General features: G+C 41.8%; 3 protein-coding genes and 1 long non-coding RNA gene across 7 annotated transcripts; all 4 read left to right on the plus strand.

The window, feature by feature from the left end:
• The first annotated feature begins 17,380 nt into the window (after nt 1–17,380).
• LOC144711108 (uncharacterized) lies at nt 17,381–21,212 on the plus strand. The gene is made up of 3 exons (XR_013583467.1): nt 17,381–17,527; nt 18,740–19,114; nt 19,193–21,212. It is a non-coding gene; the product is annotated as an uncharacterized LOC144711108 (long non-coding RNA).
• A 994-nt stretch (nt 21,213–22,206) lies between these two features.
• On the plus strand, nt 22,207–27,515 carry LOC144710964 (heparan-alpha-glucosaminide N-acetyltransferase-like protein (DUF1624)). 2 transcript variants are annotated; one of them, XM_078584830.1, is made up of 13 exons: nt 22,207–22,739; nt 24,405–24,542; nt 24,674–24,755; nt 24,846–24,922; nt 24,997–25,103; nt 25,213–25,324; nt 25,745–25,861; nt 25,943–26,034; nt 26,118–26,184; nt 26,267–26,345; nt 26,456–26,547; nt 26,639–26,782; nt 27,185–27,515. In XM_078584830.1, the coding sequence occupies exons 1-13, from the start codon at nt 22,449–22,451 to the stop codon at nt 27,209–27,211; spliced, it is 1,425 nt and encodes a 474-aa protein (XP_078440956.1). In that variant the 5' UTR covers nt 22,207–22,448; the 3' UTR covers nt 27,212–27,515. The 2 variants fall into 2 exon arrangements, with proteins under 2 accessions (XP_078440956.1, XP_078440957.1); XM_078584831.1 differs by lacking the exon at nt 22,207–22,739 and adding an exon at nt 23,726–23,839.
• A 17,161-nt stretch (nt 27,516–44,676) lies between these two features.
• LOC144711518 (spatacsin carboxy-terminus protein) lies at nt 44,677–106,168 on the plus strand. 3 transcript variants are annotated; one of them, XM_078585543.1, is made up of 27 exons: nt 44,677–44,914; nt 45,243–45,413; nt 45,495–47,615; nt 53,678–53,753; nt 67,328–67,450; nt 67,942–68,170; nt 68,242–68,694; nt 68,756–68,941; nt 69,036–69,320; nt 70,210–70,851; nt 75,968–76,331; nt 76,460–76,593; nt 84,378–84,548; nt 85,036–85,230; nt 85,546–86,100; nt 86,180–86,239; nt 86,329–86,654; nt 86,993–87,410; nt 87,524–87,988; nt 88,420–88,536; nt 88,628–88,749; nt 88,839–89,544; nt 94,841–95,095; nt 95,193–95,375; nt 103,740–104,069; nt 105,225–105,984; nt 106,059–106,168. In XM_078585543.1, exons 2-26 carry the CDS (start codon nt 45,245–45,247, stop codon nt 105,966–105,968), a joined length of 9,429 nt encoding a protein of 3,142 aa, XP_078441669.1. In that variant the 5' UTR covers nt 44,677–44,914; nt 45,243–45,244; the 3' UTR covers nt 105,969–105,984; nt 106,059–106,168. The 3 variants fall into 3 exon arrangements, with proteins under 3 accessions (XP_078441669.1, XP_078441668.1, XP_078441670.1); XM_078585542.1 differs by having other exon boundaries at nt 105,225–106,168; XM_078585544.1 differs by lacking the exons at nt 44,677–44,914; nt 45,243–45,413; nt 45,495–47,615; ... (5 more) ...; nt 69,036–69,320; nt 70,210–70,851 and adding an exon at nt 71,620–71,765 and having other exon boundaries at nt 105,225–106,168.
• A 21,057-nt stretch (nt 106,169–127,225) lies between these two features.
• PTAC12 (plastid transcriptionally active 12) lies at nt 127,226–133,115 on the plus strand. Its single transcript, XM_078584900.1, has 10 exons — nt 127,226–127,361; nt 127,850–128,581; nt 128,778–128,890; nt 129,389–129,648; nt 130,716–130,837; nt 131,644–131,712; nt 131,916–131,969; nt 132,061–132,162; nt 132,498–132,620; nt 132,739–133,115. The coding sequence occupies exons 1-9, from the start codon at nt 127,257–127,259 to the stop codon at nt 132,594–132,596; spliced, it is 1,656 nt and encodes a 551-aa protein (XP_078441026.1). The 5' UTR covers nt 127,226–127,256; the 3' UTR covers nt 132,597–132,620; nt 132,739–133,115.
• The last annotated feature ends 11,064 nt before the right edge of the window (nt 133,116–144,179 follow it).

Consider the following 144,179-nt stretch of genomic DNA (forward strand, 5'->3'; position numbering starts at 1 on the left):
TGTATCGTTCATGTATCACGGTAGTGCTCGATGTGGGACTGGCACAGTAGGAGGTGCGGTGATCTGCCAAGCAGGGGCTGTACGTTCCAGCGGGTAGGCGATGTAGGAGGAGGCTTCAACCCTCCTGTTCCTTCCCTCTTCTTCCTTTTTCCTTCCCCTCTCTTCCTCTCCCTCTTCTCCTTCTCCCTTTTCCTCCTCTTGTGAGACCAAGAGAAAATGAACAAAACTTCAAAATGATAACTCCTGGTCTAAGTTGGCTAGGGCTCCATCTTGCTCCTTATAAAGGGGCACGATGGCCCTTACTAAGGGCAGGGGAGCCATTAGTAATGGCACTAGTGCCGTTACAAAGGGTAGGGGGCAGTTCTTATACATAGAACCTCCCTTAATACAAAATTAAAATATGTTTTTGACACGTGTTTGAGGACACAAACATGACAACATGAAACAACACAACTGAGGATGATACAGACCTGACACGACAAACACGGAGGCGATGAACACGAACACATGAATGCAATGAAATACTGAACATAAGAAGCACATGCCGACGAAAATCAAAACGGCTAGATATGCGGACGTGCTTTGCCCATGGTATTCGAACACAGGTATTTCAACTTTGCCTTGGCGTGCCGGTTGGGCCGAATGTGAGCTGGCAAAGCTGTAGATGACGGCGATGGTGGCTCCGAAGATGTCTCTAGTGGTGCTGGCTGGCATGCTCCATCAGGATGATTCTAAGGTAGGTAGTCGGAGGGGTTTATAAGATCGGTAAGATATTCAGAATAATAATATATTATTCTTAATAGAAGATAGGAAGGTTATTCATTTAAGCAATAATAAGTTACATATAAGAGAGGACATAAATATAATACTGATGGATATTAAGTTTTAGTTATATAGTGAATAATATTTTCTTCAATAATATGTAAGAAGTTAATTAATAAGAGTATTTATGTTAACACGGGGTAAGAAGAATGAAGGAGAAAAGAGTAATACTTATGATAGGGGAAAGAAGAGATTATTAGTTGAGTTATAGATCAATGGAAAAGAGCAATTGCTGCATACATACGTGTGCTAAGAGCTTAAGATTAAAAAAGATATATATGAGAACAGAGTTTACCTATCTTAGAAGTGAGTTAAGTGGTTAGATTTTTTTAAGTAGTTCAGTTAAATAGATATTAGGGAGAGAAAAATTATGAAGATGTAGGAGAATTAAGAAGATTTCTAGTAGGTATTTTTGGAATGCGTAATTATGATTATCTTAAAAGTATACAAATATGAGTTATGTAGGCAAATACATTTAGGAGATATTTTTTTAGTATTTCATAATAATGAAAATTGAAGAAAGTAAGGTGCTTCTGTAGACACCTTGTAGGTGGACAACCAAATGCCGCTACACACAAACAAGACGAAATCGAAACTTTACGCGAATCATGCTGAAATATACCAATTCTACTATGTTGATGGACTGGTATTCATTCACACCAAGCTAGAAACCTAATGAATGTGCGCTGAATCAATAAATGGGACTGGGATAGCGATCACCTCCGCTTTTCCCTTAGTGTGCAGTTTCTTCCTTTCTTTTCCTCTATGCTGGTGCAGATTGTTCTCTTACTAGGCCTTACCTGCAACCTCCCCAAGTTGGTTCTACAGTGGTGGAGCTGTCACAACTCTGAACGATCACTCCATGCTCTGAAAGGGGCCTCTGCTTAGAAACGGTCCAAACGTGCGATCAAAAATTTTTTGTGCGATTGTGCGGTGCGATGCAATTTTTGCACCAGACTTTGCACATAATATTAGCACAACGCACCGCACACTGAACAGACCTCTGTGCAGTGTGAATGTGCAAATGTTCTGTAGATCAAATGAGCCATTTTTTCTCCCCCCTCTTCCTCTCTCTCTCTCTCTCTGGCTCTCTGTCGCTCACCTTTGCTTTCCCTCCCCTCTTACTCTCTCTCTCTCTATCTCGTTCTCTGTCATTTTCTCTCCCCTCTTCCTGTCTCTCTCGCTCTCTGCCATTTTCTTCTGCTTTCCCTCCCTTCTTCCCCTCACTCTCTGTCATTTTATTCTGCTCTCCGTGAAGAAGACGCTCCCAAGTCCCAAGCCCAAGGTACTTATCTATCTATCTTCTATCTTGATTCTTGCTCTCTCATTGTATGTATATTTATCTATCTATCTATCTATCTTGATTCTTCCTTGAGGACGCCTTTTGCAATATTCAGCATTTTGAATTAGTGGGTTCTTCAGATATCTCCTCTCCTCTCTCTTACTTATGTAACTCTATCTCAATCTATCATTTTATCCATGTGTCCCCTCTCTTATTTCTCATTCTAGCTATCTCTGTAATCTATCCATTTATCTATTGATCTCTCTATCTAGCTATATGCTCCATTGAATCTTCCTCAGATTAATTCTCCCCTCTCTCATATCTCTATATATCTCTCTTTGCTATCTCTATCCATCTATCTAATCTATCTTGGTTCTTCAGATATCTCCTCTCCTCTCTCTTACGTATGTAACTCTCTCGCTCTCAATATGTCAGTTTATCCATGTGTCCCCTCTCTTCTTTCTCAGTCTATCTATCTCAGTAATCTATCCATCTATCTATTGATCTCTCTATCTATCTATATGCTCCACTGAATCTTCCTCGGATTAATTCTGCCCTCTCATGGTTTCTGATGATGCTCACACCTCCCTCATAATTTTAATGATGATGATGATAAAAATTATGATAATGAATATGCCTTATGATGATGCTTATTGATGCCTTATGATGATGCTTATTGATGCCTTCTGATGATGTCTTATGATGATGACGCCAAAAATTATGATGATGATGATGATAAAAAATGATGATGCTTATTGATGCCTTAAAATGATGCTTATGATGATGCGTTATGATGATGATTATACAAGTTGTGATGATGATGATGCTTAATGATGGTGGCCATAAAAATTATGAGGGTGGATAATTATGCCTACTGATAATGATCTATCATCAGCTGATGATGCTTTTTGATGGTGCTTTTGATGATGCCTTATTATGATGATGATAAAAGTTATGATGGTGATGCCTTATGATGATGATAAAAATTATGATGGTGATGCCTTATGATGATGATAAAAATTATGATGATGATCCCTTTGCTTATGATGATATAGGATAACATGAAAATAAGAGCTAATAAAGTGCTAATTTCATCATATTTTTTAGGATTTTACTACTTAAAAATATTAATTTTTGATGCATGTTCTCATGATTCTTGGTCAAAAGAAGTATTTTCTTAAATTTTAAGTCAAAGGACACATTGGATAAATAATTAGGTCAATCTATACATTTTAAACATTTTTAAAATGAATTTTAAAATAAATTAAATGTTTAATTGACCTATTTCTATAAATAAAATGAAAAGAAACAAATAAAACAAAATTTAGAAACTAATAAAATCAATTTAAGGCATTAATAAACGTTTTTTTAGAATTTATTTTAAATTTTTTGTTAATGAAAACATTTTTTATTGAAACTGGCCCTTATTGGTCCAGTTTAATCGCTAAAAGGGAGTTAAGTGCGCAAGGAAATGCACCGAGGAGAGCGTCAACGAATCCGAAGACGCGATTGGGATTCGGTGCATGACACGCACGCATGCACGGTCGTGCGTGTCGCGCACCACGCGCAGCATGGTGCACAGCACACGCGGCGCGACGTGGACCAATCCCAATCGACTTAACTCAATTCTGTGCGGCGCGTCGTTGACCAATCGGAAGAGAGATCTAAACATAATTGTATTCATACACACGATCTGTCGTGCCCACCATGCTGGACCTTCACATCACAACGTGGCCCAATCCGAAGCCCTCTGCACCCTCCATACAAAGCGATTAACACGAGAAAAGTAACGTAATTGAAAGAACAAGTTCTTCCGATTGCGTGGCAATAAAAGGAAAAATGAAAATTTCAGATCTTTTCTTGATTTTAAGCTTGAGGAAAGACAACCTAACCTCCTCAAAGACTCAAGAATCAGCCAGGGGAGATTTGGAGCTTAATTTTGACAGGAATTTTGCAGATCCGCCGTCGTATTTCTTCCCCAAATTCAAGGTAAAATCTGTGGAATCAGCCCGGACTAATTCTGCGCGTATCCCTGATACTTCTAGGTTATTTTTGCTTTGATTTTACCCTTTATTTCACACTTAATTTCTTCAATTTATGGTTCCATTCATGTTCTCTGTTTTCTCTTAGATTCTGATTTTAATCCTCTTAGTTTTGAAATTAGCATTGATTTCAATTTAATTAGTTTCATTTGAGTTTCAATTGACCATATTCGAATGATATTTGACCGTTAATTCACGTTTTTTTAGTCTTTGATTGCTCAAATTAGCAATTCGTACTCACGATTTGCTAATTGAGGATATATTTGCCATTTTGAATTAATCAGGATATAATAAAAATATAATAAAAAAATTCTTAACATCCTAAATCCATGAGAAATAAATCAAATAAAAATGCAAAACACTAGAAAATATTACCCTAGGGTTTCCAGTCCATAAGGAATTTGGATCAACCTTTATAAAAATATTGGTAATAACACTTGGGATCCATTTTTGCCTCTAAATCATTTCTAATTGACTACAAAAAAAAAATTTATTCAAGCTGAATTAAGTATTTGGGTTAAATAAATAAGTAAAGCATGCTTAATGAGAACTGTTGATCTTGATTTTTGTCACACTGACATCCGAAAAATCTAAGATCCATTGGATACTTAAACAATCTAGTAGGGGATTAGTTAGTAATTCTTATCAAGAATTGTTAACTAATCATAAAATCTGTTAAAATCTTAAAAATCATATCTGTTAAAACCTAGAGTGCTAATCCCAAATTTGAGGAAAACTGAATTTCCCTATCGCCTCCTTAGGGTTCGACCTCTTACTTAAACACTAAGGGATAAAATAAATATTATTGTTTAAGTTCGAAAAACCCTTAATTAACGACATATAAACACGTATTTTTGAACTTATCAATGTGTTATGATGATGATTATCAAAATTACGACAATGATGATGGTGCCTTATGATGATACTTATTAATGGCGATGATAAAAATTATGAGGGTGGATAATGATGCCTTATGATGATGATGATTGACAGTAACAAGCCTATATTGATGGTATGTAAAACTGATGAGGGTAATGAACACAATACAATCAATTTAAAATTTATTTTTCTCTTTTTGTCCGCAGACGTCGACCAAAATACTTAAAGCGAGTGGTATGTATCATAAGTTCGACGATTATCAGTTGTGCATTCCAATTGTGGTCTTTCTTGATTGTCTGGTTAATGTAACACGTAAAACGGCAGTGATCGATCGGCAAGTGTTACAACACAAGGAGATGAGAATTCGTGCAAGTGTATTATATCAATGTAAATACAGAAGTTAAGTTCAATGAGATACACGCAGCAGCAACGAACAATTATGATACTCAATTAAGTTGGAGATTGATTGATAACAATAAGACTCCTCAATGCCCCTTTGGACCAATTAGATGTCTATGGCAATGAGGAGTAAGTTAATTACCCAACAACATCCAATCCTTCTCGATAAGGACTAGTGGCACCACAAAAGAATTCCCTACCTCTCGCACAATTGTGGTGGCTAAATCCTACATGATGATTTTGAACTCTCGGACGCAATCGGAAACACAATTTCAACAACACTAGAGAAAATAAATGAACTGCGAACGAAGGGAAAGTGGTTGAACCTAAGGACTATGCCTGATGTCCAAAACAGTGTAGTCTGTGGTACAGGCCACGTGTGTTCGGGGCATGAGGCCGCTGAGAGAGCTGTGGTGAGGCGGCTGGGCACTCGTGGGGCATGGCGGCGTGTTGATGCAGCAACGCTCTGATGCTGACGGGGTGCGGCCGAGGCAATGCTTGCGCATGGTTAGCATGTGGGTGTGGCAGCGCTTGGGCATGGGCGATGCGCGTGTGCGGCGGCATCGGTGTGCAGGCAACACACGAGGGAAGCGGCGGTGCGTGGGGCGCTGCGGCTAGCCTGCACTAGCGGCGCGCGGGCGAGGCGGTGCTTGCACGTGGGCAACAAGCGGGCACATTGGTGCTCGGGTGCAGGCGAGGGCAAGGGCGGCAGCACCAGGTTGCCGGCAGTGTGGGGAAAAGCAGGATGCATGTGAGGGAGTGCGGCATGTGGGCACTAGCAGCGCGCAGGAGAGGTCGCCTTTATGCACGAATGGCACGCTGGCGTCGCGGCGCTCAGGCGCGGCAGCGCCCGGGCGCGAGTGATGGGGGGTACTGGGCACCTGGGGCTGGCAGGGCGGGGAAGGCAAGGCGGTGCGTAGGCAAGGCCGCCTTTATGCGCGGATGGCACGCGGGTGCGGTGGCGCTCAAGTGCGGCAGCGCCCCGGCGCGAGTGATGGGGGGCGCAGGGCACCTTGGGCTGGCAGGGCGGGGAAGGCAAGGCAGCGCGTAGGCATTTAAGCGCGATGGCGCTCGAGCACGGGCGATGAGGGGAATAGCAGAATGGCGGAGGTGGCACGACCAGCGATGGCAGCGGGTTGCGGCACGACGCAAGCGAGGGTCGAGCTTCAAGAACGGCTCAAGAGAGGCTTTCTTGGCAATTCTTGGATGAGAGCAAATTAGGAACTCCTTGTTCTTGATGCAGGTGGTAAGACAAGTAGCTACGGTGGACGATGTTGGCGATGGTTCCTCCACGGAGATCTCAACGTGGCAGGGCGTGGCGATGTTCACCCACGATCTAATGCTAAGAAACAATAAAATCCCAATGGGGAGGAGGGCGGGAACCAACTAAAGAAAATACCTTTCAAATTCAATTGACTCCACTTGGCTCCTTGGGCATGCTGTCCCTTATATAGTGTAGGGGCATGCCCGATTAAGCAATGACGGGAAAGGACCATTTCATGATGAGCGGCCTTCCCTTAACGAAAAAATAAAGAAACAAACTAAAGGACGAGGCCCAAACACGAATAGGCCCGTCCGTAATTCGAAAAGAAAATTACAACTGCCCGAATACGAAAAGAAAGATAAATTGTCTGATGACTTGTCATTCAGCTGAGTACTTGAATAACGAGTTGCAGACGTCGGCTCGTGCTACTCGTTGGTGTCGGTGGCGAGATGGTCTCCCATCCATGGTGCACCTTCTCGTGAGTTATTTGATATTATTGTTTTTAATTATTATACAATTTTTTTGCTTTTTATGAATGCTTACAGCTACATTTTTGCTTGTTTGATATTATTGGGAATCGGCATTTGATTGCTTCAGTTTTAACTTAAAATTGCTTGTTATATTTATGTCCAAATTGCTCGATGATTTCATTAACCTAAAAATAATATGAATGTCTAATTTCATTCAAATTATGATTATTTGTCCCAACCTCTTGGATAGATTCAATGCATATCCTCGTTATGATGTTGTTAATGTAGTTTTGTGTTCACCATCCCTATATGAGCTCGAGATCTTGTGAATTTATTTCCTTGCTAAACATCCACACTATGATCCTATGAATTGTAGGATGGAAGTTGTTACATCTTTCCATATACCTAATGCTGCAGAAATGTCTGCAGAAGATGAATCATATCACAATAGCCCAGGTACAAATTAGAAAAAGACTTGCCTTAATGCATGTGATGCGCTAAGGCACTACACAGATTTTGGTGGAAAAAAATTCAAATGCAACTTGTGTGGTCTCATTGTAGACCATAACAAGTATCAAAGCAGCACCACATTGTGGAGGCATTTCGAAAAGTTCCACCACAAAACGTTTCAAACTTTGAAAGCAAAGACAAGTCGAGTTACACAAGAGAGGTCGGTAGGAGACATGTTTGACACAAGAGATAATAAGAAAAAATATTATAACGGGCATATAGTGAAGAAGACCAAAGAAGAGCTGTTGTGGTTCATATGTTTGTTTGATTCGCCATAGGTTATTGTTAGGAAGAAGTACTTCGTACAAATTCTTCGTTACATTACCCAAGAAGAAATATCAGTCCCATTAGTTAGGGCTGTCAAGGCAAAAGCATTTCTCTCTACCAAGATATGAAGAAGAGCATTCAAAGAAGATTGGTCGGCGTTGCTTGAGTGTCATTAACACTGGACTTTGAAAGGCAATATTACTTTCTTAGGTGTGACTGTGCATTGAGTAGACTCAGAGTGGAAGTTGTGCGAGCGTGTTTTAAGAATACATCAATTGAATAGGCCTCACAATGGTGAAACCATGAGTGCACACATCCTTGAAATCTTGGAGGAGTTTGACTTGAAGATAAAGGTCAGTATTACTTCATTAATTATGGTATTCCTGATTTTTCTTCATTCCATTATATTGATGAAGCAATTTCTCAGATGTGTGCAGTCACCAAAGACAACACATCAAATAACAAAAAAATGATGAGTATTGTGGATGAACATCTGAAGTTAGTGAACCCTCAATTCAGTGTAGGTAGACACATGCTTTGCGTTGCGCAGGTAATAAACCTTATGGTCCAGGCTGGGATGAGCTACCTACATGTGATAGAGGTGCCATCAAAGTCAGTAGTTATAGACGAAGACGATATGGTTTGTATGAATGATATAAAACAAGGCAACACACTTCAGTACATCTACACTTGGTGATGTCATACTCCAGCTCTACGAGATAGTCACAAGAGTACAAGGTTCAACACATTGTGAAGAATGCTATGCAGCAGTACGCAAATAATTTGCCCTACTTGACAATAGAAATGTTCCCGTGGACTGCTCAACAAGATGGAATTCTACATTCGCCATGCTAGTTGCTGCTGTCGAGAAAAGGGATGTTACAACAATCATTGTGTTGAACGTTTTAAAGAAACAATTGTTATGCGATGAGGGATGGGCAATGATCAAGGAGTTTGGGGGTATATTACAACCCCTTCGAATGGCTACTATAGTCCCATGACAATCAAAAGCGCCCTAGAAAATGAGGCCATTGTTATCATCAAAGCAGTGACAAGACACTTGAATGATGTCTTGACTGGTATCATAGAGGGAAGGATGTTACGAGTCAACAATGTTATATCCATCGAACAACGGACATCAATGTACAAGGCTTGTGAGGCGATGAAGACCAAGATAAGCAGAAATGCATCGTTCCTCACTCGCAAGCAGGCATTCACCACTGTTGCCCTAGTTGATCCCTTAATTAAGCAACGGTTACTTGACCGCAACACCCGGGACTAAACAATTGTGTATGTGCAAAGCTTATTGCATACCCCCAAGGTCACCAAAGATAAAAGTGTAATTCGTTGAGATTTTTATTGATGGATATTATGTGGCTGTCAAGCCAATCACACTGCCATATTTATTTAAGTTCATTGAATAAAATATTTGCATTCATTAATATTCCATGTGATGTTTATAATGAAGTCCATGAACATGTGCAATGACTTAGTGAATTATGATGAGATCATAATACATTCATTACTAATCTTTAAACATGTATTATAAACATTCCAATTCGATGGATAAAATAACACTAGCTGATCCTACTTATACGATAATTACAGCTAATCTTGTGGCTATTAGTGTGGCGACATTAAGCATAGATAGTGGGTGATCTTTGGAGAAAGAGTTCACTGAATTGATCTGCACAAATCCATCAATGGTATTATACCTAAACGTCAATTAGGTTGATTCAAGTCACGATTGTATAAGTGATCCACTGACCCGAGACACGAAGGACATCTCGTGAGTGGACGACTACATTTTAACTATGACTTACCAGCCTCTAATAATGGGATTCAAATAAGTTATAGATTGGATTTATAAAAAGCTTATGGAGATGATTGAGTGGTCAAGACGGGGTCGCCCGCCCTCTGTATAAGAGGAGATTGACTCAAAGAAGACGATGTAGAAAACTTCCTAGCCAAGGTAGTGAAGATATTGGAGATAGGCATTCTCTAATAATCCCCATTACTCGTTAGTACTAATCGAATGACGGATTAGGGTTTGACGATAAACCATACCCTAAGTCGTTCAAGAGTCTTGCACAGATGATGTATTATATGGTAACCAATGACGGTAAAGGTTCCATGAGAGAATTTGAGACTAATCAGTGCCTTCTAAAGCATGAGGTGTATCTTGGCACCCTACGGGCTGGAAACGTAACCTGTCGATTGGGTTAAATCGATCCCTATTTAATTAATCTATAAACTGATATATTTAATTGATAAGGTTGGTCAATAAATGTTATTGGGCCAATAAAGTTCTTAAATAGAATGATATGTGGGCCTAGAGGGTGACACACACAAGGTCATAAGCGCATTGGTAGATATATTTTACTTTGTAGGGTTTTTGAGAAAAACTTAAGTGAAATATAACAAGGGAAAGGGGTCTCATTTTAAGCACCTATGCAAGCCTGATTTGAGAGTCCCTCCCTTTCTTCACTCCCTTCTCCACTCATCCAAGGAAGAGTGTCTTCATGGTGAGGAAATCTTCAATATTTTGAAGAAGAGTTGAAGAAGAAGACGTGGAGATCCAAGCACCGAGTGATCTCATGGATACTTATAGATGCCGAACGCACGAACGGCTTCAGAACAATCTCGGAGCCGCAAAGTCAAAGGTGGGACAAGTTCCCCACAAGGTACATTCAATATTTCACTTTAAAGATTGATTGTTAATCGATTGACACGCTTTCGCATCCATGGAAATGTGATTTCTATGGCATCCTTTGGGCTTCTTTGGGCTTAGTTTTTGTTTGTGCATCATGCATGTTGGGCATTGCTATTTGGGCATTTGCTATTCGCAGCTTGCAGGCACGCTTGAGCGATGTGCTCACCTGCCAATAGCTGGCATGAGCAATGATGTGCGCTTAGCGTGCATCGCACAACGCCTTTAGTGCGAGCAAAATTTTTGCATCACATCGCACAACCGTCTCTACCTCCGCTGGTGCTCTTTCCTTCTGCAATGAAGATAATGGAAATTGGGGTTGCAAGCCCCCTTTAATGGACAAAAAAGGCCCTCCCATGGCCGTCGATCTCTTGGCCTACCCTTGGGAATCCTTTGAGGGTTGTTGGATGACTGATGGTCCTCCCTTTTTGTTAGAATCTGTCATTTAGCTGGCAATGTCAATGGTCAGGGGTGAGAATGGAGAAATCGTCCCCTGGCCATCCAATATATTTTTAAGGAGTCCAACGGCTATGACTAAGTTGTAGTTTTAGACCCCTGTTAGCTATGGTAAAACCACTAGCCATGTCAGCCTCCCCATCATCATCCTTTTCTCCTTTTGTGATTTGTTTATCAAAGGGTCCTACTTTCCACGTCAGCCATAATGGCCATTCAGAGGCCTAGCAAAGAGCAAATAAAATAATGAAAAACAATAAATCTCACCTTCTGATCTTCCTTAAGAAGAATGGATGGCTGAGATTATGTCAGTGTACTCATAGATGCCCATTTTGACGTGGCCTTGGGGCTAGGTTGGCTCAAAACTTGGTCAATATATCTTCCTATTGTTTTAAGATCACGACTCGTTCAAGTGCAATCCATCTCATAACTTGTCAGCCCAGCCCGACGCAGAGCTGCCAGAAACAATCATATATAATACAATATAAGAAGAAGTTAAAAAATGAGAGCTATATAAATCTTAGAATATTATAAATGAAAGTAAATGACATCTCCCTTGCGCACTTGCTTGGGCTACCTTTGTGCTTGGGCCTCTATGGCATCCTTTGGGCTTCTTTGGGCTTAGTTTGTGTTTGTGCATCATGCATGTTGGGCACTGCTATTTGGGCATTTGCTATTCGCAGCTTGCAGGCATGCTTGAGCGATGTGCTCACCTGCCAATAGCTGGCCTGAGCAATGATGTGCGCTTAGCGCAGCTGCCTCAAATGCTTCATAAAACCACTTTTTTATTTGTTCTTCTCCTCCTTTAATTAAAATTTTTACTTCATCCCTGAAATTAACATACTAGAGATAGGTATTAAACACATTACATGTAATAATATTTTAAGCATATTTTGAATAATAATTAGTGGGCATATAAATTAAGTGAATATTACCTTAAAAAGTGATAGTTTAACAAAATATGCTATTTAATAGATGATTTGAAGACCTATATAAAGATGGAGCTAATATCAACAAAATGATCCGAAAAGAAGTCTGTTTTAAGGTGTGTATGTTTGTTTAACTCATACTGGATTCATCAAACTAAAAAGAAGGCTGGAATGCCAAAAGAGGCCTCTGTTCTCTAATTCACAGACTTGATGCTACCAAATTGGGGAGCGTTAAATGAAAAGTTCACTAAATGGGCAAGTCACTAATCCCTAAATTGGACAATCAATTAGTCAAGTCATCGGAATCCCAAAATGGCACTTCCTTAGAGAGCTGTATATTCTTCTTGATGATCAACCATAATCATAATATATTTGAACTTACCCAGATTTAAATTTTTACAATGATGTTGAGTTGGCATAATAATTTCTTGAGTCATCAAATTTATTTATATTGAAATGGTTCTACATACATGTTATCAGCTAAAATTGATGGGATCTACTTTTTGGAACTTTATGATATCGGGTCAAAATTTAAAGGTTTGTAATTTTTTAAGTCAGAAAATAAAATCATAATAAATTTTTTGGATTTTTTGAATTAAGGGGTTTGTGATTTTTTTTGGTTTATTTTGAGTTAACCGTGTATTATAATCTGGAGAATTCATATTCTGGCCAATCATTAATTGCAGCAGATCCACAGCTGAAACCAATGATTGGCCTTCCTAATCATTACAAAACTGCTATTATGGCATCACGATAGGCAACAGCATAATTGACTAATTATGTAACGTTCAAAGTTTTTTCACTTTGAGGACAGAGTAAAATAAGTCCATTTGGTTTATAATAAATGTAATGGAATGCATGGACATAGGTCAGCACTTCAGATTTTGGCTATTTAAATCACACTAAATATGCTTTCAAAGTAGAGACCAATGCTACCGATAAAATTGACAATTTAAACCTTAATAAATGCTTCAACTGGTTGAATAAAAAGAAAGTCTGAACTAACCACTTCATGAATAATCATAGTAAAAAAAAACTATCAAAGTGAAGCAGATGACATGCACATATAATCATTTCAATAACCGTTGATCTAATAGTTTATGGGTTATCAATAACCGTTGAAGTATATTTGAAACATAAAAATAATCAACTTGGATCTAGGTCTGAGAGAAACCGCTTGCATAGGAAAAAACCTCATATGTTTTTGAACATTACAGAAGCTCCAGAAACACTATTGAATGAAAAATCCATTGTAAAGAAAATAATCATAACAGATGCTATCTTTACCTTTCAAATTTTATAGGCTGAGCTAGAGAGGTGAAGAAGAATATAAATAAATTCTTTCTAAAACTTGAAACACAGCGCAAAAATTTAGTAGACTAAAACGAAAAAGTCTCTAGATGCCAAAGATGATATTCAAAATTGATTCATCCATGAACCTCCCGGAAAGTGATCATTATAAAGTTTTATTTGATACATACATATTCAACTTATATAATAAAAGTGTTGAGCAACTTGAGAGATTATAAATCCATTGATAAATATAACATCAATTAATTTCATCTAGATAAAAGTAAACATCTTTTGTAGTGTACTATATGACTTAAACAACAACTACATAGATCAAATGGATTCATTAACCATCTCCAAAGATGAATGGATTGTGATTTGATTTAAGTGGACCATGGTACTAATAATAGATTATTCTGTTAAATGGGAATAACTTCATGAAGATGAATGTTCATGGGAAATATAATTTGATATTTCTACTTCAGCTTCATCTAGGCAGGTATAAACCATCCTCAAGTTGTGACAATGTGCAGTTTATTAGCTAAATTTGACTATGCCTACATGTTTATTTGCATTAAATTAATTATATATACATGCTATCAAGTTTAAAATGATTCAATTTACTTTAAAAATGATATTCTGATTTTTTTCATTTTTATGTATTTTTGGGATTTTGTGACATCAAATTCTGAAACAATATAATGTTTTGAGCCAAAATATAATTTTATTGGACATTTTTTAATTTAAATTTGTAAAGATATGATTTTAAAAGTCAATATATATATATATATATATATATATATATATATATATATATATATTTGGCCTTTACTTTATTAAATATGGATTTTAGAACATATTTTAAAACCTTTATTTTTGTGATGCGACATGTTGTCGTTTCGATTCATCAAATGGCAACAAACCATGACTTAGGTAATGATTGAAGACTTCAAATAATTAACCCTGTTAATGATTGGTATCAGCTAATCATTACCCTAACCATTATGGCATCACAATTAACGATGTCATAATAACATTTAATGATAACGGTATTACTTTTTTACATTTTCCTTGCGCAGGTGACATGGCCCAATAAACTAAAAGGTGATAGTTTCTTGCATTTCTCGCACTGACGCAATGCCACGTCAGCTTCAACCCAGATATTAAATAATATATTTAAATCATATGTTATTATTCTTCTATTTTTGTCTTTTTCCTTAGATGACACGTGGCGTGATGAGAGCCGTTGATCGCAGATGACGAGGAAGAAACTCAACCAATGATCGCATTAAATGCTAGGACAAGACAAAACCCTAACCAAATGACAAAACCATGTTGATGAAGACGAGAGAAATATTTGGATTAAAACAACGACTAGGAATCGTCCAAGTTATAGGCTTGATGTCCGATGATCCATAACTTAGATGGCGCTGAAATTTTAAGGGTAGCTTTGTCTTTCTGTCATCTAGCCATCCATATGGATGGATCTATAAGTTGGGCCCCTGATCTTTGAAACATCTTTAAGTTCACTTCCTCCTAGAGAGACAGATTGAATGAAAGTGAAGTTTTGAAGGTCCATAAATGTTTCTTGACATCTCTAGTTTTAGGAGAGGTTCACCAAAGAATTGGAAAGGTTGATATGTATCAAGAAGATCCGTGATCCTGGAAAAATATAGGGATCTAACGTTAGCCTCTTGCCTTACATTGAGTTTTCTCTAACACACATAGGTAGTGCATTCATCATTATCATCCATCACCTATATCTATTACCATCACTCATCTACCTCCATCACCGCGTCCACTCCCAACCACGTCACTACCACCAACGCCATCATGATCCTGTCTTTTCTCTTCATCCTAATCTATCATAAAACTTAACTTATAAAACCCTAATTAACTGCCTCTTATCATTCATTCTCCTCTCGTCTTGCGTCACTGTTTCATGCCACCATATAGATTCACCTCGATCCTCTCTTCTTACTCAATGATCCACCACTACTACTAACACGCTACTCGTCAACCTTTTAAAATTGCTCAAATCTCTATCGTAACCACTATCTTTATCCATTCACTGTCGTACGATGTGCACAAATCTTCTAATCTTCTCGAATTCAGCCGATTGAGAAAGTTCCTTCCCTAACATCTGTTCCTTGTGTAGACGACCCTTACTTGTAACTAGCTAACTAGAATATTTACGAGCATAGGTTTATAAATTATTGATTACACTTAATTTCACAACGTTGTTATTTCATCCTTAATTTTGAGTTCATTAAGGTGCATCAAGGAAATTATCTAGGCATAAGATATCACATTGCTTGTCCATGAAATACGAGACGAAAATAGAGGGAATTTCTTGAGATATTTTTTATCCATTCTTTCTGGTTTAATTTTTATACCAGAGAAGGAAAGTTATTTCCTTATCAACTCGAGGATAATGAGAAAGACGATGTACAGAGGATAGGATGGTCTTATGGTATATAACATAATTCACTTCTCCATGTCACTCTGCAATGCATCCGTTCTGATGAAGGTCATGCAATGAGATTACAAGTTATAAAATTACAAGTTGGACACTACATCAGAGCACTGGGATGAATGGTGCCCGTGGTACGGATTGGCCACAAAATTTCCATCTGGATTTGCACAGAACCGACACAATAGAAAACTACCCAGTTGTTTCATCTAGCACAACTCTACCACTATAGGGTACGCAACTAATAATTATTATTAGAAGTAAACATCGAAAACTATAATTTGAGCCAACATATCACAACTCAACAAAATAATTTTTTTATTTAAAGCCCTTTGTTAAATGACTGTTAATAATTAATGCTGGAGCCCCGCATTTCGCCGTGCTCCTTTGGTCAACCCCTATTTTTGCATTTTCTCCATAATCCATGCATACGGCGGGTTGGGAGAACTTCAACGTTGGAATCTTGTATGTGGCACGTGACTTTCAGCATAGCACTGAAAATTGAAGATTTTAAATAATGATAGTGATTAAATCAGGGTACTGACATTGAAGCCGCCGATGGTACGGACCGACCATAAAATATCCTTCTACATTTTCACAGAGCTGACACAATAGAAAAACTACCCAGTTGTTTAATCTAGCACAACCCTTGCATTAATGGGTGGGCAACTTAAAATAGAAGTAAACGTCCAGAACAATAATTTCAGGCAACATGTCACAAATCAACAAAAAAACTTATAAATCAAAGTCCTTTCTTAAATGATTATTGTTTAATAATGGTGGATTCTGGTACTCTCCGTTCTCCTTCAGTCAACGTTGAATCTTGTACCATGTTATGTTAATTTCGGTATAGCTCTAAAGATTGAGGATCTAAAAACAGAAAAAAAATATTTTTACATAGAAGAAACATGAATGGTGGCCACAAAATTTCCGTCTAGATTTTCACAGAGCCGACACAATAGAAACTACCCAGTTGTTTAATCTAGCACAACCCTTGCATTAAAGGTTGCACAATTATTAACATATGTAAACATTGAAAACCAATAATTGCATAGTAATTGAACTCTGGCCATCGATTTTCCCATGAACGCGACTTCCCTAGCCCAAAAAATAGCCTTCACCGTTGAGCTCACTCAGTCACTCATCACGAGCCGTCCACTCTCCATCGTTTAAGTATCTTTTTATCTATCTTGAGGTCAATCTCTCTCTCTCTCTCTGTCTCTCTGTCTCTGTCTGTGTGTGTCTCTCTCTCTCTCTCTTTCACTCTATCTTTTCTTTTCACTCCCCGGCTTCCATTCCGCAGTTCTAAAGTTGGTGAAAAAACTCTCTAGCAATAGAATGTACGATACATCCACAGATCTGAATATAAAATGATACCTTCAGGATGCGTTTATCAATGTATCGACCCATCTCTTTCTCTCTATTGAGTTCCGTCTGCGCAATGAAGACCACATCAGAGAAGAGAGTAGATATCTTAATCATCTCTCTTCAGTCGCATCTCTCTCTCTCTCGCCGTTCATTTGGCTTCGTTGTCTCCACGAATACGAGTGGAGGGAACGAGATAAGCTTCTTTCTCTCCACTTGGACAACGTTTTGTCTCTCCCGCGATCTCTCTATCGCTGGAGACAACTTGGGGGGCACGAGACAAACGTCTCTCTCTCTCTATCTCTCTATTGCTTTCTCTTTTCCTCTTGCTTCGCTATCTTATCTCTACGGCCACGACGACATGGATTCGAGGTAAACCTCTCTCTCTCTCTCTCTCTCTCTCTCTCTCTGTCTCTCTCTCTCTCTACTTTTATGTGCCTTTCTCTACTCTTCGACCACGTCTCTCTCTTCCTCTCTAAATTTCTAAATGCGTCTCCCTATTTCTTCGACGTCTTCTCTCTCTCCCTCTCGCCACTTCTACATGCATCTCTCTATCCCTTCAATCGCGTCCTTCCCTCTCCACCTCTCTCTACTTCTATATGCATCTCTCTAACCCTTTGACCATGTCTCTCCCTCTCTTCCTTTCTCTACTTCTATATACATCTCTCTAACCCTTTGACCATGTCTCTCCCTCTCTACCTCCCTCTACTTCTATATGCATCTCTCTAACCCTTTGACCATGTCTCTCCCGCTCTACCTCTCTCTACTTCTATAAGCATCTCTCAGGTTAATAGCACGAAATATCCCAAATTATTTCAAAAATCCAAGATATAACCTAAACTTTTTTTTTGGCATGGTATATCCCAAACTCTCTAAGTCGACGCCGACATATCCTGGTGATGACGTGGAATCCATCGTGGCTGCCAGGTGGATTTCCGGCCAGATTTTGACCTGGCGGAATCCACCTAGCAGCCACGATGGATTCCACGTCATAACGGGGATTCCACCTGCCAGGTGTTTTCCGATAAGAGAGAGAGAGAGAGAGAGAGAGAGAGAGAGAGAAAGGGAGAGAGAGAGGCATTCTAGAGAGATAAAGAGAGGCATTCTAGAGAGATAAATAGAGGTGTTCTATAGAGAGAAAGTGAGGCATTCTAGAGAGAGAAATAGAGGCATTCTAGAGAGATAGAGAGAGAAAGGGAGAGTGAGGCGTTCTAGAGAGACTCGACCGAATCGAATCGCGCGGGAGAGAGAGGAGGCGCAGAAACAGAGACATAGATAGAGAGAGAGGGGAAGGTTATCGACAATCGTCTTAGATATTGGAGAGAGAGAAAGAGAGTGAGAGGGGGGAGAGAGAGAAAGAGAGTGAGATTTATCAAAGGTTCAAGAGAGAGAGAGGGAGGGGAGAGGGGAGGGAGAGATTTTCTGCTTGGGGATTTTCAAGGGTTCAATTAGAACACATTCTAGATTTGTCGTCAGATCATGCAAGGGACGTCAAGCTCCCAATCGTTCAGAAGCATCGTGACGCGTTTGCATTGCAGACCGAGTACAACGGTGTAAACCGATGCTTGATTCTTTCTATTACAGACGTTGCTGCCTCCTGTGAACGGTGATTTCTTCATAGAATAAAATATCTGACGAGGATTGAAGGGAATCACAAACTCCAAATTGATTGATTGGATCGAATGGATCTGATCCCGACGCACACTCCCGTAATCGCCGACCCGCGCCCTTGAGCAAGCCAAGAATCATCATGCCGTCGAACTTGCCATCCCGCGGCCAAGCGGAGCTCTTCCCCCCATATCTCTCAGGTGAGTCACTCCGAGGCTACTGGACGACGTTCTATCCAACGGATGGCTCGACGCCATGGCCGCTTCGTCCCCTCCAAGAAGAAGGCTTTCCAAGGCCGCCTTCACCGACTCTCTGCAAGACGATCCAGAAACTGCCTACCATCTTTGGATGGTGACTTCTCTCGATCCTCTTCAATCTTTGAAGAATCTCTCGTTTCTCGCGTCTTAATGGGGGTGATTCTCTTCGTAGCTCAAGTACCCTTCTGCATTGTCGGCCTTCGAGCAAATCGCGGAGAAAGCCAAGGGGAAAAGAGTGGCCTTGTTCCTTGACTACGACGGCATGCTCTCGCCCATTGTCGACGACCCCGACCGCGCTTTCATGTCCCATTCTGTGAGTTTTCTCTCATTTCACTGCTCGCTCCCTTCTTCTCTTCTCTCTCTCTAGAACGCCTCTCTCTCCCTTTCTCTCTCTCTAGAACACCTCTCTTTCTCTCTAGAATGCCTCTCTTTCTCTCTTGAATGCCTATCTTTCTCTCACTAGAACGTCTCTCTCTAGAATGCCTCTCTTTCTCTCACTATAATGCCTCTCTCTCTAGAATGCCTCTCTTTCTCTCACTATAATGCCTCTCTCTCTAGAATGCCTCTCTTTCTCTCTCTAGAATGCCTCTCTCTCTCCTTCTCTCTCTCTCTCTAGAATGCGCCTCTCTCTTATTGGAAAACACCTGGCAGGTGGAATCCCGTTATGACGTGGAATCCATCATGGCTGCCAAGGTGGATTCCGCCAGGTCAAAATCTGGCCGGAAATCCACCTGGCAACCACGATGGATTCCACGTCATCACCGGGATATGTCAGCGTCGACTTAGAGAGTTTGGGATATACCGTGCCAAAAAAAGGTTTAGGTTATATCTCAGATTTATGAAAAAATTTGGGATATTTTGTGCTATTAACCCGCATCTCTCTAACCCTTTGACCATGTCTCTCCCTCTCTACCTCTCTCTATTTCTATATGCATCTCTCTAACCCTTTGACCATGTCTCTCCCTCTCTGCCTCTCTCTACTTCTATATGCATCTCTCTAACCCTTTGACCGCGGCTTTTTCTCTCTCTCTCTCTATCTGTAAAGCTTTGACTACGACTCTCTCTCTACTTCTACAAGCATATCTCTCTCTTTTTGTTTACATATCTCTCCATCACTTCGACCCTCGATATCTCTCTCTTTCTCTGTATTTCTTTCTTTTATCTGGATCTCTCTCTCTCTTTATGTTTACATATCTCGATCTCTCTCTTTCTCTGTATTTCTTTCTGTTATCTGGATCTCTCTCTGTATGTTTACGTATCTATCCATCGCTTCGACCCTCGATACCTCTCTCTTTTTCTGTATTTCTTTCTTTTATCCGGATCTCTCTCTCTCTCTCTTTACATATCTCTCCATCCCTTCGACCCTTGATCTCTCTCTCTTTTTCTCTGTATTTCTTTCTCTTATCTTGATCTCTCTCTCTTTTTCTCTGTATTTCTTTCTCTTATCTTGATCTCTCTCTCTTTTTGTTTACATATCTCTCCATCTCTTCGACATTCGATATCTCTCTCTCTCTCTCTCTCTCTCTCTCTCTCTCTCTTTCTCTGTATTTCTTTCTTTTATCTGGATCTCTCTCTCTTTTGTTTACATATCTCTCCATCACTTCGACCCTCGATATCTCTCTCTTTCTCTGCACTTCTTTCTTTTATCTGGATCTCTCTCTCTCTTCTTGTTTACATATCTCTCCATCTCTTCGACCCTTGATCTCTCTCTCTTTCTCTCTCTCTCTCTCTTTCTCTGTATTTCTTTCTTTTACCTGGATCTCTCTCTCTTCTTGTTTACACATTTCTCCATCTCTTCGACCCTTGATCTCTCTCTCTTTCTCTGTATTTCTTTCTTTTATCTGGATCTCTCTCTCTCTCTCTCTATGCTATGGAGTAAGAGCGAAGACGAGACGAAAACATTGATTATGTGGAAGAAGACACGGCGAAGATATTTCACGACCGAGGCCCAGTCCGCCGTCCTGCGTTGGCTTGTCAATATCGACCAGAATAATTAGTGGGCCCGCTGCCTCAATGACTACCCTAATGGGCCGGTCTGACGTCGGAAAAGACAAACATACGGATACGTCTCTTTTCGGCGGCCCGCTGTCGGTGGCCTCCAACATGCCACGTCATCACCTCCCCTTTTCCCCGGACGGCTATTTCCTAATTTCCATAATTAACTTACGCGATATCGAGAGTGAAAATCGTCTTTTGGCTGTATCAGAGATATGTCGTATGCGTAATCCTGAAAAATTTTAAGATGCGAATATTCGCAGATAAATTAATCAGAAAAATGCGGCGTCGGCGGCAGAACCCGCATTCATAAGCGTCTGACAAGAGAGAGCCAATCGCGACATCTGGAGCCAGAATAGAGAGGAGGGATAGATGTAGAGAGAGAGATATAGACAGATATGGCAAACGCTGGAGAGGGATAAAAATGGGAAGTTAAAAAACATCGGTTTAAAGAGGAAGATGAAGAGTGATAGAGTTATGGGGTTATGGCGAGGATGACGTAAAGAGAGAAAAATAGAAGTTAGAACTTTACAGCTAAAATATCAACATTTATTTTGGCTGAGCCAGTCTGTGTGCTACTTCTACAGTGCGTGCCCGTGGACAGGATGGTTATTTAATGGACTAAATAACCATTCCCTGGGATGGGTCCAATGGGTCAAGTTCCAGATCGTCCAGATGAAGTTCGTCCCAATTTTTGAACTTTTATCCAAATCATCCTGTGTAGGGTTCGTCCCGTCACATTTTCTTTCATCCACGTACCGTCCCGTCCAATAAATTGTCATCTCGTCCAACGTCCCAGGACGAAACAGGGCATGCATCAGCATTAGACCACTCAGAAATTGACACGTGGAGCAGCATGAGCGTCGGACAGGTGGACTTGTCACACGCATACTATACTCCCCCGTCCAAGGCCCCAGACGGGATGGTTATTTCGTCCAAAGTCCTGGACGGAACGATTTCTTGTCTACGGACGAAATTACCGTCCCATCCGTGTCCCTGCCCATTCCGTCATCCCTGTCCTTGACTCTTTCAACTTCTCTTTCTCTTTCTATCTCATGACAGGAGATTGTGGGCTGTCCCCAGTCCCACTAACTGAGAGAGAGAGAGAGAGAGTGAGAGAGAGTCGGGCAGTTGCGAAGAGGGAAAGCGTGTTTTTAGGATGGGGGGAGATGGGAGTATAAATAGGAGCAGTGGCCATACCAGATTTCTGAAGGCGGAGAGAAGAGAGGAAGGGGAACGGAGGCGGCTCGCCGGATCGATCTTCCGTCTTCTCCGTCTCTAGTCTGCTCTCTACTCCATCTCTGCATCTTCTTCTTCTTGTTCTTCAAGAGAATCGATTCTTCCCTTGATCTTCGAGTTCTTTCTCCGTTCGCATTCCCTCTGATCTTCGATTCTCTTCAACTGGTTCGTCGGATCCTCGTAGATTTTCTAGAATGGGGGTGTACGAATTGATTCGAAACGACGAGAAAGAAATCCCTTCCGGGGTGAACGACGGCGAGGCCGAGCGTCGGCTTCTTCTGGCGATGGAGGAGGGGTACGTTGCCGGTGGATTCGACAAGGCCTTGGCGAGACCCGCGGACGAGAGTGTCATCGTCGATTCTCGTGCCGGTGATGCGGAAGCCGGGGGCTGCGCGACGACGACGACGAAGCAGTCAGAAGAGAAGATCACTGCGCAAAATCATAGGCTTGTGTCTCTGGACGTGTTTCGAGGGGTTACTGTTGTGGTAAGCGAGATTTTTCCTCTCTACACCTGCATTTTAATTTTCTCTCTCGCGGTAAATCTATCAAGATTGCATTCTATCCTCATCTTCTGCCGGTTTCCCTATAGATCTTGATCTGGCCGATCTGTTAATCTAACTTTCGTATCATTCGTTTCTAGAAATTCCATTACTGAGGCTTTCGGTTTGTGGAAATCTTCCAACAGACTTCCATCGAAAATTAGGTCTTCTTTCTAGATCCGCGATCCGTTCTTGCCTTGTTCTTCCGCCGTCGGTGCTTCGTCACCACTCACTCTTTTCCCCATCACATCGTGGGCTGTAAACCACGGCTGATGATCCCTTTCGCGATTGGGTCGTCGTATCTTCGAAAGAAAATTTCTGGTCTCCTCTCATGGCCGACTAAAAAACTCTGGAAAACCTTCAAGAACGCAATTTTTTTTTAGTTTTTTGGAATAGTAATCCACCACGCTTGATTGGATATCGATTTGGGAATGACCTGCCCGCCATGCTGGTGGGCCACCCAAGCTTTTAATCTTTCGATCAGCCTCAGAAATTTCTTGTTGTTTTTTCCTTCTGGGGTTGTCTCTTTAGCCCTTTTTAGCCCTTTTTTTAACCTGTGTCTCCGTTAACTGTCTCAATCTCCAGCACGAATAGCTTTCTTGGGTCGCGTGTACTCGACGACCCAAGACGAATTTCGCTAGGTGGCGTCTTTTCCCGTCCGCCGACGATAAGTTTACCGAATTTTGGTTGGCGTCACACTAAAAACTACCGGTGAGAGTCGTCTTTGCACCTATAACTCAAAACTTAGATCCTGGCCTGCCATCTAATTTCTTAGCGTTTAACTATCTATACATCTCCTGATTTCTTTTTTTTTTTTAAACAAAACTATGTATCTCATCTATGTATCGCATGTGAAATACATCTCCTGATACTTCTGCATCCCATCTATGTATAGATGCTTTAATGACAAGTCTATTTTCTTGGGAAGAGCAGCTTGGTGTGGGTTTTGTCCATAGCAGCTTTTCCCCGTCTGCTAAAACTTGGTCGGTTGGGATGTCGCTTAGGTCGGCCAGTTTCTCGATTGAATCTAAATGTCACATATTCCTGTAAGGCGTGCTATATTCCTCTTTCATGTTCTCTTCTTGAACTGTATCTCATTTCACTAAGTTGTGGCCCCCTTCTCGCCATCTGTTTGTTACCGTCGTGGATAGATAGGTTTCGTTCAATGATAGTTGCTGGGCTCATCTATGCCGTTCGTCGCTTTTACACACACGATTCGTTTGAAACGTCATATGCCACAGAAAGACTGATTTTACCTGCCATGCGTTGCACTCTCGTTCCCATTGTACGACACTTGTGAAAAGGCCAGTCAAAAAACAATTTTCGGCGACTACTTGATAAACCCTTTATTAATGAGACATTTGTAAAGGTGGCAACTTTCTTTAGTAGGGCTAACATTTTTAGATGGATTTTGTTCTTCAATTTTTTATTTATGGATGTGTTTTGCTTTAGTGCCCTCCGTGGCATTTACTTGCTGTCCCTCGCTACGTGGCAGTCTTTCATGATTTATCTTGTCGATTGTTTATGGATCTTAATTTTTCCGATTTGAGCTATGTTGTTTTAATAGCCACTTAAATATGTGAACATAACTGTACTCGTTTTCTCCTTCAGCTGATGATACTTGTGGATGACGCGGGCGGAATATTTCCTGCAATAAATCATTCTCCATGGGATGGCGTTACTCTGGCAGATTTTGTCATGCCATTTTTCTTATTTATTGTCGGGGTTGCTCTGGCTTTTGCGTACAAGGTGTTTTTCCAAACTCTTGTCACTTTTCATTCGATGTTTGAAACATACATGTTTTAGAAATGCATGTTTTAGTATACATTGCGTTGTGCTTTCTCCTTTTTAATATATCTGATGATGACCTGCGTATACAGAGAGTCTCGGACAGAGGTGTTGCCACTCGAAAGGCTATTTTTCGCGCTTTGAAGCTCTTAATCCTTGGCCTGGTGCTGCAAGGTTGGTCGTACAATTTTAACTTTCCTTTGACTCCTTTTGGATTCATCTGGAGCCATTCTTCGTATCTAGTTTCAAACATCTAACTCTCAGGAGGGTACTTCCACGGGGTTAACAATCTAACATATGGCGTTGACATGTTGAAGATACGCTGGATGGGCGTGCTTCAAGTTAGTATTTTTTGCACTTTTTTGAGAATTAAAATATCTGTTAATTAATCTCACCTAGTTTATGCTCTCGGCAGAGAATTGCAATCGCTTACTTGGTGACGGCCCTGTGTGAGATTTGGCTCAGGAACGATGAGAATGTCACTTCGGGGCTTTCGTTGCTGAGGAAGTACAGAATGCAAATGTAAGTCATTCTTTCTGTCCTGAATAGATTGCTTCCAGACACAAGTATCTTGTTGCCGCGTGGACCCAAGAAAAGATGAACCAAGTTATAACTCTTAAATTGATCTCAGGTTGGTGGGGGTGTTACTGTCTGGGGTATACTTGGCACTGTTATATGGGCTATTTGTACCCGATTGGGAGTACCAGGTACCGAGCGAGGGGCCCCAACCGAAGACCTTTCTGGTGAGTCTTCGCTTTAATACTCGCCCCAACCCTCTTGCTTGAATTACTCGATAAATCTGAGCAGAGTAGCAATTTACATCCCAGGATTAAGCTGACATTTAGTAATTGGCATCATCACCGTAATTGTCACAAACTGTGTGAAAATAACGATTACGAATTGCATAAAACTAAAAAATGCCAAAAATACCCCTGAGACGGTTATTGTCATTCTAGCGGCTGACATGTGACGATGACTATGACACCTTTGTCATCGACATCGTCATCTTGTCATTGGCTGATGAGAATGACACTGATGGCTCATCATCGTTGTCTTGTCATTTTTATTGGCGAATACTAATAATTTGATGTTTGGAGCTGCTAGAGAAAACTCATCGGGAAGAAGATTGAACAGTCTCTCATCCTTGTGCTCAACATTTTTAGGTAAAGTGCGGAGTGAGAGGGGATACAGGCCCTGGGTGCAACGTTGTCGGCATGATTGACCGCAAAATCCTGGGTATTCAACACCTCTACCGAAGACCCGTTTATACTCGAACTCCGGTATGCTCACTCCATCCGCCTTTAAAATGGGTCAAAGAAGCAATTTATTAATTCACTCTTCTTCTTCTTTGGTTGCCACAGCAATGCAGTATCAACTCCCCAAACTATGGTCCGGCACCGCCCGACGCCCCTTCATGGTGCGAAGCTCCCTTTGACCCGGAAGGACTCATCAGGTGGGTCCCATTCTTTTTTAGATGTAAATATTAGTTTTTGTCGATCCAAAAATAAGAATTCAGCCAATTTTCTTGTCTTGCAGCACCGTGATGGCCATTGTAACTTGCCTCATCGGGGTGCAGTTTGGCCACGTCATCATACACTTCAAGGTTTTAACAACTTTTGGCTAGAAATTGTTATTTACTATTTGACGTTATTTAGTTTTAATTCAACGTGTCTGATTTGTCTTAGGATCACAAGGAGAGGATCGTGCAGTGGATGATGCCCTCTTTCTGTCTGCTGGCCTTGGCCTTCTCCATGGACTTCTTTGGTGAGCAGTCAGTCTTGTAAAATAAATTTTTTTTTTTTGAAGAAACAGTCTTGTAAAAGAATACCCCCGATTTTTACCTTGGATTGATCCTGGAGCCTTTTTGCTCATAGGGATGCACATGAACAAGGCCTTGTATTCGCTGAGCTACACACTTGCAACTGCTGGTGCCGGGGGGGTCCTTTTTACTGGGATTTATGCCCTCGTGAGTTGGAAATTTATATATTTTTTTGTTACTGGGAAATGAAATGCTCGCCAAAACTCTTAGATTAAGCTAGTGGACTTGGACCATGCAGGTGGATGTCTATAGGTATACGCGGCCCACTGCTGTGATTGAGTGGATAGGTACACATGCGCTGATGATCTACATTCTCCTTGGCTGCAATGTTTTGCCCATTCTTATTCAGGGCTTCTACTGGGGAGACCCCAAGAACAACTTGGTCAGTCTCTTTCTCTCTCTCTCTCTCTCTCTCTCTCTCTCTCTCTCTTTCTGTCATCCTTTTTCTAACTAAATATTACCAATTCTTCTCCCTCAATCTGTATCTTTTCATCTCTCTCTCTCTGTCACTCCCATCCCCCATCTTTTTCTGATTTTCTACATCTTCCCTCTCCTGTCTCTGTGCTCCTCCCCGTCTTCTCTCTCTATATCAATTTCCATCTCTCCTCAATCTCTTTCTATTTATCTCCATAAATATTTCTCCTTACATTCGTCTCTCTATCCCTTCCCTTCTCTCTTTCCGCTCGTAAAAACATTTATATTTCTCTGAAATGTAAATGTCTCACACTCTCCGTTTATGTTTCCTTTTATTTCTCTGAAATGGTAGTGGACTTGTTTTGAGCAGCTGCATCTGGTGGGGGTGGGTGGGTGAGCTGGGTCGAAGATCGCGGAATCTGTACAATCTCTCCTGCATCACTTCCTGGAACATCTCCTTGATGGGAGGGGTCTGCCTCCAAGTGTCCCCAGGATCATAAGATATCCATGAAAAATAGATATAAATAGGATGAGGGGTGGAGGGCTATTGTTTTGATGTGTACCCACTGTTTGGGAACTCAAAAGCACGTGACCTCTTCATCTAGTTCTCTCTATCTTTATTGATTTTTTTTTTCTTTGTTGTTGAAATTGTTCTCACATTTTCTCACATGGCATCATTGCCTATTGCACTTCATTTCGAACATCGCTTTTGCACTTTATTTAACTAATTTTACTGATAATCTTTACATTTATAAAATCGTTTAAATAGCGAAAAGAGTGGAGTGGAAATGGAAAGAGCACTTTACTTTAGTGAAGTTAAATCATCACTAATTACCTCTAAATTTTGAATTATCAATTGGCACCGTTGCCGAGGAGTATGATGATTTTATTTAGTGAATTTGTATTTTTTTCTCTAATTTTGCTGAAGTTAATGGCATCTAACCTTCAATAAACAGTACTATTAACTTCTTAGGAGATTGATGGTCTTAATAAGGTCTAAGGTTGGGACTAGTGCTGAGGAAGATCTAGACACTCAATATTCTCCCTTCCAGTAACACTTACAACTCAAGATAAAGAAGTCGATATGGCAAAAGATGGTCAGCCACAACAAGGGAGGAGAAGGACGATGCTGGACAGATCTACTCCGTCAAGAAGTCTAAGGCAAACTAGCATCCACATCAATGTACGTGAGGGGGTTATTTTTAGGTATGACAATGCCCTACTTAACTCTCTCACCGAATTTACTAGTCATTCTTCTTAAAACCCCGTAGAATTTCTTGATGATTTTCACATTCGATGTTCCTCTCAAAATATTCCTGGTTTAACTACTGAAGTATTAAAAATGAAATACTTTCCGCTTACTTTGAAAGATAAGGCTTTTGCATGGTATAGAAATTTAGGCATAACATTTAACTCATGGGAAGAAATGTAGAATAAATTTCACCATAAATTTTATCCCCTTTCTAAAACTAATTTTCATAGAAAATAAATTCAAAAAAATTATCCTCATGATCATGAAGCATTTAGTGAAGCATGGGAAAGGCTTAATGAATTAATCCAAAAATGTCCTCACCACGGAATAGAAAAATGTCACCTAGCTGAATTTTTTTATGAATCACTTCCTGATATTCTTAAAAGCAAAGTGACTCAAATAGACAGTGGCCCTTTCTATATTGTTTATGAGGATGAAGTTTTTGATCTTTTGGAAAGGGTGGCTGAAACTAACATGCAGGAAATAAGAGCAAGTCAAAATAGAAGAAACGCCAACCCAAAACGAGGGGGAGTGCTGCAAGTAACTTCAAAGGAAGTTGATCTTCATGCAGGGATAAGAGAAACCAACAAGAAGCTTGAAGAATTGACTTCCACTCTAAAGAATGCTTTTCTCTGTAACTTACCCCTTGTGAAAACAAAGATTTGTTCTCTATGTTCCAGCAAAGATCATGAGGATGGAGCATGCCAACTTGGAGAGGAGGAGGTGCATGTGTTGAACTACAACCAGCATCCTTGGGGAGGACCAAAGAGGCCTATCTACAACAACCAAAGAATCTACTCCCAAGGGACCAAGGCACCTTTCCAGCAACAACTCCAATTCTAGACCCCACCACAACCGCCTTATCAAGCAGCTCCACAAAACCAGGTACAAGATTTGTGTACTCTAACACCTTTGATCTCTCACATGATAGACCAGCAGAATCGAAGGCTAAGGGAAGAAATGGAGATGCGCATGCAAGCCATGATGGAAACACAAACAAAGATGATGATGGAAGCTCAAGAGCAGACAAGACAGCTTTTGGAGAGCTTGAAGCAAAGGATAGTTGACCATGGAGGTAAGGGAGTTGAATCAAACTCCCACTCAAGTCAATTTCCAACTCAACCTTCCATCAACCCCAAGAATTTATGTCATTTACAACAGCAAAGCCTATATCATGACAACGAGGAAGCTATTGAAGAAATTCAAGCCATTTCAAAATTGAGGAATGACAAGGAACTTCAAGATCCTTAACTAGGCAAGAAAAAACAAAATTGGAGGAAAATAACCTAAGAGAAGGAGAGGCTCCATCACCTAGTGAGGAAACCCTACCTTCAACCTACACCCCTCTCATTCCTTATCCTTCGGCCTTAAAATGAAGAGGATCGTTTAACCGTAGCACACGCACAAAAAATTGAGCGTTTCTTATCAAAACCCTTCTATGTAGCCGAAGTATTTACCAGTTCTCCAGGGAAATATGTTGGTCTTGAAGAAACCATTAGGGGCTTTAAACTTATTCTCTCAGGAGAATTAGACAGTCTTCCTGAACATGCCTTTTATTTGGTGGGTAACATAGATGAAGCTACCGCGAAAGCTATAAACTTAGAAGTGGAGAGAAATTTGAAGAAAAGACCTTAAATCTTAGTCTTCTTCTGATTATGAGTATAGACTTCTAGAGAATTTTAAGAAAGACACTATGTCAGTAGCCATAGAGGATATGATTAAATGTGCACCTTATTTGAAGAAATATTTAAAGGATTCATGCACATCTAGGAAAATCAAGGAGGTAGTTAAAATTTATGAAAATTCCTCTAGTATCTTAAACTCTGTTCCCATTAAAAAGAGAGTTCCAGGAGCTCCTTTTATTACATGTGAAATCGGTGGAAAAAATTTTATTAGAGTATTATTAGAAACATGAGCTAGTATTAGTATTAGTATTATGAGGAATACGGTTTTGGGGAATTAGAGGAAATCTGCATAGATCTATTGCTAGCTGATGGAACAATTAGACAGCCATAGGGTAGATTATCTGATGTGATGATAAACATTGAAAATTGTGAGATTCATGTTGATTTTATTGTAACTGAGGTCAAGGTGAAGGGGATCTAAGTTTAGCACCTATCATTCTAGGAACGCCCTTCTTAGTGATAGCTAGAACAATCATGGATTGGGAGAAAGGGACGGTTGAATTTAAGGTTGGAGAGAAAAGAGTCAAATTAGACATATCCAAGATGATGAAATGTCCTAAAGGGAGTAATGAAGAGTTAATATTTTGTGAAGAAGAGGAGGATGATGTTGAGGCTATTGGAGGGTTTCTATTGATAGTAGATGAAAGCAACTAGGAAAAAGCAGAACCTGATCCTCCTACACTCTCCCTAGATTTGAACTTAGAGCTTAAACCTCTCCCGTCATCTTTGAAATATGCTTTCTTAGATTATAGAAATTCCCTACTTGTGATTATTTCTTGGTCCCTTACTCCACAAGAAAATCATATGCTTAAGGTATTGAAAGAGCACAAACAGGCATTAGGGTGGACATTTGAGGATATTAGAGGAACCCCTTCATCAATTTGTGAACACAGAATATTTTTGGAAGATGATTCTAACCCTTCCAAGGAGCACCAACGTAGGCTGAACCCACATATGAGAGAAATATCAAAGACGGAAATATTGGAATGGCTAGATGTAGGGTATTATTTATGCCATTTCTGATGGTCAATGGGTCAACCTTGTTCACATGTTGCCAAAGAAACCTGGTATAACAATAGAGATCAATGAAAAGGGAGAAGAAATCCAGAAAAGCCTGATAACTGGATGGATGGTATGTATTGAATATAGAAAATTAAATAAGGCTACAAAGAAAGACCATTATGAGGACTGAAAAACTATCAGGACAGAATTTATTTTTTTTTCTTGATGGTTATTCAGGATATAATCAAGTTAACATTCATCCTGATGATCAAGATAAAACAACTTTTACTAGCCTTGTAGGTACATATGTCTTTAGGCGCATGCCTTTTGGCCTATGTAATGCTCTAGTCACCTTCCAATTATGCATGAACTCTTTATTCTCTGATTTAGTAGGTGATTGTTTAGAAATATTTATGGATGATTTTTCTGTATTTGGAGATTCCTTTTAAAATTGCCTTCTAAATCTCACTAAAGTTCTTCAAAGATGCATTGAAAGTAACCTTGTGCTAAGTTGGGAAAAATCTCAATTTTATGGTACAAGAGGGAGTGGTATTGGGGCACAAGGTTAGCAATCGTGGACTGGAAGTGGATAATGCCAAAATAGAAGTCATCCAGGGCCTTCCACTTCCCACAAATCTAAAAACCCTTAGAGGGTTCCTCGGCCATGCAGGTTTCTATAGGAGGTTCATTCTGAACTTTGCTAAAATTTCCAAACCTCTAACTAATTTCCTTTCTAGTAAAACTAATGAAATCATTTTGGATAAGATTGCTATTTCTGCTTTTGAAGAGCTGAAGAAGGCCCTCACACATGCACCTATTTTGCAAGCTTCAAATTGGAGCTTGCCATTTGAAATCATGTGTGATGCTTCGGATTTCGCTGTAGGGCCAGTCTTAGGATAGAGGAAAGAGAAGAAACTTGTGGCCACATATTATGCTAGCAGGACTTTAATTGATGCACAACTCAATTACTCTACCATAGAAAAAGAACTGCTAGCTGTAATTTTGCTCTAGAAAAATTTTGACCTTATTTGCTTTGTAGTAAAATAATAGTTTATACTGATCATGCGGCATTAAAATATCTTTTTGTCTAAAAAATAAGCTAAACCTAGGCTCATCAGATGGATTTTATTATTACACAAATTTGACATAGAAACCAACAATAAAAAGGGTTGTGAAAATTATGTTGCTGAGCATCTTTCTAGGGTCAAAGTAAATGATCCCTCACTTATCCATGAAGTATTTTCGGATGAGCAAATTCTAGCCATCCAGACAGGAAATTTTCCATGGTTTGCAAACATTGTCAATTTTTTGGTGACAGGAAGGATCCCTTCATGATGGAGCTACAATGAGAGAAAGAAGTTCTTCAAGGACATGCGAGATTACTTTTGGGAAGAACTAGAGCTATTCCATCAAGGAGCTGATCAAATTCTTAGAACATGCGTACCTGAAGAAGAACAAAATAACATCCTTAAATTCTGCCATTCCAACCTAGGAGGAGGTCAATATTTGGCGAAGGTAACAGCCCATAAGGTAATGGAAAGTGGTTTTTATTGGCCAACTTTATTTAAAGATGCACATTATTTTTATTTGAAATGTTTAGCATGTCAAGCATCCATAAATATTGATAGAAAGAATCGCATGCCTATAAAACCCATTTTAGAAGTAGAAATCTTTGATTTATGGGGTATTGATTTCATGGGACCATTTCCTAATTCTAATGGATATGAGTATATTTTAATGGCTGTAGACTATGTCTCAAAGTGGGTAGAAGCCATAGCCACCAGGACCAGTACCAGTAAAGTTGTCACTTATTTTGTGGAGACTTACCTCTTTTGCAAATACGGATGTCCAAGGGATATAATTAGTGATGGGGGGTCACATTTTGTAAATTTTAATTTTAGACATCTTTTGAAAAAATATAGTGTACAACATAGAGTAACCACCCCATATCACCCACAAGCTAATGGGCATGTTGAATTATGTAACAGGGAAATTAAGAAAATCCTTCAAAAAATTGTAAAGCCCAGTCGAAAAGATTGGCCATACAAACTAAATGAAGCATTATGGGCCTACAAAACAGCCTACAAAACACCTTAGGAATGTCCCCCTTTAGGTTGATATTTGGAAAACCATGCCATCTACCATTGGAGTTGGAACATGAAGCTTCATGGGCCATTAAAAAGCTAAATCTTTCTTTTGATGAAGCGGGAAAATGCAGGTTGCTCCAGCTCCAAGAACTTTCCCACGGGATCTTTCCCATGTAAAAATCTTCTAGTTGTCACTAGGTGCCGAGATTCCCAGTGACGGGGGGGGAACTATGAGGTGATCGCGGGTATCCACAATGGGCGCTCATGTCGCCACGTGAACCGGACAATCCAGCGGCACCCTCATCGGCGGGTGCGGTCTGTCCGAGCTTAGAAGGAGGCGGTAGTGTGTTGCCTTCGTGCATTGGAGGACAGGGTTTGGATAGGGCCGTAGGATTGCCTCTTTTCTCAGGCGACGGATCAGCTCGTCACACGGAGGTCGAGCCTCCGTGTTGAACCCTCCTACTCGATCGCATCTGTATGGCCACTCTAGTCCTTGCGATACCTAGATGGGTTTCTAAAAAGATGATGCAATGCAGATGATGGCTATGCGGTGTCAGAGACGTGTTGTGAGCGACACAACCTGCTCTGATACCAATTTGATGCCAAACGATGACACCGACGTCATCCGTGCCGGTATCGAGATGATGCTCTCGTACCAAATTTGATGTCAGACTTCGTCTAGGACGTCATCCAATTGGTACCGAGTCGACTGCTGAGTACCTAGATAGTTATGTCAGACGTTGACGGAGACGTCGTCTGACGGATAAACAACCCTAACATGGGTGATCTAACTATGATGCAAAATGAATGCATCCTACCTGTCGTACTTGCAGGCCTCGACTCACTGGAAATGCCAAAGCTTGAGCTCCAAAGGGGTCGCCAGATGACAGCGATAATGGCCTCTCGAGCCTTGTCAGAGGGTCGAAGACGGCTTCGGCGCCGAACAAAATTCTATCCGTAGGGACCTGCACGTAACGGAGGGGCTTGGCCCATACCGTTAAGAAGCTCAAAATGTTCATAGTTTTCTCTCTCTTTCCACTCTCACCTACCTAGCCCGAGCACGGTGGAGTCGATCAAAAGTATACTACATAAGGTAATATAACGAGCGACGGGTGAGGACGACATACCTCAAGGCCTGTGGCTCATTGGTGCATAATCCTTATTGCTGAAGATAACCAAGACGGGAGGTTGAGACAGAGGAGGATTGAGAGGTTGCTCGACAACAGGCGTCGGCTCAATGCTGGAGCGATAAGCAGAGAGAGGGCATGCGGAGGGGGGGGGAAATTGGTCCATTAAAGGGGCCCTTATATAATGGGCCCCCCCATTACAATAATAAGGGAAATATAAACATAAAAAGAAGGGGAAAATGGAGGGGAGTCCGAATGACTAAGTACCCCCTCCCAACATGACGACAAAGACACACGGACAAAATGATGGACGTGTCGCAATGTGAGTAAGGCGACTCGATGAGCCTGAAAAACAGGAAAAGCAACTAACAAAGAAGACAAGAAATCAAAACGCAATAAAATGAGCATAATTAACCGGATAGTCGATGACGATGGTGGCGGGTCGGATGACGCCTTTGACGGGTCAAGATGGCATGCACCATCACTATTTTCCTCATTGTGACAATACCCATGAAAGAAGCTTGAGTTTATTCCCGATGAAGAAATTTTTTTCATCATACCCACTATTATAAAATTGCTGAATAAAGCGTCTAGCTCTTTAGCTTCAACCAACCAACAAATTATTGAGGAAAAACCAACTATACTTGCAAGGCGCTCAAAATTAATGGTTGCATTGATGGAGTGTGACAAAAAAACTACACACCCAAATAAAAGATCCACTAGAAATGAATTAGATAAATACTTGAAAGAGCCTTGCACTGATCCTCGTGATAACCCACTCAAATGGTGGTCTGAAGTTGGGTCTGCAAAATATCCACAGCTTGTAGTTGTCGCAAAGGAGTTCCTCCCTATTTGTGCTTTGAGTGTGCCATCAAAGCGTCTCTTTTAAACAGGAAGAAGAACTATCACTTTCAAAAGAGCACAGCTATCTTCACTATCTATATCCATATTGATGACTTTAAAATAATGGGCCTATATAGCTGATGAGGAGAACAAGGAGGAAGGTGGTGAAGTGGATGAAATTTAAGCGGATGACGACGAAGACTAAAAGTTTTTATGATCATTTTATGGTATTACTATTATTAAAAATTTATATTTTCTTTTCCTATTGTATATTGTTTAATCATGATATATGTCTTTGCTTCTTTATGGTTGTAGCAGCAAGATAGTGCCAAAGCAACGTTACGTTGGAGGTTGTGCAGAGATTGAACTGAAGAGAGCTAGGACGCAACATCTAAATGGTGTTTTTCACTTTCCAAGATGGATATTCTAAAATTACTTGTAGTCCCATTTTAAGAAAAGATCTTGCCAATTTTTCATCTTTGTCTTTGATTTTGACTTTGATTTGTCAATTTGATGGGATTGGGACCAGACTGGGACCAAACAAGACCGAACCAAAACCAAACCAAACTTCAGGTAAGGTTTAGGTCCAAGCAAAAAAACTGGACCATAACGGGGTTGTCAAACCCTAATCTCATCCCAATAATCATGTCATTGTTCCACATTCAGCGTTTATTTCTTCAGAATAAAATTGAGTTGTCAATAGTAATGATCAGAGTTATGCCACAGAACCTATCAAATCTATTATTGAACCTCATAATACATCTACAGTTTTCATTGAAAATAATCAAGTTAATATCAATATTAATGTTCCTGAAATTCAGAATGACTCTTTAGTAGAAATTGACCAAGATATTGTCCAACTCTGGATTCAACACCTGAACATGTAACAACTTTGAAAGTTCTGATGTTGCAAGACATTTCTAAGCAGGGAGGTGTTCATCCAAATAAAGGTTATGATGATATTCTTGTGAATAGGTCAAAATCCAGAATTAACGCTTAAATTTTTATTCTGTTACCATTATGCTGGTCAGCTGATATAATTGAGAATAAAGAACCCACATCATTTACATCTGCATCCAAAAATAAACATTGGATGCAAGCAATAATGACCAAACATCAAACTTTAACGATAAAAAAGACTTGGACGTTAGTGTCGAGAAATCCTAATTTGTATGTAATAGGATGCAAATGGGTTTACAAATTGAAATACACATATAAAGGAGAAATTGATAAATATTTATCTCGTCTGGTTGCAAACAGATATAATCAAGGAGAAGGTTTTGATTTTACTGAAACCTTTAGTATAGTAATAAAACATACTACAGTATGTCTACTTCTGTCAATTGATTTTCAATTAAAATCAGATAATACTTCCAATCAGTGATATGCTAAAAATAGGGGTAAATTATGCGATTTTATTATCCATTATTTTTGTATATTTTAGCTTATACAATAAAATTTATAAAACCTTAACTTTAGATGTATAATGATTAGTATAGACTAAAACTTTAGATATATGAGTGCCACCGAAAAATGAATATAGAGATGCCCTTTGCATTCTCTCCCCACCATATTAGCACAATTATTTTGATAAAATCCTCAATTATTTTTAATTGGATATTTACGCCTGCAATACACAAACAAGAGCTGTTTTAAAGGCATATTTTGAACCAAAATTTAAGAAACGTCCCTCCATTTTGATAAATTGATTTAAAATATTATTTTCTTTATAATTTTATATTTTTTCATTTAAATAATAATTTATTCTTCAAATAAATTCCAAAAAAATTAAAAAAAATTTCCAGAAAAATCTAGAAAATTAAAAAATTCATCCTCACATAAAAATTAATTTTTAAACCTTCCATTTCCATTTAAATAGAATTATTACAAGCTTAAATAAATTGCATAACTCATAACATAACAGAAACTTGACTTAGAATGTTAATTAACATGTAAGTCTGTTATAAATGCCCTATCTTCCTCCCTTTGAATGGACAAAAGTGTGCTAATTACTTGAACTAAGCACAGAATATTGGAAATTATCGATCAGCAGGATGTTTCTTCCAATTTTTGCGTGGAGATATTCATGGAGCAACCACTAGGATTTAAAGACAAAACTTCTCAAATCATGTTTGTCTTCCAAAAAAGTCAATTTAAGGTTTTACAAACCTCCGAGAGCATGGTTTTCAAAATTAACTTTTCTGTTTTTAGAACTTGGATTTTCTGCGTCAAAAACTGATATGAATTTATTTTTTATATTTCTACAAAGTCTAATTTTTATTTAAGTATGTGTGGATCATATTTTAATAATTTCTCCAAATGCTTCTGACATTAAGAATCTTGCAAGTCATTTACATTCAAAATTTGGGATTAAAGATATATGTCCTGCTTACTATTTCCTAGGAATTGAATTTTTTAAACACAAAAATGGTTTTATTTTGTCTCAAGCTAAATATACAGCTTGAGTTTTGAAGAAATCGAACATAGAAATTTGTAAGTCTATTTCCACACCCTGGTGTCGGGCATTTTTTGAAATTTTTGATTGTTTCCTGACATTTTTGAAGATGCTTCTGTCTAGAGGAATACTTTCGGGTCACTTAAACATTTAACTGTGACAATATGAGACATCACTTTTGGAGTTAATAAAGCGTTCCAGAAAGTGCATGCTCCTTCTAATTATGATTGGCAATGTTTAAAACATTTACTCCAACACTTGAAAGGGAGCATATGGTGTGGTTTACTTTTTCATAAATACTTAAAAATATATATTAATGCTTACATAGATGCAGATCGGGCAGGAGACAAAAATGATAAAAAGATCCACTTATTTACCTTGGGACTAATCTTGTCTCCTGGAGTTCTAAGAAATAAAATACAGAGGCCAAATCAAGTACAGAAGCCTAATAGAAAGCTCAAGACAAGTGTGCATTTGAAATTCTTTGGATTCAATATCTTCTAAAAGATATCTGCATCAACCTGAATACATCACCAACATTGTCGTGTGATAATATCAGAGAAACATATTTTGCAGCAAACCTATGCTTCCATGCAAGAATGAAGCATGTGGAAATTGACTTTCATTTCGTCACGGACCAAGTTACCAGCAATAATAATCAAATACAGTTTGTAAGTAGGGAAGTAGTGTTGATGCATTGACAAAGCCTCTAAGACAGATGTGCTTTGAGTAACTGCTCTCCAAGCTAAACATCCTTGCCCCGCAGTTGTGCTTGCCAGGCATAGGTGTGTCCCAATAGGACTTAAATTTAAGATTAGCTAGTAATAAATGAACACACACCCATATACTCGTTAAGAGATTAGACGGTCAGGATTCAATATAGGATTACACATAGGTAGGATTAAATCTAATAGTCAGGATTGAATATAGACAGGATCGATCTAACAGTAACAGTTACTGATAGGCCAAAAATTAGGGGTGTGAATTATGCAATTTTAGAATCCCTTATTATAGTTGATTTTAGCTTACACAATAAATTTTCTAAAACCTAACTTAAGATGTATAGCGATAAGTATGGGTATCATCCAAGGGAAGCTAGTAACGTGATAACTTGCAAATTATCATGTTTAATTGATGAATATTACATTACATTTATGTGTTTTAATGGCCATATTTGCATGTTATCATATATAAATGGAGATAAATAATTTACGTGTTGATTTTATTATTGTTTTGAATTTTTAGTATTTTTTACATGGTATTTGGCATCTTTACATTGAATAAATTTTTTTTACAGGGCTTAGAATACATGGCAAAAGGCTGGTTAGGGTTTTACTAATTTTGTGGAATTTTTCCATATTTTTTTATAATTTTATGACTAATATTTAACCAAGAAATTAGTTTATGAAATAAAAGAATACATATTTTATTTATTTGGCATTTTAGAAACATGTTATAGTATATTTAAATGTATATCACGTAGCATCCACGTCATTCACCCGAAATATGGGCGAATAAGTGGATGCATATTTTTTTTTAAAATAAGAGAGAGAGAGAGAGAGAGAGAGCAGTATTGGCTCATTATGGCATCGCAATGCACGATGCCATAATGAATGAATGATTGTTTCAAAAGGAGTGGTGTGGTTGGCGTGGAAAAGGTACGTTTTTTTTCTTCTTATTAATTTATGACGTACAAACATTCCTCGTATGTGCAGTCAATTAGTCGCGTGCATTTATGACATACAAACATTCCTCGTACGTGCAGTCGATTAGCCGTGTGCATTGATTCCATGAGGCAACAGACACACGTGCATTTATATAAATAAAATGGATTCATTTTTTAATACATGTGCAGTCAATTCGCCACGTGTATTGAATGCACGCGGAAATCGACATTACGTGTATTAAAAGATTGTGGTAAGCTTACCTCTTTATTGTTATTATTTTTATTCAAAAGGGGGCTAATGAGGGTGACATGGCGTCTTCTTAACCATTTAAATGGAGCATCATTTTTTCAATGATTGGGCCTGTGGAAGCGCTCAAACACGTGTCAACCAATAAGAAAAATCCATTTTTATAAAAATAATAGAATGATCTAATGGCTAGGATTAATCTCTAGTAATGACAATATTTTGAGATCTACCCATCCGATTGAGCAGAAATTTTGAGGGCATGTTTGTCTTTTTCCACTCTGCGATCCCTATGGTTGGATTTTTAAATAGACGTCGGGAAGAAGCCAAAATTCACATTTTGATGCTCTCCCCAAGAATTTGGCCACGAAGGACACATGAGTTGCTTTGTTTGTAAATTTGGAAGTCAACAGACCCTGACTCATCATTCAAAGTTGTAAGTTTGTAATTTGTATTTTTAACTTCTTCTAGGAAGATTCTTAAACGCCATGGCATGGGCAAAATGTACATGCCCTTGAAATTGTTTTGAAATGAAATTAGCATTGCACTTTGATTTTGATTCAAGATCTGGTTTTTAATCTTTCGTTCTACATTGATTTGAATCGATTCTGCATTTTTAGATTTTTAGATCAGGGTCAAATTTTACTTTTTCCCCAAATTGTTCTACTTTCTTTCTCTTAATTAATTCATCAGCTTTCTCTAACTAGATTTATAAATTGATTGTTTGTAAATTTAACTCAATATATAAAAAACCTAAATATAAAATTTTATTTAAACATTCATCCATCTTGAAGTACAATATCAAAATCCCTTTCTTGATTATTAATTCCCAAATTTAATAAATAAAAATTGTCGTAAAATTTTATCATAATTGGGAAATTAATGATCTGAAATAATCTGATCTTAAAAATAAAATTATTCTATCTTGAGTGTCTTGACCAAAAATGTTAAAATCAAAATTAAGTTTCAACTTAATTTTGATTAATTATGAACATAATTAAAGTCTATTAAGTGCAAAAGTAATTCATTCTTGAATTAAATTATTTAAAATCGGATAAAATATCTTACTTAGTGCCTCCTGTGGTTTGACCCCTTTCTTGCTCTATACACAGTATTTAGTGATTAAGGGTTATTATAAATTTTATTGCATAAGTCTAAAAGCCTAAACAACGACGTAATTACACATCAATTTTAGGCTTATTATAAGGCAATCCAATTATTGATCTACTTGAATAATTTAACCCTAATTAGAGTTAATTTTTCCTTCAATGAAGATAAACTCACCATAATTAGATTAAGAATTTAGAAAGGAGGGTAGAAGAGATAGGAAGAATGTAAGAATTAATGACCTCTAAATTGACTTCTTTGATCCAATAAAAAGGATCAAAATAGTAAAATATAGGGATTAAGAAGAAAAATTAGTTTTGATTTGGGTTTAGGGGAACAGAGTCTCCAAAGTAAATTACTACTATTTCATAAACTTAATCTAATCTTATCCAGAAATTAAATCTTTTTTTCTAAATTTTTTCTTAATGTGCAAGTGGAATAGCTAGATCAAATTAGTTATATCTCCTTCCAATCCTAGTAAGGGCTTGTACATGCCACTCAAGCCAAGCGATTTAAAAATGCGGACCAAAATTTCACTAACACAATCTAAATTACACTAAAATTCAAATACAATGAAGTAAAAAGTACCAAATAGGGTTGATCCAGGATGTAGCTCCTCTCTGTCTTGTAGCTCTGAATGCGTCCGTTCCAGAATGATATCCTCACCTCAAAATTCTTCTTTTATACATAGGTTACATCATAAAAATTACCATTTATTCCCAATTATTAATGATTTTTTAGCCATCAATGTAGGCTTGATATAAAATGATTCAACCATTCAGATAGAAAGATGAGGTAGAGACGAGAAAGTCCATAAAAAATCACCTCAATCAGACTTAAATATCATAAGTTATTAATAAATGAATTTGGACCAATCATCATCTTTGGATCGATATTTATTTATTTAATTCTTTTCCTTACACGTAATCACGTATCGACTGCTGATTGGCTGGCAAAATTTTAACTTCATTTAGGGCCTCCACTCTTGGGGCACCACATATCCCCTCCTAGAAATAAGAGAGTAATAAATAAATACTTAAATACATATCAAATGCACTTGTGTGTTTTTAATACCACCAGCCAATCACAATCATCCACATCCTAATGGAAATATATGTGGCCGGCAAGCCAATCATACATTCCACATCATGTTTGATGTTCATTGGTAGAACATATTGACTATAGTGCACGTGTGATGCTTATCATGAAGTCCATGAATACATGATCAAACTTACTGAATTATGATGAGATCGTAATACGGAGATCACTAGTCTTTAAGCATGTGTTCTAAATATTCATATTCAAAGGATATGCGAGAAGGACATCGAAGTATCCGGATAGAATAGCACTATCTAGTCTCACTCATATGATGAGTATAGCCGGTCCCATAGCCATTAGTGTGGAGACACTAAGGATAGATAGTAGGTGCTCTTTGATGGAAAGAGTTCACTGAATTGATCCGTACGAATCCCTGAATGGTATTATAACGAACTGTCAATCAGGTTGATTCACGTCACGGTTGTGTAAGTGGTCCTTAGACCTGAGACACCAAAGACGTCTTGTGGATGGATGGTTGTAATTTGGCTATGGCCAACGAGTCTCTAATCATGGGATTCTAAACTGTCTTAGTTCGGGTGCATCAAGAAGTACACGAAGGTGATTGAGTAGTCAAGATGGGACTGTCCACCCTCAGTATAAGAGGTGACAACTCAAGGAAGACGATGCAACGAAGTCCTTGGCCAAGGCAGTGAAATATCGGAGAAGAGTTCTCCGATGATTTCCAAATGCATTAGTACTAACTCGGATGACCGATTAGGGTTTGACAGTTGACCATACCCTAAGTCATCCAAGGAGCGTCAAGTGGATGAGGGATTATACATACACGGTAACCGATGACGAACAGGTTCCATGAGTGAGTCGATACACACTCCTTTGAATCTTCTAGGACACGAGGTGTAGCTTGGCACCCCACGTGTCGGAGTCTCGACAAATCGATTGGGTTAAATCGATCCGACATTAATTAATCTATATGTTGATATAGTTAATTGATTTGGAAGGCCAATAAAGGTTATTGGGCCGCTAGAGTCATTTACTAGACTGATACATGGGCCTAGAGGGTCACACACAAATGGTCTTTTGGGCGTTGGAAGATATACTTAAGTTTTGGGGTTTTTATGAAAAATACCCACTTAGTATAAATAGGGGAAGGCCCTGAACGAAATTCACCCAGGCCAGAATTGTTCAGGGGCCTTTCCCTTCTTCTCCCCTCTCCCCATACCCCTCGCCATTCCTGATGTGATCGGGATGACGTAACGACGCCAATGGAGAAAGAATGATGCTCGTCAACGAGAAGGAGGAGATCTAACGCACCGAGGACCGCGTGGATACATCTAGAGGCTGCACACTTGAGCAGCTCGACTCGTCTCGCTCCGGGATCGAAGAAATCACGAAAGAGATTCGTGCAAAGGTACATCGTTTCAATGTTTTGGTTGATGCCGTTTGATTCGCAATAAGACTTCCGCTGCGCATCGTTTTGTTCTGTTCATCCAAATCTAGGCCTTTAGAACCCAACAAATGAGAGTGAGAGAGAGCAGGTAAGAGGGAGAGTGCGAGAGGGAGAGAGGGAGAGAAGGAGAATAAGAGAGGGAAAGAGAAGTATAGACTCAACATGGAAAGAGGGAAAGAGAAGTGTGGAAAAATCAATGAGAAGTATAGACTCAGCGTCAAAAGACATCGGCAACCAATAAATCACAACAAGGAGTCCTGGGTATGCCACTAGGTTCCCAATGAACCGGACGTCAGGTTGAAGACTAGTAGTGTGAACACGACTACTGCTGCCACTGCGCACGCCCTCGATGGTCGCAACCAAGTTAGTAACGATAGAAATTCTATCCCTCGGAATGTTATTCCAATCTCTACCAACCCTAACCCGAGCGGTGGAGACACGTAGATGAGGTACTAAAAGAAATAATGAACGCATAAATGGGAATAGGTGCGTATGTACCAGATTAGCTGCGGCCATGTCATCTGCGTCACCAGTAATGGGAGCTGGCGAGCGACCCGTCGATGATGTGGACATCGTTCATCAATAGCGTGGGCGGCATGAGCAGAGTTGACAACGACCACATTGATAATGGCACAGGTATCGGAGCACGGTTGGTAGGTAGTAGCACAACATGGGCGGCGGTGGCACGACGTGGTCGTGGCATGGTGCGGCAGTGTCATGGCGTGAGGGTGGCGCGATAGGGGTGCGTTGATGCAGTGGCATGGCGTGACGACAACGTCTTGGTGTCGTGCATTACTGAGTGATGCGGGTGCTGTGGTTGCAGCATAGTCGATACCAGCGCTAGCTCAGGCAGTGTAGGAGCGACGCGGCAACACAAGGATGGCGTGGAGGCGACGCATTATAAGACGATGCGGCGGCACGTGAGGGCGGCATTTGGGGCGGGTGCAGGCAGGTAGCCGTGGGCGGGCAGCGCTAAGGGCAGCTTGGGCGCAGTGCGGGTGACACTGCGTTGGATGTGGGCGGACGACATGTGCGGCAGTGCGTAGTGGCGGTGACAGAGAATGAGCTAGGGTTTCACCGTTTCACTAAGGAGAACCCCATATAATTAGTGTCATTTTTGTAAATAATTTGAAAAGTAAAAATAATAAAAAAATAAATAAAACACTCTCTTTTCTCTTTGTTTATTCTCTCTTTTTCTCTCTAACGCAGGTACCCCCTCCCCCTTACATCGGGGAAGAGTATGGGCCTTCCCCCTTAGAAAATCAAGGAAAAGGCCCACATGAAGGGTCGTGCGACCCCCCCCTTAGCAGGAGAAGGCCAACACATTGGCCCAAACATGTTGGCCTGGCTACACGAATATATGATGCCGAATACATAGGCCCTACACACAAACAAAAAGAGGTCATAAGCGCACGATGAAGATAATGTCAAGCTCCAGGGCCTGTTGACTAGGACGAATACGTGAAGGCCGGGTTGCTTCTTCAGCCCACGCTCCACATGCTAGCTGAGACTGGTCTTCGGTTCTAGGTGGTCCAATCATTCCCTTTGAAACTTTCAAACAGAAACCTCTTTCTTGATTATTCTTTGATTATGTGGCGAATCAATTGATAAAGTGCTTTAATTACCTACTAAAACTGGTTGTTTCACTCTCTTAATTAACCATTTGACCTAATTTCTGACTATAATTTTTCAACTTTGATATTGATGTTGCTCCGTACTCATGATCAAACTATAGGTTTTACCGAATAGAAACCGACATCTGACCGAACCAAGACCGCATGAAAGTCTTTGCAGATAACCGATAATAATACCGGAACCGCCATTATCTAATTGGAATTGCCCTTTCCAATTATCTAATTCATCTGATAATGGGCTTGGGAGGGCGAACACAACTGAACCTCTAGGAAAGAAAGATATCGGGGCTGGATGCGAGCATCGGTCCGCGCGTTGTTAGTTTCTTTGAAACGGTTAAGTGAGATACTCTCTGGAGATCGATCCAGAAACACAACTTTTCCTTTGATCGGCGATCGCTTCAAAATTTCTAGCCCGAAGAGATTGAGGTCAGCTATGTTTGAATCCTCATCCGTTCGGCCTGCCCTCCGCTCTGCTTGAGTTTCTTTGGAACGGTATGCTTCCTTAAACCATTTCTGTAGATTCTCAGGGACTGATGACATCATTTGGTTTCTTAAACTTCCTTTCCGGATCAAAAACTGCTTGCGGAACAATTGAATTCGATCTTCCTCTGGTTCCTCTTCATTTCCTTGTTGATTTAGGTTGCCGTGCTATTTATTGAGAAATTAGTGGTGGGGATCTATGCTGAATTTTGCCGGCTGTTATGTGGAAGCTAGATATTTTGGCTATGATAGTTCCTAGAGTATTCCAAGGACAGCCTGCCATCCTCGTCTCCTCGTGTTGTTTCTAATTTAACTATATATGCTTGTTTTGTACTTGCAGGTATGTCCTATCTGTTCGATTCTGAAGAGCCTCATCTGTTGCAATTGAGAGAATGGAGACATTTCCCTCATAAAACTTCTGATTTTCATCGTTTTCTAATCTCACCTACTCGGAATATTTTGCTTTTCCTCTCTCACCAGTCCGAAGCGTTATTAGTCTCTTTCCCGAGAGGTGCTCTTCTATTCTTTCCTATCTTACAGCTTCTAAATTCTTTCCGAAATGGTTTTTTATTATTACAATTCGCTTTTTCAGAGTTTTCTTCTGAGGTTGTTCATGAACCTGCCGCGACCAAGAACAACCATCAATGTTTGGGCACGGGACAAAACCAATTGACAGAACGAAATATAACTCAGCTTGAGAAGACTGTTTTTCTCTGCAATGCTCAATCTGTAGCTTGGAATCATTGTGGTGATGCATTCAATTGTGTCGGAGGTGCCAGCTTTAGGGATGTCCTTTTTGTATCTTGTGGTGATGAAATTCATGTTCATGCTTTCCGGGAACGTATTACAGGGTGTCAAAGTTTTAAATCTTCACCAAGAACTGAATTTGTTAATGGGAAGTGGACTGAGTGGGGTCCATCATTCAAAGATTCTTGTGGTTGTTATACGGATTCGAATACCAGAACACCATACGGTGATGATCATATTCAATTTTCAGATTCAGATGGCAGTCCCACCATTACTGATAGCCCTCATTCGAGAACTTGGTTGAGATCTTTCCTAATTGATCAGAATCGATGCCAAATGTCTGGTGACTATGTTTTCAGGTTTCCGGAAAATTCGGCTCTACCATGTTCTGCAGATATTGTGTCCTTTAACATTTTTTATAATATTCTGAAACTTTTGAAATGTAGCACTTCCATTGCAGAGGGCACATCAAAGTTGAACATTGAAGATTCTAAGTGGGACCGTGTGCCCACCATCTCTGGCTCCGAAAGCCATCTTCCAGAATCTGTATATAAAGATGATGATGGGAGTTATCGATGTTCCAAAATTTTTTCCTGCACAAATGACCGTTATGTTGGCTTGTCATTAACACGAGAAACCCCAGATTGCATTACGGATGAACATGTTAACCTTCCGAAGACCATTGTGATCATCCTCACTGTTTCACTTTGGGGACTAAAATGGACTTGCATGCTGGATCCGCAAGTGTCTCTTTCAGATGTGAGTGATTCACTCAAATGGGTTGACTTCCAAATTCGTAAGGGACTTGTTATGTGTCTGAGTGACTCTGGTCTAGTATCCATTTTTGATGCCAAATGTGGTGACAAAATTGCACATATTGATGTTCTACGAAACAGCTATACGTATGTAAAAGGGAATTCCACACTGGACAAAATTTCCTTATTTCTGAGGGATGATTCTTTTCAAGCAAAAGAAGGTGATGCAACAACTGATCTGAGGGGTGTTATGCTTTCAGCTAAAAGAGTTTTTTTGGACAGCTGTGTGAAACCTGGTAGGGTTTTTCAAAGACTAGTTTCTACTTCACACTTTCCATATCTGGCTGCCATTGATGTGGATGGTGTGATCTATGTATTTGATATCAGTGAACTTTTAGTGGAGGACCTAGGTGACGTGAAGGACACATTTCAAGGAATTATATCTCCTTTTCAGCAGTTCGGTCTGAGTATGCTTGATAGCTGGAAGGTTGCCTCTTGTGAGATTAGTCATCAGAAGGAATTTTCTGAAGTAATGTATGATCAGTTTTTTAAACTTCCAGAATATTCAGACGGGAGCTTTTCAACAAAAAATAGCAAATCTGAAGTTGAACCTAGAAACAAGAGAATGAATACAAACTCTACAGAGGAACCAGCAGATACTTATCATAGTGGTTTTTCTAATCTTGCCAAGGTTAAGAACTCTCATACTGGTCGTTTAAAATCTGGAGCCACTCGGAGTGTGTTCATTCCTTTGGAAAGATATACAAATGATGATGTTTTATGTTTTTCTCCATTTGGCATCACACATATAGCTAGGACCAATAGAGGGGAAACAAAAATTGTGCATGTTAGCTGCCAAACAGCACCGTCAGTCTACGATGATAACTTCCTTTCTGAGTGGGGTTCGTCCTTTGTGAAAGAAAGAACACTTGGTCGTGGGGCGCTTGGATGTTGTTTTGAAGGGTTTGTATACATTGTGACAGGTGAGGGTTTCTTTGTCATTCTTCCATCATACTCAATATCATCAGGTGCCAGTATAAGTACATCAATGGAGCGTTTCCATCCAAATAAAACCTGTTTATACGAGGAAAGTACCTTACATATCAGAGACATCAGCAGAAATACCCTCCAACCTTCGTGGGTGGAGTTTTTGGATAGAACTCTTCAATTTGATGGACCCAATCAAGCAGACTCCACTTGCAGAAAAAATGGTGAGCCTGTTACACTTTCTTACATACCTTTTTTCTATGTTTTGATGGTATACTTTTCCTAAGATTTATATGTTTTCTCTCCACTATGAAAAATTGTTTTTGACAATTATTGGATAGAAGGTCACTATCTTCTTGGGTAATTTTATTGGTGCTTAGCCGTGAACTCAACCATCGGAACCTAAATTTCTTCCATAACTCTTATATTTAATCTGATTTGAATATTGGCCGTTAAGTTGGTTAAAAAACCATAGTGTTATCTAATGTATTCTTCAAAAGGGATAATTTATCATGTTCAAACAACCTGCTTAGAAATATAACAACACTATTCTTTTTGGATGAAATGTTTTCGATCTCTTGGTGTCATATTAGGAACTTCATTGGAAACATCCCCACTCCATAAACTATCACGTTTCATGGACAAAGACATCGAAAACTTATTATTCAGGAAAACTTGGGATCAAAATATAAAAACGTGTCTAAGAAAAAAGTAGTATTGGTTATTTATTGCTTTCTCTTTTTGGTAATAGTTCTTCACTTTTGGGCATTTTTTGGCTACATTTACTGCCCAGAGACCTCTTTTTTGTCCACTTGTCATTACATAATTCCGTTACAGACTACATGTTGCTATGTTGCAAAAAAGTTGAGCTACTTGTCCTCGAGAGATCATGACTCCAAATTTACTTATCCAACATCTAATCCTTTTTAATGCTCTGGTCAGTCTTTGTATAGATAACTTCAATCTCATATTCGTCAAAAAAAACTTTAATCTCATTACTGCATAACTGTATGCATGGATTATAGACGACTCAAAATTAGATGGGTCCTTCAATAGCTGATGGGTGATTAGGAAATTCTTCAAAACTAGACAAGTCGCGTATGACACAAGTTGTTCCAACTCAGCACATGTTGCTGAAGAAAGAATAATCTTTGACAAAGAGTTTTAGACAACAAGTCATACTGACATTCCAAATTCTGTTTATATGTAAGTCATAGTTCAAAAAAAAATGCTCCTTGGTGAAAATAAAAGAGTCTAATGTTGGTCTGTAATAAGCTGCCTAAGAGGGTTGGATGCCGCCTGGAGTCCTTGATGAGACGCTTCTTCTAGAAAGGCCCTTGCTTAGGATTAATAGCAAACCGGATTCTGTATCAAGGGAGATGGTTTGCCGATTGTTGGAGCAAGGAGGAGCTGGGGTACTGCATCCACAAAACATGAATACGACATTTCTGGCAAAGTGGTGGGCAGGATCATGGGATCGGAGGAGGATATGATCATGAAATCTTTGAGAGACAGTTACATCCTGGAGTTGTGTTGGGAGCAGCGGTGCAACCTAATCAGAGGGGCATCCCCATTCTGGTAGGGCTTGAGACAAATATTTACGCAAATTCATCATTTTTTTGTGCCCAAACTAGGGGATGGTGCTCTATTGTGATATTGGAAAGATGAGTGGTCGGCGATGGGCAAGTTGTGAGAAGCTTTTCCCCACCTTTTTGTGATAGCACAGAATCCTCAGGCCTTGGTGCGATTATTGTGATGCCAGATGGAAGGATGAGGGTGCATTGTGGTACCAGGGGGTAGAAGATTTACTGCACATGCAACAATCGATCTTACTCCTGCGGCCCACAAAAAGAGCATGGGACGGATGGATGTGTCGCAGCACATCATTTTCCATTTGAGAGGCTTACAAAAGGATCAGAGGGGATATGACAAAGGAGGAATCCATGATACTAGTTGTTGGCTATGGTTGCAGAAGGTCCCGGTAACAATACGGATCTTTTGGCTTGCTGCTCCTTAGATGATAACTGATCATACTAGTCCTACGCGATCACCTCTTACCAGACGCCGGCTGTATGTCCCATTCGCACAGAAGGAGATGAAGACTCCTTTCATCTGTTTTTTGAATGTCCATTGGCACGCCCAATTTGGAGCTCGCAGCATCCCCTTGGGGAAGATGCGACATCCGATGAGGCATGTAAGAGCTCGCTCCAGGTAGACGCGTGCACAGAATGATTGGGTAGAGAAGGATCCTCTCGGTACTTTTGCCAATATGGTTGCACCGTAACAATATCGTGTTTAAGAGAAGGGTTCTCGATAATTACTGTTCTGCATGATGTGTGAATTGCGTCTCCTACTGTTTGGGGGCCGGGGTTGAAGGACAGTGAAGTGACCAAGTTTGTCAGTCATGTACTTGCCACGTAGATATATACCATTATATTTGGGTTGATCACCTTTCTCAGGTGATCTTCCCTTTTCTTCTTAAAAAAAAAACCAGGTTGATCACTGTTCTCAGGTGAGTCATACCTATCATGAACCAAAGAGGAGATGCTGTCATTTCTCATGTTTTATCGTGTCCTGCATGTGTCGTCTTCACATATAATTGGTAGGAGCTGCTAGCGATAAATAAAAGATGGAGCTGTTGATGGGACCATTCGTCATCTTCCAAGATTGGGGCAGTTGGGGGGAATTGGAGATACTCTGTTACGAATCTCAACAATGTAGTCCAGAAACCAAAGAACGTGTAGCTTGAATAGTGACCAATGTCTTCCAAAATAATTACAATACTCTCAAGATCCAGGAAGATCAAGAAGATTAGAAAAGAAGAGAATAGGTAGAAGGGGACTTCGGCCGCATCGGCTCCCTCCCCGCCTCTGGTGGAGTATCTCTCGCCAGCACTTCCAGTCTTTTTCCTCCCCCTCCCTTCTGCTTTAATGCCTTTATTTATATGGGCGTCTTTCCCGCCCAAAGTTTGTTACGCCTTTCTTGCTCGTTTCTTGTATACACGGGGAAGATTCGTAGCATACTCCAACTTGTCAACAATAGAGTTCTGTTCGAGGCTAGCCCTTAGCTATCATTGGATCTCATCCCCCCTCATTTCTCTTACCTATATCTCGCTTGAGAGGATATTGCTATCTCCTTGACCTCTCAGATGTGTTAGTGTTGTTGGAGTGTTTACTAATTTTAGAAATATTTGCAGATCACACTCCTATGGGCAATCCTTGAGTTTTCAGAATACTTTTGCATTGTGATAGGGACCTTGGTCTAGGTCCGTATCTGAAGGTGGAAGAGTGTGAGACGAGAAGGGAATTCCCGGGGTTAGAGAGATGAAATGGGAATGGTAGAGGATGGGCTGAGCGGAGGAGGTAGGGACCGGCCGGGGACGAGCCGCCTGGAGATGAGGTGAGGAAGAGTCGGTCACAAGGACGGGGACCGTTGAGGGAGACGGAGCGTAGATGTAGGAGAGACGAGAGAGGAAGAGAAACCACTAATCACTAATCACTTAAGCATCAACATTCAGTCTGCCCTCCTCTAAGGAGGGCTGAGCTATTTAAAGGCAACATAGAGAGAAGGGCAACAACATAAAATGGCGATAATGCCCCCACGTGGGCTGGGAATCCTATCACATTGAGTATTGGTTGACACTATAATTTCGACTTTTTTTGGAATTCTCTATCCAAGCGGGGTTATTATTGTGTAAAGGCCAGGCTCGTAACAGTTCTTCCAGGTGCACTGACACAAGATGAAGTTTCTCTGTGTCTGAAATCGGATTAAAACAAAAAAGCAGTTGACTGAATTCAACTATGCGTGAACGTTCTTCCCATGAAATATTGGTAAATTACCTTTGTAGAATCAATGCTTTGGACTGATCTTTGTTACTGAGAACAAGTATATCTTGGTTCAGCTTCTGAATTTTGCTGGGAGGACAACACAGAAGTTATTTTTTGAAGAAGGGAAGATCACCCAAGTACGCTGATCAACCCGAGGCTCCTTCAATTTTGGGACGTTAAATACACGAGAGGACCAGAATGTCCCCCTTCATTCAGACTCTACACGTAGTGAATGCCCATCCGATATCCGTCCGTGAAAAAATCGGGACGGTGTCTGCATTGGATATCAGATATCGGACAAATTTCGTCTGGCTTGTGTAAATGGATATCTGGATGAATATCGAATGGGTAAAGACGAGGCTGATATCGGATACTGGATATCAGATTTCTATATCCGGATATTGGAACCAGTATCCAGATATCGATATCCGGTATCCAATATGACCCTGATTTCAGATGATTTACGTAAACAACGCCAAATGTTTTTACTATACTAACACCTCGTTTAATTTATACACCTCAAAATTTTTATTTTCTTCCATATGGGACAATAGGATTCAGAGTTTAATATTAAACTTAGAAAGCTCTCTGCGTACCTGCGGGCCCACGGATCTCCACTCCAAACCCTTGCACGTGTCAGCTATGACGAATAAAATGTATTTTTACACAAGCATTCGATGTTGGATATCAAATCCCGGTATCCAACTCCAATATCCGATATCATCATCCTTCCCGAGAGACGGAGGTGGATGACAACATCGAGACAGATCCCGATATCGGATATCTGTACTGTAGCAACCGATATCCGATATCGTTATCCGATATCCAGACATTGGTAAAAACAGATATCGGAAATGTAATTTCCAATATCCAGTACAACATCCATCTCGATACCGATGTCGGTATCGGGACGGGCGAACACTACCTACATGTCATGAATAGCTCTGTCCTGTAAAAAACTACCTCATTACAATGTAGCCGTATCTCCCACAGCATCGTGGTCTTTCCGATTTCTGTCTCTCTTGGACCCGCATCCCCTGAAAGAGCTCTAGAAGGCCTCATTTGAGGAGACATCCACCCTTGGGATCCATGAAAAGAAAATGACATTATGATTCATGGATGATTCCTAGATCGAGTTAATATATTCCTTCCCATTATCTGTGTGAAACAATTTAATCAGTGTATTAAAGTGGTGATGAATTATGTCAATAAACTTATGGATGACTTTTGGAACCTCTGATTTATTCTTCATTAGATAAATCCAACTAAAATGATGTACATTATTGATGAGAATTAAAAAACCATAAAAAACTGTGGAGATCCTGAAACAAGGCAGGCCCCAGACATCACTATGTGAAAATTCAAATTTTTTTCCAGAAGAAGATTTTACTAATGGATAAACCGCGGGCTTGCATCGAGACAGAGAGCATAAAGAACAAGCAAGGTTGTCAGCATTCAATCTTCGACATACATCAGGAAACATCAGTTTTTAAAAAAATCAGTTTTAAAGCATTGAAATGATATTATTGGTGGTGAAGCAGCCATAGATGCTTTATCTCCTGATGTTATTACCACCTTTGGACACTTGAGATGGGTTTTCTTCCGGCCATGATGGCCAAATATGCCTTGATGCTGCAGTTGAGGTACTGTAGTGCCCCTGGAGACGGTTTGAACATAGGGACAGAATTCTCCCCAGAAAGTTCACTTGGACTGACAAGCTTGTTTTCTTTGTTAAATAACAGAGAACAAACATTTCACATTATGGACATAAGCTAGTGAGATAGATAAGTACTCCTCAATTATCCATGAACTAATGGAGAAAAAAGATAAAAATACAGACGACATGCATCCTGGCAGACTCCTCATCTGGCAGAGCTGGCTCTGGCAGCTCTGGCCTCTGGTGTCCAAACCGCAATCCACTTCCCGAATCTTGAAAAACATTGTCTGCCCCTGTGTCTGGTGCTGGTGAGTATTTAAAGAGGTGCCCCACGTGCGACCCAACGTGTACATGACTTCAGGTGCTCCCTTTTTCTCGCAAGTATTCTCAGATATGTTCTAGTAAAGATTGTATAAGATACTTTTCTTTTATTTTTATTGTCTCATTGAACTGACTTGATTCATTTTTTATGCAATAAGTTAGACTTATTTTAGTTTCTGTCCTCATCTTGTTTTCTGAGCCATTTCTCTCGGGAAGGTTTTTAGCGTTTGAAAGGTTGCATAAGATGTTATAGCTCATTCTTTTATTTTTCAACTTTCTCTTGTTTCTTTTGAAAAAGACTGGTTGACATCATACTTAATTTCATAGCTTATAAATGAAAAACAGTTGATTGTTTTAATTTCCAGCGAATTTGAAAATACTACTCTGCTGACTTGTCTGATGTAATGTTATGATGAAGCCTCTTTCCACTTTTCTTTTTAATTTCCCTTGTGAGCATTGAAAATTTTAATTATCATTGCAGGATTTTATTTGAAAATTTCTAGAATGCGCCAGATGGAACTCGGATTGCACTTTCTGAGATATGAGCAAATCGGAAGGTGAGGCATCATTTTTTATCAATTTTGGTTATTTGAGGCCTTCATAATAGTGATATAATAATGGTAAGAATTCAAAAATTGAAATGTGTCGCTTACTTTTTTTGAATTAAAAGAGGGAAGTCCACCCGGAATTCGGTGGTCAACCCAGAAATATTATTAAAATATATGATCGTGACAAAGTACATGCCCGGCCCACCGGGTCCCTTTTCCCGCCATTATGTCCTACTGAACCAGTAGGATATACATTTCCCTACATCATGTAGCACCGATTCCAGCGATGCAGCCTTCCCCTTAAATACCACCACGTTGCGGTGAAGCCACAGTGTCCAAAGTACCGCAAGAACCATTCCCCAGCTCGACTGTCCGCTACCTGCCCTCCTCCTAAGGGACTTCCAGCATGCCTCATCTGATGTTGCGTCCACCCCTCTCAGCTGCTGTCCTCTCCAAATGGCCTGCACAAAAGGACACTCAAAAAACGGGTGAGAACAATCTTCCTCTCCAAGGCCGCACATGGGACACACGATTGCGTGTCTGGGATCATGCGCCTTTGAAGAGTACGTGTCATGACTCGACGCCTAATAAGCAGCCAACCAAAAATTCAACGTTTCCTTTTGTTTGTATAGGCATCTACATGTGTGTATAAAGTCTGTACCTTCTGTCGTACTCCAACGGATCTGCTTATACGCCTCTCGAACTGACCACTGAGCTCCCCTCCATACCCAATTGTCCCTTTTCCCACACGCAGGCCTTAGGTCCACTATTTTCTGAGATCTTACACTCTCTGTTCAGACAGTGCATCCTGCAAGCGTGGGTTCCATGTACCGTCCCAACAGTGTCTTACCGAGGCTTGTGGGTTCCTAGTCAATGCGAATAGTCTGGGGGAAATTTCCTTCATCGGGCCTCCTGTGGATCAGTCATCCAACGAATAGCAAAAATACGCTCCATCTCCTAATTTGGGCAAAAAAAACCCTTGGCTTTGCTGGAAATCTGGCCCAATCTCTGCCAAAAGCCAGAAGCCCCTCTGATTGGCCTCGATCGCAGATCCTAACTCAAATGCGTGCCGTAAATATCTCGTAGCACTTTTGTGACCATGCCCTCCTCTGGGCCCATAATCTGGGCCACCCATTTAGTTTACAGTGCTATATTCATGGATCGCAGATGGGGTATCCCCAGCCCGCCATATTCAACTGGCCTACACACCACCTCCCATGACACCACTGCCGATCCAGGCCCGTTCCACAAGAATCGCCTCATCAGAGCTCCTAACCGACATGCAATCCCCTTAGGCAACTTGAAGACTGAAAGGTAGAATATTGGTATTGCCGATAAGACCAATCTTACCAAAATCAGCCGTCCTACTCATGATAATACCCGACTCTGCCAACCCTTGGGTCGCTTCTCCACCTTCTCGATCGTCGGGGACCAATCAGTAGCGTTTAGCCGCCCCCTCTTCAGGGTAAACCTAGATAACGCATTGGAAGTGTTCCAATGGGAGTCCCCAGAGCTTTTGAGCATTGGACCTCCTCCTCCGGTCTAAGGCCCAATCCTACAAACGCGGATTTGGAGCGGTTGATCTGTAAGCCGGAGAAGTCCGTGAAGAGGTCTAACAGTGTTGACAGATTTCGGGCTTCCTCCACAGTGTCATCTGCATACTGAAGTATCGGTATACCCGTTGGGAAGCTTGCTGATTGAAAACCCTTTAGCTTGCACCGTGCACATATCTTTACCGTGCAGATGGCCAGGGCATCCACTGCAAGGACAAACAAGAGCAGGGCCAATGGGCAACCTTGTCTAACCCCTTTTTGAGGTTGGATCCAACCTCCTTCTGGTTTACCATTCACGAGGACCGAGAACGAATGTGACGTCACACACCTTCTCACCCAATGTATCCATTCCCTCAAAGTTCCGCTGTCTCATCGAAGTCCATAAGAAGTCCGAATCAAGTGTGTCGTATGCCTTAGCGAAGTCAACTTTCCATATGAAGCCTTTCCTGCTCTCTCTCTGCCAAGCTGCTATGATTTCCCCTGCAACTACTGCACTATTGATCAACCGTCCCCCCGGGATGAATGCAGATTGAAAAGGTCCGACCAAATCACAGATCACTTGCCGGAGTCGATTCACCAATACTTTGGCCAAGATGAGATAGATGGAGTTTGAGAATGCTATTGGACGAAAATCGCCCATTCGAGAAGCCCCTTGGCATTTGGCTAATAAGAAAATATGTGATCTATTTAGGCGCTCCATGCCATAATTGCCATGGCAAAATTCTGGCAACGTGCCCATAACGTCTGCTTGGAGCATATCCCAAAATTCGCTAAAAAAGAAGACCGGGAATCCATCTGGACCTGGTGCACCTTCTCCATTTAGCCCCTTGATGGCTATTTTCACTTCCTCCACTGTGAAAGGTCTCATCAGTTCCTGGCTCTCATTCACTTTGGTGGCACTGCTACTGCCCCATTTCCATTTGCTAAGAGGTCCCGTTCGGCTAGTGCGGTCCCTATTGCCTTTGAACCAGAAATTTCCTGGGGTCCCACTTGTAATTTCAGAATTTGGTTGAAGGCCTCCTTCCGTTTGCTGCAAGATGGAAGAACCGTGTTATTGCATCCCCTTCCTTCAGCCACAGCTGTCGGGATCGTTGTCTCAAGTCCATCTCAACTTTAAGATCCCCCGCTGAGATAGTTTCTCTATAATATGCTCTCTGGTGCGCCTCCTCTTCGGTTAAGGGCCTTGTGTCCTCCTGGCTATCGAGGTGTTTGATCCCCTCCAATGCCGCCGCCGAGCGACGTTTGTTTCTCTCCATACAAATCCTCTTCCGAGTGACTAGCAAATGTGCTCGGAGCCCCTCCAATTTCGATGCCAATCTAAATGTGGCTGACCCCGGTATGACTTGAGAGGCCCACCATTCTTTCACTTCACTTTTGAATCCCTCCTCTTGCAACCATTAGCGATCCATCTTGAAGTATGTTGATCGGCCTCGACCTTCTTGGCTCTGCCACTTAATTGGTGTGTGATCGGACAGAGGACGTGGCAGTGCGATGACATTTGCCAGGGGAAATCGCTCCAACAATTCCACGGAACAGAGGAATCTGTCTAATCACGAGCGTGCATTAGGGGATTTTGTGCTGCGCTATGTGTAGATACAATTTTGAGGGTCCATTTCCTGAAGACCCGCCTCTGATATGAACGTTTGAAACTCATCTGATCCCTGGTCTAGGCCACCACGACCGTTAGGACGGTCCCCTGTCCGCAACGTCATGTTGAAGTCTCCTCCAAGTAATAATGGGAGTCCTGCAAACGTGGCTATCACCTCGCATAGTTCCCTCCATAGGGAAGCTCGTTGGGCGTTGGATACGGGGCCATACACTGAAATTACAACCCGTTCATATCCATCACTGTGTTGTCGTAGCCTCACTCCTGCCACAAATTGACCCAACCATTCAGCCTCTTTTGATAGAACTGTCTCGTTCCATGCAATTACCTGGCCCCTGGATCGCTCGACAGCTTTCACTGCTATGAACCGGTCAAAGTATCCCCCCCCACCCCCCCCACCGTACGCCATTCTCGTGTCTCCACTATTCCTTCCTTAATGGTTTCTTGCAGACATACCACTGTGGTGCTCCATTCTCTAAAATATCGTCCCACTACGCTACGCCTACGAGCATCTCGGCGCCTACGTACATTCCATGAAATGCAATTCATTCTTGGTCTCTGTGTCCCCCCCACTGCGTTAACCTCTTACGCAACTCTGCATCTATGGCCAAATCGCATGCCCTCTGGGCCATGACTGGGTCGCTCACCTCCTTCTCCGCATGAATCACTCCCTGTATCGTGTCTTTACGCTTTGATCCATCTTCCAAGCTCTGCCTCTCCACTCGTGTGCTGGTGTGTGATCCTCATCCCCTCCTCTCCAGCCATAATTCCTGTGGTGATAGCGTTTGCCCTCTCCTTTTCTATTTCCACAAGTGAGAGTTTTCCACTCTTCCCCACCTTAATCCAAGCTCGTCCCCCTGCATCGTCCCGTAAGAAGAGCTTTCCTCTTTTGTAAACCAAACCTTTGTAGCGTTTTATATCTCCTATGGAGAGTCTACGCAACCTCTGCGGTGCCCCTAATCGCCTTCTAGGTTGGATGGGGAGCCCCTTTTGATCTGCACGAGACTGGTTTTCCTCCGCTGCCTCCTCATCCATCTTACTCTGTATCTATTGCGACATCTTGTCCTCGCCTGCCCTTATCAGTGAACTGATCCCGGATGGTGTCGCCCCTGTCAGCATTGGCTGAACGCTTCCTTCTTCCGTTGACAGGGGCGTCGCTGGTAACGCCTGGTCACTACGCTCCTGGGCGCTCAGACCCATGTGGGCGCCACTACAGGACCCATTTTCTATCTGGGCTGACTTTTCTGATTGGCTTCCTGTCTTTGTTCCATCCTGCCCTTTGCCTTTGTCTAACTTATTGGTGGATGATTGCTCCCCTGAGTACTCCACCTGCGATACCTTCTCTTGTGCTGCAGATAGGGGTCTTTGTTTGAGCGAAAGCAGTGAGCTGTATCTCCTCTCCTGCTCCACTTGCTTACCTCTAAGAGCAGACGCCGTTTGTCTCCGTATTGAGCCGCCGGGCTTCCCGTGACGCTCGGCGCTGCCTGGGGGAGCCACTCCCTCAACCTGATCATAAAGTTGCGGTGTGGGCTTTTGAGCCAAATGTGTCCTGCCAGCTGAATTGATGCAGTGGCTGCTACTTCCTTCAAAACAATGTTTGGGTCCCCAGAGACTATACCTGTTGAAATGATAGACAGTAGACGTCCAACTGTCTGCACAATGGGTTCCATCCACTCCCATGTTCGGTACCCCATCGGTAGTCCCTGTGCTTCTACTATGAGGGTTCTTTTACCTTCCTCCCTAGCTCCATCTTCAGGAAGAACCTGACACCACTGCACTCCATCTAGATTCCAGATTTGTACGCTCTTCGTTGCAGGAAATCGTTGCCAAAGATCATGTTTAATCTCCGTTAGATTCGGAGAACCGCTGACTACTTTCCCTAGCAGGCAACCTCAAAATTGTGAGGATTCTGGCTCACTTCCCTTTCCCACCGCTGGATAGTCGCTCAATCCTTGACCGTGTCCTGAGTTTGCCTTCCCCTTTGGTCTACTTGACGATTCTTGTCTCACCCTAGGATTGGGTCATTTAAAACTCCATGGGTTTGAAAAAAAAAACCGGAGTCCACAGTTGTTTCCACGCTCCCGCTTCAACAATCTACAACCGGACTCTGGACGTTTCAACAGGGATGTTTTGCTGCTGCTAACACCTGCCGTGCCCCACTCCCTGGAATCGGGAGCGCTGACTGATTGACTTCCTTCAGTTAACACCTAAGCCGTCACTAATTGACGACCACTGCTGTTCTGCTTAAGCTTCTCGCAGCTCAAACCGTGTTGGTTCTGCTAACAGGATATTGACTCCGGCGGTTTGAGTCCCGCTGCAAACTGGGCTCTGGCCGACTCAGTTCCCAACTCCGACTGATTCCGTTCCCAAGCCCAGCGGCTATGGTTACCGACCCCGCCCCCAAACTCCAGCCAAGACCGCTCCCAACAAGATACTAACACGAATTAACTATAAATAGTGTAAGGAGAAATGTACCTCAGTGTTGATGATCTCTTGGTGAGCCACATGTCAATCAGGTGTCCCTGTCCTGCTGATTTTGCTGCTGCCCCTAGCACTCGACCCTGGTGCCAACCCTGGTGCCGCCCTGCTCCGCTCTCAGCGCTCCCGACGCCACCCCCCAACCGGCTAGGGTTCCCGAGGCCATCTGCTCCCAATCTGCTAGGGTTCCCGACAGTGTCCGACTCTGCTCCGATCCCTCTCCCAGGGTTCCGCTCCCGGCGCCGTCCGACTCTGCTCCTGCTCCGGTTAGAGCTCCCAATGTTCCACCGTCCGACGCCGCTCCTGCTCCTGTTAGGCTCCCGACGCCAACCCCAGCGCTCCATCCAATGCCGACTGACGCCGCTCCCGCTCCGGTTAGGGTTCCCGACGGCCCGCCTTCTATTCCCGACGCTCCGCCATCTGATGCCGCTCCCGCTCCGGCTAGGGCCCCCGACGCCACCCCTGACGCTCCTCCGTCCGAATGGCGACCCACGCCGCTCCCCCAGCACTTTTCGTTTAGTTTTCTGAAATGTGTCACTTACAATATGGAATCTGCTCTAGACAGTATTTCAAGTGGGATGCTCCACATCTTCGTCTCAAACCCTCGAGACCAACAACCCCGGTTATATGCCTCGGCTGAATGCAGCCCTGTCCTCCAACAACTCTTGCACTCCATGAAAAGCTTGATGCCGAAGGTGCCCCCAGCCCAGCTCTTTTTCTTTATTTAATAGTCTCCTTTATTTCCTCTCCGAAGTTTCCAGTCAAGAACCGGTAGTTATTCTGCCAGGTCAGCACCACCTGGACCGATGACCCTCCCTAGGACATCGAATCTCCCTTTTACTCTGCGCTTCCTCCTTTCATAGTCTCGCATAGGGATCGTAATATTTCCTCTCCTTGGACACACAAGGGGCATCATGCCGATGTGTTGGGGATATGTGCTTTCGGAGGACACGTGTCATAACCCATCTCTTAATAAGAAGCCATCCAAAAATCCACACTTTTAGCAGAACCTTCTGCTTCCATAAACGCCCGCATGTACGGATGATGGTCTCAGCTTCTGTTGTGACCCCCTTGATCATCTTGTAAACATACCAAACTGAAATCCGTGGGCCCCTCCATACCCAACCGTCCGGCTCATAAGCTGGCTAATCTGACTCCTTTTCAGTAAAGCTTGGCTGTAATAAGCAATAGGTCTCCCATTCTGTAGGAGATAGCCCCAACACAGATACCATATGGATCGGTTTTGATGGCAAAGGGCAGGCTCAAATTTGGTAATGCCAGTAGAGGTGGAGCTCAATTCCTTTTTCAGGATGTTAAATGTGGTTTGTGGGACAGCATTCCAAGCAAACACATCTTTTTTTAGGAAAACTGTCAGCGGTGCAGTCTTCAAGGAATAAGCTGTGGCAGACTGCTGATAATAACCTGCTAACCCTAGAAACCTGCATAACCTATTAAGTTTTTTCAGAGCTGCCTAACTCAGTATCACATCCACTTCACTGTATCTGCAGTTACACCTTGATGAAAAATCCAGTGGCCCCAAAATTTCTAACTGTTCGCATGCAATCTGACACTTCTTTGGATTGACGTGGAGATAATTTTTAGCAAGAACTTTAAACACCTTCCTCGCATGCAATCTGACACTTCTTTTTTTTTTTTTGAAACCCAATCTGACACTTCTTTGGATTGACATGGAGATAATTTTAAACAAAAACTTTAAACACCTTCCTCACATGCAATCTGACACTTCTTTGGATTGACATGGAGATGATTTTTAGCAAGAAATTTAAACACCCACCTCGCATGCTTCTCATGATCACCCATTGAATGACTGTAGACCAAGATATTGTCAAAAAATGTTTTAAAAAAACAATCGTCAAAAAAAGGCATGGCCCTGAACTCATAATACCCTTCATGGTTTTTAAATAATGTCTTATGGACATCTTCTTTCTTCATCCTTATCAGATTTTAAATCTAGCTTCGAGAATATATTTTCTCGATATAGTTCATCCAAGAGTTCTTCCACCACTGGAATTGGGTAATGGAGGGGTCCTGAGATTTCGTTTAGATCTCTATAATTGACATAAAATCGCCATACCACATCTTTTTTCTTAACCAAAAGAACTGGGCTGGCAAAAGGGCTATGCGATGGTCTGATGAATTCTAACTCTAGGAGCTTGCTGATCAATTTTTCAATCTCATCCTTCTGTATAAATGAATATTTATAAGGCTTCATGTTCACTGGTTGTGCCTGTGGTAACGGCTATATTGCATGCTTAGTTGTCCTTACAGGTGGTAGCTTTGACCTGGGGGCAAAGATCTTGGGAAATTCTTCCTTGAGCCTCTCCGCTAGCACATCCCCTTGAACTGATTTCGACAGGTTTCTAACCTTGTCCAAATGATATAGTTCAATCATCATGAGTAGGCTTTTCTTCAGCTCCTTGTAGACAGATTTCATGTTCATGTCTGGCCTGGATAGATTTGGATCCCCATTCAAGGTGGCCACTTCTTCACCTGTCTTAAACTTCGGGATGTGCCTCTCCCACTGGATGTGAATCCATCCCAGTGAATATAACCATGCTATCCCTATTATCATATCAATACCTCCTAATTTAAATGATTAGAAATCACTAATCATTTAGATGCCTTGGAGAGAATATTTAATTCCCACACTTGTTGGCCTCCCCATTTCCCAATGTAACCTCAAACAGTTTGGATGAGTCACTAAAACGAAATTCTTCCACGAGTCCTGTGCACATGAAGTTGTGTGAAGTGACACTGTATATTAATACTGTAATTTTTTTACCCTGCAACTACTCTTTTAGCTCGACAGATTATGGGTTTGGCCATCCTAGCAGTGATTTGAGAGAGACATGTGCTGATAATTACTATCCTTCCCAAAGGATCTCTTATTCTTCTCCTTCCTGCTCTCTCCTCCTTTTATATTGTTGGTAGGTGACTCTGGGCTGTGATAGTTTCCTGGCATCAGTGAGGTGTCCTGGAGCAATGAGGTCTTAAACAGCCTGATGATCCGGACACCTTGGTGCCTCCCCAAGCTTTAACAATTTGATCATGACAAGCTTGATAATGGCATAAAGTATTTTTTCTGTCTTGAGTCTGGCATCCATCAACTTGATTAGTCTTGGAAAGGTTTCACGTGAAAGCTCGGCCTTTACATCCACTTTCAGTCCCTTTGCAAATGTTCTCATCATGATGTCTTCCTGAATCAGGGGTAAGTGAAATGACAATATTTCAAATTCATCGCTGTAGTCTCTGACTGATCTTGTCTGTTAGATATCCAATAATCGATCCACGACATTATGATACGAAAAGAGACATATTAATTTGGATATTTGATAAAGTTGCCAAGGGCACAATGTCTTGAAGATACACGAGATCTCAAAATGCTACTGTTTCATAACGAAAAACCGTGAAGCAGATCTAGCCGACTTCAATCTCTTGTCAGGCTCCTTCCCGATCAGATCTGGCGGCTTCAATCCCCTCGGTGAAGCTCCTCCTCGATCAAGATCTGGACGTCCCTTGCCGCGATGGAAGCTCCTTCCCAATCGAACTTGACTTCGGCTTCTGCGTACTCTCCAGAAGGTCGGACTGACTCTTGCCCCTCTGGCCTCTACCCACCGAACCATCGGGCTTGATCTCCAAGAAAGTAATATATTCCCTACCTGGTCTCCTTGACTCTTATTTATAGGTGCATGTTCCTCCCCTTCTGTCTGAATCGACAGTTATTGGTCAATGGCGGCCGTTGACCCCTCTCTTCTTGTTCCTTGTGACATATTTCCTTGAATAGAATTTATCACATTATCTGATAATGAATCACTCCAGTCTTCAAATGTGTAACAATCCATGGTCCACAAAAAACATTTAAGGCTTGTCCTTTTAGATAAGGCGTCACCGACTCAACCTGATCTTCAGCTGGTATGGTATGTACTTTTAAGTATCTCTCCGTACCTCTGATCCAGCCTTTGACGTCTTCGCCACGGAATGTAGACTTTTCCAGTTTCTTTTTTGCTATCTCCGTTACTGATTGGATCCTATCCCCCGCATTGATTGTAACACATGTATTTTCTCCTTCCAACTTTGGTTGACTTCTGACATCTATTCTCTGGCTTCTACTGTTTTTGAGCTTTTTCTTTTGGCTTCTACTGTTTATAAACTTTTTCTTTTTTGTGGAACATAAAATGAACGATCACCCGATGAATTGGTGACCTTCCCAGTAGAGTATACAAGGGTCCTCTCGGCCTATCCAAAAAAAGATCAAACCCTCCTTTCTCCAACCATGACCCGGGGAAACCATGCCGCCTTGAGTTTTCGAACTCATGTATAGCTCTGTCAGTAGAAGCTGCCGTGCCCCTAAATAGCACCTTGTTTCGATGCAACCAGATGGCCCATATCGCTGCCAGTGCCTGACTGCCTTCTCACTTTCCTTCCACTCCCACCTTGCTGGATTGAGCCCCAGCACGCCTCTTCGGAAGTCACGTCCACCCTTGATATCCCCTGGCTGGGCCAAATCGTGCGGGTTTTGGCAATCTTCTCCTCTTCTGGAGCATAACAGACACGCCGACGATGTACCTGGGCATAGCCTTTTACAAAATGCTCATGTCATTAGTCCTCCAATTGCATCACCAAAAACTCTTAACCTTCAGCAGGACTTTTTTCTGCGATATGAATCTTCATGTTCGGATGAATGTTGGATCATCCTCACGCTCCTCTTGGATTCTCGTGTATGCGTTTTGTACCAAAAAGGGTCGTTTACCCATATCCAACCACCTTATTTTCTCTTGTTGGACTTAACTAGACTAGGGACTGCTTCATGTCTAGGAATTCTACTACCACCTGGTCCAATAAGGCACCGTGTAAGATGGGGTTCCATGCTCCATTCCAACAGTCACAAACCTGGGCATTGGGGCTTCGTGTGTGTGTGTATAAGTGTGAGAATAACTCACGCAAGATGCCTCGTGGCGACCACCGCATCCGACCAATACTGAGCCATCACCTAACTTGGCACAGAAGAAGTCGTGTACCCGTGGGAAGATCTAAAGTCCTTGGCAAAAGGGTGATGGTCCTTGGAACAGAGCCACTTTTCTGTCCAAATTCAGCTCCCTACCATAGACGTCTCGTAATAAATGGATGGTGAGGTTGTCCTAACGATTCATAATTCTTTCCACCCATTTCGCTAGAAACGCTGTGTCCATATTTTGTATGCTTAGGACCCCCAATCCTCCCATTTTGGTAAGTCGACACACGATGTCCCATGCAACCATCAGTAGCCCACAAATTTGTTCCCGTCCAGATCCTCTCCAAAAAAAGAGTCTCATCATGCTTCTACTTGCCAATTCCCATGGGCATCTTGAATACTGAGAGATGAAAGATGGGAATGGGCTAAGGTACTGATCACAGAAGCAGCATATGTGGGCCCTCGACAACATCTTAGCTTGCCATCCCTTTAGCTGTTGTCCTACCTACTCCATAACCGTTTGCCAGTCTGACTATGTCAACCTTGCTCTCGTCAATGGCAGGCACAAATATCTCATTAGAAGTCTCCAAATCGCTGTTCTCAGTACCTCTGTGCAATGATTCTCCACTTGTTGAGATATCCAACTGGCCAAAAAGGCTGATTTGGTTCAGTTAATTTGAAGTCCTGTAAAGTCTGTGAAGAGGTCTAATAGGATGGACTGGTTTCTTGCCTCCTCCACAGAGCCTTCAATAAAGAATGTGGCATCATCTGTATACTACAACAGAGGAATACGATTGTGATAGCTCATCGTTTGGTAGCCACATTAGTCCATGTGAGCACGTGTGGTCAGTACATGCAGCAAGTGCACTGCCAGGACAAACGGTAGTGATGCCAGTGGGCACCCTTGTCTAACACACCTTTGCTGCGGGATTCAGCTGCCTTCTGGACGTCTTTTCACTAACACCAAGAATGAATGAGATGTATGACATCTCTTCACCCACATGATCCATTCCTTGGGAAAGCCCTCCTCTTAATGGAGGCCCACAAAAAATCCCAATCTAAGGAGTCTTAGACCTTGGTGAAATCGACCGTCCACATGAACCTATGGTACCTTTCCTTCTCCATGATGCTAATATCTCTCCCATAGCTACTGTGTTGTCCACCAACAGTCATTCTGGTATGAATGCGGATTAGGATGGTCCAACTAGCTCTACGATCACCTCCCTCAATCTGTTTGCCAGCACCTTGGCAAAGATGAGATAGATAGAACTGGACTATGAGATGAGCCTGAAGTCCTCAGTTCTATCAGCTCCTTGGCGTTTCAGCAAAAGAAACAGGTGTGATTTATTGATCCTCTTCATACTACCCTGTCCGTGGCAAAATGCTTTAAGTGTGGTCATCACGTCCAGTCCGACCAACTCCCAAAACTCATTGTTGAAGAATACCAGAAGGTTGTTTGGCTCTGGCACCCCTTCATTGTTAAGTTCCCTGATTGCCGCTTTGAAACTCCTCTTCTAAGAAAGGTTGAATCAGTTTTGCTTGGTGCTCTGGACTCAGCATCCTCCGCGCCCTAGCACTCCATTTCTACTTGTTTCGTTTCCTCTTTTGGGAGAAGAGTGGAAATGGTCTACAATGGCCGGTCCAACTGCTGTGTGCCGACATGTTCTTGGTTCGCTTCCTCTAGAGTTCTGCTGTCTTCCAAATTGTCCAGCTGCTTTACCATCAGTAAGGCTTCGTTTTTCATCCTTTCTGCCTTCCCGACCATGTTTCCAATACCCATTAGGTGTTGTCTCAGTCCTTTTATTCACATGGCGAGCATCTCTGTGTCGGACCCGGATCTGATTTGTGCAGTCCATGTTCGCTACACCTCCTCCTTGAAATTGATTTCATGTAGCCACGATCTGTCTATTTTGAAATAAGTGGACCGTCTATCCATCTCATTTTTTACCCACACAATGGGAGTGTGATCTGATAGGGGACACAGCAATGATCTCACGTATGCACAAGCGAAGTGTTCCACCAATTCGGTGGAACATAAGAACCTGTCCAATCTAGATCTCATATCTTGTCCTGCCATGCTCCTCCACGTATATACGCAATCCACTGGCCATTTCTTGTAGGGCCACATCGGAGATGAATGAAAAGAAGTTGTGTGAGTCCTTATTCGGAAGTCTCCTCTGAACAACATTGGAGGCCCTTGGAAGGTGGTACCACTCCCGCCAGCTCCCTCCATAAGTTATTACTCATGATGTTTGCTGGGTCATCTCCACCTTATCCTCATCTGCTTCTGTCTATCTTTGTCTATGCCGCTCCCTTTCTTCCTCTTGTGATAGAACTCTGACAACCTCTAGGTCATCCAAGATCTTGATCTGGGCAAAGTCGTTGGATCTTCTTCAATTTTGTTACTATTTTGGCCCTCATACCATGAAAAAGTCAAGAATTGAGAGGGAGGCAATGGCTAAAAATGGAATTCGAAAGAGGTCAACCCTCATAAACTGTTTAAGGGTTCATGATATTTATAGAGAGGAGGAGCTAGGATTTGAAATGCCAATGGGCCATTACGAAGAGATATAAGAATGATATCAGAGATAGACAAGGGAGCCTCTTCAATATCTTCCAATGTAGAGATGCTATGTAAGGATGTTACCATTGGTGACTCCCTTTTATGATTGTCACTACCTAACGCTTCTTGCGCCCACTCCCTGGATGTTCTCTTTGTATCATCATGGCACCGAATCCTTTGGGGACTCTAGTAGTGATATCACTTGATCTACACCTACCAGTCTCAGCCCCAACTTTCAACACCCCTCTTGTTGCCCAGCTTTTCTGTGACTCCAATTGGTCGGTTCTCAAATTTACATCTGTCATCATCCCCTTGTTTTTCAACATGTTTTCCTTTCTACAATCTTGGACACCATTTTGGTTTGATAATGTCTTCCCCATGTTCATGCATTCCTTCTGTTGTATGGAACAGATCATTGGAAAAGCTGGCAGATATGATTTTGGCAGAAGAAGCGGTTTTAAGTTTGCTCTTGACTTCTGCGCGTAAAATATTCTGTCGAATTGACAGTGAGAGTGGCATAGACCTCGCAGTAAGGTGTGTCTCCTTTTCAATTTCTTAAAAATTTCTAATTGTGGTGTGTTTCACTAATATTTTCAAAGTTTTCCTCAAACTTTCTCCTAAAGATGACAAAAAACATGAGTTTCTTTTGAGAAAATTCATTGCGTTGAAACTGTTGTAATATTTTTAATGGGTTATGTCACAGATTATGCAATTCAGTGCGCTGAAGCTTTGAATCCCTGATAATGATTTTTTTGAAAGATAAATACCTGAAATTTTGTTTGAGGTGATGCTTAGTGTGAAACATTTTCCTGTAAGATCATTTATTGTTTCTGTTTCTCTGAAACTATGAGTTCTGCTTAAACTTGTTCCTCGAATCTGAGGCACATATGAAGGTCCTTCTTAATGCATAGAAAATAATATTCACTTTGTGCATGATTAGTGCTAAGGCCTTCTACTCAGAATTAGATCCGCAAATACAAGTTGAGGAAGATAAATATTGATTTTTATTTTCATCTCCATTGTAGATTGTTGGCACTTGCTTCCAGCTTTGCTACCATGATTATACAGAAATATGGGGTAATGGAGCTCGAGGAGTATTTCCCAGAAAATGAACATTATGGATCAAGCATGCCTCACATGCAACAGATTTCCCGTGAAATGAGAATTTCTAGCAGGCTTGAAGAAATGTCATACTACTTGGAAGTCATCAGAGATCTCGAGCAAAGATTATGGCTGAAATCCAGAAAATCAGTGGTATGTCTTTATATTGTCCCTTAACATTGTACCATCCTTGGGGCTGGTGAGATTTTTTTCTCTTGTGTTAGGTCGATGGTGGAAATGAACCAAGCGCTGTTGAGCCCAGTACAGTAAATGATGCAGTTTCTTCTTGCAATAATTTTTCATTGGCTATTACAAAATCGCCTGAGGTGGAGAATCAAGAAGAGAAGGTTGTTTCTGCATCACACATCACAACGGATGGAAGTGACCAGCTGTCTTTATCTGTGCTTGAATGTCCAATGGATCAGGAGAAGATGATTCCAGATAAGAGATTGATTACAAGGGAAAATTCTAGGGATATGATCTGGCGCTGGGAAGTGGATAGCCTTGACTTAGAAACGATTGTGAAAGATGCTTTGAAATCTGGACGCATTCCTTTAGCAGTATTGCAGCTGCACTTGCATCATCAGAGAAAAATGAATGTGGAAAATAAGCTTTATAATTCTTTTGCTGAAGTCCGTAGTGTTGGGAGAGCAATAGCATATGACCTTTTTCTGAAGGTAAGACTGTCGTGTACTTTCGGATCTGAACTTAAATTCACATACCTGTATTATGTCACAGGGTGAAAATGAGCTGGCTATTGGGACGCTACGAAAACTTGGAGAGGAAATGGAGACCAGTCTCCATGAGCTATTATTTGGTACACTGAGGAGATCAATTCGTTCACAAGTTTTGGAGGAGATGGAAATACTGGGATTTTTAAAATTGGAAGAATTGGAGAAATTTGAGGCCTTGTTCCTTATTGAGGTTTGTCTTGTGATTTGACCTTCTTTCTTGAGGCACATTCTAATATTTCTAATATTTATTTCTTCTCCGTATGCCTTTTTATTGCTGTGAGAAGAGGATTTATCCACGTAACAGCTTCTGGGGGACATACATTGAGAGACAGAGACAGACAAGGGATTCCTCTCCTTTGTCAGTGGAGCGTCAGTTAATATTTCATCTACATCAGTTTCGTGACCTTTCAATTAAATGTGATGAGATTGATGGTACTGTCATTGGCCCGTGGAGGAACATTTCAAAGCAATCTAGCTCTCCAGTAATGGATGAAATTGTTACTGGCCTAGGGTATTGGGTTTGTGCTGGGATCTGGTCTGATTCGTGGGATCAAACTACCATGAATCGAGTAAGTTTATCCTTCCTTTTTGTTTATATATTTCTTCACAATTCATTTTCTTGGGCATTGTTGAAACGTTATCTAAGTATGTGATCATAGTCTTGCTCAATCCCATGAGTCTGTGGGTTCTAGTATTTCTTTGACTCATCTCAAGAGCAAACTTGTCAAAAACTCTAAGGATCAAAGGAAATGACTTACTTCGTAGGTGAAATGATCCAAAATTCTAGGGATAAAGCGAATCGACTTACATTGTGAGTGAAATGGTCCAAAATATGAGCTTTCTTCAAATTTCTAAAGTTTCAGAAATCACGGCGCAAAAGAAATAACTCTATGAGGAGTTCTTTCTTCTAAAAAACCTTTTTAGGACTCCAGAGAGAAAAAAACTTTATTCGGACTTAAAATTTGTATCATCTGTTTATAGAAAATAAATGTAGCATCAACTTACCTGAACTTGTGAATTAATCCTAATGTCTCTGAAAACTGGGTCTCTCCAAGAGAGATGGAGTCACATTCTTCACGTGATCAATCAAACGTGTGGCACTTCATGCTTCATCCGCCAGTCAATGTATCCTGAGTTATTTCGTGCAGTCTGTTACTAAAAAGATATAAATTCTAATCGATGAACATCACTCTCCTGAACATGTTTTGTATTAGAAAAAATGGGGAAATGTCACCCAAGATCATCGATCTCCCATAAACATGTTACAGAGCCATAGTTAGTGCCAATCTTTAAAAACCTAGATTTATCTCCAACGATAATTTGTAACAGTTGCAGGGAGATACCTGTTTGTTATCTGATGGTAGTTTGTGAATTTTTCTGTCACGGAATTTTGTATTTGCAGCACTTTTAAAAATAAAATCCTATGTAAAAGACTAAGTCAGCTCTTTGGTTTTGCAGATAGCTCTGGATCAGGGAAGTACTCTGGGGTTGGATTTATCGTGGGAATCCAAGTTTCATTATCATGTGATACATAATGACTGGGATCAGATTGAAGAGCTCTTGGACACCATACCATCAGAAGTATTAGTGGATGGATATCTTAAAGTAAAATTAGATTTTTCATATCCCGATTCATCTTCTACTTGTGATAGAGATTCTCCATATGCAATGGGTTTTCATTCTTCTGAAAATTTACAGACCGATTTTATTTTTATTCCAAATATTAAAATTTTCAAATCGTCTGTAACCAATAGATGTTCATCCCTGTTAAAGATGTCTCTGGAACAGACACTTGCGAAGAGGTTTATTTTTCTGAAGGAATATTGGGAAAATGCTGCAGATATTATGTCTATATTTTCCAGGGCCCATTTAATTTGTGAGAATACTGTGAGTACTGCTGATCGGGTCGAAGAAGATTCATCAGATCCAGGGGTATTGGATTATGTCCCTTCTTTTTGTAAGGAGAGTTTTGGAGCCTTACATCAGTTTATGGTTCACTATTGTGCACAGAATGCTTTGCCCTATCTCCTAGACCTATATATAGATTATCATAATATGATTCTGGACAGCCACTCTCTTCAAGTGCTGAAGGAATCTGCTGTAAGTCTCCTTAAGCATGATCTTTTCTCTTTCTTTTGTGGGGGGAAGGTAGGGATATTTCATTTCTGGTTTTTCATCTTCAGTTTTCTGTTTCCTTATACTGTCATTGCAGTAGGATGACATCTTTTCCTCCATTTCCATGGCTTTTGTGTTATCTGATAATGGAACCTGATCAGGGTATAGCTAGTGAATGAATTGGACCCCTGGAAAGTCTAGACTGTTCCAAAAAAAATGTTTGGGCTATCAATGCTTTTACCCTACTGGTGGCAGGGTCATCTGGTGAGATCTTTATGAGGGATCTGGGAAACCTTTGAACCACTTAAATCTTGCATCTAAGGTTTTTTGGGATTGAGACATGTTATTTAAGACATTATTAAAGGCAGAGCAGAAGCAAGATTGTTCAACGGCAGTCAGGCGCGCATTGACCAAGAGGAATCCCTTTCGATAAATGGAAGGGGGGAAAGGGGGAGTACGCTCTTTTTTAGAAAAGTCTTTGATACAGTCTTCTCAGAAGGTACCAATTCAGACTAGAACAAGTAGAGAAACAGCAATATATTTATCAAAGTTATGGTACAAGTACACGAACCCTTGCTTACAGAATCAATCTCACAAGATGATCACTTGGCTCCCAGTCTCTAAAGGATATCTTATGAGCCTTAGGAAATTCTCCCACTTCTTCTTGGGAGTCTTTTCCTATCTAATACAACACTTATCTACACATATTTGTACTATCCTAATTTAAGCAGTTATGTTGTTGCTTCAGTTGCCTTCTTCGAACATATCCAAGGGTGGTGTCTGTTGGACACCCCTTCTGGATTCTTCTTCAGGAGATGCCTCAGTTGGTTGTGTCTCTTCAGATGCCTCAGTTGGTTTGTTATGCTGTCCTGACGCCCAGGAAGATTCTAACGATATATGTGAGTGGCTGCCATAACTGTCATAACTGTCATTTTTCATAATCAATATCGATTTATTTCTTCTTTTGTATACTTTAGGAAGATTCATATTAGTCTTCAAGAACGATGATTCCAGAACCGTCAAGAATAGGGAAGCAGGACGAGACAAGTGGGGCTGTCCATCAAGAACCCTTACTGCTTCTCACTTTCTGATTTCCCTTTCTATTACTTGGTGAAGTGTATGTGAACTATTCAGTGATCGATTACTCGATCTACATTGGATAATTTTAGATCCTCCTTTTAGTTCTTAGTGAAGGATATTCTTTGACGCACCGTGAGGTGGACAGCGACGAACATTCAAATCAACAATGTCATAAATATTCTTTGGTGAAGTATCAGACATTGGCCCAAGATAGTTGCGTAGGAATAAAAGTAGCTACAGAATTCAAGATATCCAAGAATCATTGAAGATCAGGAGGATCGAGGGATGACAAAGATGGATGAGATCCCTGTTACGGCAGTAGTGGCAGGGGAAACCATAGTAGCATGGCAAAGAGAGGGCAGGAAAGGCTTCATGTGGAAAGTTGACTTTTCAAAGGTGTATTACTCTCTCGACTGGGATTTTTTGGGATCTCCAATGAAGAAGAGAGAATTCCCAAAAGAACGGATGAAATGGGTTAGGAAATGCGTAAACTCTCTCTTTTTTGATGTTTATGAACGGCGAACCAGAGGACAGATGGATCCATCCTCAAAAGGGAGTCAGGGATGCAGCTAGGCACTGCTATTATTTGTCCTAGCAGTGCACGCCCTGGCCACCTGTACTGTCAAAGCATGCACACATGCATGCTGAAGGGCGTTTAGTTGGAGAGCTTTCCAACAGGCATTCCATTACTTCAGTATGCAGATGACACCACCATCTTCATGGAAAGCTATCGTGGGAACCTCGAAACCTTTCAACATTATTAGACCTCTTTGCAGAGTTCTCAGGCTTGCAGATCAATCAAACCAAGTTTGCTCTCTTCAATCCCGATATTTTACCTCTCAGTTTTTAAGCTGCCTATGAGGGTCGGGCGCTGCCTTGAATCCTCGATGAAGTGCTTATTCTAGAAGGGCCCAGGCTGGGGAACGGTAGCAATTCAGCTATGGTGTTGTGGAAGGTAGTTTGCAAACCAGTGGAGCAAGGCGAGCAGGGGGTACTACACATACAAGACATCAACATGGCATTGTTGACAAAATGGCTGAGCAAGATTATGGGACCGGAGGAAGACATGGACACCAAGGTCTTGAGAGACTCATATGTTATGGAGATGAGCTGGGAGCAGCGGTCGACCCCAATCAGAGGGGCGTCCATTTTATGGTAGGGCTTGAGACAGATATTCCACAGATTCAGAGATTTTTTAACCAAACTGGGGACAAAGCCTTATTCCGCTTTTTTGGACAGATGACTAGTTGGCCTGAGGCAAGTTGCAGGAGGCTTTCCCCTGCCTCTTTGCGCTGATATGGAATCTCAAGCATTGGTGCAAGGTTGTTGGGACGAAACATGGAATCCCATTGTGGGGGGTGCGGTGTTGGACCAGAGGGTGGAAGATTTAATGAACATGCTGCAGTCCATATTACACTTGTGGCCACAAGTAGAACACCAGACGGCTGGGGGTGGAGATTTCCATCATTTGTACATGTCAACGTTTGTGGAAACATGTCCCATGAAAAGTGCGTCTTTTGGGATGACGGCTTCTTAGGAGACAATAAATGACACAAGTCCTCCAAAAATGCACGATTCCTAATGTATGGGGAAGTCCTCCAAATGATCCCAGACACATGAGCAGTGTGCCCCATGTGTGCACTTGGCAAGGAAGACTGCTCTCATCTGTTTTTCGAGTGTTCATTCGCCAATGCAATTTGGAGATCGCAGAAGCTCATCGGGGTGGATGTGAAATCTGACAAGGCATTGGAGCTCGCTCCAAGCTGGTTCGTGCAGAGAATGCTCAGTGTGGGACAGCTCCTTGTGGTGCTCTGGGTGATATGGCTGGACGGCCACATGGTTGTGTGGAAGCAAAAGGCTGTAGCTGGATACTGTAGGGAGTGAAGGAAGAAAGCAGAACTCGACTGGTCGATCACATATTTTTCTCAATGATATGTATTATTAATTTCAGTTTGATCACTGATTTCTGGTGATCCTCCCTCTTTTTCTTCAAAGAAAAAATTGGAAGTTAGGGTTGAATATATACCGTCCTTCCACAAAAGATGGAAAATGATTTACTTAATGACCCATAAACCTTTTTTCTCCGAAACATATTTACCTTCTCATGTTGTTTCCCATCATCCTTCCTCTTCCAGACAAAAGATTGTATGTTCTTTGAGATCATTTATCAGTTTATATTTCCATTTGGTTCTGAAGGATGTGATTTTTTTCTGTATACCAAGTGACATTTAATTGAAACTTTTGTATTCTGTGCTCAACTTCCATGTTGATAGCCACATGTATGCATAAGATTCTTAGAGCCAAGATTAAGAGAAAGTGTGCTCTGATATTGGGGCATTTTGTTTCAGTCAGCTCACCTTGTTCCTCTTTATTCATGTAATTGTTTGCTATGACTTCTGAACGTCTGATGAGAAGATTAATGGACTGATTTTTCCTCTCAATTTCATTTGGATTATATTTGTTAGATCTGAAAAACGTGAATGCTGTAATGCTGTGGAAGTGGGCTCGACTGTTGAGCATTTGTGCCCTATTGTTTAGCACATGTTTACCTTTTTGAAACGTCAACAGGATTCCAAAACTGGAGTTGCTTTTCATAAATATTTTTTATCACCATACCACCAGCATTCCTCCTGCTACTGTCAGACACGTCTACAGTTAAAGAAGGAAAATCTCGGATATATCGCATTTTGAATGGCATCAGTTATATGTCATTAGTGGCCCAGACATTACAAAGAAAGAAGATAATTGTGTCAGATCCAGCCCTTCAGGGTTGATTCCTGCACGCTCTGTATTGCTGCACAGTGGCGACTGGGTTTACCCAAATTAGTGGAAAACCCCCACCTATATAAGGACAGTTTTGGATCGTATTATGTGGGCCCAATGGAGATATAAGAAACCTTGCAGATCCTTAAAGGACGGTCCCGCTAGCGTATTTGCAACAGAAGAAATTAACTTCAGAGAAAATAAGGGATTAATAATATATTTGGTTGACAATGAGTACTAGCATAATATGGGTATGAGCTGTTCACTTGCGGCCCATTAAATTTTATGAAAAAGAATAGAAATAAATAACTTTACATAATTCCCTATGCAGTATGCTGACAGGCCCAATTCAGCCAGAAGATAGGAAAGTTCCAAGTTGCTTCCCGTGTCCAAAAATAAAATACCAAAATGCAAGGTTCTCAATGCACGATGATCCAAGCAAGCAAGGATCCGCCGGAATGGTGGAGTCCCCATGGAGAGAGAGAGAAATTGGGAGAGAGAGAGAGAGAGCACGGTGGTGCGCCCCCTGGTGACTCCTTTCCCTCAGTCTTGTTCTCCCGTGCAGTCCTCCTTTCTGCCTGATGCCTCATCCTCCCCTGCTCTAACCCCTAATATTGGATCATTGTTCTCAACCCCAGATTTGGGCCTCTCTGACGGGCCCGGATCTGGTCCATTAGCATTAGGCCCGACAATCCCCCTGGTCGGTCCATCTTCATGGCTCAGCCCATCTTCATGATCGGGGGTCTATCATATGCATATTTGATGCGATATGAGAATTATCTTTTCAAGAATTTTTTTATGAAAACTGATCACTGTTTTTTATTTTCTGGGGTTTATAGAAGGGTTTTATTTTCAGTTTGTGGTTTCCCATTGATACCATAATACAAATTCGAGCTATAACATCGACTTGCACATGGGCCAAGTCTATCTTTTTTCTGCTGATTATTGAATACTCATGTGTCCCATTGACTATTGACTACTCATGAATGATGATGTGAGTCTTGGTTCTTCAGTTTATTAAAGTTTTTCATTGAGAATTGATTCTGTCAAAGAAGTCCAATGAGGGAGACAGGGGGGACTTGATACCTGTCTGTATTATTTTTCTCCATGCATTGTCTTAGGTGATTAGTTTGATTTTAGTTCTCTACAGTATAATTTTGACCTATCTCTGTGCTCCGTCAAGTGTATCTAATTTATTTTACTTGGCATATTTCGTTGTAAAAGCTGAAATCTCTGATATAGATCTAATGGATTTCAGGGGGGATGCCATTGGGCACGGTGGTTGCTACTTTCAAGGCTCAAAGGCCATGAGTATGAGGCATCATTTGCTAATGCTTGTGCAGTTTCTCCTAGCTTCATGCATAAGGATAACCTTACTTCTTTATATGAAAATGAAGTTACTTACAACATCGACACTATGGCTGGAGAAATGGGAGAACTGGTTGCCTTAGCTACACTCATGTATGCATCTTTTCCAATGCAAAAATGCCTTGTCCGAGGCAGGATCAACAAAAGATGCAATTCATCATTCCTATGCACTTTAGAGACTCTAAAACCTGGTCTACAAAAGTTCCCAACACTACAGTCCGTACTAATTTCGGCTTGTAGGGAACAGGATACAGGTGACACTGGTTTGAGCACAGAAAAAACCAAACTAATGGATCACATTTCTTTACATCGCTTCTCAATTTTTTGTAGTTTTTGTAGTCTTGTATGGTAGTTAGACTTATGGTTTTTTCCCTCTGTGCAGTATTGGGGATATCTGACTATCTGAAGTGGCGTGATCAGATTTTTTCCAGTGCAGAAGGAGACACTTCATTGTCACAAATACTACCATGCTGGATGCCTCTATCTGTTAGAAGAATGATCAAAGTCTTTACTCAGGTTTCTCTTCCTATATATATTAATGAAAGCCTAATCATTTATTTCATTTTTTAATGTTGACTCATTTGTGGTGACTACAAGAGACCTGACTTGAATGCCTTCCCCTCTTCAGCTTGTTTTAACAGTTGTTCAACTAGATAAAACAGTGGATGGCATTATGACACGAGAAACTATCGATGATGATTTCCGTTCAAAATATGAAAATAAATTCATATCAAGAAACCCCCTGATAGTTGTGAATTCCAAGATCTAGAGATAGATATCACGAACAAATGTGAGAGAAGAATAGAATTGGGAGATCGCTAGCAGAGATCTCCCTTTGTAGACAGCTGGCGCTGGGTTGCTCCCTGCAACCACTTCTTGAAGAAAAGCCAAATGACCAAAATACCCTATGGCCTGTGGGTGGTAGTCCCTCTGTTCCTTCCTAATATCTTTATTTATAGTTTCTCACACATGTAGCATCAAGATGCTCATGTATTTTATTGATTGGCCGTTCTTTTCTTTCTTTGGTAACTCTTGGAGAAGAATCATTGTTAATCGCATTAGTCATTTAAAGTCAACAGTAGGAAATTTAAACCTTTTTTAGTTCTCTTCAACAGTGCATCCCATGATCTACTAATCTGGACTCTATTTGGTTTCTGATTTTTTTTTTGTTTTTTTTTTTTAACAATAAAGAAGACCACCCGAAACCGGTGGCCTACTTGCTATCATTAACGATAAAAATTGTGTACAAAGGATGTACAATCATACTCAAAAAAGGCTATCCTCTACCTCCACCCCAAAACGACTTCAGCGCCTCCACATCATGAACGGCATTCTCTACTGAAGCCGGCCTCTCGTTAAACACCACGTCATTTCGATGTATCCATGATTTTTTTTTTTTAATTTGGTTTCCCGTTCTGACTACCCTTCTATTTCTTTGATTGTTATTCATTTTAGTACATGACCAGCCACACAAACGAGTCACTATAAGTCGTTCAGGTCCAGTAACACAACAGTTTTTTATGATTTTCACCACATCCATTATCTGTAGGAATATTGTCCTGATTCTTGTCTCCCTAGGCCTGCTCAAGTTAAAGGAATATTGGTCATTACCTGAAGTATTGATGCAAAACTTGAAACAGGAAGACCATGCAGATCTTCCAACCTGTTAGGGCTCCATCGACCTATCTTCCCTTAGATTTGATCGTTTTCTTAAGGGTACCAGATCTGTAGGTTTGTTGAAGGTGTTCTCTCTCTAGGTCACTATTTGGCACCCTTCTGGCAAACAACCTATTGCTGTTAGTATGTTTCACAGGAACAACCTACCCTCTATGAAGTGTATTCCATCCTCTCCATCTTCTTCGACAACCATGTTATTATTCATGAGACAAGCTGTGCTTAGATCTCAACAAAATGTTGTTGCTCAGCATGAATTCTGTCACATAATTTGTCACCACCCTCAGCCATCTCCTTAGTGTAAATTTGCTCAAATATATTTAATCTGAAGCTGACACAGCCTAAGTGGAGGAACGATGTAGAAACTCAACTTGAATCCACAAGCCTTGCTCTACTTAAAGTAGCCAAATCCTAAATAAAAAGAATTAGCCTCTTGTCCAGAAGTGGGGTCTTCTTGAATCCACACACACTGGAGCACTCTCGAACAAGGAGAAAACTCCAAAAGGAGTAACATGTTTCTTAGAAAAACATAAAACTTTTTAATAATGATCCGTCAAGGTTACAATGAGGCCTTATATAGGCCACTGATACGATCCCGACTCAGGAGCGTGATCAATCAGTCCGTCTAACGGGATTCCAACAACAACGATAACCAAAGATGTGTCCATTGTCTTTCACAGAGAGAAAAGAGAGAAGTTCCCTTGGTGGTGAGGAGAGAACGGGCATGGTCAAGGGAGAGGCTGAACAGATGGAGGTACGGATTGACCGGAGGCAAGCCGCCTGAAGACACGGTGAGGAGGAGATGGTCGTGAGGACATAGATTGTAGAGGGGGAGATGGAGCTTGGACACAGAGGAGAGGATAGAAAAGACACGAGTAGCCAGTAACATAACTTCCAGTCTACCCTCCATAAGGGAGAGCTGTGCTATTTAAAGGAAACATGGGAGGGAAGGGGCCTAGACGCCCTTAATGGTCAAAAGACGAGACTTACCCCAGGAGAGCCAGGGATCATGTCAGCCACTAAAGGTTCAGTGTCCTCCATAATGATAGTACCCTTGAAAAGATATTGTGGAGAAACCTAACAGGCCTGAGGAGAGATATTCAGCACATTCTGGGGTTTCCAGTTTTTGTCATAAGATATTGTACGGCTCAAGAAAATTCTGAGAAGACAAAGCACGAGATTTGCACCTCTGAAAAGGTGTTGCAGATAATCTGTTAGAGGATTCTGGCAGAGGAAGAATCTGTAAAAAGGATTTTGTGGGTCTCTAGAAGAATCTCTATCTTGGGCCACCACTTACTAATAGGCCTTCAGAAATGGGGTTCCCTGCTAGATCTGAAGCACCTCTCATCGCAATTCACCACATCAGTCTCCTTTTCTCTCATTTCCTTGATCATATCAGCCAACATTATTATTTGAATCACATTTATCCTTCTTTTCTATCAATCTTCAAAAAATTCCTGTTTTGCCAAAGAATAAGCATGTCCGTCATATCTTTGGGTGTTTCTGTTTCGTAAATGTTAGTCTCAAGCTCTTACCAACTGTACCTTTAACACACTGCACACTAGGGCCATGATATACGTCAACAGTCAGTTTCATTTCTGGGATTTGAACCTGCAACTTGGCTCTGATGCCATGTTAGATTCAAGTGCTTAATAACTGTGCTAAAAGCTATAGCTGGCAGCATGGGCACTTATTTTCCTCTTTAAGCAGGATGTTCTTCTTCAACAGTAATCAACCATCATCTTAGTCAAGATAAACTAAATACTCCACAATGTGTTTGTTGGATATTCATCTTGCCAGAAAGGCTTTAAGTGTTATCATCCTTCTAGTCCTAGATACAATGATATTGAGGATATTACCTTCGATCAGTCGTGACTCTTCTTTTGTCCTTCTCCTAATGTGCCACTATATTGTCCTCTTCTGATCTCTTTGACATTCTTGTCCTTTAATTGCCACCTGTCCAGTCTTCCCATGAATCAGCTTTACCCCTGGTAAACATCTCATCAGATGCAGTTGGGTCTGTACCATCATGTATAAATTAGGTGGTTCTCTTGAACTGTTTAAGCCAAAGGCTATACTCAAAATTTTAGAGTCCACCATTTGGAGGTGTTTACCCATCTCCAAAATGAATCGTTGTTGGCTCCTTTTATATCTTGTTGCTCATCATGGCTGGCTTTTCAATAATTTGACATGAAGAATGTCTTTCTTCATGTTGACCTCCGCAAAGAAGATGTGTCTCTTCCCGTGGGTTATGCTGCAGCTGCCTCCTCTTGTCCCTCTTTTTTGAGAAAGATAAGGGAAGATCACCCGAGAGTGGTGATCAACCCAGATATAGCGATATATATGCACATAATATGTACATGACTGACCAACTTGATCCCTTTATCATCCTTCACCCCCAACCGACCAGTATGAGACACAAGTTTTCACATCATGCAGAATAGTCTATAAAGACAACCCTTCCCATAAACACGATGTCATTACGGTGCTGCCATATTTCCTGAAATACTGCCAGGCCGTTGAGGGTTCTTGCATCCTTCCCTATAAGGGCTCTTGAGACCTCCAGGCCGACCAACCATTTTATATTGTCCAAAGCCTTCAACCGTCATCTGTTTCTCTCCTCCGGAATGCGCTTCCTAATCCCTAAAGGATGACTCGTTGCCCATCCAACTTCTTCGCCAGTGTATCGGTGGCAGTTCCCTGTCTGGGCTGGGATGCCCACTAGTTTTCTACTTCTTCCTTGAATCCCTGCTCCCCCAGCTTGGATCTGTCCATCATGAAATATGTGAACCTGCCCTTTGCCTCAAGCGTCTGCCAGATGATTGGGGAATGGTCGGAAAGCGGTCTTGGTAGAGAGCGCACATGCGCCACTGGGAAGCGTTCCTGCAGTTCTGGTAAGCATCGGAATCTGTCCTAACACGACGTCGTATCTTGTGTCTGCAAGCTCTTCCACGTGTGAACTCAGTCCCTTGGACCCATTTCCTGCAGCCCAGCTTCTGGAATGAAGGAACAGAAATCCTCCGACCCTAGTCTTGGCCTCCAACCCCATTTGATCAGTCTCATATCTGTAATGTGACATTAAAATCACCCCCATCAACAAGGGGAGCCCTGGGAAAGTGGCTACCATTCCGTATAGCTCCCCCTGAGTAAACCTTGAAGTGGGACCATATACTGAGATGACCACCCACTCGTAGCCATCATCATTGTTTTAACTTCACCAAAAGTTTGAGAAGGCGCTACGGATCTGAAGATTTTCCTCTCTTTCTGGAGAGTTATCATCACTGCAACTATCATTGTGAGTAAATTCTTTCGTTTTCAAGAATTTGTATCTTGATTTAGTTAGAATCCTAGCACACTCCTGTTGGACACAAACCCACACTGTCAATGCTTAGTCTATTTTTATGTTTGCTTGTGTAAACTGATGTGGGACCATCAGTGACTTGGTTCATATTGGGTTGTATCCATGGACCTACTTTTGACTTATTCCTACTGTTGATGTATTATATCATTTATGACCATTGACCTACTTTTGACTTATTCATAGTTGGCCCAACTTATGTCACTGGTATTTATAACCAGCCTTACTCGTGAATGGTAACAGTTTGTCGTTCTCCAACCCGAAACAATCCCCCAGATGCAGAAATGCAGAGGAAGCAGATTAATAGGGACAGAAAAAGATTGGTCACACCTGGGATTCTGAAACAACAGAGAGATACATGTCTACACCGGAAATACAAATGGATACTAGCACATAAGGAGGCATTTGCGTCCCTTGCTAAATTTTAACAATACTTGAGGAGACTATAAATAAGAGGATGACATTCTCAAAAAAGACACATTTTCATTTCGAGAAGTGCCTGCAAGAATTGGACAGTAGCTGTGGGAGTGCAGAGGTTCTATTGAGTTTTTGGAAGGTAGCTAAATCCACTGAACTCTGGAGCGTGGACTCGCCAATGCGGCGACATCCTATCTTATTTTGCATTTTCATGGTGTGAATTAATCTCTTTTTCTTTTCCCCAGGGAACTCGTTTTTCTCGTTCTTGAATTCATCATGGTGTGGATACATCATCAATCAAGTTGAAGCATTACAACTATTGCTGAAACCTTTTTACTTCATTTGCAAGAACCAGCATATTTGATTGGATCTTGAGGATATGTATCATATTGTTCTTTGGAAGTTTTGCTATCACTCAGACACACATGTTGCTGTACTAGAACAGGAGCCCATTTCAACAATTCCAAGTTGCCGAGGAATATCATCAGTGTCGTTAGGGCAGTCTGGAAAGTCCAGCTAACCCAAGGCATCTTCACATTAGCATTGAGTGGTGCCCTTGTTGTTGGGGCAGATGGGATAACTCAACAAGTCAAATAGCTGAACAAAGACGCCCTGTTCGTATTGTCATTAGGGCAGGCCACAGAAGCCAGCAGAGCCCCAGACCCAGAACTTTTTAGTCTGACATCAACAGACGGGTGAAGCATTTTCATATCACTCTCACTGAAACATCCCTTGCGCTAGTACGATGACAGAATCTCTTAGGTCGCAGAGGAGAGATAGAGACGCATGAAGTACAACAAGAAAAACACTCTTCTTCTTTATCATAAGATGTATATACACGGACATATTACAACGGTTAGTATTACAGCTGTCTGTCAAAAAATGTTTTTAGGAAAATATATGCATTAACACTTATTTATTTATATTCATGTGAATGTGGTAAGACCCGTCTCTTTCTCAAACGATCAGAATTTCCATGGGACATCCAGTTCCAGTGTTACACACAGTGCACAGAAAGGCCACGGAATATGGAAAAAAAAGGAAGTCTGAACAAGGGGAAGTCCGCCACTCTATCAATTGTCGTGCTGCTCGTGACCTGCCGACTCCACTCTGAGGAGGTTGCCGCTAGAAGATCATAAATGGGAGAAAAGGTTAGGATTAGAGTTGAGGTGAGAGAGAGGGGGTGGTGAGCAAGAGATAGAGAGAGAGCTTACTGATAGGATCCTCTAGCCCCAAGGGTATCTTAGGAATTTTAGCCCACTAGAGACACTTTAGTCATCTCATGTTTAGGGTGGATTGCTTCCTTCTCTTATAAATATGTATAGCCCTCCCTTGAGGAGGGCAGTCGAGACTTAAGGTAAGATTGGCCTCTTGGCTCACTATCTCAAACCTTCTAGTCTCGGTCCCTGCCCCCTTGACCGTCCACGATCTCCGCCCCGCTTGATAGTCTCACCGGAGCTTCAGCCGGCTTGTCCCTGGTCGATCCCTACCTCCTCTGTTCGATTCCTCTTATCATTCCTGTTCCAACTCTCCTACTCTGGGAACTTCTACGTTGCCTCGCCCTATATTCCCCTCCGGATACAAACCTAGATCAAGGTTCTTTTCACTTACAAGGGGTTTTGTCATCCTTCCTCGCTGGGTATTCCCATTTTATGACTCACAATATGCTCATAACTCATATTTCCAGATGGCCCTGGCATGGGTTGACCCTTTTACGGACTGAGAATAAAGAGGGTCGCTCGGGCCCCTTTTTGTTTCTTGTAAGACTGGATCGAGGTTCTTATAGAATGACTATTACTCATAGTTTTTTTATTTCTTATCTTCTTGTGTACTGTGCTCCATTCTAATGCCCCATTATTACTCTCTCTTTTTTCTCTATCAGTCTGTTGTCATCAACCTAAAAGGGGTTGATGACTGTATTGCGTTTGTCGATTGAACTTGTATTTTGAGAAATGCGGAACAAGAGACAGCACAGAGTGAATAAAAACACCAAAAAACCACACAGTTCATATGTGATGAATTCATATTTAAATACATGCCTGTAACGGCTAGTTAATGGCTAGTTTTTTCTAGCCGTTACTTGCCCGATAATGGGCCTACCCGTTAAGGGCGACTTACCCGATCTGTCAATTGAACAGATCAGGTAATGGGCTTGTTAGCCCAATACAAGAAGGCTTATTTTTCAGCCTTAAAACAGATGTTATACACACATATATTCAACAGGGTTTACCATTTTTTTCCCTCTTGAGTTACGCTTCTCCAGAGCTCTAGCTTCTACAATAACTGATATGACCCTGAGTGGAGAAAGAATCGATCCAAGCTGTAGTTGGACTTTTTAACCAGAATTGGATGCTCTTGATTGATTGATGACGTCATAACGTTCACAGATAGATGAATGTACGAGACAGGAGAGATGGGGAGAGGTTCCCAGGAGGAAGGGAAGAACGGGAATGGTCGGGGAGAGGCTGAGCAAAGGGGAGGGATCGGCTGAGGATGAGCGACCTGAAGAGGCGGTGAGGTGGAGGTGATCAAGAGGACGGGGTCGTAAGGGAGATAGAGCTTGGACATAAGACGAGAGGAGAGAGGAGGGAAACCAACAGTCACTTAAGAAAACAACTTCCAGTCTGCCCTCCTAGAGGGAGGGTTGTGCTATTTAAAGGAAACATGGAGGGAAGGGTCCTAGATGCTCTTAATGGAAAAAGAATGAGAATGCCCTCAACGAGGACCGGGGAATCCTATCAATAACATCTACTAATTTCCCCGAAAAACATGTTTCATTGTTTTTCTTTTGCTATTGTTCATTTCAATAAATTTTCTTAGATTGGTTTTCTTCTGACAAGCCTTTTTACAGGGTCCATCAGGAGATCAATCATCGACAGGAACAAAAATGGGAGGAGAAAGTCCACCTTTTGTAAGGAGTGATTACTTCGTTGGCACAAATAAGAACGTTTTATATGATAGTGTGTCTTGGGAAGATTTTATTGAAGGAAGTATTGACGAAGAGTTGAATTATTCTCACGAGGTATCTTTGAATTAGTTTCAGGAATTGCAATTCTTTAGTAAATATGTATCAACTGCCTGCATGTTTTCTCAGGTCTATTTTACTTTTTAGTGATTTCATGTAGAGGAGATCATTGGAAAAGATCCTTTCTTATGGTGCTCTCCTTTTGGCTCCTGCTTTCTCACGTCAGTTCTATCTTTATCTATCTCTCTTTCTCTTTTTTCTGGTTAATTTATGTACTTTCAAATGGTTAACTGTTCCCCCTTAACCAATATCCTATGAAAAAAGTTTGAAGCTTTTTGGTTTCTCTCTCTTCGTGTGTAGCAGATGTCGACAGATTTCATGAATACATCAATCCTTTTTTAGCATGTTTGTAATGGTGCATGAAACTCATCCTATTCATAAAAGTGGAAAAAAATCATTTCACAACTTCTCTCCACTCCAGACTCTATCTTATTTTGGTCTGGACATTGTATTTGTGTTGATTTCCAATCTAAAAATGTGTCAGGAAGATAAAATTTCCATCGAGCATCATTTGCAACGGGGGCAGGCACTTGGAGTTTTCAACTATCTGCTTACTGTGCGAGCTCAGAGGTGTGAATCATCTCATGGTCTTCAACAAATTTCACAGGCCAGAGTGCTAGCTGATGTTCAGACAATTTTGGAACCTCTAACAAAGGATGAAGGATTATTTTTCTCCTCTGTACGTTTTTCTGCCTTTTATCATTCATTTTGTGATTCGTTTCAAAAAAAAATCATTCATTTTGTGATAAATTTATGTTTCCTTTTCCAACTTCCCATCACACCGAAGATGAAGCTTAGTAGGTAATGTTTTGGAATAGTTGTTGATGACTCCTACATTGATATATATCACATCTCAAAAATAAAGGAATACTAAAAATCTAAAACAATAAGATGATTGTCCTTGTTTGAGGTCAATGTTTCTATGATCTCTTCTCAAGGTACTCAAAATTATGACTTGCCTCTATGTGACCTCTCTGTGCTAACTTAAATTTAGGTGATCCCTTTGGGTATTCTCAACTTCCATAACGCTGGCTTTGTTGCTGGTTGTGCGTTCCTGTTGGAGCTATTGGGTGTCTCTAGTAGCATGCTTCATATTGACATCTCTGCTCTCCAAAGAATTTCGTTGTATTATAAAACCAGGAGAAGTAGGGCATATTTTGGTCAGGTAGAACCAGTAGACAATATATTTCAATCACTTCTTCCAGAAGACAGTCACATTGCTCCCATGGCAAAAGCGTTGGCAGATAACTATCAAAAAGTTATTGATAATAGTGCTGTTGGGCAGAGAGATTCAATAGAGTTCTCTAATCAACCATCTGGGATTCTTATTTATGTTCTGCATGATTTGGAGAAAGCAAGTTTACCATTTCGAAATGAGTTTAAGAGTTGTGGTTCCTGGTTGAAAAATGGGAGTGGAAAAGGCATTGAATTTAGATCTCAGCAGAAGGCTGATAGCAAGCATTGGAGCGTTGTTACAGAATTTTGTCAGATGCACGGTCTGCCATTGAGCACAAAATATTTGACTTTTCTAGCTAAAGATAATGATTGGGTACACTTTCTTTCCCTTTTCATCACTTGCGTGGTATGTTTTTGTTTGAGTTACGAAAATCAATTTTGTCATTATACAGGTTGGGTTTCTCACTGAAGCACAGCAAGGAGGATTTCCAATTGATACTGTCATTCAAACGGTAATTTTATTTTACACCTCTGGTGGCGCTGTGTTATTTTATGGTGACATAATTTTGTACTTTGTATTGTTTCTGTTGCAATATTGTAGGCCGCCGAGTTTGGAGATCTGCGCCTGAGGCGTCATATATTAACAGTGCTCAGAAATATGGAATCCATAAAAAGGAGAAATGAATCTCTTACGACTCCATCAACACAAATTTTCAGCGAAATGACATCTGTTGGAAGTGGTGATGCAACACCCTCTGGACTTTTTGCCTTATTGTCAGACTGTGAAAAGCAGAAGAATCCTGGCGATGTTCTACTGCAAAAGGCAAAGGGCCTGCAATGGCCATTCCTGGCAATGATCGCTTCTTGTTTTCCAGGTGTATCTCCATTGTCATGCTTGAAAGTTTGGCTGGAGATAACAGCTATGAGGTGATTCCATAATCCTTTGCTTGAGATTGTTATTTCGTTTCTGTTTTACCATCCAGTTTGGTTGGTGAGTCTTATCTTATACTGATTTTGAAGGAAGTGAAGGTTGGAGAGAGGACCATTTCAGTTGCCCAAGTATTTCACATTCATATCTATTATTATATTTGGGTTGATCACCGATTGCAGGGGATCTTTCCCCTTATTAAAAAAAGTCAAAATATATCCGCTTAGTCGCACCCTAGTGAAATGCTCTTTTTAAGTACTTCTAGGAATTTTTCTTACTCAGGTCCTTGCTTTATAACTGATAAATTCCTTGATTTTCTTTTTTTTGTTCCTCTCAGGGAGACTTCATCTGTCAAGGTTGATGATATCTACTCCCAAATTTCAAGAAACATTTCAGCTGCGGTGAAATCAACAAACGAGCTATTGGAAAGCAATGAAGCTATTGGATTCAATTATGACAGAAGGAAACCAAAGAGGAGACGCTATCTGCACTCCTCATCTTTAGATCATTCTTTTGTTCATCCGTCGGATATGCCACATCCATCGATGGCCCCAAAAGTCCAGGTCATGGAAGTAAATCCAGAAGGAGACGGGAGAGAAAATTCACCCAATATGGCTGCTGATTTTGAAACTCTAAGATCGCTATCGAAGATGGTTGCTGTACTTTGTGAGCAGCAACTTTATCTTCCTCTGCTCAGAGCTTTTGACTTGTTTCTTCCGTTATGTTCCCTCTTGCCTTTTGTGCGGTTTCTTCAGGTCTGCTTTTCATGATGCTTAGATCCTAAGAAGAAAAAACCTTTTTCCTCTTCATTTTTGTCTGGATTTTGATTTTATTTTTTTGGAATTTTTTTTCTCATGTATGATTAAAGGCATTTTCCCAAATGCGACTGCCAGAAGCTACAGCTCACTTGGCATCATTTTCAGCCCGAATAAAGGAAGAACCATATCAATCCTATAATTCTAGCAGAGATGGGAATATTAATTATACATGGGTAAGCAATACCGCTTTAGATGCTGCAAAATCTGTCCTTTTGACATGTCCATCAGCATATGAGAAGATGTGTTTGCTTCGACTTCTGCAAACCGCTGACTTTGGTGATGGGGGTGCTACCAATGTTTTCTTCCGTCGGGAATACTGGAAACTCAGTGTAGCTGAACCTTTGCTCTCTGTTATTGATGGAGTTTGCTTTGATAATGAGACCCTTAATGATGATTCACTCTTGATTGTACTGATGAAAAATGGGAAGTGGGAACAAGCTGGTCACTGGGCAAAGTTGATGGAATCAAGTGATCAAACCGGGAGATCCTTGGTCCACCATGTTACTGAAAAACAGGTAAAGCAGGCGAGATTTTTATTCATCTTTCTAAGTACTGAATTAACCATAAAAAATCACATACTTATTATTCCATCGATTGATGCAGTAGTTGCATCTCTACAGAATGGGCTTCTTTGACCATATATATTCCAATTTAATCAATATCTTGCCAAACTCTGGAGACAAAGCCTAATATCTTTGATTGTGCATGTGGTATCAAATGTTTCCCCACCCAACCTTTCATTTTATGCTTGTGGTTGCTACTATGGAACGGGAATTTTCCCTTAGTAGCACTAATGGAGATGCCAAAATCCTTGTTGTTCCCATCAGTTATGGCCATCGTAACGAGTGGATAAGTATGAATTTTAACTGCAAAAAAAGCCTTTAGATGGATATCTTAAAAGTCTTAGCCTCTGTCAAATCTGAGTTCCATGTTTTTATGATCTCAGGCTGAAGCTTTTGTGGCCGAATACAAGGAATTCCTATGGGATATTGCAGAGGAGAGATCTGCTCTCTGGGGCCACATCCATGGACTCTTTGTCCACAATTCCCTTCCTGCACTGCAGGTCATCTTTCCCTAGTAGATGTTGAATGGCATATTGATTACTAGGCCTTAGTCAACCGAATTAATACTCACATTTTCGTTTTTTCATTCAGGCTGGAAATTTTTTCCTAAGGCATGCGCAAGCTCTTGAGAAAGAGATAACGACCAGAGAAGTGCATGAAATTCTCATTCTTTCACTGCAGTGGCTGAGTGGGATGATGAATCAGTCTAGCCTGTAAGCTTTCCTATCTCAGGGTTTTCTTTTTGTATTCTTCATTTTTCTTTCTCTATAAGATTGATCTTATTCTCTTGCATCATGTACAGGGTTTACCCATTGCACCTTCTCCGAGAGATGGAATCTAGGATTTGGCTCTTAGCTCTTGAATCAGAGTCTGCCGCCACACCATTTCAGGATCATGTGAAGACCCCGGGCATCATAGAATACACAGCAGATATCATTGCAAAGATGGATTATCACGTCAGTACCTGGCAAAAAGAAATTCAGGAAAGAAATCTAGGCGCGAGGGAGGGAGAATACTCATATGCAGGTTCATCTGGCTCTGGAAAGAGTTCGTGGTCCAAACGAAGAGGCAAAATTTTTGCCTTGGCAAGCCCGCTGTCATCTATGGACAACAGCCTACAAAAGGAAGCTGACACCATTGAAAGTTTTGGCACAGCCAATAATAGGAAGACGCCAAAGTCATTTTTGAGACAGTATCAAGTAGATCATGTGAAAGTCGATGGTACATTCACAGAGTGGGATGAACAAATGACGACATTGGAGTTGGAGACTGCCGTACGTTCATTGCTGGAATATGGTCAAGTGGCAGCTGCCAGGCAACTTCAGCTGAAAATTTCAGCATCAAGTCCACCATTTGAACTTTTACTTATTGACATTGCTTTGAGACTGGCATCTATGTCTCAACCCACCACTGGCGAAGAAATTCATCAAGTTTTTTTGGATTCTGAACTGGAGTCAACTATTGAATCATGTGGGCTTTCTTGGGGAAAAAACATTGACATCATTCAGGTGCGGTTCAGACTTGAGATATTTCTCTTTTTCATTAATTATTCTGTCGTACACTGAAGGAAAATTAGGAGTTTGGTCCATCTGTGAGAAAGCTTTTCACGCATGTTGTTAACAAGATCCATGGCTGGTAGGCTGTTGACCTACCGGTCAATCAAAGTGAGAGAACAGAAAAAGAAACCTCCATATTGATTGGGTAGGGTTTCACCGGTTTAAGACCAGTGAGATTTAAGAATAGCGGGGGCAGAGTAGCGGAAACATGACCGAACAGAGCAGCTTCCAGTGGGGCTCTTATGTGTGGGCCCCACATTTACATATAAAGAACAAAAAAGAGAATTACAAAAATAAAATGAACAAATAGGGCTTCTGCTGACATCTCCCCCAAGCTGGTGCATAGATGCTATCAATCCCAGCTAGGAGACCGTTCGCTCGAAGTTACTGCTTTGAAGGCCTTTGGTTAATATATCTGCTAGCTGCTCTGAAGAAGCATTAAGTGTCGATCTACCTCAATGTGCTTGGTTTGGTCAGGTTGGACAGGATTGTGTGCCACATCAATAGCTGACTTAATGTCATAATAAAAGATGGTTGGGTTGTCATGGGAAAATCCCAAATCTTCAAGAACCCCGGATGTTGATCTCTGATCTTCTAAAGACCCTGCATAGTCAGTATCGGTCTAGCTTTGTACAGAATAATCACTGCCCCTCTGTATAATAAACCGTTATCCGTTGTCCCTTTTAGATAGGATAGCTCTCTATGGGTGACTTGCCAGTGTGTTTCCCTCAGGAAATGCATAAATTGACTCAAGAATCCAAAAGAGAAGGCTATATCTGGTCTTGTATGGTTCAAGTAGATAAGTCTACTCACTAATCTTTGGTATCGTTCCTTATTGAGAGGACTGTCATCCTGGGATGTACCAAGCCTCATGTTTGAATCAATTGGGGTACAAGTGGATTTGGATTCCAGCGTCCCAGTCCCATTTAGGAGATCCAGTATATATTTCTGCTGGGAAATGAATAGATCCTCTCGGGAGTAGGCCACTTCAATTCCCAGGAAATCTCAAGGGCCCAAGGATTTGATGTTGAATAGACTTGACAATTGTCTACTCAACTCTTAGGAAGCTTTATCATTACTGCCGGTGATTATGATGTCATCTACATATACTAATAAAGCCATAACCCCCCCTGAATTGGAACCTCTGACGAATAAAGTGTGATGACGGTTGCTTTGAATGTACCTCATAGTCTTCGTGGCCAGAGAAAATTTCCCAAACCATGCATGTGGTGATTCCTTCAGTCGGTAGAGTGTTTTCTTCAGCCAGCGTACTTTCCTACCCTGCTCAGGAGAATAGCATCCAGGTGGTAGCTGCATGTATATCTCTTCCTCTATGTCTCCATGTAAGAATGCATTTGTCACGCCTTACTGGTTGAGACGCCATCTTGAGTTTGCTGCAATCACAATCAATATCCAGACAGTGTTGAGTTCTGCCACTGGTGCAAACGTCTCTATGTAGTCAATACAGTATGACTAATTATATCCTTAGGCCACAAGCCTGACCTTATACGTCTCCATTGAGCCATCTGTCCCCGAGACAAACTCATGAGCAAAGTCAGGGAGGATGAGTACCGGCGCCGTAGAGAGGGTGTGTTTCAGCTGCTCAAACGCCGAATGAGCCTCAGGGGGCCATGTTTGTAACTGGCCACGAATCTTCTGTAATAGCTGGCCAGCCCTAGAAACCCCCATAGGTGCTGGAGGGTGAGCGGCCACGGTTACTCTTGGATGGGCCACACCTTATCGGCGTCCGTGGCAACTCCGGCAGAAGACACCCAGTGACCCAGGTATTCAAGTTGGGACTGGAGGAAGAAGTATTTCTTGATGTTGACGAAGGGAGCATGGGCCTCAAGGAGTTGCAGAACCTGAATGAGATGTCCCATGTGCTCATCCTGGGAGCAGCTGTAGATCAAAATATCGTCAAAAAAGGACCAAACAAACTTCCGTAGGACGGGCTGGAAGACGTGGTTCATCGAGGCCTGGAAGGTTGCCGGTGTGTTGGATAACCCAAACAGCATGACGAGGTACTCATAGTGTCCCAGGTGAGTGCGGAACGCCGTCTTGTAGATATCATGCTCATGCATCCAAATCTGGTCGTAGCCAGGTCTGAGATCGAGCTTGGAAAAATACGCCATGCAGTGCAATTGTTCAAGGAGCTCGTCAACCACAGAAATCAGAAATTGGAAAACGGTTGGGGACTGGTAATCTTGTCGAGGGCACGGTAGTCGATGCAAAACTGTCACCCATTGTCCTCCTTGGGGACCAGGAGAGCCGGACTCGAGTAGAGACTGCATGAGGGTTGAATTATGCCCGCGTCAAGTTGCTCTGGTTCAAACCCTCAAAGCTCGTTCTTCGGAAGATGAGCGTAGCAGTAGGGTTGTGAGTTGACAGGACCCATAACTGGGAGGAGAGAGATCTGGTGGTTGAAGGCGCGCCGAGGAGGCAGTCTGCCAGGGTGGTAAAAAACCCGCGGAAACTGATGCTCCAGGAATGCTTGCACTTCTGTCGAGGCCGATAAGGACTGCAAATTCGAAATGTAGGTGATGTGTAGGGTGCTCGGGACCCTGTCGGGTTGGTGTCATGTAGTGTCAGTCCGGCAAGTATCAGGGTTACCCACTAGGGTATGGCACACCCTGTCCACCTGTCCAAGTATCGAGGAAGAGGTCCCAGTGTGCTTGCGTCCAACCAAGGGTGCAGCCACGGGTACCCAAAGATGACATCGGTGCTGAGGTTGGGCAACAGTAGGAAGGTGACTGCAGATGTGTATCCTTGTAGACCCACTGGAATGGGCGAAAGATGGGAAGTGCCCAGGGACGTACGGCGCCGGTAGGGGGGACGCAGAGGTAGCAGCAGAAGGTCGGCCTCGTCGTTGTTGAGATGGAATCCGACGCGGCAAGGTCAGCCTCTAAAGGGGTCCTTAGTGGCCCAAAATGGGGGTCCAAAGGCGGTGGCACGGCAACGGCAATTTGGCGCGGCTGTGCAGCCATGAGGAGCTGCATCTGTTTGGCCAGCGGAGCGAGATGCCATTCCATGGCAGCATCGTCCTCACTTGGCGCGGCGTAGTGCTCTGATTTAGCATCCATTGCAGTTGCGAAGGGAAGCAAGGTGGCTCTGATACCAATGGGTCGATCCTGGCTCGATATCGAATCAATGCACACTATAGATAAATTAGAGTGGTCAAGTTGGAAGGGAGGGAGAGAGAGATGTTCCTGGGGAGAAAGCAAAGAATGGAAATGATGGGGACATAGCGAAGGATTTCCGCCGAATGATCATTGCTCGACAGGGATGACGACATTAACCTGCAAGCACAGGGAAGGAGAGTCACGACCAGAGCGAGTAGAAGAGAGAGGGTAGGGGGACTCACAATGAACTTCTTTTCTGCCCTTCTCTCAGGGAGAGGGATTAAATGGAACCTGAAACGAGCAGGGTAGGGGTTTCAGAATCGGGCTGCTGCAGTGACTTCTTACGAGCATAAATGCGCTGACGGATCGTATCAGTCATATGAAAATAATTTGTTCCTTAGTCAATGATCCAACTCATTCCCAGAATATATGTATGAAAAACAGAGGGAATATGATAATACCTTATCCGGTCATGGATGCATATCCTACTAAGGACGCGAGTCTTTCCTCTTCTTCCCTGGGGCAGATATTTCCTCCCCCGTATTCTTGGGCATTGTACCGGATTCTTCAGGAGCAACTGGGTCACAATCTTCTGTGGCACCATGCTGGACCATCACTGTGTTTGCCTGACCCTGGGGGTGTGTGGGGTGCATGCTCCCGAGGAGCCAAGCTCAAACTAGGGCGTCATCTTCCTTCCAAGATCTCTACCCTGCACTGCTTGGATCAATCAATTCTCAAACAGACCTCATCCCTCAAGGATGATCTCCACATAGTGACCCCAATGCAGTGTATTCAACCAATCATGCTTGAGGGGTTCAGGGACACCTGAAAAAATATGATGTACCATCCTCTCATAGTCTTGAACTGATACTGAATCACTAGAGCTCGCTTTATTGATCTCTGTGGCCATCTTTCAAGCCCAGAAGTCCAACCTCGTCTCTTGAAGAGCCCTGTCAGCTCCTTAGAGTAGCAAGTAGCTTCCTTCAGGAATGAGAGGAGAGATTGGATTGCACCTTCCACCGGGGCATCGAGTTCCCCATGTTAGCAAGCTCGATGGCAGGTCGCCTGTTGACCTAGCCACCAGTCAGAACGAGAGAACAAGTGAAAAAACCTCCATATCGATTGGGTAAGGTTTCACTGGTTTAAAACCAGTGAGATACAAGAAATAGGCTTGGGCCATGTAGGTGGGTAAGTGGATAAGTGGGCCTCTGATAAGTTCTATGCCAAGAAATACAAGAGGAAGAACAGGCATAGGGCTGGTCAACGCCCTAATGACCATACGCATTGACCTGAGTGCGGACTCAATAAGGTGGGAAGCGCCGATCCCTATAAATAAGGGCAGCTATCCCAGACGAGGTATCTTTTTAGTCATTTCTTGAAAAGTCAGTCGACGGTTAGTCGGAAGGCCAAAGCAGCTGAGGGGGCAGATCTCGACGGCGACCGCAGGGAGGAGCTCATCGTAGAGGAGACGCCCGAGGAGCTGGGAGAGGGAGCCAACAGCTGCTGATCGGAGGGAGCGTTTCTGAAGAATCCGGAAGATCTGGAAGGAGCTACTCCAGAGGAAGGAGGGCCATCCCGATCGCCCATCGTTCGAAAACTCATTCCTATTTGAGAGGCATTTGTCGAGAACATATTCAGATTTGATCTACTGATATCTTCGACTATATCAGTCTCTTATGTGTGGTGCCCACATTTACATGTAAAGAACAAAAACAGAAAATTAGAGAATAAAATGAATGATGAAGAAATAGGGTTTCTGCTGACACATAACATTAAGGTTAGAGAACAATGATAATGGATGTCGATGACGATGAAGATGATAGGAAATTATAGATGATGATGGACGACTTCTAGAGAATGGAATAACAATGAATGATTCAATGCTCTATCTTAGATTGAAAAATGGTGGATCATGATGATATTGGTGATGATGATGGCTCTTGGAAACTGGTTAAATTCAATGCTTCATCTTAGCTTGGAAACGAATGGATGATAATGATGATGGCTGCTCTTGGAAACATGATGACGATGATGAGTCAACGTCACCATTGATCTGGAACCCTCTGTGCTGTAAACATCACTCCCTGACTTCAGCATTTTCTGAACATAATATTTTTTTTTATCTACAGGTTTTGGAAGCCTTGACGGCCAAGTGCAGCGAAGGTGGGGGCCGAGGAATGTGCAAGAGAATAGTAGCAGTTGCTAAAGCATCCAACGTGCTGGGCTTCTCATTCGCGGAAGCATTCAAGAAGCAGCCAATTGAATTGCTCCAGCTACTCTCTCTCAAGGCCCAGGACTCCCTGGAAGAGGCCAGGCTTTTCGTCCAGACTCATCCTATGCCTTCAGCCAGTATTGCAAAGATTCTGGCAGAATCATTCTTAAAGGCATGATTTTTTATGGCATCTTCATCTTCCCTTTCAATTTCATTTCTTCAAAAGTTGTGGCTTGCTTTATTGTAACTGGCTTGAATCCTTATTTCAGGGGCTTTTGGCTGCGCATCGAGGAGGGTACATGGATTCTCAGAATGATGAAGGCCCTGCCCCTCTCTTGTGGAGGTTCAGCGACTTCTTCAAATGGTCAAAACTTTGTCCGTCTGAACAGGAAATCGGGCATGCGCTTACACGTTTGGTAATGACGGGGCAGGAAGTTCCCCATGCATGTGAGGTAATGACTGCAATATATCATTGCGTAAAATTTTACCGATTAGCCAGTTTTTGTGTCATTCTTTTCATCAACCCATAATTTTACAAATCCTGCATTGTAAAGTGATTTGATAACCCGGTTTCTCTATTGATTGAAAAGTGATTTCATTCAAAAAAAAATTGATTGAAAAGTGATTAGCAAATGTAGCACTAGCCTGATTGCATATTCTGATTCACCCCATTTGACTCAATAGCCATTGTTCGTGTCCATTTCGTTGTTGGTTCACGAGTTCACAGGAATTTATTTCTAGACTTCTTCAACTATGTGCTTGAATTAAAATAGCTTTAAAACATTGGTAATAAATTGTGTCTTATTTGGGATTCGGTGGTGTTGGCAGAAGAAAGTATTTTTTATGTTTTTCTACTGTATTTTCTATTGTACCCAAAACTCTTAATATTTGTATTTATGCCTATGCGGTATTTGACTGTTGGAACGAATGAGCTAACCTCTTGGACCGGTTCGTATATGTTGAAAATATACTGTTTTGGCAGAGGAAATCTAAGCGCCAGACTGAGAAACCATTACTGCCATCCAATCCCCAACATAATGGTTGGTATGAGGCCAATGACTTAACTAAGTCATGGCTAATTGAGTCTGTGGGGCCATCAGTGGAGCTACACTTACCGTGGTCCCTAAATGTCAAGGATGTGTGGGAGAATTTCATCAAATGCATTCTAGGCATAATGATAAATCGTACATCACAATCTTGGTTCCAAAATCTATCACTCTAACTTAAGGGACTACAAAAGTATTGGAATATGCTGCAGTCATGGCAGCCATTTGGAATGAGCTGGATCATCCAAGCCATAAAGGATAGTTACCACCATCATATGGCTTGATAACTCCACATATTTTTCTGGTCGTTCCGCTGTGCCTGACCGGCCCGTCAAAAATCTGGACTCTAAAGAAAGAGTGAGTTAGAAGATCAAGTTCACAAAATTTATTTCTGGCCTGAGCTCACACTTTGGTACTTACTTAAAAAGCTTTACTGATCATCAGAGAAAGGAGGTGTCATTTGAGAGGAGAGACGCCTTTGGGATGTGTTGGATTCAAGCTCTTACCAACTGTGCTAAAAGCTATAGCTGATAGCAAGGGCACAACTTTACTCTTCAAGCAGGATGTTATACTTCAATACTACCCCACAAACACCTGCTGCTGGCCTGTTTATAACCTTAGTGCCATGGATTTGAACCTGCCACCTGGCTCTGACACCTTGTTGGATTCAAGTGCTAACTAACCATAATTTTTAGCACGACTTAGCTTTCAAGAGCTGACCGACTATATTAATCTCGAGCTTGGCCTTGGAAAGGACAGGCGACTACAGATAAGGTCAGAGATTAGTGGGAAAACTGATTTAATTATCCCACACCAGCCCTGATATCTCAAATGTGGTGGGCCTAGGGAGCCAGTGTATGCAAGACCCAAAGGACATACACGAGGGGGAGTGTTGGAGGAAGAAGTCCATTTATATCTTTTTCTACTGTATTTTCTGTTGTACCCTAAACTCTTTACCTTTGTATTAATATCCTTGATCTCCATATTAGCTTATCCACTTGCCAGTGGAATCAAGAGCTACCACAATAACATCTGGTTAAAAGATGAAATGAAAGAGAAATCTGATACTCCCCAATAGTATCAACTAACAATGTCAACCAAATAGATGTCAAAATCCAAATATTTGACAATGTAGCTTGAAGAACTAAGGAAATAGAGTAGATCTTGATGGCTCCTCCTCTCAGGTCAAAGCTCCTTCTCGATCTTGGGTGGTTCCTCCTCTCAGGTGAAACTCCTCCCTCCAGACCAGCAGGCGAAGATGATCTCCTGCTGCTCCTGCCTTCTCGCCTTCTAACTGTCGAGCCACAACTTCAAGAAAATGAGTAGTGTCCAATGCCTGGGTTGCCCCTTTTATTTATAGGGGTGGAACACTGCCCTATCTGTCTGGGTCACTTTGACTGGTCAACAGTCCGTTGACTCGATCTGAGTTTCCTCTTTTGGTACTTCTTGGAATATAGTCTATCAAAATCACAGCCAATAACTTCAATATAAACCCCAAAATGACAAATTAGGGTTCCACAATTCGTGACTGTGTAGATCAGAATAGGAAGGAACGTAGAGGATAAGAATGTCAGTCGAGAGGAAAATGGATAGAGAAGGAACAATGAAAGCACAATGATCGACAAAATGGATGTCTTTTCACCCTCAGGATTCAGATAACTCTTCATCCAGTGCTGTTGCGGCAGCAACTGATTTCCAAAAAATGGAATGCCTCTTTCTGATGAAATTCCCCTCCCTTTATAGTGTCATAGTGTCCCCTTGTCAGTAGAGGCCACAAGCCTCTATGTTGACCAACTATCCCCCTTTGTAGATTTATATCAGCTAGAATCCACATTCTCCTCATACCGTGATTACAGCTTTGTGGAATCTTCAAAATTCTCAAATAGAAGAAGGTTTTTTTGTAAAATGTAAATCCTGCAGTTATAGTTCATCTTTTTTAATGGACACAAAATTTATAACTGGTAAATTTAGAAGATTTATGTGTATTGCTCCGAAAAATCTTGTAATGCTTAAATGGTAGAAAGACCTGTGATCCTGAAAACAGGTTGTGGGAGGAGCTAGGAGTGGCTTCACTCTTTCACGGGATTCCGATGCTGTTTGGAAGAGATTTCTATGTGACTCTAGAGTCGGGAGATAGACCGAACTCCAGACTCTATAGTCGGGATGGGAGGGCAGGATCAAAACTCTGAGGCTTTTTGGTCTTCCATTTCAAAAGCTGGAATGCAAGAAATGGGTCCGACTAACTGTGCGTACACATCACCTTTTCGGGGTTAATAAAACGATACGAAAAGGAAGAAATCGTATAAGAGAGGAAGCCCTGGCATGAGTCCAGCAGTTGGATGCAGTTGTAGACACCCGATGTTTAGCAGATGCCAAGCTTCATGAAAGGAAAGCATGCAGAGCGATGGTGGAAGTAGAAGATAAGAAACTAGAACTTGATTGGAGGCAACAATCGAGGCAACTTTGGCTGAAGGAGGGAGACGCCAACACTCAGTTTTTTCATTTAATGGCTAATGGAAGGAAGCGTTCGAACCATATACTACGAGTGCAAGTGGGGGACCGTGAAATTGTGGGGTCAAAAGCTGTTGGTGGAGCACTCGCAGATCATTTCAGAGAGAGAGATAACCAGGGGGAGGGGGCTCGGAACCAATGGAGATGGAGTGGAAGAAGTGCATCCAAGATGACCCAAGAACAACAAGAAGAGTTAGTGAAACCATTTATCGTGGAGGAGGTGAAGGCTGCAATCTTAGGATTAAATGGGGAAGGAGCACCGAGCCCCAATGGTTTCCCAGTCTTCTTCTTCAACGAACTCTGGGATACTGTGGGATCCGATGTGATGGGTACCCTGAATGCGTTCAGTCGAGGCAACTTTGGATTGGATTGGTTCAATCGGTCACATCTATTTTTGCTGCCCAAGAGACCGGGTGCAAGGAGCGTGGTGGATTTTAGACCCATTGCCCTATCAAACTTGATATACCTCATCATCACCAAGGTATTGGCTAATTGGAACATTTCAATCGGCATTCATTCTGGTTAGACAGGTGGTGGACAGTGCGGTGGTGGCAGGGGAGATTGTATCAAAATGGAAGAGAAATGGGACAAAGGGATTTATTTTGAAGGTCGATTTTGCCAAAGCGTATGATTCGCTCGATTTGGAGATTCCTATGGTCTGTTTTGCGAAAGAGGGGCTTTCCCGAAGAATGGGTGGCATGGGTACGATGTTGTGTTACGTCCCACACATTCTCAGTTCTGGACAATGGTCGTGCAGAAGGGGGATGGATCCATCCATAGAGCGGAGTCAGGCAGGGTGGCCCATTAGCCCCATTACTATTTGTCTTGGCACTGGACACCTTGGCCACATGCACCCTTAAGGCATCCGACCGCGGTATATTAAGGGGCTTCCAGACTGCGAGCTACCCAGGGGGCATTCCACCACTTCAGCATGCGGACGACACTACGTTCTTCATGGAAGGATCTGTGACAGAAGCTCACACCTTATCTACATTGTTAGATATTTTCGCTGACTTCTCAGGGTTAAGTCTCAACCGAGCTAAGTGGGCATTTGTGGGATTTGGCGTCTCGTCGGTGGAAGAAGCACAATGGGCCAACACACTAGGCAGGCGTCGGGGTTCTCTAACAATGAGTTACCTAGGTCTTCCACTGAAGGGGAGATGTATTTTAACCACAGAATGGCAGCCAGTTATCAAGAAGGTGGAGCAGCGGTTGGAAGGCGGACAGGCCAAAGTGCTATCAAAAGGGGATCGCTTGGTATTACTGAGATCAGTGCTTTCAGAGCCTAGAGGGACTGATGAGGGGTTTTCTTTGGGGAGCTGATACGGTCCTTGATTGAGGTCCGTATCCGAGGGTGGGAGAGGGTGAGGCGAGAAGGGAATTCCCTGGGTTGCGAGGTGAAACGAGAAGAGTAGGAGAGGAGGCCGAGCAGGGGAGGTAGGGATCGGCCGGGGATGAGCCGCCTGAAGATGCGGTGAGGTAGAGACGATCTCGAGAACGGGGATCGTAGAGGGGAGAAGGGAGGCCAGACCTGGACTTGGAGAGGGGGAGACAAGGCACTAATTCATTATTCTTCTTCTTCCTTGGCTGCCCTCCTAAAGGGAGGGCATCCCTATTTAAAGGGAAATACATAACAGCAAAAGACTAGAACGCCCCTGTGGGCTAACATGATGAAATTACCCCTAGGATCCTATCATTACTCCCCCCCTTGAAAAACCAGCTTGTCCTCAAGCTGGTGTCGGTGGCTTGTGCGGTAGGTCCCCCTAGGGCAGCAGCGGAGGCGAGCACGGTCGGCATGGTGGGACGGAGGTGACAAGCATTTGTTGCTGGTGGTGACGGCGGCGGTGGTGGCGGAGCAACCTGGTGGTGGTGGCTCGTGGCGAGTTAGCTGGCGGCTTGCTGGCTGGCGCGGGGCAGGTTCCCAGGGTGTGGCGTGGCCGGTCCGCGGGCGTGGCGCAGCGGATCCATGGGTGGTTTGCGGCGGGCCCTGGATGGGGAATGGTGGATCCCCAGGTGGCACGGCGCTCCTCCTGCGGCGTACGGCAGTTCCCCGGGTGGTGCGTGACGGGTCCGAGGGTGGAGCGTGGCGGTCCTCCCGCGGCGCACGGTGGTTTCCCGGGCGGTGCGCAACAGGTTCGCGAGTGGACCACGACGGTCCACTGGCAGCGTGTGGCAGTTCCTCGGGCGGTGAGTGCAGCTGGGACCGTCCCCTGAGAAACAGGCGGGCCAGGGGTCCAGTTGGGCCGGTCTCGGGTAGGAAAGCCATGGCTGGCCCGTTCCCCGGGTCACATGGTCTGTTTGGGCCAACGGGGATTCATGGTGGGCCTTTAATGGTGAAAATCCCCCTATCGGGCGTATTTGCTGGGTCGCCCACTCGAAACGGGCCTGCCTGATAGTAACGGGCCGGCCGGGGGTGGGAAACACACGCCCGACCCGTTTCCCCTCAGAGCAGGCCCATTAGCATCATGCTGGCGGACCTTCTCGGGGTGGGCCGGGCTAGCCCGGCCCTCCGCCCCTGCCCGCCTTGCCCTAGGGCAACCCCCCTGGTCGAGGGACCCACAGGGCGAGCCTAGGGCGGTGGCCGTCAGAGCGGCATCGGTCGGAGCCGTCGGAGCGCCGATCGACCGAGCGGCGGCTGTCGGCCTGGGGACGACGGCAGTCGGGGTCGCGGTGGCTGGCGGTTCGTCGGTCGTCGTGGCCATGGCTGGCGGGTCGGCAGCCGTTGGGACCGCGGCTGACGGGAAGAGGTCTGCTTGGGAAGGGGGTACCTCTGGTAGCTTGGGAAGAGGTCTGCAGACCCATGAAGCTAGCAGGGCTGGGGATACTCCACATAGACTCCATGAATCTGGCACTTCTGACCAAATGGATGGAAAGGATTGTGACATCAGCAGAGGGCCTTGTCCTCAATGTCCTTAGGGACAGATATGGCTGGAGACTGATTGGGGGAAAGGTGGGCTAAAGTTCCCAGGGAGTCCCCCTTTTGGTGCAGTCTACATCCGTGAGTTCTTTGGCCCCAAGTTGGGGGACAGGGCCAGTTTTTGATTTTGGACCAATAACTGGTCCAATCAAGGCGTCCTGAAGTTGAAATGTCCAAGACTTTTTGCTCTAGCGGGGAACCCAAATGCCACAGTCGTTGAATGCTGGTCAGGAGCTTGGGTCCCTATCATGAATGGGCATTATCAGAGCCGCGGTTTGAGGAACTGATGGGGTTACAAGAGATCCTTTCGCCTATCAAACTTTCGAATGTATATCGAGATGGCTGGATATGGTGAGGGCCAACTTTCTCGGTGAAGGATGCATATATGAAGATCTCAGGGGAAGTAGGGGGAGATTCGGAAACCAACAATTCATGTGCCATGCTGATGAGGCAAAAAGTTCTGAAAGTGAGTTCTTCTACTGGCTATTGAGACGACAAATATTGGTCACATGGGTTTTTCGGAGGAGGTGGAACCCGATAGCTTCCATCGAGTGTCCCATTTGCACCCCGGGGGACGAGACTGCTCCCACCTATTCTTCAGCTGCCAGTTCGCCCAAGGAGTATGGGCATCGCGGCAGATATCAGAGGTGATTATCTCCTCCGATGAGGCATTTTGGACCTTAGTCACGGGTGGCAGGTACTGGAGCAGGCTGGAATGGGGAAGGCTACTTTCGGTGCTACGGGCATTATGGCTGCACCAAAATGAGGTGGTATTCAAGGGGAGGCGGGCGTCAGTGGAGAGCATCATTCACAACATTGAGGCGCTAGTGTCTTCTTGGGTTGGAGGGAAATGATTGGTGGACCATTTCGGTCATATCTATAACTCAAATGTACATGATTTTCATTGGTAATGGTAGCAGGTTCGCCACCATTTAAGCATGGTCTTCCTTATTTTCTTCAAAAAAAAAAAGATTTCTCGTTCTTCAATCTGTGTTATAGAGAGAAAGCGAGACCTACCCAAGAAAATTCATTTGTTAGGCCACATACAGAATTTATAGTTTTAGGTGAAACTGACATAAGGTGGAGGTACATACGTATATTAGCCTAGCTCTGAGGAATCACCTAAATGTGTAAATGGAAAATAAAATGACTAGCAAGACAACTCTTTGTTTTCCCAACTAGGTTTGTGATACGATCCCGGGGGTGGGATCAAAATCGTTGGACACTGTAATGCGATTGTTCAACACGAAATGATAATTCAAAGTCTCAAATCATGCACATAGGGAGGAGGGAGGGGAGTAGAGAGAGATATTCCCAGGGTGGAGGGAAATGGTGAAGGATTGTTGATGAGCAGTCGTTGCACGACAGGGCCCGTGAGCACAGAGAAGGGAAGAGTCACAACCGGAATGAGGTAGGGAGGAGAGGGAACTAGAGAGACTCACAGTGCATCATGCTTCCTACCCTTCCTTCCTAGAGGTAGGGCTTAAGTAGGAACCAAAGTGGGTCGGGCCTGCATGTCCAACTTGGGCTGCTGCCGCGTCTTCCGGGCATAAACCCACTGGTGAAACATATCAGGTTGGCAGAATGATGATGATGAATTGAACAAAGTGATGATAAAACCAGATGATGATCTCTATGCAATATGAACCTTTCCAATAGTGCTTGAGGAGGCCACTTGTCAGAAAAGAGGAATGTTCAGGGCCCTAATGAGAGCGGGCCCCACGACCATCAAGAACCATTGGCCTATTATTACCTGATTGGGTGTAACGGGCTGGAGGCTACGGAGATTCTCCAAGAGCCGGTGAGGGGCAGCCAATACGATGAGCTCTCCAACAAGGATGCAGCCAATACGGCAGCGTCCGTGTTGTCCTTCTATTGTTCCTCGACCGTCTTGTGAACTACTTTCTTTGCAACTCTTAGAATTCATCTCAGTGCATAGACTCTGTCCTACTGTATTTCTTGGTGTATAGGTGAATTGTCATTTTTCTCTCATATTTCTGTGTTTCTTGATCGGATATTACCTATGCTTGGAAACTGATGGCAAATTGGGCAACAATGGCATCTCTAGGAAACTGGAAGATGAGAGTGATGAAAACTGGATAAGAATGAAGTGGATGATTCATCCTCTCATCATTGTCATCGTTGATGCCAAGAGCTAACCTAAAGTTTTTTTGGTCAAGAAAAAATAAAAAAATCTTGATAAAGTTCATCATTTTGAAAGTATGAAAAAGTGTCATTAAATTGGTGATTCATTTTAGATTCAGACATCCGAAGACCAATGCCAAAGCCCGAGGAACATTGATGAAATTGACAGCTGACCTGTTTTGGTGTTTCAAAAACAGGTAGAGCTGCTCATCCTGGCTCACCACTTTTACAAGTCATCCGCCTGCCTGGATGGGGTCGATGTGCTGGTGGCGCTGGCAGCCAAGAGGGTGGAGTGCTATGTCTCAGAGGGGGATTTTGCGTGTTTGGCCCGCCTGGTGACTGGAGTGACCAACTTCCATGCTCTGAGCTTCATATTTGGGATTCTCATCGAGAATGGGCAGCTGGAGCTTTTGCTGCAAAAGTATTCTGCCGCCGATCCTGCTGCAGTGGGGGCAACAGGCTTCCGCATGGCGGTGCTCTCCGCCCTGAAGCATTATGATCCGCACGACCTGGAGTCAAGCTCCATGGTATGCAGACTAGACCTCCGATTCCTCCACCTTGTTTTCATCATTAGCAGCACCATGACCATCCTTTTCAAGGCCATAATCATACTTGTTCATCATACTCATCATCATCGTCCTTCTCGCCATAATAATCATATTAATATTGCTTATGTAGCGCAGATCTCCCATTCATTATCTTCATCATCAGCAACACCATCACCATCCTCATCGAGACCATCATCATCGTCATTATCATTAATCATAGTTGTCATCATTGTCATTCTTGCCATCATCATCGTTATCACCATCATGCTCCCCATCATCAAAAAATCATCGTCATTCTCATTATCACGATGATTTCAAGTATCATCATGATGCGATCATGATCACCATCTGCAAAACAGCTAGGGGTCATGTAGGCGATACCGCAGTCGTGATCATCACAGTGACCAGGTCAACGTTCATTATGGAGAAACCCTTCTTGGGGAAGAAAACTAGATTCATCATCGCCATTCTCATTACCGTGGTCATCACTTTCATTTCAAGTATCATCATGACATCACAATCATCATCTTCAAAACAACTAGGGGTCATGTAGGCAACATCACCGTCGCGATCATGATCTCTAGTGACCAGGTCCATGGGCACTAACAATGGGGAAACCATAGTTCATCATCGCCATTCTCATTCTCATTATCACGGTCATCACTTTCATTTCAACTATCATGATCCTCATGAGATCATGATCATCATCTTCAAAACAACTAGGGGCCATGTAGGCGACACCGCAGTCGTGATCATCACAGTGACCAGGTTCATGTTCATTATGGAGAACCCTTCTAGGGGAAGAAAACTAGATTCATCGTCGCCATTCTCATTATCACGGTCATCACAGATGATTTCAATTGTCATCACCATAACATCATGATCATCATCTTCAAAACAACTAGGGGCCATGTAGGCGACACCGCAGTCATGATCATCATCTCTAGTGACCAGGTCCACGGGCACTAACAACGGGAAAACCATAATTCATCATCGTCCATTCTCATCATCACGGCCATCACGATGACTTCAAGTATCATCATCATCATCATCATGAGACGATGATACCGGGGATCACCATCATCATCATCATCACGAGATGATGAATCAAGGGGTTGGTTGATATGGATGCAGGTGTACGGGCACTTCGAGATGAAGCACGAGATGGGGGCGGTGCTGGAGGAGAGGGCGGGGGAGTGGGAGGGGCAGTGGTCGGGCCAGCCGGAGCGCAACCCGGCGCTGCTGGAGGCGGCGCGCCTGCTGCTCTCCGCCGCCGAGGTCTACGCGGGCGTCGACGCCGGGCAGAAGGCGCACCGCGCCTGCGCCCGCGCCGCCCTCCTCTCCCTCCCGCTGCGGCTCCCCGACGCCCTCTGGACGCACCTCTCCGAGACCAACGCGCGCCGCGCCATGGCGGAGCAGCCACGCTTCCAGGAAGCCCTCCTCGTGGCCGAGGCCTACGGGCTGAACCACCCCGGCGAGTGGGCCCCGGCGCTGTGGGCCCGCATGCCGCGGCCCGACCTGTTCGGCGCCTTCCTCGGCGAGTTCGTGGCGGCGCTGCCGCTGCCGGCGGCGATGCTGCTGGAGCTGGCGCGGTTCTACCGCGCGGAGGTGGCGGCGCGGGGGGAGCAGGCGCACTTCTCGGTGTGGCTGTCGCCGGGGGGGCTGCCCGCGGACTGGGTCCGCCAGCTGGGGAGGTCGATGCGGTGCCTGCTGAGGCGCACCAGGGACCTGCGACTCCGCGCGCAGCTCGCGGGGGTCGCGACGGGGTTCGCCGACGTGGTCCGCGCCTGCAACGAGGCTCTGGACCGCGTCCCCGACCTCGCCGGGCCCCTCATCCTCCGAAAGGGCCACGGCGGCACCTACCTCCCCCTCATGTGACCTCACCTGGTGACTGGTGAGTCCGTCCGTCCCCGCTTTGTTCATCTTGGGACTTGGGTGTGTGAAACCTGTCTGATTCCGTTGTTGCAGGTACTGATGAAAGTTCATGTTGATGTCGGAAGAGGGCACCCCTCACTTGTTGATATTGTGTGTAAAACTTGTCGATTCGGTTGCAGGTATTGAAAGTTTGAGAGTAAAAAGTCCACGTTGATGTCAGGAAATGTTAGCTGAGTGATTTGGTGGGTGGGGGTTCGGTTTTTTCTCATGGGTTTTAGGGTAGGGAAGTTCGTGTTTCATCAACGAACGAACACTGTTTGTTGACGAACACTGTTTGGTTCTTTCGTGTTTGTTCGTGAACAAACACGAAAAGGATGAAAATTTTAAATGAATCATCAGATGATTAATTGGTCCACTAAGATTTAATTAGTCAAATGCATTATTATGCTTCACATGACTTAAATTAAAGAAAATGGTACTGTTAAAAGATTAGATTAATCAATTAAGTATATATTTTGTACACGCCATTTCCACAATTAAGGAAAAAATGGTACGGTTAAAATATGTATTTTAAATAAATACAATCGGAACTTACTACATCTTTAAACATGTTAAAAAGTTATTTGGCATGGTGAGTTTATATAATGATGAAAATCTAATAGCTTTTATTAAATCTGTTATCACCATAGTTCAGTTTTATGCCCTTCTATTTTGTGTTCTAATAAATTCACAAAAAAATCATGCGATGCATCGAGATTGGATGGTTGATCTGCAAATGGTGATAAAATGATATATTTGTCGAGGATCAGAAAAATATAAGTTGGTTCAATTCTCCTGAAAAATAATGTGCAATTTAATTAGAAAAGCACATCGGTTAGAACCAAAAATAAAGCTTTAGAGCTTTAATTCAGATTCATTTATACCCTTTTTGTACAATTATTCGTATTAATATTTTTTTATAAAAACTCAGAAACTGTTTAAAGTTGATTTAGTCAGAAGAGCTCATCAAAAAAGTACTATTCATACAAGTCCGGTATCTGAAAATATATTTATATGCATCTAAAACTATATCCACAAGTATTATTCATGTTCATCATCTCACATTTATATGCATCTGAAACTATATCCACAAGTATCATTCATGTTCATCAATTCATTTAAATGCATCTGAAACTAAATCCACAAGTATTAATGTATGGTTTTATCAGTTTCAACAGTAAGTCTGTTGCTTTACTTTTTAAGCTCAAAGTTGTTATTTTTTAAGCTCGGCATTAGTCATAAATGTTTAATGTATAATATATACTTAATGATTCGGATGACCAAATATATAAGATGTTTAAACTACGTATGAACAAATATATACTTAATATATACGTAATCACTGATAGATACCTAACGATTCAATATTCTGCAAATCTTAATATAAACATTATTAGATGGAAAAAGCCCAGTGCAATTTGAAAACTAAAAATATTGTTCTGCCAACTTAGTTTCATAAACATCAAAGGAATTGAGAGGCAACACGGCTGACATTACTTTGGACAACAACAATCATTGCTGGAGTGGAGTTGTGACACTCCCAAAATGTGATGTCATTTCATTGAGTACTCACCACTTCTCTTCCATGTGTTGTAGGGTTGTGGGGCTCTAACTTGAAGTCTGTTGGCTTGAGAGAAAGAATTTTTGTAAGGGTGCGCTTGGTACTCACCCCAATAACCGGACAAATTTGCTCTGTGTTGCCTCCATTTGTATTGTTTGTGTGTTTCATGTTGTCATCATCATCTGGTTCAGAGTTTGAGTTGACGACAACAGTAGTCGGGTCTTGGGGTTGCTTTACCAGTCTTCGTCGGAGTATTCAGATACTCCTTCGTGGTGTGCACCTATTTCCGGCTCCTGCTCCCTCCATTGCCTCCGCGTGGCCGTCAATGTACCTGTTTTTCCAGAATTGACATAAATTTTCTGTGAGAAATGATGTTCCCAATCAATCGAAAAATGTTTAGAAAGAATTTTATTTAAAATCAATGACATCCAAATGTCGCGTATACTAAAATTTCGTAATGCGACTTTTGATGATGTTCGGTACCTGGTAAGAAATTGAAAAGTAAACCATCAGTGCGTTAATTTTTTGTACCACGAAGAAATAAAAATATGCATGATTGAAAATGACATATACCTGGAATCTCCGCGCTACCATCTTTCATCTACATTTTCTTTGTCCACATCCTCTTCCACTAATTCGACCTCTTCAATCTCAGGCAATGACTCTGCTATGTTGCTTTCTGGTTGTTGTCTCAACCAACATTTTAGAGTAATCAGTATGAACATGTTCTCCGCCAAAAGTCATGAACATTTATACGTGCAAATTGCACATCCAACAGAGAAGAAGCGTTCAACTAATGCACTGGATGCACGTATAAGAAGAAAATCTCGTGCCAAAATGGAGAGCTTAGGGAGTCTCTTGCAACCGTCACCTTGCCACCATAGGAGAGCATCAGTTGAGGCATGAGTCATTTGTAGATAACTCCGTAACTCGTCGTCCATGGATGGAGTGACATATTCTTGTCGCGCGAACACCTGTGCAAGCCTCGTCTTGATGGACAGTATGTAGCTCTCATCCATCCTATTTTCCTCGTCATGATTCATGCGTTGTTGTCGACTCACTTTGTCACCTCCACTGTTGTCTTCATCCCTCAAATTTGTGACTTCCTCTTTATTAACATCATTCAGAAGTCTATGCACATATGCAACCAAGGTGTCACGTTCTTCTAAAGCAATGGAGTCTAACTTAATATGTGGGTCTACAACTAATGCAACCGATAAGGCAGTATTTCCTTGAACGTGAGCCTCATACTTGGACAGTTTTGCTCTCATGGCTCTACACGTGATTTGCATGGAGCCACATTGTTCCATCGAGAGGACAACACCATTTGGGAAAAGGCATCCTTGGTCTATGGCATCAATATGTTCACGAAGGTGTTCATCAAGGACTTGGAGTAATGATAAAACTATTGTCGCCGTCACACGTTTGGAGATGCAAGTAATATCTGACGCTTCATGGAACGGCTTTAAAATTTCAGTAAAGTGTGCCAGCATTTGCCACTCATGTTCATCTATAACAAAGTTCTTCTCCGTCATGCTCTCTAGCTCAAAAATTTCCATCTTGCACAACACCTTTCTCTTTTGATATGTGACTTGCAACATTTCATGTATGGAGTTCCATCTAGTCTTCACATCCAAAACTAATTTTCTAGTATTCGGCATCTTTAATTGAGTACACCAGTGGACATAGCTCCTCCGTCTTTCATTTAAAGAACAAACGGCTGCAACAATTTGATGCACTTGTGTAACCAGATCTCCCAAAGAGGCAGATCGGCCAACCCATCGCCTTCGTCCTTCTTCAAACTCACCGTCCACTAGCACCACTGCCTCATCGGGTGTAATGGAGGCGGAATTCCTAGTGCCTTCAAATCGTCCTGCACCACAAGGTTTATCACATACGCAATACAAGGCATGCTTCGATCAAAGTTGGGATTCTCTTTATTTATTGCATTAGTCAACGATGTAATCATTGATCTATTATTACTTGCGTTATCCATCGTAATTGCAGTTACTTTCATACCTAGGATAAAGTCAACAAACACCTCTAGAAGAAGTTTTGCGAGGTAACTCCCGCTATGTGGACCATCAATTTTCTTTACCGCCAGAACACATTCTTCAAGTTTACATTCCTCTGAAACCTAATGCACACTAATTCCCAATAAGGGAATCATATTTTCACTTGTCCATGCATCTACTGTTAGGCAAACACTTCTAGCATTTGATAGTGAGCAGACCAGCTTTTGCTTCTCTCGCCCATAGAAGGCCTTTGCGTGTTCACGAATGGTCTTCGAGCATGGTATTCTAATCTTGTGTTGCGCACAATAAAGCAATCTCTGTCTAAAACTTTTGTCATCAACTATGGAACACACTTGGTCAGTGAGACATACAAATTTGGTGAACATCTCCTTTATTCTCTCAAGTGAGATACCTAGTAAGAAGGTATTTTGCCCGCCGGGCGAACCCAACATTCCAACAATACATCGTTGACCTCCAAAAGTCGGCTCCTCCTCTGACTCTAGCACTTGTTTACCTTTGAGCCGATCCTGCATCTCCTTATCGCTCTTATGCAAGTACCCCTAAACATTATTGTTGTCCCCTCATTGTTTCTCTCAATAGTTGTAATTCATGGAGGGCTGTTCTCCTTGCATAAAATACATTCATGCTGGTTTACGTCAAACTCTTAAAAATATTGCATAGCCTTTGATTCTCAACCTCGACGCTTTCTCTGCGAGCTTATCAAAGTAGTTGTGCTTGACGCTCGTTTACTGCTACGCTCTTGTGCCATTTCAGCATTTGCATTCATTTTATTTGAATTACTGCCCGTCTGCCCTTCATCAACATTCATAGAGGACAAGCTGTTCCGAGACGTCTCCACTAAGAATAAAGAATAACGCAATTGTATATGTATTTAATAACTTCGCATTATCGTATGCGTTAAAATCTTCTAGTCAATAAATCAGCATATCATTTGGAATATGCACTAGAATCAGAACAACAAATGCTATGAATAAATCAGATATTCTCATAAAATTTTAAAAAAAATATTACAAGCGTGTTTAAAGCAAAGAAAACATTGACGTACTTCATGTCTTGGGCCAAACAATTTAAGAAACTCAATTGTGTTTTTCTTGACTATCGTCAAGAAACTGTCTGTAACTGAAATAAGGTAGAAATAAGGTCCTGCCAATTATCTTAATTGGTACACCATAGGACTTGTACCAAAACAACACAATATCATCTATGGGTTACCTGCTCATCCATGCAAAAGAACTACTAGCTCTATTAGCCCATACTAAAACTTGTATTCTCATACAGCATCATCTTCTCTAATCAGTGCAACCCATTAACCTTCTCCTTGGTCATTGGAATCGTTATTTCATCTATAAGTTCATGATTCTATCATTCAATAACTGTCAAGAATTCTTGCCATTGAAGATTGGCAGAATTTTGTCATTTCGCTTGACATCACTTGTTTCAGTGGTGAAAGCATGGAGAATGCTCTCCGGGCTTGCTTCAAAGGGATCAAGATTGGCAAGATTCTTATACACAGGGAAGGAGACAACGGTTAGCAGGTTTGTTCTACCTTTCACATTTATCTATCTTCTAGCTTCCTCTAACCTGAGATGTTCCATATCACAGCTTATCTACCATAACCTTTCGACATACATCTGCTGAGAGCTAGAACAAACCTATGAATTTCTCTCATCACATACTGACTGATAAGCCAAAAATAGGGGTTGAAGTTGTGAAATTTTTAGCCCTTGTCGTTGTGAATTTTGGCTTATGCAATAAAATTTATAAGAACTCTACTAAAGGTGTATAATGATAAGTACGAGTGTCGTCCAAGGGAAGCTAGTAAGAAATTCAATTTGATGATATTTTTGGTATTTTAACTCTAATTAGAGTGAATTTGATCTTCAATGAAGATCAACTCAACCTAATTAGAAGAGAAGTTTAGAAAGGGGGGTAGAAGAGATGAGATGAATAGAAGAAATGGGAACTCTAAACTGGCTTCTTTGATCCAAGTAAACTGGTCAAAGAGTTCAATTAGAGAGGTTGGAGGGAATTTTTAATTTGAGTTTGGTTGGTTTTTGCAAGTTTGATAATTCAGAACTAAAGTGGGGTAATTTAATCTCCTAAGAATTACAACTAATTTTTTTAGAGTTTTTCTTTGGGAATGCAGTTGAATGCCTAGTGGAATCCCTCAAATTCTCCTCTCAATCCTAATCAGGGCTTGTACATGCTGCTCAAGCCAAGCGATTTAGAAGTTCAGATCAAAATCAAGAAGAAGAAACAAGAACTTAAACTAGCTTCATTCAAAATGCACAAAATCCAAATACAATGAAAGGGAAGAAGCACCAAACAAGTTGATCCAGGCTGGGGCTCCTCTCTGTCTTGCAGCTGTGATAGAGAACCATCAAGAATAAGCTCCCCCTCTCGAAATTTAGCTTTTATACTTAGGTTATATGGTAAAATCACCATTTTGCCCCCGTTTAGTACTTAATATTTATCTATCAATGTAGGCAGGATCTGAATGCTCCAACCATACAGATAGAAAAAGGGGATCAAGACGAACAAATCCATAAAAAATCATCTCAATCGGACTTCAGGATCAAAAGTTATTAATAAATCGATTTTAAACCAATTTAATCCATTGGATATAAAATTGATTTATTTATTAATTTCGTTTTTAAACACGCAATGACGTGTCGCTCTCTCATTGGCTGGCGCGTTTTGAATCCTCCTTTTTGCAGAAAAGTCCTTAAAAAGCCTGGAATTGCTTTTGGACGCCGCCCAAAAGTAATTGCATATATGCCCCTGGCACACTCTCTCTCGTCCAATTTCTCCTAAAAACATTAAAAATATATATTAAAAATTGCAATAAAACCCTGTAAAATTTTAAATTGGATCTTTACGCTTGCAGTGGCGACCGAGAGCTGTTTTCAGGGTCTTTTGCAACGAAAGTTCGCAAAAAGGCCCTTGAAAGTTCGAAAATAATAAAAATACTTTTTTTCTATTATAAATATACTTTTTTCCTTGAAATAAATACATTTCCTCTTCAAATAAATCTCAGAAAAATCCTAAAAATTCGTAAAAAATTCTAAAAAATTCACTGATTCATTCCTATGCTAATAAATGTCGAAATAAAATATTAAATATGCCATTTTCATTCAAAAATAATTATTTCGAGCTTCAAAAAATCCTTTAAAATTCATAGAATTAACAGAAAATTAGGGAAAAATCAGAAATCACTTGAAAACACTATTTTCATGTAAATATATGATAACAACCCCATTTTAAGCTCTTTAAATGCATAAAATTGTGCTAATAACATGAAATAAAGACAAAAATTAGGGTGTTATCACTAACACCTCATTATCTTAAAAATAGTCTATACATTTGCCAATAGTTTAATCTACGTATGGCATGGCATCACATCGTTTTACTCTCATTGTCTCCCCAAAAAGTATATTTCTTTTCTATGCCTCGTAAAAAAAGGTTTTATAAAAACATTATTTTCATTTGGTTCTCTAAAATGATCCAACTGGTATATCATATGTATCATTTACTAAGTTAATCACTTCCAAGAAACATCTCAAAAAGTGTCAGGGCGGAGATGTATTCTCACTTGAAAAAACTTTAAATGTAGTTTCTTAAAACCTTTTTGTCAAGAAACCTTTTAACATCATATTCCTAAACCTCATCTCTATAAGCCAAACCTCCTTTACAACCTTCAATTACGATAATTGGGAGAATTATGTAACAAAATTGAGAGAATTATGGCACATCTCATCTGTGAGAAAAATCCTTTGCGATGCAGAACAAGACCACCAAAGTAAACTACAAGATTAAACTAGAAATAAACTTTGTTTACCTTAGTTTAAGTTTCACTATTCAATGAAAAAATGAGGGTTCCTGGGTCTAGAGCTTACCAGCAATGAATAGTCTGCATTTGTCCTTGCCTTTGATCTCGAAGCAAACAAGGTTTGAATGCCGGAGGCGATGACGGAGATGGGGTTCTGACGGGAGACAGGGGAGGGGGGGGAGAGCCGAAGAGGGGGAGGGTGGGGTTTGGAGGGGGAATCGGGGGGAGGGAGGGGGGGGAGAGTGGCGTTTGGAGGGGGAAACGGGGGAGGGTGGGGTTTGGAGGGGAAATGGGGGGGGGGTGGTGTTGCATGGGGAATCTAACCTGTTTGCAAATAGTTCGTCTGTTCACAAACCATTCCCGAACATGTTCGTGTCCAATTTTTCTTGTTCGTGTTCGTGTTCATGTTTGTTTGTTTGCATGTTCGCGAGCGAACGAAAATTTTCTTCCCAACCCTACAAGGGTTCACTACAGAATATAGGCAAAAATGTAATTTTGTGCTTTTTAATTTACTTATATTTTTACTTATTTTAGAACCTCCCCCTCATGTGAAAATTCCACTGTCGAGATTGTTAATATTTTGTAAAAAACCTGTCGATTCGGTTGAAGGTATTGAAAGATTGAGCATAAAAATTCAAAAATTCATGTTAGAAGATATTCGTTGAAAGATTTAGTGGGTGCTGGTTCTGTTTTTTGTCATGGGTTCACCACAGAATTTAAGACAAAACTGTACTCCTGCTCTTTTTAATTTACTTATCCTAATATACTTATATTTCTATGTATTTGGAATGTGGAGAATGAGTATAGTGCATGGACGCAAACAGGATGGTAATTTCGTCCTTGGAATAAAAAATCATCATGTCTAGGAGTTTGCATGATTGATGGGATGATTGTTTTATCCATGCATGAAATAACCATCTCATCCAGAACCTTGGACAATGGACTGGACAGTTTCTGTGTCCTGTGTGAGTCCAGCTACAATTCGACACTTGTGCTATGTGTCAACTCCAAGTGCCCTAATTCACTACTTTGTCCCAGACCTGGGGCGGGACGAGAATGTCTTGGACGGGACAGCTTTTGTACGGGACAGGACGTGGATGAGAATATTTGGGTCAGGATGATTAGGAAGAATGTCTAAAAATCCAAAATGGGGACGTAGGACAGGATGATCTTCGTCCTGTCCCGTCCTTCGTCCCCATCTTGGACGATCGTGCACAATAGATATGAGTGTCTAAATGATACTTCTGGTCTAGTTTTTTATGTCCCCTCTTTGCCTCTTGAAGCCCAAAAAAGGGTAAGATATGATGGTACATTTTCAAGGGCTTTGAATCTTTATGAATCATTCTAGGGCAAACAGGTGTGTGCTCCTACCATCTCAGTTTTTTCTGTTTTTTAATGGTTCTCCGTATGAACCATTAAAATAACCAAAGGGAAGGTAGGTCTATATCATTGCTTGATTTATAAAAAGTGTGAGTTCAAAGGAATACACTTATGTTTTTACACCTAGTATCATCTCTGTCCCCATCTCAAACGCGGGATGACATATCGAAATCAGAGATCAGTCATTTTGATATCCGACATATGAATAAAAGTATATTAGAAATAATTTATGATGTGTAACTGAGCTATTGGGAACCATGTATTTTTTATTTGAGCAATTTTCATAACATAAAGGTTTTCAATTAATATTTCACTTCTAATTAGTATCTTATTCTGACGCAGAACAAAATGAGTCAGAATGCTCTCCTCACGGGGCCTAATATAAAGCCGGTTGACCATTCAGTTATTGGAAAGGGTGGAGCACAGGTTTTTTTCCAATATTCAGTTGATCCAAGGTATGTATACTACAGTAAAAAATGACTTTTTGCAAATGGGATATTTGGTTTGGATTTCGATATTGGATATTGGATTCAATATCCAGTATCGGCATCTGCCATGTCCGGAGGCGTATGATATCTGTCCCAATATCTAGTATCGAATTGATATTTGATATCTGTCTGATATCCGGTATGTGAAACTGCCCCAATTTTATCCGGTTATCGGATATCAATTGTCTGATATTGGATAACGGACAGATAACAGACAGATATCGAACGGGCAAACACTAAGGATGAAACTTACCTTTGTTACTGTATTTTCGGGTAGATTTTGATGGCATTCAATACTATCCTTAACTACTATGTCTAGATTCAAACTCACCTCTATTACTATATAATGTCACCCATGACCACTATATCTCGGCCTAAAATAAATTATTTCCCCATTCTCAAAAAACCAAATCCTTGCATCATCTATTAAATTATTCAACCCATGATCCATGTAATTATTCTCTTGCTAGTAGTGATCAATTACATACATCTTAGAAGTCTCAGTTACCCTAATTATAAAATTTATTAGAATGACTTAATATCACATTTAACTGTTAAAATAACTATTAAAATGAACCTTGCTCATGATCCCTGGAGCATAGCTTATATATCATTTATTAAATTGCGAGACGGGACGAGACGGAACGGGCGTCCCGGTTGACGTCCCGGTCCTTGATTAAACCCCGAAGAAGACCTGGTATTTCTTCTCCGGTTCTTTCAAGAGTTTCCATGGCTGCTCATCTCCAGAAGCTGGCGAGGAGGGCGCCGAAAATCCCCTTCAATCTGTTGCGAGGCGTCAATTCCTCGGAGATTCCGCAGAGGCCGTGCAGCTCGTCGGATCACGGCTATAGATTTGGCATTCATGCTGGCCCTCGTTTGGATGATCTTGAGGACTCTCCTCCTGGCACAATGCCGCTCTTCCAACCAATTTTCCCCCATTTTTTCCCTTTTCAGCACCCGGATTCTGTCTCCTCCGGCGGGGATAGAGACGATCAACGCACTGTCTGGGCGGATAGTGTGAAGAAGAAGAGGAAGAGAAAGATGAACAAGCATAAGCTTCGGAAGATTAGGCGGCTCCTCCGCCGAAAGACCAAAAACTAGTGCTATCTGACGGGCAACCGTTTTGTTTTCATTTTCATTTGCGTTTTTCTGTTCTCTCAAATGAATGATTTTCGATTTCGTCCAATAGAATGTCCGCCTCTAATCACTGCTACTGCTAGTTTGATTTTTTTTTTATAGCTTATGCAATTTCGCTGATTGGGTACGGTTCAGTGAGTTCCTTCGTGGAATCGTCGTTTCTGTTTGGCTGATCTTGTTGAATCCTATGATTCAGTGATCTCATTTGTGCATCCTCCTGCGAGGACATTGAAGTAGTTTTCTGGAAAATTTTGGGTCCCAACAACATCTTTCACCCCTTTATGACGAGATTTCAGGAGGAACCTGTGTTTGCAGGTGAAATTGGGAAGAGGGAACTTCTGGGTTCTCAGCACTTTCTTCCAGGTACAGTCTTGATATAATTGACTTCATCACCATGTATTCATTGGTTGGTGATGCATCTATTAAGGTCCTTCGAGTACTTATAAAAGTAAGACTCGAGGAATACTATTTCACCACATTTTGAGTGAGCCAGCTGAAGAAGGTTGCTGAGCCAACCTCTGGAGTACTCGGGCCAGGTACAATGCTCCTTCAGTGATAGTGTCCTCATCAGTCTACATTTAGTCCTCTTCAATTTGGGTGGTTATCGCTTTGTTGTGTGACCGCCTTAAATCACTTTTCAAAAAAAAATCTCTTCTGCTGGATCATGTTCATCGCCTTCTTGAATTAGAATAAGATTTAAATTATCGCAGCATCTATGACTGGGAATAATAGGCCCTTATCCTTTCTATGTTGATATTCTGAGTCGGTTATCCTCAGATTGTTGCAATGGTTGATCATGTCATACTGCTGGGAAACCGTAGGAGGCTGGACTCCAGATGTTGTACCAGCTCTGTTATTTGTCAATGGCCTGGAAGCGTTTTGATTGTTCCAAGTGGTACGTATTATGTAGGTGGTATTTGTATGTTGATTTTTCCCCAAAGAAGTTGCCAAGGCTGCATATATAGGTGGTGACTTCCACGCTCTATGTAGGATGCCCGAATCTGATTCAGCTCGCAATGATAAATCCATGATTTCCCTCAAACCGTAAGTTTTATAATGCAGCACTTCGGTTCTATTTCTGGAAACTATAATAGGTAATTGAATGAGAATAGATTCAAACTCTGCAAGAAATTCCTGTACAGAAGCAACCTGCTGAATTTCAAACAGCTGCTGATGCAGCGCATGAGCGGACAAAGCATAACATCCCTCAAAGAATGCCCTGAAATCTGACCAAGAAACCGCACCTAATTTTTCTTCAATATGTATAAACCAAGTAGGAGCAACATCATCCAAGTGTATGGCCACAAGGTGCAGTTTATTAAAATCTTCCAGGGAATGTAGTGTGAAGAATCTCTTCACGCTCTTCAACCAAGCTTCAGGTTGATAGTTACTAAAAATTGGTAAGTCTCCTCTGTTGATTCTGCAGTCAAATTTAATTCTTTTTTCTTGCAATTGCACTTGATTGTGCTCAATGGTTGGTGGGGTAAATGGCGGGCACTTTATTCTTTAAACTGGCACTTATGGAGACTAACTCTTGATATAATACATTAATAACTCGGATTTGGTTGCTGTCTACCATGCTCGATAGAGCTTCAGGAAGATCTTCTAGATCTGCCATAATTGGAAGAAATATCCCTCTCTGATACCATAAAATGCTAGGACTCCCTGTGTACTTTCACACTCGTAGCAAATTACGAAGGTATTAACAGAGTTGGAGTTCACAGTGAGTGAAATTCAGTCGAGATCAAGAAACTGAGAATTGTGATGAGATGATTAGAAGCCCTCTCCCTACAATAATGCCACGGAGATCGAACTGTAGATGCTTCTGCCTCGCTGAAGGATGTCCAAATCAGTACCCCCTTGCTAGCAGATCTGAGGAATCAGTTGTATCGACTTCTTCCCCCGTGAAGACAAGAGGATCTCCTGGCCCTATAACTGAATTAAAAAAAAAAACTTATATACGAGCTTCCCCTTCTCGATCTGCTTTATTTACAGTAACTGGCTTTGCCCCTGCGAACGTTTGAAATGATGCACGTGAGTCAGCATTACGCATCTTCGGTAAGCCCTTGTAAGGACCTTCTCAGCATCTTCCTGATCATCATCATCCAGTTTCCAATAGCCATCATTGTCATCATCGTACATCGTCTTCATCCATCAGTTGATGAATCATTGTCATCATCAAGCAGTTTCCCAGAGATGTCATCATTGTTCTCCATCGGTTAATGATGAATCTTCAAACTCATCACCATCCAGAGAGAAAGCAATGAGCCCACAAGATGATCCTTATTCAGACCGGGCTCAAACGACCATCAGACCAAACATCCATTACACTGGATTGAAGGCTGGAAATAATATTATTATATTTTATATACTCTCTCTCTCTTTCTCTCTCTTCCCCCTCTCAACTCTTATCTCTTTTCCTATCATTCTCTCCCTCCATTCGCGTATGTCTATTTGTCTAGTTTGAGGCTCTGAGAGTCTCATTCAGTAGAATGGGGAAACGAAATTTGTGTATTTCTGTGGACAATAAGCCTAGCTTTATACATAACAATTGGGCCCACTAGCCATTAGTGAGGCCCGCTAGAGTGTACAGCAGTCAAAAATGAAAAAAATGATATATTAGCTTATAGAGTAAAATTGAAACACAAAAAAGAGAGGCAGTTTCCTGAACAAGAACTATGACTTTGACACTGACTAGTCAACCTCACTGGATTGAGACGAAGCCTAATTTTGGATCTACGTTTTGGTTTTTCGCTTAAACTGTGGCATTCTGCATTTTTCATTTACGGTTGGGCAAGTAAGGATTGACTTGATGTCCTCTTGAACCCCTCTCTTTCTCCTGGTCTGTGGAGTAGAGGGGAGAAATAGAGTTAAAAAGGAGATATATGTAGATAGAGAGAGAGGGAAGAAAGAGAGAGATAAAGGGAGAGGTAGGATGAGATATAAAAATAGAGAGGGAGAGATTAAGGGGAGAAGCTGGGGGAGAGATACAAAAGAGAGGGAGAGAGGGAGCGAGGGAGAGAGATATAGATACATAGAGACAATAGAGAAGAGGGAGAGGAAGATAGAGAAATAAAGGGGAGAGGCTGGGGGAGAGGTATAAAGAGAGAGGGAGAGAGATATAGATACATAGAAACAATAGAGAAGAGGGAGAGGGAGATAGAGACATAAAGGGGAGAGGCTGGGGGAGAGGTATAAAGAGAGAGGGAGAGAGAGGGAGAGAGATATAGATACATAGAAACAATAGAGAAGAGGGAGAGGGAGATAGAGACATAAAGGGGAGAGGCAGGGGGAGAGGTATAAAGAGAGAGGGAGAGAGATATAGATACATAGATACAGAGAGACAATAGAGAAGAGGAAGAGGGAGATAGAGAGATAAAGGGAGAGAGAGAATATAAAGATTAAGGGGAGAAAGAGATAGGTAGATAGAAACAAAGAGAGAGACAGAAAGTAAAAATGAGGGGGGGGGAGATAGGAGAGAGAGAGAGAGAAAAGGGGAGAAAGAGAAGGAAGAGAGATAAAGGGGAAGAGAGAGAGAGAGATAAAAGTCGATAGAGAGAGGAGAGAGTAGGGATCGGGGTTCGTATCAAATCGAATTGATAAAGCTTTAATCAAATCTTTCGATTGATCAGAGTAAGATTCAATCCTAACAGTACGAATCTTTCGATCAAAAACGGCTCTAGGTCAAGTTCGATCTAAAATTTTCCAATGATTCTGTCTAGAAAATCAAAATTGATCAAATTTTACTTTGACCATTCTAACAGAAGTGAACAGTTTCATAAAAAAATGACACCTCCCTCTCATGCTCTTTCACTCTGTCTCTTGTTTGTTTTCTCTCTCTCTCTCTTACTCGTTCTCCCTCTCCCATTATTTCTCTCTCTCGCTTCCTATCTCTCTCTCTTATATTTGTGATAGCACAAATTTTTAATAGGTTAATATAATATATTTTCATGTATATTTGCATTAAATTGATTATATATCTGTGTTAGCAAGCCTAGTATTTATAGAATGATATTTTCAATTTTATGAATTTTCAAGTATTATTAATGGTTTTTATTAATGGCCATAGTCTAAAAGAGCATATTTTCTGAATCTGAATATAATTTTTCTTCAATTTGTTGGCATTATATTAAAAGAGATAAAAAAATTTTAATATATATTTGGAATTATTTAATGGTTCTTTGACTTTTTTCAAACTTCTGAAATCAAAGTAGAGAGAAAATCACAGGGCTGATTCAAATTCAAATTGTGATATCTGACGATCTAAAATGAGTTTTGGGCTGAAATTTTTAGCGTAGCTTCCTTTTTCCCTCCTATTTCCATCCATATAGTGAGATCTATACAAAGAGCCTAGGATTTTGGTAAAAGCTATCTTTAAGCTCACTTCCTCCCAATGAAAGTGAAAGAAATTGAAGTTTTGAAGGTTCATCAAGAGTGTTCTTGATATCTTGAGTGCTTAAGAAGATCAATATAGAAGTGATAAGGCTGATCTGCATCAGGAAAATACATTAATCTTGACATAACATAGGGATCTAAGGTTAGTCTCTTTCTTTACATTTGTTTATATCTTTCACATCCCTTTAATTAGATTTAGATCCTTATTTTCATCATCTCCTTTTCATCACCATCTTCTTTCATATTACCCTACCACATCCGTCTTTGATCTCAATCTCATCACCTTTGTTTCGTATAAAAACCCTAAATCATCTAGTCCATCATCATCTTTTCCATCTCACAACCACCTATTCATTCTTTCATCACATCCATTAGTTAGAACATTATCATTTTTTCTTCTTCCATTATATTTCACCATCATCCAACCGCATCCATCTCATCATCTTATCTTCGTATTCATCTTTTGCATCCATCATCATGTCACATCTTCATCTATCTCACTCTCTCATTTCCATTTTTTTATCTACCTTCTTCTACCTATTCCTCATATTATTATTCATATCAATCCTTATTATTTAATTATTATCACCCTCTCACCCATCGTACTCATCCCATCACAATCTCCTATTTTATACGTATATCTCTCATCATTCTTGAATCATCATTTAAACAGTATAAAAACCTAATATATGTTCCAAGTGAGGACGACCCTTATCACTGACTAGTCAAATTATTTTATGAGTTAAGGTATATAAATTGTTATTGATTAAATCAGATATGAAAAATTAACACCCTAAATTTGAGTTCATCAGTTCTCTCTCTCTTGCATTCTCTTTCTCTACCTAGCTCTCTCTCTCATTCTCTCTATTTCTCTCTCGCTTGCTTGTTCTTGTTCTCTCTCTCTCTTTCCCCTGTTGGGTTCTGTGCCTTTGTTCAACAATGGAAAACATGATTTCCATGATGCGAAAGCATGTTATTAATTCCCAATCGATCTTTAAAACAATACATCACATGTACCTTATGGGGAGCTTGTTCTACCCTTGACTTGGCAACTCTGAGAGTGTTTAGTAGCCGTTCACGTGCTCGACCTCTAGAAGTATCCACGCGATCACGTTGCTCTTGGATCTCAACCTCTTCTTCTTCAGATCTCCTTAAAAATATTAAATATCTTCATACCATGAAGACACTCTCCTTGGTTGAGTAGAGAAGAGAGCATAGTAGAGAAAGGCCAAGAAGATATGAGAAATCCACTTGACTCTAAGGAGTCAAGTGGGGTTATTCTCAAAAATCAATAAAATATATAAAAATAGAGCTTACGAAAAAAAATCATAAAATTCTCATGTTATCCTTAAATGGTGAATAATGCTAGTGCAAATCTAAAAATATGTGGTAAAAAAGAAGTATAAAAACTTAATTTTATTGATCTAATTTGATGTTATCACTTTCTCTCCCTTTGGCTCTCACTCTCTGATGACTCTCAATATGTCATCAATTATTAAGAGTTCTTGAGCATTAAAGTATCAATTACATTCATTTAATCCATATTGGTTATCATACATATGCATTATTTTTCCAACTTACTAACTCCACTTGATTCTTCAAATCAAGTGGATTAGATCTCACGTATTTGATTAATGAGTTCAGATATGGATTAAGCATCCAAAGCAAAATGAAATTGATCAAGAGGAGCTGGCGAAAATCAAGAAGAAGAAAAAAAGCCCTAAAAGCTCAAAGAAGCCTGATTAAGAGAAACCTATAAATAGCCGCATAAGGGCTCATTCTAAGTTGTCCAGAATTTCCAGCACAACAGGCCAGGGCTTGGAGGAGAGGAGATCTGCAGACCCTCCAAGAGCTGATGAGCATTGGAGTTGGGAGAGAGACAAGCTGAGGCATAGCTAGACCAAGAAGATCATCGCCTTGCCGGGAGGAAGTGACACAAGGAGGTGTGATTGTTCTGGTTTCAGTGTTTTCCTCTTCTCCCTTCTAAGACAATCTGTGTTGGGTTGGAGATCACAGTTTGTGTCTTCCAGCAGTTTCCAACTACAGTTGTTCATCTATTACTCTTGATTTTCTTTTCAGTGTCGTTCTCGTTCTTGTCCTTAGTTCCATTCATCATCACGCTCGTTCATCAATCGTTCATCAATAGTTCATCAATCACACCTGCGCCTGGGCACCCTTCACGCACCGCAATCAGCAGGCAGGGACGCCACGCACAGGCGCCCCCACGCCCCGCAAGCAGAAGCCGCGCGCGCAGCAGAAGCCGCGTGCGCAGCCAGTTGCGCGCAAGTGTTCCTCGCGCGCAGCAGAAGCAGCGCGACCATCCTGCTGCGCGCAAGGATTGCCTGCGCGCGTTGGCTCCGCGCACAACAGAGCGAGTGCGCAGACTGCTGCGCACAAGGTGGGCCGCGCACAAGAGCCCCGCGCGCAGCAGAAGCCACGCGCGTGAGCGCCTGTGCGCAAGGCTCCCTTGTGCGCAAGGCTCCCTTGTGCGCAAGGCTTGCCTGTGCGCAAGTCTGCGCGCAGCCTAGCACCTGCACGCGCACACAAGGTGTTTGTTAACTCGCTAAAACCACAGACATGAGTTTGTGAGTTATTTTGGTAAACTTGGGTGCTTTAATTCTGCCAAAGAATTTATCAGTCTTGTGAGAACACATTTCACATAACTCTTCTAAAAAAATTTAACTAAACAGTACTGAAGATAATTTCTCTGATTGATAAGATTGAACCTTGAGATCTGAATACACATACTGAACCGAAAAGAAATTTCTGCTGATTTGTCTGCTGTCTGTGGATCGACACCCCACTTACCCTAAGGTTGTGAGGTTATAAATTTTGTTGTATAAGCTCTTTCCTCACACGATTTAACTGATAATTAACCAGTAAAACACCCTAAAATTGAGCTTATCACTCTCACCTGCTCTTCCCTTTTGCTCTCTCTCTGTCTCTCACATGCTCTCTCCCCCTTTGGCTCTCTCTCACGTCCTCTCTCTTTTATTCTATTTCCTGCTCTCTCTTCCTCTGGCTCTCTGTATCACGTGCTTTATTCTCTCATTCCCTCTTGTACTCTCTTCCTATAGCTCTCTCTCACGTTCTCTCTCCCTATCTCTTGTTATCTGTCCTTCTCTCTCTCTCTCTCTCTCTCTCTCTCTCTCTCTCTCCGTTTGACTCTTTCTCTTGTTCTCTTTCTCAATTTCTCTCTTTTTCTCTTGTTCTCTCTATCTCTCTCTCCCTCTATTTCTCTTTCTTGCAAGGTCTGTCTCTCTCTTGTGCTTTCTCGCAAGGTCTCTCTCTTGTGCTTTCTTGCAAGGTCTCTCTCTCTCTTGTGCTTTCTCTCAAGGTCTCTCTCTCTTGTGATTTCTCTCTCTAACATGCTCTCTCTCTTTCTCTCTCTTTGGCTCTCTATTGCGCTCACTTGTTCTCTCTCTCTCTCACGCGCTCACACTTGGTCTCTTTCTCCCTTTCTCTCATTTGTTCTCTCTCTCTCTCTTGTTCTCTCTCTCCCTCTTTCTATTAGTCTGTCACTCTCTTTCACTTGTTCTCTCTCTCTCTCTCTCGCATTCTCTCTCTTGCTTGGTCTATGTTTCTCGTGCTCTCATTCTATATCTTTCTCGCTCTCATTTTTCTCACTCTAACACGCTCTCTCACATTCTCTCTCATTCTCTCATTCTATCACTTTCTCTCTCTCTCCTTTGTTCCCTCTCTTATGCGCTCTCTCACATTTTGTCTTGTTCTCTCGTCCTACCTCTTTGTTTCATTGTCTCTCTCGTGTGCTTTCCCACATTTTCTCTTATGCTCTTGTTCTATCTAGTTCTATCTATTTCTCTCTTTTTTGTTCTCTCTCTGTCTTTTTATATCTCTCTCACATTCTCTCTTGTTATATCTCTCTCTCTCTCCTTTGTTCTCTCTTTGTCTCTCTCGCGCGCTCTCTCACATTCTCTCATTCTCTCTCTCTCTCTATCTTTGTCGCGTGTGCTATCTCATATTCCCTCTCTCTCTGTTGTAGGATGCTAGGACTGATGTCGATGGGGACGGCTAAAGGGCACCTAATGATAGATAAAACAAACCACAAATCTACACAAATATGTTGAACATTTTTATGTTGGAGGAGTTAATAACTTCGCAATTGACTTTTCTCATAATCTCTCTCCCTCACCTTTCTTCCATGACTTCTCCACGTAAACCATCGATCCCACCTCTTCTCTCTACCACTTTCTCTTAAACTGTCCACGGTTTATTTGCTTTGTAACTGCATGGTTTATTTTTCGTTAAAAGGGCTATGAGCCTATTTCTATGAATATTTTTCTTATGAATTATTGTGAAGTTTGTTTATGAGAAAAGAATGATTCTCTGGTGATAACGGCAATGGAAACAGCTACGGCCGCTTCTCGTCTTCAACATCAATTAACTCCTCTTGGGTTCCTCCTTCCCTTTCTCTATACCTTATCTTCCTAACATATCACCCTTAACCTCATTATACACACCCCTTCATCTCATCCCATAATCTTCATCTAGCTTCTCATTTTCTCCCTTCTTCTTATCCTCATCCATTCTCACGCCTTATCCCATCTACCTTATAAGTTCATCTCCAACACTTCATCTCCACCCCTCTCACGCTACACGTCAACATCTTCTCGTGCCGACCAAATCTTACACTCCCATTATATCTACTTCCCACACCTTCTCCTATTCTTATTCCTGCCCGTTCGTGGGGCTGCAGATCAACGTTAATCAATGCCAGCCAACATTAGAACAACCAAGCTATTGGCTCCCGTCTCTGAGGTACCTTGTGACATCCTAACTTTGAGATAGTTGTTGGTTCATGATAATTATTGATTTGGTCTGAGTGGCTGTCGACCTTATAAATCCGTATGCTAAACTTTGATCGAGTATTTCAAACCTCCTGTTTCCATTAAGTTAGGGACATCATAGTTATTACCTAATTGTCATTGTTAAACCCTGCTCCACCGACTTAGTCAACTTCTACAGGATGAAACCCATTCGGATCACCCGTAAGGAATACTTAATTAGTATTATTTTGGTATTAATTTAATAATTTCATGAATTCTGCTTTCGTGTCCAACATTATCCTCTCTCTCATTCTCTCTCACTCACTATGGCTCGCACTCTCTCTCGTTCTATCCCCCCTTCGGCTCTTGCATCTCCTCTCTCTTGTTATCTCTCTCCCTCTAGCTCTTTACTCTCTCTCTCTCTCTCATTCTCTCTCCCTCTCACTCACTATCTCTTGTTCTCTCTCTCTCTCTCTCTCTCTCTCTCGTTCTTTCTCCCTCTTGCTCCCTATCTCTTGTTCTCTCCCTCTTGCTCGCTATCTATTGTTCTCTCTCTCTCTCTCGTGCTCTCTCTCTGCCTCACATTCTCTCTCTCTCTCTCTCTCTCTCTCTCTCTCTCGTTCTCTCTCCCTCTCCCTTAGGGAATGGCACATCCGGGATGTGAGGGGACGGATGATGATGCGTGACGAACGGTGACGTGATGAAATGTTCGTCACGTCACCATCTTGTCACACCTCCGAGGATTTTAAAAAATTCCGTCACGTACCTGTCACGCGTCTCTTCTTCCTCGTTCCGTCACGTCACCGTCACTGTGACGCCGTCACCATCACCGGTGACGGAAATAATATTATTTATTTTACTATGTTAATAAACATAGTCAAAGTATAATATTATTTATTTTACAATCTAACAACTCCTTCTCTGCTTCGGCCACCTACTTACCCACTTCGAACTGCCCAGCCACGCCACCCGCTCAGCTTCTTCCCGAAGCACCGGCCCCCCTCCTTGCACACCACCGACGACTGCCACACGCCGCTGCTGCTGCGCCCGCCGCCGGGGCCGCTGTAGCCACCGCCCCACCCGCCGCCGAAGTTCCCCCACCCGCCGCCCGCGAAGCCTGGCGGGAAGCTGTTCCCACCGCCCAGCCTGGGAAGCCAAACCTGGGGTAGCTGGCGCCCGCGCCGACGCCTGGCCAGACGGCGGCAGCGGTGGTGAGGACGAGCGCCGTTGCCGCGAGGAGAAGCGTGACCCGTCATCCGTGACGGATATTTCGTCACGTCACGTGTGCAGGGTATCCCGTCACCGTCACATCACCGTCACGCACAGTCCGTCACACGTCCCTGTCACCGTCACGCCCCTTCCATTCCGTCACCGTCACCGTCACGTTGCCGTCACGGTGACGCGTGACGTGATGGATGACGTTTGACGATCCCTACTTTTTCTCTCTCTCTCTGTCTCACATTCTCCCTCTCTCTCTCTCTCATTTCGATTTTCGATTATTATTATATATATTTTTTTATTTTATGATCGTTGGGCCGGACATCAGGCCCACTAACCGGGGTTGCTTGTTCGATGGCTAAAACCCTTAACGCGGATTTAGAGAACACTATCCCGTCGTGAGTCGTGACTGGCGAAGGAGATGGCAGAAGTGGGGCTCTGCGCGCTTCCGCGCCCTCGGGCTCCTCCCTTGAGGCTCCTCCCTGCCGGTCTCACCCAACGTTGTGCCACGTCGCCCAACTTTGAGGCGAGTCTCAATCCCCATCTCGCTCTCTCGTTTGGTCAATTGGTGCGATTTTACGGTTTTTTTCCATCTTTAATTTCGTTCAAATGGCGTGTGGTAAGGGAATTCGTTGCTCGGGCGCTGTTTCTTTTGATTTTTGGCTAATTTGAGTTTGCGCCACGGCGGGATGTAACGCTAGTGAAAAATATCCGTCGGACGATAGTAATAAATTATTCTATGCTCCGTTGTGATTCAGACACTTGATTATATTAGATCACTTATTTTACATGTTATCAAAGTACCAATTTGGATCTCGTTTCTCCTCCGTACTTGTGGCTGAGGTTATGTTTGCGTAATTCAACAGATTTTAGGTTGAGTCAATTACTTGGTTCGGGAATCTTTCATCTTCTTCTTAATGTCAGTTTGACGAAGATATTTCGCAATACGTTGAATAAAATGGTTTTCTAGATTACAATCCAACTCTTAACTTCGTATTCTATTTTATCTTGTAGAAAATTCGTCTGCATTCAAAAGACAAGCTGACTTGGAGAAAGGTGAAATCTTCTGTATCCCAAGAATCTTCTTCCAGGGTTTGCAGATTATCTCGGGTTATTAGGTGTTCTGCTAAGGATGGCAAATTCAACCCTGAATCTGTGGAACGAGCCCCATATCACTGCTACATGGATTCGACATCAGGGCAGCTAGAACCTGCTTCTGGTGCTCGTGCGAGTATACCGACTCGCGAGTACTGGCCTGAGGGCACTGTTAATCGTGTGAATGCGGCCAGAGCTCCTGAACCAGATGGAATTTCAGAGGGAACTCCTTCCTTTGGAAAGAAACCTGGGAGCAGGAGAAAGTATAAGAACCGTGTTTCTGCTTCAGGATCTGTGGAAGTTAGTAATGCTGAGTCTTTCACAGATTCGGCCTCTGATTCTGATTCTGAAGATATCGCCGAGGATGTAAATCTTGTTGCTTCCAATCCTTTAGACATCTTGGAGGATATCGCTGAAGAATCCACCTCGCCATCTGATGAATATGTGATTTATCAGACTGAAGAAGAAGAAGACAGTCTCAGTAGTTACGAAAAGAGTAAAAAGCTGGGAACTCCACATCCTCTCGTCGATCCAGCTGCAATGAAGTTTGTGGAAGAGCCTAAAACAAGTGAGGAGCTCTGGTGGAACTGGCGTAAACCTGAGAAAGAGCAATGGTCACGCTGGCAGAGGCGGCGTCCTGATGTGGATACGGTTAGTTCTTAGCAATAGTGATGCTCTTTTACTTTTTCATTCATGGGAAATGAACTGCTCAGACTCCGTGCTAAATTTTGCTCTTTCTCTTTTTTGGAAAATGAAAATCTGGGACTTCGAACTCTAGTATAGAGCTCTTTCCTTGGGACCATGAACACCCGTGCTTGATGCATCTAACTATGGTCTCAGTTTTCAGGTTTTCGCCAAGGCAATGGCGGAGACGGGGCAAATTAAGCTGTATGGGGACCATCCTACCCATACAGAAACTGCACTTGCAAGAGCTAGGAAAACTGTGTTCAAAGAAGAAAGGTAACTAACGGATAATCCTGAAACCATTTGAATTAAAACGATCATCTGATTGAATGAGTCGATATTTCCCATTAAGTTTTTAATTTATCGTTTTTCGAGAGACTGATGGTCATGGTCTGGACAAACTAAACGGCACGAAAGAAAATATCCTAGGAGTCGTTATGACCTTGGAGTATGTTAGAGTATCCTCCACATCAGAAGACAGAAAAAACAAAACCTTAATTTCCTTCAAAACAGCATTCATGAACTTAGCTCTGCGTCAAAATTCTAGACTTAAGTGTCACTCAAAATCTTCAGAACATCTCTTGTTTATGATTCACGTGAGAGACGATGGGGGTGTTTTTGTTCTGGATCATTGGGCTCAAACGAATTTAGTTTATCTTTTGCTTTGGTCATGATCAGTGTTCACGTGGTCTTCTGCCAATTGACAGAAGATTTGTCCTGTATGTATTGTTTGTGTTCTTTCAAAAAAAAAAAATGTATTGTTTATGTGTTTAGGCTGCAAATAGAGCAGAAAAGGCTGGAGGAGATTGGCCCATTAGCGTATTATTCTGAGTGGGTTAAAGCATGGACAAGGGATACATCTCGGGAGGCAGTGCAGAAGCACTATGAAGAAACTGGTGAAGACGAGAATATGCAACTACAGACAATGTTTCAGTATCAAACAGCAGAAGAATATCGGATCATGATGGGCCGAGATGTTCGAGTTCAACGAGATCCTTTGGCAATGAGGATGAGGGAGGATCTAATCAAAGAGAGTACGTTTGTTCTGAAGTTTCCTTTACCCTTCCTCTTATTTACTATTTATGCGAATTTTTCTTATTTCATACTCTTTCCTTTTAACTTCATGAGGGGAAAACTGGATTAGTTTACCCATCAGTTTCTGGTTCTTATTTTAAGTTTTACTTTGACATGTGGTCCAAGTCACTTCAAAAGTACCAGATTTTGTTGAGAACTTTTTATGCACTTTTCTTATTTGAGAAAAAAATAATATGAACTGATAAGAGATTTTTCTTCCATTACATATGGCAGGCTTTTGAATATATGACATGTTGAACCTCGCTCTCCAAATTCCATATGATTATCCTATGATCCTGATGTCCCTATGACACATCATGTGGTATTTGTTTGAGGAGATAAGACCGTGGCGACTGTTTTTCTCCTCAATCTTGGTTCTTACACTTGTCTCATAGACCATTAAGTCACCCAAACAGGGGAGAACTATCATAATGTGGAAATAGTATCATTGAATGGGTTGTTTCTGAGTTCAATGCGGGGTGTGCTGGATTTACAGAGAGAGAATGGTCTATCAGGTGCAATAGCTCTCCCAAAATTTTTTTCTCCATTGTTGATCAAAATCTTCTCAGATTTACTGCCTTGTGAACGAGACCGTCTGAACCATGCTCAAGTAATTACAGTAGCCAAGTAAGTGTAATCAATTCAGATAATGCTTTCGGAAGATCAGTACAATCCTGAGAGACCAGGAATAGGACGTAGAAATAAAGAACCAGAAAGAATAGAGTGTTGTTGAATCAGCTCAACCCTCTTGGTTGGAGTACTCGCTCGTCAGCCTCTTGCCACAGCTCTCTGGCTTATTTCTTGAATTTCGAATTCCCTTTTTATTTATAGCCTCCTGTTTTCTGGTTTAAACTCTCTTCCTCGTGTTCTGAAAGCCTGCCACATGCGAAAAATTGTTCATCGTTATTTTTTCTCCTCATCAGTCGACTCTATTCATCTGTTTGTGAATTGTCCGTTTTTCTAATAAAATCATGTTGATCTATGTATTTGCTTTGGTTATTTTTATTTTATTTCTTGCTTTCTGCAGTATGGGGTGGTGACCCTGTCTATCCAACCGTGAACTATATTCAAGAACCAAATGAAGTGATCGACTTTAGAGGCCCCGATTTTCATGAGCCCACGCCGGACTTGCTATCTTTTCTGATGGAGGTACAACTTATTTACTTTATCAGCTTTGTCTGCTGTGGCTCAAAGATATCGCCAACATGATATTTTGACTCAGTTTTTCATAAATTCTAGGTTGTACTATCTGTTTCGATTTTTTTGATGTTTTACCCTCAGAGTTCTTATATTTTGCGTAACACTTTATCATAATCATTCTTCTACGGATAGGTTTTATTTTTATTTTTTGAAAGACTGCGGATAATTTTAATTCCGACATCAACTTTCTATTATTTTATATTTCGTAGAATCTAGTGTCTTGGTCAAAGACAAGTTTCTTTCCTTTCTCGGGTGGTAACCTGGTCTTCTTTAAATTTTGGTAATGAAGAAGAGAAATCGGGATAGAAGAATCGAGGCTTCTAGTTTTTAATGCCCGTTAGTCTCACATTATACGACATAACGCTCGAGTCTTTATTCTGCTGCGGAGCTTTCATGTGAGGCTTATCAGCTGGTCATACCATAATTTAGAGATGGGACGAGGGGTTTTATTTTTTAAAAGTGTTAGAATCTCTTCTTTGACCTCGTGTGCCTGTTACTGCTGTTGCTGATTCACTGCAGCACTGAAATAGAATTTTTTGGTTATTTTATATATTTTTTATTATCTAATATTTTGCGGGTAGCTTGAGCCCGCACTGAATTTTGCTATTTATTGATTAATTCTGAGGAAGGAAATTCCTTCCGCGCATGGGGTTTGTATTCTTTTGTAATTTTTTCTCTCAATACATATCTAGGCATGCTCGTTTTAAAATTTAAAATATCTTAAAGGTTCTTGTAATAATAAATTTGCATCGCAGGAAGGGAAAATTATATCAAGAAAGGAGCTTGACAAATTATTGGCTAAAGAAAAAATAGAAGAACTCGAGGTGACATATTTATCCTCCATGCGGAATAGCTGATTTTTGTCTGAAATAATCGTTGACCTGATGTCATGTTAATTATACATTTTTGTGTGAAGTCAAGCGTAAAAAATACAATAGTTTAGTTCTCGAGGATTGAAAACGCATGATAGCTATCTTTTTGGTCACACTTTTGTATTTGGCGTGTGTTTCTATTTGTACAAAAACAGGTATCAGATATTGACGAAGCAATGGCGAGGGCCGTTGATATCGGGGAGAACGATGTAAGTTATTTTTTTAATTTATTTTGCATGTCGAGTTCTGTGCTTATTCCATGAATGTGGCTTGACTTGTCGGTTTTTTTGCATTAATAAGTATGGAGATGACAGTGAAGATGAAGGAGATGATGAAGTCGAAGAGAAGGTCACTCGCAATTGGAGCGTTCTAAAAACTACTCCGCAGCTGGGAAAGTCCAAGGTATTGCTCCTGAAGTTATATTCTTTTTCTAATGCCCGTTTCTTCAAACATCTAGCTAATCAGCATCAATTTGCAAATTCTTTTTAAGAGCTTGTTATTTTCTCTCAATACTCGAGCGTTTTCATTTTCAAGAGCTAAAAGCTTGATAAAAGCTTTTATGTTCTTCTTAAAAAAATGTTTTCATCTTTAGTTCATGCTGGTCCAGAAAACTGATCTAATTTCTTTTTAAGAGCTAATATTCAAAGACCAAACCTTCACTTCAGTGCTGGATTTTTCATTCTTCATTACGTTTTGCCATTGTAATATTCTGTACTCAAAAATTTATTTCTGTGCAGAAAAAAGAGAAGAAAGCCGGCGATGAGATGGCACTGGAGGATGCGCTGGACGATTCAGAGAACTTGACCGATTTTCTTATGGACTTTGATGAGGAATAAAAAAATGCAGTCATCCTAAAAAACGTAAACTACCCAAATTGACTTATTCTTCAAGTTTATTTTTCAGTAAAATTGTTTCAAAACTCATCGTTATTCTTTAATTTCCTGGGGAATGACTTAGCCTTGATGATTCCCGCTGCAGGGTTTTGCTCCTGTTAACAATATTTACATACGTTTGAATCCATGGTACCCTTCCTCTGCTTGGAGAAGCTTTTTACATGCTCGAGTCTGAATCAAAGTGCTATCCAACCCTAAAACATTATCATTTGATGATGATCCTGGAGGGGATTTTTAACAGCAGAGCAAGAAAATAGAAGGTATCATGTCTCAGGCGCACGTTCTGGAGCTTTACAGAAGAGTATTTCCCGGAGGTACTCACTTTCCCCCTTGCTTTTGTGGACCCTGGGAACACTTTTTCTCGCCTGTCCATTGTAGTATGTAGTCAGCAGAGGTCCTAGCAGTGTACCTGCCTTGCAATTTGATGAAATAAATCATTCCTTCATAATCTGTTTTCTTAAAGACACCCGATGTTGCGCTTTTCTTTCTCTTTGTTCAGAATCTAATGTTACTGTGTTCTTACATGCACAATTTCTGAAACTTAAAAATGCATGGAACATGCAATCTTGAATATTATTTTGTTTTTTCATAACAGATCGATTGTATAAGATAACAGATTTAACATGTTAGCGACAGAAAATGACTCGTTTTTTGGCTAAATTATCAATGTGGCATACCAGCGGAGTCACTTGGGCGATAATTGGGTTCCACAAATTTGTCACTTAATAAATTTGCCTTACTTTGAAATAACATAGAATGCAAGGAAAACTGATTTATAAAAGTTAATTTCTGCGAACTGACAGATCGTGAACCTACCCTTCAATCATCGAAACCAGCCAGTTCTTGCAGCTGGAATCCTTCTGTCACCTCTGCATCTAGGAGCACAATTGGGATATGATTAGGCCATTTGAATGCCTTGGAAGCACCTGAATGGCCTGAACTGCCATTTTTGATAGCCCATGGAAACACCTCTGGCATCGATAATTTTTCTCGTCTTCTGGGAGAACCTGGTGCTCCCACACCTCCGCCACGATACGAATGCCACCATGGAGGCTCTTATGAAGAAGGCACTGACATCCATCTTCCATACTTCTGCGCTCCTCATGGCCTGAATTTGCACTCATAGCTATTGTTGGAAGTCCTCGAGTTATGGGGATCTCTGACCATGTCCCCGGTCTAGTACACTGGGGAGATTGCCGTGCTACCTCGTGCTGGCGCCCAATCCAAGCTACTCTTTAACCGTCTTTCTCCTTTTGGACTTGCATACTAACGATGTCGCACTCCTACGTGTTCCTAAAAAATCAGTAGCTCCATACACTAACTAGCATAATGACCTCTCATTAGGCCTCTTAAGCGTGTGTTCCCCCCTTTTAGTGCTTCCGGGTCTCATCCCCTCGTTCAGTTTGGGTTGCCCTAGGTCTAGGTCTCTGGCACTCCAGTGCCCTGCCGAAACCCCAGTTGCCCTCTATCGCTTTGTGGTATCGGTGGGTGATGATAGCAAATTAGGTGTTATTTTAATGTCGTTGAAAATTAATTTGCCAGAATCAAATAAAACTTTTATTTATGTAAACTCAATGAAATAAATGTATAATGTGAGTGAGGTTGTCTTCACAGGGACTGATTTTAATAGGTGAATCTAATTATTTAGTTAGGATAATGGAGAATTTAGGATGGCAGTAAGGGTAGTTAAAGAGATTAGTTAGAGATGGAGTAGAAGTGATAAAAAGTAAAAGGTAGACAGGGGAAGTGGAGAAATTAGGATTATCTACGATATTAAGTAATAAGAAGTTATGATAGAGAGTAATAGTGAAAGGAATAGGTAAGATTGTTAAAAAATAAGATTAATATATTTATTAGGATTAATATATTTTATATTTAATATTATTTGTAAGATGATGAAATTTATTTATATTATAATGGAGGGATGTATTAAAATAGGCAGTGGAAGAGTTATGTAAGATTAATAATCTAGAGAGAACAACAATATAAAGTTCTTAGTAGAAGACATGAGAGTTATTTATTCAATTAATAGTAGGTTATGTATAAGATAATGGATAGATATAGTAAAGATGGTTTATTTAGTTATATGCAGATTAATGAAATAGAAAGATATATATATATATATATATATATATATATATATATATATATATATATATATATATATATATATATATATATATATATATATTTAAGAATAGCTCAAGGTAAATTGATAAGAAAATTGGTGTTGTCTAGTTTTGGAAGAATAAATATTAATATTTTAAATAGGGAGAATATATATTAATATTTAAAATAGTTTAATTAATTGGATAGACAAAGAAAGAGAGAAAAATAGAAGGTAGTAGACGGAACTAAGAGGTAAATAGTAATATTATAATATGACTAAAAGTTAGGTTATAACTATAGAACGTGGTTAATTCCATACTGCTTGTTCAAGTAAATAGAATTCCCTGGGCTGCACAATCAATCTTTTCGATAATTATTTATTACCCAGTGGAGAATAAATATTATGACCGTATGAAATGAAAGTTTCATGTACAGGTCTGAAAAATAGATGAAAACAATGATGTTATTGTTGACTATAATTATCTAACAGTCTAAGTGCAATTGATATAACTGAAGCACAATCAAACTATGGTTTTTGGGGCTGGAATTTATGGTGTCAACCAATAGGGCTAATTTCTTCTCTGGCAGAATGTGAGAGATTATCTTTTGATTTACTAAGAATTAAAATTAGGGAAGGTCCAAAACGTCCGAGCAGTTCTATTCCGTGCGTTTGTGCACTGTGGTGCGAATTTCATGCACATCGCTCACGAGTTGGTGTGGTGCGGTTTTGTGCGGTTGTGTGGTTTTTTGAACGTGCAAACACCCCCCCCCCTCCCCCCCCTTCCCCCTCCCCCGCTCCGGCCCACTCCGCTTCCTCCACCCCCTCCCTGCGCCAGAAATGAGATCTGCCTGCGACAGTGGCCGGAGTGGCCACTGGCGGCGCGTTCGCCACCTTCGCCGGCGCCGTCTTCTCCGGCACTGCCGTCTGGGCGATGCGGCGGCGCCGCCCTGGCCCGGCGACAGTGAGCTGTGCGGTGCAAATTTCCTCACGAAACCGCATCGCACATCGCAAAGGCCCTTTTGTGCGTGCGAACATTCGCACACTCTGTGCGAATTTTCGCACTGCACTGCAGGACCAACTCTAATTAAAATATGTTTTTAGACACATTGATGTAATACGATTCCACCGGGATCAACGGCTCGTATTGCGTCATAGTAAAGATAATGAGTTGAGTTCGTAAGCTTGTTTAGATGAAATGAATGTCGATAGAAAACTCCAGATGAGCAATATCGGACGTCTACGACTAGGATGAATGATCAAAGACTTCCAATGATGAAGATATTGATCAAGCTCAGATTCCCAATGACCCTTAAGACCAGCTACGACGACAATGGTGAGAGGGGCGTGTGACGGCCCAGAGTTGTTCCAAGTCTAAGATCAGCGAGAAATCCTCTACCACAAGAAATCCTATCTCTCTCGATGAGTGGCTATCTTATCCCCAAGTAACGCTTTCGTCATTGGCAGAGGAATCGATAGGAAACGACGGCACTGCAACAAGTAATAATACTGGAAATTAATGGAGGAGAGACGAATAGGTACCAGTGTGTCGATAGTCCTCGGCAGCCTAACCCAACTTGGAGATCAGGACGACGATGGGCCTCGAAGACGGTGCGCCGGAGTGTGGGATGACAGTGATCCCGTACGTAACGTCGAAGAGCGGAGGGCGGTGCGTGCCACAGGGGTGCGAGGGCGCGCGCAGCTGGGACACACGGGCGCGCGCAGGTCGGGCGAGCAGTGCGCGGTTGGGGTGAGCGGACGCGCGTGGCTGGGGGCGTGCGGGTGCGCACGGCTGGGGTGCATGGACGCGCATGGCTGGGGCGCGCGGGCGCACACGGCTGAGGTGCGCAGGCGCGCGCGGTTGGGGCGCACGCGCGCCAGCGCGCACGCGCGCGCGCTCAGGTGCGCGGACGCCAGCGCACTGAAGCGCAGCGTGCGTGGCTGGGACGCGCGGGCGCGCACGGCTGGGGTGCACGGGTGCACGCGGCTCAAGCATGTGGACGCGCGTGGCTCAAGCGCGTGGACGCGTGCGGCTCAAGCGCGCAGACGCACGCGGCTTGGGCACGCGGTGCACAGCTGGAGCGCGCGGACACGCGTGGGCTGGTTCGCGCAGGCGCACTCGGCTGGGGCGTGCAGTGGAGCAAAATGTCGGCGATGGCGACGATGACGGCGGCAAAAGGGGCGATGACCGAGACGGCCGAGGAGTAGGAGGTGATGGTGTGGCAGGGCGCCGGCGGTGATGACAGTGCAAGAACTCGGGTTCTTGGATCGTAACTGCCCAAGAATCCAAAGCCAGGAGCGGCAGATGCTTGAATCTTGGAATTATTGAGGGGCAGAGACCGACTCCCGAGTGAAGACGTTGATGGCGGCAGCGGACGTCGACGAACTCTCGGAGTGATCTCGACGAGGGAATGAAGGCGATGGTAGCCTCCAAGAACAGGAATCTTGATTCTTCTGGAAGTATCCCAGAGTGGTCTCGACGGGCGGAAGATAACGTCTCACGGAGTAGTCTCGACGTGAGGATGTGTGGCAGTAACACGGAGTGATCTCAACGTGAGGACGGGAACAGCCACGTTCCCTCTACTCTCTAAATCCTATCTATCGCTATCTCTCTAAACACTATGGTAGGAAAGGAACACAGCTTTTCAATATCAATATTAGCCTCCTTTCACATGGGCATGCTATCCCCTTATATAGTGAGGATAGGTGCCAAGTGACGTCGTTTAGAGGGGGAACCGTCGCGAGACGTGGTTCGGCCTCTATTCAATGGCTACAATAAAGGTGAAAACAACTTGGACGAGGCCCAAAACACCAGCCCAGTCCGTAAGGTCTATGAACGAAAATACAATCAAACAAGACAAAATAAAGCGTGAAAATAGGAAGATACTTACGCGGAGTATTTGAACCCCCGATGGCGAGCGTCGGCACGAGCAGCCCGGTGTGGTTGGACTCGTCCCGTCCCGTCGTCAACTGGATGGTCCCCCATCACACATTTTTACTAAGAAATAATTGGACTTGTGAAATATGTAGAAATTATATTAAAATTTGTTATTCTGCCGAGGTTTCTGTTTAATGGATGAATTGAAAATTCATATAAAAATGAAGATAATACACATTAAATAATCCCAAAGGGCCTTAAGGTATGTATAATTTCATGCCTCATTTAGGGTTCATTAGTGGGCCAAGGTGGGATCAACCCTTGTCAATGTGGTAATCTTGATGATTTGCACCACAGACTCCTCCCTTTTGTGTTCGCTGTCTCCAACCTATTCGGTGCCTCCCTTTTCTCTCCATTATTTTTATTATATGTCCATTGGCCATGAATGTGACCGTGACTATTTTCATACAATTCCCTTCGTGACTATTATTTTTATTATATGTCCCACCTCTTCTGGCTTCTCTCTTTTGGCCACCTTCTGCCCAACATCCTATTGGCCTCCGAGATCTGTTGTCTGCCCTGTTTCTGTCAGCCTTACCGCCATTTGGTCTCGTCTCAACTGTCCCTGCCCACCTCATCAGCCGCTGCCTTGACCATCGCGATTCATGGGTGTAAGTGTTGTCTGCCACCCTCTTCAAGCCTCTCTTTCTGTCCCAGGGGATTTCAAGGTGATATCTGTGTTGTGTCACCTCCACCTCTGTCACCATGAAATCACTGCCTTAGTGAGTACCAACTGCTGTTACCTCTCCCTTTGCTGCTGTTAGCTTAGTCTCTTTCACTACTTTCAAACCAACATGACATCTGATTCTCCAACACATCTTCTTTACCTCCACTACTGCAGCTTCTACCTCCGCTGCCACAAACCAAATTGCCATCCTCCCTGCCACCACTCCCCCTTTGTTTGTCCCCTCATTCTCCTACTCTTCTTCTTTGTCCTCCCTTTATTTTTTTTTCCTCCACCTTTCTTCCACCATATTTTTCAACATCCTTCTCTCATTTTTTCTTCTTTAATTATTTTTTTCACGGCCTTCAGCCTCCATAAAACCACTGAGAAAATACAAAAGAAATATCTTGAGATTAACCACAGATTTCTTCCCCTTACATGTCCTGAAGGATACTTTCATTTTCTCTTCATGAGCCGATTCATTAGCTTTGGCGTCTTCAATAACTGCTCTGACTTAGGGAAAGAAAAAAATAAAAGCACTTAAGATTAAGGAAAATAAAAAAATTCATATCTGACAAAAAAATGTGTGCCACAGCAAAAGCCCTTACTTGGCCCATTATACAGTACCAAACTTATTGCACTGTGGGCTGAATTGGATCATAATATGCCACCTGGCCCAAAATTAGTTGATCACATCTATGTTCTTCAACTCTGAGTTTTCAAATTTCTCATGGGCCTTAATACTGAGTATGAGTCTCTTTGAATGTAACTTATTCATTGAGAAAAAGTTCCCCCTTGAGCCACTTCATAGTACTCGGGTTGAGGAATCTCACCTTCAACTTCATCACTCTGAATCTGCTTCTGCTAAGGCTATTTAACAATGGGGTGCTTCTCACCGGGCTCCTATTGCTGCCATGAAGCCATTGTCTCTCCAGTTGTGAAACCAGTCACATTTTCTCAAGGGCCTAAAGGACACACTTAGGAAACTTGCTATAATCTACAGTGCAAGATGCACTTTAGTGTCACTTTGCTATGGCTCTGTCATAGTTGTCCAACTATGCCCTTTTTTCTTCTGCCAATTGGGTCTTCATCTGCTCCAACTGATGTTGTGAAACCTATTATGGTTGATCAAATTTGACATAATGAGATTCATCAACTTTTTCGCCTTCTTTAGAATACTGTCATTGGCTCTACATCCACAACTTACAGTGGTATGTCCCCTAGGTGTATCCTGGCTTCACTCTAGCACAACTGCTCATAAAACCTCAAAGCACTACTATAACCAAGATGGAAGACAAATTAACAAATTATACATATATATGTATACATATATGGATGAACACAGAAAAAAAAAGTTGCTTAGGAATAACCAGTATCTTGGTTCATGGTCTGTTTTTCAATATCTTCATAAGTAAACCTTAGCAAATAAATAAAAATGTATCAGATAAATCAGATTCTACCACACCATAAAACACCAAAAAGAAGAGAAAATTCTCAAAAGTGAGCAAGGGATATGAAATAAAATTAGATAACATCTCTCTTCATGAAGATATAAACATGAAAAACATAAGTGCAGAAAGATATAAAAAACATCCACTCAGGATGGGCATGAAAAAAGAAACGAAATAATTAGCAACAGTGAAAAGAAATAATTAGAAATAATCTTTACAATGCAGAGTAAAGAGAAATATGTACATATGTATATCAAAGCATATCTAGATACGAGGATCAGAACAAAGTTGCACGTTTATTATAAAATGAACCTCCTGGTCAAAATAAAACAAAAGAAAACATCACGTATAAACAAGTTCCTTTGAGCACCAAACATAGAATATAAAAGTAAATCAAACACCACATAAGTAACACCATTGGTACATATATGAATTTCCATATTTCTAAAGAGCATAGTGTATAAATTAGAGATCATGTTACACGAAAATAAAAACATAAAACAAGATAATAAAAAATAACATCCTAAGTTTAGAAAGATAGCAAAAAAACGCCCACACATTGCTATGAGAAAAGAAACAAAAAAAATTAACATGAAAGAAAAAAATACAACACAATAATCTAAGGATGGGAGAGAGATAGACAAACCCACATCCAAGCGTATGAAGATGCGTGCAGCAGAAAAAAGTTGCGCCAAAATGCCAAGTATCTGTCTGCTCGGTCCCCTTGTTATGCACTATCGTCATAAACAAACAAAACCATATAAATATAAAAATATCAGATAAAAAATCTGGGAGAAAATGGAGACAATTGTCTTGACAGTTGATCATTTGTCCAATATCATTTCGACAGGACTGGAATCCGGGGACCCCAACATTGTGATAATTGAGGTGGAGGCCACCGAGGAACATTAGATGCCAGGGCAGACTTTGCTCCGAGTCCTGACTCGTAATTACATGATCAACCTGAAGGAGAGATTTGCCCCGACAATGCCACGGGCTGTGGGGAGGTTGGGTGCTTAGTCTGGAGACTGAGAAAAGCTTGCCAGTGTGGTGAGACAAATGGAACAGGATACATGGATCAGTTCATTGTCTTCAACAATGCTACATCTCAGGACTACATTTCAACAAGAGGCTGCCTCAGCCAAAGAGTGAGGCGGTCACGCATCAACTAGAGGACAAAAAGGGAAAATTACAAACCGGCTTAAAATAAGGAAGCCAACTTGGATGGTGAGAACAAGAGTCCAAATGGAAGAAAAAAAGGGCAATCTGACATGGGTTTCATCCTTGCCATGGGAAGATGTAAACACTGAATATGTCTAGCCAAAGATCAAGGAGTACCCCACACAAGCAGACCCAAGAAGTGTTACAAACATGACATTTTGTTGACTAGGGGCACCACAAAGGTAAAGGAGGCTCACCCTAGGGGATATAACATTCTACAATAGGGGAAGGCTACTCTTGTGGGATGATGCAGGGGAAGGGGCATGGATCAAGGTGGGAAGGAATGACAAGCTCAGATTTGTGGAAATAGAGATGAAGGAGAGGGAAGACAAGAGATGCACAGGGAGTTGGGAGTGGATGTGAAGTCAAGACCCATAAGCCAATGCCCAAAAAGGAAGGCAGCCATGTATGCTGAAGACATATTAGGGGGAAAGGAGACAGAGCAAGTGAAAAACCATAGGGAGTTGGTGGGGGAGTGTGTCTCAGTTTTGACAGAAAAAGCCTGTGAGTTGGCAGCTGATGCAGAGCTGCAAAAGAAATAAATACAAGGGGGGACAGGAAGGCCTTGAATGAAATGCATTTCTTGGAATGTGCAATGACTCTATGATGTGACAAGGCGTAGCATCTTGGGACAGTACTTGCAAGAGTGAGGAGTATTGATGGTGGGGCAAGGGTTTCTAGATGGATTTACGACAGTGAACGCAGTCGGACAATCCAGGGTCAGGTAGTTGCATGGAACGAAATGTTTCATCTAAAGACGCGAAGTGGGCAGGGCAATTTGTGACTAGAGTGAAGCTGTGATAACATAGTGATGGTTACGAATGGGTGGCCTTATCGGTGTATGGTCTCCTCCCCAATAGTTTGAGACCATCATTTTAGTGAGAGCTATATGAAGTGGCAGCGGCTTTCCCAGGACTTCCATTGTTGTTTGGGGGTGTCTTCAATGCTGCGCTAAAGACATGGGACCGCCCTAGCAGACGCGGCAGACAAAGCCCTGGATTGGATAATTTTCAGGCCTTTATCTCAAATGCTGGGCTACAGGTAATAGGACCTAGATATTGCATCTACACGTGGCGAAGCCCAAATAACCACAATATGTGTTCCGGTGTGGATAGATTTATTTGCTCAGTGGAGCTGTTGGAATGATTCCCCATGGTGGATGTATGCTCACTCCCACAAATTCAAGGGTTTTTTTAACCCAAACTAGGGAATGGGGCTTGCTTTAAATACTTCATAGATGATTAGTCTGCCCGAGAGAAGCTATGAGAAGCTTTTCCCCACCTCTTTGAGATGGCATAGAGTTGGTGCAAGAGTGTTGGGACGACAAATGGAATCTGCTCATGGAGGGCACTGTTTAATCAGATATTGGAAGACCTCCTGATCATGTGACATACCATACTCCATATGCAATTCACCCTTGGAACATGATACAATTGCATATGGAGGGGACCGCCAATTTCAGTTTGGGAGGTTTACAAAGTGATCAGTGGGGTAAGACAAAACCTGATACCATCATCCATACATGCTGATGTTTATGGAAGCAGAAAGTTCACTTAAAAGTGAAGATTTTTGGATGGCTGCTTATTAGGAGATCTATTATGAACATGTCCTCCAAAAGCGCATGATCCTAGGCACAACACATCATGTTCCATGTGTGGCCAAGGAGCGGAAGACTTCTCCCACCTGTTTTTTATGTTCTTTTGTCCAGGCATACCACATTACGTCAAGATACAAAACACGATAAGACATAAATAACATCAAAAGTTCATATATATAATCTTTCTAAAGAGCATAATGTTCAGAACAACCATCCTAATCTGAATAAGAAAAAACTAAAACAAAGAAATTTACAAAAGGGAAACAATGAAAGAGCATTATAAATAAATCATAAAAAAATTAACAAGTTATACCTACATACTTAAAGCTGTACCCAGTATCTCTCTTCTTAGTCCTTGGTTTTACTCCATCTTCAAAAGTGAACCTGGGCATAAAAAAAAATCACATCAGATAAACCAGATTCAATAAAACAACATGCAACCACAAAAATGTGAGATAAATTAAAAACTCAAGCTCGGAGTTCACAATATAAAATCAAACTAGACACTATCATACATGAAGATATAAACATAAAACAAAATAATCAAAAAAATTAACTTCCTAAGTGCAAAAAGACAGCAACAATACCCACACAAGACGAACATGGAAAATGAAACAAAATAATTCCTAAAAACAAAATAAATAATTAAACACACAATAATTCAAGGAGCGAACAAAGATAGACAAATGTACCTCCAAGCATCTGAAGATGCTTGCAGCAACAAAGTGTCCCAAGAAAACCAAGTTTGTGTCTTCTTGGTCTGTTTGGTATAACAGTATCGTCACAAATGAACCTAACCAAATAAAAAATGTATCAGATAAATCATAACTACAAAAACAACATAATACAACCAGCATAAACAACTTCCTTTGCACAACAAACTTAGAATAGAAAGATAAACAAAACAACACATTACGTCAAGATTAAAACACGACATATAAAAAAATCATAAGTTCATATATACATCTCCATCTTTCCTAAGAAGATAATGTTCAAAAAAACTATCCTTTACTCTGTAGGAAAAATGAAAAAAAAATGATTAACGAATTGGAAGTATAGAAGAATCATCATAAATAAATCATAATACAAAATTAACAAATAAAATCTATCTATTCAAAGCCAAACCTAATATTTCTTTTCTCTGTCCTAGGCTTTACTCTATCTTCATTAGTGAACGTATCCAAATAAATAAATAAATAAAGATATCAGATAAATCATAATTACAAAAAAAACATAAAACAACAAGCATAAACAAGTTCCTTTGCACAACAAACTTAGAATAGAAGGATAAACAAAACAACACATTACGCCAAGATAAAAACATGACAAAACACAACATATAAAAAACATCACAAATATCATATATACATCTCCATCTCTCCTAAGAAGATAATGTTCATAAAAACTGTCCTAAGCTAAATAGGAAAAACAAAACAACAAGATTAATGAAACCGAAATGAAGAAAGAGCATCATAAGTAAATCACAATACACAATACACAGTACCCAACAGCACTCTGATCAGTCCTTGTTTTACTCTATCTTTTTTA

The sequence above is a fragment of the Wolffia australiana genome, chromosome 13, assembly GCF_029677425.1.
Source record: "Wolffia australiana isolate 7733 chromosome 13, ASM2967742v1".
NCBI classification, from domain to species: domain Eukaryota; kingdom Viridiplantae; phylum Streptophyta; class Magnoliopsida; order Alismatales; family Araceae; genus Wolffia; species Wolffia australiana.

Bases quoted from the DNA above. Each gene is read 5' to 3' on its own strand.
- LOC144711518 (XM_078585542.1), top strand. From the start codon at position 45,245: ATGTCCTATCTGTTCGATTCTGAAGAGCCTCATCTGTTGCAATTGAGA. The intron at 85,231-85,545 runs GTACGTTTTTCT...ACTTAAATTTAG, and splicing joins AAGGATTATTTTTCTCCTCT to GTGATCCCTTTGGGTATTCT. The intron at 88,750-88,838 runs GTAAGCTTTCCT...CATCATGTACAG, and splicing joins ATGATGAATCAGTCTAGCCT to GGTTTACCCATTGCACCTTC.
- PTAC12 (XM_078584900.1), top strand. From the start codon at position 127,257: ATGGCAGAAGTGGGGCTCTGCGCGCTTCCGCGCCCTCGGGCTCCTCCC. The intron at 127,362-127,849 runs GCGAGTCTCAAT...TTTATCTTGTAG, and splicing joins CCACGTCGCCCAACTTTGAG to AAAATTCGTCTGCATTCAAA. The intron at 131,970-132,060 runs GTAAGTTATTTT...TGCATTAATAAG, and splicing joins TTGATATCGGGGAGAACGAT to TATGGAGATGACAGTGAAGA.
- LOC144710964 (XM_078584830.1), top strand. From the start codon at position 22,449: ATGGGGGTGTACGAATTGATTCGAAACGACGAGAAAGAAATCCCTTCC. The intron at 26,346-26,455 runs GTGAGCAGTCAG...TTTTGCTCATAG, and splicing joins CTTCTCCATGGACTTCTTTG to GGATGCACATGAACAAGGCC. The intron at 26,783-27,184 runs GTCAGTCTCTTT...TGTTTTGAGCAG, and splicing joins GAGACCCCAAGAACAACTTG to CTGCATCTGGTGGGGGTGGG.